Source organism: Anser anser, assembly GCF_964211835.1.
Source record: "Anser anser genome assembly, chromosome: 1".
NCBI lineage: Eukaryota > Metazoa > Chordata > Aves > Anseriformes > Anatidae > Anser > Anser anser.
This window is the reverse complement of record NC_139720.1, coordinates 134,458,454-134,602,632: the sequence shown is the minus strand read 5'-3', so window position 1 is coordinate 134,602,632 and position 144,179 is coordinate 134,458,454. Positions and strand designations below refer to the sequence as shown.

Here is a 144,179-nt window from a genome sequence, read left to right as displayed (position 1 = left end):
TCAGTGAATTAGTGATGTTTATTCATTTCCAAAGCCATCAAAAAAAAAAAAAAAGAGAACACCCAGCAATTTTTTTCTCTCTTTTTTAATGCTTCCCTTGTTCAGCACATTTATAATGGAACACAGGGAAAGTTCCTTCTAATATTTTAAATTCTGTCCCTCTCTTCTGCTGCTTATTTGCACCTATAGTTGTAGGGCATATATTAGTAATAATTCCACCTCTATTTCTTTTTTTTTTTTTTTTTTTTCCCGGTGTATCCTGTCCCCTTTCCCTAGCTTCCAAGTTTAGGGGTTCAGTCCCAGAAAGGAAGAGAAGTTAAAATGAAAATTCTGAGACCCTACTTTTCTGTCAAGTAGGTAGGTTCCTTTTAATATCAGTAGAGGGAGATCCACTCCTCTTAATTTAATCACATTTTAGTGGTTTTCCAGGGATTCCTGGAACATCTAGTTTGCTTTTATTATTATTATTAATATTAATAAATCTACCTTTTTCCTGGACAGATTTTTGAGCTCTGAGCTCCAAATGAGATTACAAAGTCCAGTAAATGCCCACCCTGGCTCTTGCCTACTGGGCTCTGAGCTTTATGCAGGCAACATAGGACTCTCTCACAACCCAGAAAACAACCATGATTTGCAGCCAGTAGCTATGCTAAGACCAAAATTTTGAAATATTCATGGTCACTGCTTCCAACCTTGGGCACTACTTTCAGTATCTCAGCACAAGTGCTGACTATTTGTATGCAAGAGAGGTAGTGAGGGAACTTCCAGATGAAACAGGAAGGTTCTTAACAAATGTAGGATCTTATAGGATTAGAGAGCCACTGTTCTAGAGATCCTAACTATTCTAGGATCTAGGATGGAGTGTATAGTCTGGCTGTCCCATCTTATCTCATTAAGCAGGGACAAAAAGAAACTTTCAATGTTAACTCCTATTGCTTTGTGATCCTTTCTTTCCTCATACACTTCCATCCACCAGAGAGTATTACCACCATAAGGCTCCCTGTAGGAATGCTGCTAAATATAATGAAAACCTTAAAATTTATGCCTATAGAAGAGTAACTAAAATACCTAAATAAATAACACCTGACAATAAACTTGTCAGTTATTGTGGATTACCAGGAAACAGCCATCCTGAAGTTCTCCCAGGTGTGAATGCTCTACCCTGGCTACATGCTTATGCTCCCCTCAGTAGCACACTTACCCTGCAGTGGGTGCCAAAAGCTTCTTGGTTGCAGTGTTTCTGCCCTTCCATAATACTTCTGCTGGAAACGCTGCCAGTAGTGACTGTAAGGTCCACATCTCTACCAATACAATGATTTAATCATTGTTGCTACCTATTTTGGCAAGTCAAAAATATTTCTTACTCTATGTGCACAGAGCTAATTGGGTTTTGTTCTTGTCAATATACTCACTGCTGCTTATATAAGAGGTCTTATTTAAGCTTTCCCTCAAGAAGAACTCAATAAAGAGGAATAAAAGGCTATGATTCAATCATAAATAGTAAAATATGCTTTAGATGGGATGAGAGCCCAGATATATCTCAGATATAGCTGGAATCCAAGGAAGTAAAACCAAATTTGGTAGGACTGTTCATCAAGCAGCACATATGTTCAACTAAGCAGCAGGGCTGAGAGATTGAATCATACCTATAGCTATAGGCACTGGCATACAGATATGTCACAAAGCAGACTCGAGGTTGATCAAGATTTCCATCTCTCTGACATCATTTCATGCACCTTTTCCCTCTCCCTCACCCCTTTCCTCTTTTCCATTATCTTCATTTAAAGTGCTTAGCTCGTTGTATTGGCTGCAGCTTTTGTCACATTTTCAGCACTTTGAAAGGCTTCTGCAATAGCAGTAAAAGTTTAGATGAGAAGAAGAGGAGCAGAGGAAAGATGATTTTATAAAGAACTGATTATAGTTAACGTTATACAGGCATCTAATGCTGGATAGAGAGATAGTCATGCTCCATGAAGGCAGTACAAAGAAAAGAAACAGGGCAATTTTAGCTAAGAATTAATAGCTCTCAGCCATGATAAAGATTCCTATTTCTTCTTCTCCTCTCATGGATACATTTTAGCCTCAAGATGAAAATAAAAAGCCCATTATTGCCCACTGGTGGTGGTGCTCAGATATGCCAGCTAGCAGTAGAGAATCAGTGTTTTCTATGTTGTTATTGAAATATCTCGATAAAATGCAGTAAGAAAGCAGCTACTAAGCAACATGGTCTCAGGCTAGTGTAAAACAGCTTATGGCTGTGATTTTCTAATAATGAATCAGTAGTCTTACTGTGTTTGCAAAGCCATGCATAGCAGTAATATTATCTCCAGAGACCACAGGGTTTGTTACACTGGTAAGAACAAGCAGAAAGAAAATGCAGACATTAAATCTAGATCTATCTTCAGGAGAAAAATACTCATTTTTCTTCCATATTTTGGCTCCTGAAACAGCAGTTATTAAATGTAATCTCAGGACAAAAACACCCCTAGATGCAGATTTCCTTTCTGTCAATGCCAGGGAGAGGTTATAGGTACCTTATTTCACAAACATCCATATTTTTCATATTTATATATATATCATAATTTGTTCATAGCAAATTTAGTTCTGGTAAATTCCTGAAAGCCATCTATTTTCAAAGCTTCTGGAACTTTATAATCTATATATCAGGGTTATAGATTATATTCAAAAACAGATTAAATCTTTGCAACACTGTATTTACTATGGTTATGTTCAGAAACTGACTTCTCTTCTGTAACCACAGTCTTACTATAAATAAATGACTATATACAGACTACAGATTCAGCAGTTACTAACACCAAACTGTGAAACTACCTGACAAATACAATCCTTATAGGACTAAGATATCATAACACAAAATTAATTTAATTGTTTTACCTGTCAGCATTATAGTGTGTTAGTATATTATTCTTATTAATTTTTTTTCCCTTTCAGTGATGTTCAACCTACTAGGTGATTTAGGAGCTTTTAAAAATATGGAATGATATTTACTGCTGAAACTCTTGGTGCGTATGTTAATTCTTAAAAAATTCAACTCTGGATTGTGTGCTTTTAGCTCAAATAATTGTTTGTTGAAGAGTTGTGAAATATGCAAACAAAAATGTAAATATATAACATTAAGATCCAGAAAATAACTAAATTTAAGTTAATTGTGGTATTAATCTTTTTCCAAGAAAAATCCTTTCTTATTAAGATAAAATTACTTTAGATCAAAAATAAAAATCAGTCATCCTCTTTAGTAATCAAGTTGAATAATTATCAGTTTTTAATTTCAGTTCTCTCTCTGAACGTTTAATATTGTCTGTTTCTGAAAGAAACACGTGAACTGTGATTTATCATCCCTTCACATTACAAGTTATAGTTCTGTGACACCATAGTAGGGGTACCATTTCTATTTTAACATATTTTTAAAATGTCAAGGACTGTAATCTTGAAATGTAACCTTCCCATTTAACATTATGGGCCTCTCAATTTTTTAATCAATACAAATAAATTCTCTGAAAAATTCTGCTAGGAATTATAGAGTGCAATTACTGTGGACTGAAATTATGGGGAACACAGATAGAGTTCTGCACATGAAGGGCTTTTAGAAATAGCCCTCAAGGAGACGAGTTTCAGCACTGAGTCATGCTACTCAGAACAGCCCCTTCTAACCAAGCAAAATTGCAATTCTTTTCTTGTAAGGCTTAACAATGGTATTGTGTTCCAAGAGCTGATCATTCAAGTACAGACAATTTAAACAGAGAGCTTTAAAGCAAAAAGGCTGTGGAAGAATAAGTCCTGTAAAGTGAAGGTGAAACAGCTAAGTAGAGAACTTTGTATTTTCAATACCAGCAACAGAATATCATATTTTCCTTCTGGCCCTGGTCCTCAACAGAATATTAGCGAACAAGCAGTGTTGCCATCACATAGCCCTTTGCTTTTACCTTCTTGGAATAAGCCAGAGGCGCATCCCTGGCAAACATAAGCTCATCCATGTCAGAAAATAAATAAATAAATAAATGTTTGGACTATTTTTGTCAATCTCAGCAGAATAGAGCAAAATAGAAAGAGAATGGCCCAGACAGCATTCAAATGAGAACTAAAGCTGGGCAGAACGATTGTGCATGAGCTCAATTTCTCACTCAATGAGCTGTGCAAGGAAATGACTCATGGCCACCCATGACAAACTATATTTTTTTGTTTGTGAGTAAAGAGATTTAAGGAAACAAAACTTTAAGGGGAGTCAGGGAAAATAAAGAGCAGTTCAGAGAAAACTAAATTAGCAAGTGTCTTTATTAACCTCCCCAGGATACCAGTCTGGAGTCCAGACTTCTCAGTGCTTTCACCAGCTAGTTCCTTACTTACCCTCTTATTTCACTGTGATTGCCACAATATCTCCGTTCCATCCTTGTCATGACAATGACCAAGCTTTGCTCGCTTTTTCCACTCACCCTTTACTGTTCTTCAGGGAAGAACCAATGGTAAACAGGATCTTTACTCTAAATCTTTGTACTAATAGGAAACCACTGCTGGAATTCTTTCCTCCCACTGCTGCCAGGGGCAGCCTAGCCAAAGGGACCAATAGAGCATATCAACAGAGCAAATGCAGTGTGAGTAGGAACACTATTTTACCTCTAAGAAGAGTATAACAGCATTTGAAGAAAAAAAAAAAAAAAGTTACCCGGATTGTACCAAAAACACCTGTAAACTGATCCCTACAAGAGTAACTAATTACCTCTTTCTTGTAAGATTACCTCTCAGCAGAGGTCTTTTGTCCAGGCAGCCTTCCACATAAGCTTTTCTCACCTGTAGTTTTCCAATAGCATTTATTTACTCAGCAAGAAGTGTGAGTAGTGAGCTCCCCAGATATAAAATGATTCAATAGTTCTCTATTTATCAGCTTTCTTCTAACCCTGTATGACTAGAGAGGATGTAACATTCTCACTAAAACAAATGGCAATGGGACATCCTGTAAGTGTATACACTCTTGCCCAGTGCAGTAAGAAATCTCTCTTAAAGAAAAAAAATATTTTGGAGCATTTCATTTTAATATTCACCGTATTCAATCTACCAAGATTCTTTACAGTCAGTACTCACCTTCTTAAATTCTGTACCACAGGTTGCTCTGTGTGTATGTGATATTTAATACAAGTATTATGCATAATTAAAACTGATAAATAAGAATTGGCAATTAGAGGAACCTTAAACAATTTTTCACCCTATCTGAACAAAATGACTAAACTACAAGTGACAAGCTTGTAAATTAAAAATCTCAAAATATAAAAACTTTATTACAAGTGTGTCATTTGTGAATCATTTAAGTGGCATGTAATTAGATATGCAGTCACTTTATTATGGTTTATTTGTTCCTGGCTCGTAAAGACTTTTTATCATGAAAAGCACTCTGACTGTGACATTTACTATAGAGTGGCCATGAAAAGGAAGTGTTGAAACTTTGCCACTAAAGACTTGTAAAACTACTTGAGAGAAATTATTTAAACACACTACCCTAGAAGATACTTGCAGGAGTGACATCTGGAAGTGGTACAAACAGTTTCTGAAAGCAAGTTTTCTATCATTGGAAAAGAACATTTGCTTTTACCCTTTTTGTTTTAGCTTGTTACACAAATCATTTAGCTTCTCCTTGGAAATGAAAGAGTATTTAGTTAAGGTAATGATGGCTAATGTAAAGTTTCTGTATATTAGACTCCAGCTTGAGACTTGGGGGTGAACTCGCTGACCTCCTCAGATATAAGAAGCAAAAGGCACTAGGAAAAATGAAAGCTTCATAAAGACAAGATATAAGCTAAGCCTTGCTAAATTAGTCTTCCCAAGCTCCCTGCTGGAACTGTTTGTGATGAACTACTGCATTCAGCTCTGGATCCCCCAGCATAAGAAGGACATGGATCTGTTGGTTGAGGATGTCATGAGGATGATCAGATGGCTGGAGCTTCTCTCCTATCGAGATAGGCTGAGAGAGTTGGGGCTATTCAGCCTGGAGAAGAGAAGGCTGTGGAACTTTTAATGGTCTTCCAAAGGTGGCCTACAAGAATGTTGCAGATGGACTCTTTATTAGGGACTGTAATGATAGGACAAAGAGTTTAAACTAAGGTTTTAAACTAAAAGAGGGTAGCTTTAGATTAGATATAAGGAAGAAATTCTGTACTCAGGGAGTGGTGAGGCACTGGAACAGATTGCCCAGATAAACTGTGGATGCTCCATCCCTGGAAGTGTTCAAGGTCAGGTTGGAGGGGGCTTTGAGCAGCTTGGTCTAGTGGGAGGTGTCTCTGCCCATGGCAGAGGGTTTGACCTTGAAGATCTTTAATGTCCCTCAAAACCCAAGCCATTCTGTGATTCTATAACTATATTGGGTTTACATGACAAGGTTTTGGTAGCAGGGGGGACTGTATGAGTTGCCTCTGTGAGAAGAGACCAGAAGCCACCCCACATCAGACACAGCCAGTTCCACCAAGCCACAGAGGACCACATACAGACAAATCTGAGACAATAATTAACATTGGTTGTGCTTCTGTGATAACATGCTTAAGAAAGGAAAAAAAAAATGTTGTGAGGCAGCTTTGAAAGGGAGGGGTGAGAAAATGTGAAAGAAACAACTCTGCAGACAGCAAGGTCAGTGAATAAGGAGGGGGAAGGAGGTGCTCCAGGCACCAGAGTAGAAATTCCCGATGGAAAAGACCATGGTGACACAGGTTTTCCCCCTGCAGCCCATAGTATAGCATACCAGAGCAGTCATCCACACTAGAGCTCAAGGAGGAGCCCATGCTGCGGCAAGTGGGTGTGCTCTGAAGGAAGCTGCAGCCTGTGGAGAGCCCAACTTAGGAGCAGAGTCCTGGCAAAAACTGGCTGGTGGTGTACTGCACTGGAGCAGTCTGTTCTTGAAGAACTGCAGCCTATGGTAAGCCTACGTTGGATCAGTTCAGGAAGGACTGCATCCCCTTGGAGGGTCTCCATGCTGGAGCAGGGGAGGAGAGTTATGATGAAGGAGTGGCAGAGTCAAAGCATTATGGACTGACCACAAGCTCCATCACCCATTCCCCTGTGCTGCTAGGGGAGAGGGGAGGAGGTAAAAGAATCAAGGTTGAAACTGAGTCTGGGAAATAAAGGGGTAGAAAGAAGGTGGGTTTAGTTAGATTTTAGTTCTCACCATCCTACTCTCTTAATTGGCAATAAATTAAATTAATCATCCCCAAGTCAACTCTATTTTAATTATAATGGTAATTGGTGACTGTTCTCCCTATTCTTATCTCTGTGCATGAGCTTTTTCATTGTATTTTCTCCCCCAACCTGCTGAGGAAGGGGAAATAAGAGAGAAGCTCTATGCATATCTGGTGGCCACCAAAGGCCAGCACCACCACAGTGAAATCCTGTACGTTTGCCATATGGTGCAGACATATTGCACAAGAACACCAAAATACCAAAAAGCTGTTATTGAAAACACTCTCATAAAACAGCATAACACCATAGATGCCTTCTCAGATTAGATCAGTTGTACATCTTGTACACATCTGCCAACAGTCTTTCCCAAAACTTTTCAAATGCATAAAAGGTGCCATTTAATTCTTAAGTATGAAATAACATTTTTTTTTTTGTTTCTAACAGTGCAACAGACGAGTGCGCTGTGTAACATGAAGAAATACATTTAATTTAAATTTAAAATCCTTCTCAAAGCATATTTGAATGTATTCCACTTTTCTACATAAATGAATTCTAGATCTTACAGTCTTATTTTAGAAGAAAATATTTCCAGACTTCTGGTTTTCTTATCCCCCCTTGCAGTCTTCTTGCAGCTCAGGGACCACACTATGGCCATGCTAAGCATTGCTTCCAGAGCTGGCCACTGAGACTATTGCAACCAGTTGTACATTACAACAGTCCTCAGTGTCCTGTAAGTGAAACCAGTTTCCAGAATTGGAAACAGTTTTTATATTGAGTAGGTGAACATATGAGGTCATCTGTTTACTCCAGCCTATTCCAATTCCTTTATGCATATGAATGTATATTAAACCTTAGTTAATATCATCATTCTCTTCCAGTAAATCTGGAATGTATTACTTGTTCAACATTTCACCTGGATATTTACATATTTCATAACAGTCCTGTTGTAACCTTAATAGCTATAATTTCACGTTTAGTAAACAACTGCAAAGCACTAAGCCATGACACAATGTGGGTTATCAATAACATCTACAATACTATCAATCTGAACAGTTAAATTGGGAATACTTTTCTCACACAGTCTTATTATACAGTCTCTGTGATTAGGTGACAAAAGCTCTTAAGGATATGAAATGAAAGCAAAACACACTGTAACAAGACGTGACAGAAAATAGTGAAGAATTATCTCAGCTGCTGATAAAATTAAATATACTCAGAAAAATTGTGCTTCTTTTCCTCTTTCCATAAATTTAGTGTGCTAATTGGCATGTGAATCATGCTATGAACTCAAGGAGAAATGCTGAGAAAATAAAAAGAAAAAAAAAGGTATATGTATCCTGATTCATGCCACTGAGGAAATAATTCCTGAACTTTAGGTTATCAAGATTCGTACGTTCCTCTCATTGCGACTGTAGTCTTGCATGCTCAAAATCATGAGGACTGTCCTTCCATAAATAGCACATATGTGAAAAATCACCTCCTGGTCCAATTACTTTCATTACATGCATGTTTCACCTAGTGTCCCTTTTTTTTTTTTTTGCACTGTTTCAATGACAGTGTCGACGTCAGTTTTCTGCCTCATAGTGATTTGTAATTTCATATATAATATGTTTTCAGCTTTTGCTAGTAGTTTTCCATGCACCAAACTGAATGGCTTTTTTACCCTGAATAAATACCAAGTACTTATTATAAAGTGTCTTGTTTTTGTCTCTTTTTTTCCCTGATAATTTTTTTTTTTTTAGTATTCTTCAACATTATCTTGTATGGTTCTATGATTTTTATTTTTTTGCCTCCCTACATAATTCTATGTTTTATTACCATTAACAATTTAAATTAAATTAGTAACAGTTTAACAGTTGATATATTAGAGTGTGTTATTTCTGTTTAGTTCCTTTTATTTGGCCAGGGTGAAAAGTAAAATTGAATTGAAATCTGAACTTAGATTTTTTTTTTATTAACTCCAATCTGATTAATTAATTTATGTATTTATTTATTTATTTTGCTTTTAACTCTCAAAGTGACTTATTAACATGATATAGTACGATTGCAATCTTAGAGTGCTGAAAAAAAAAATGGAGCCTTTCATTTAGGTGCATAACATTTAAAAATCATGAAGTGAGGAACCGAGAGTTCAAAACTGGGAACTGATGTGATTTACAGCCCAAATTCCTTTCTTAGGGACTTAAATTATTCCTTTTAGAAATGCAAAATATGTCACTTTTGCCTTTCTGTTTGGTACTATCCTGATGGTGCACTGTATGTTAATATATAAGAACTAAGAGAAATCTCTGTAGAAGTGTGAGATTTGGAATCAGTTCACTTCTCAACTTTGTAGGTTTTGAACTGACATTTTCCATCTCCTGGAAGAGGTCCTACTCAACAGGCTGTGGGTACATATGCCCCCTCTTTTTCTACAAGGAATGAGAGGAAGACTTAGTTTACGGTCAATGATTACAGTGAATCCTACATTCCGCTCCTGGTACACTTTGTGCATTTTATTCAGACTATTTCATGTAGAATGCAGAAAAAAAAGATCTGGTGATACAGAAGAGCAGAATAAATAAATAAATAAATAAATAGTAATCCAAACCTACAAAAAGCCTCTGAGTTATGATGACTATCCTAGTCTGACCCTGAAACTACCTACTTCAGAGAGTAAAAGCTCTGACTTTTCCTGAGTTCAGACAAAAAGTGTTGTAGCTACAGTGTTCTGTTAAACCTTCCTCTACGAGAAGAAGGTTTAAATATGCTTATTAAAAGGGGTGGAGAGAATGAGAGGTACCACAGTCCTTCTGTCTGGAAGTAGATCTGAGTTTCTGCCTGCATGATTTGTAGGCACCTAAGAACTAACAGAGTAGACTTAACATTTACAAACACCTGAGAATCTGAAGCCAAGTCATAGTAAACATTGTCTAAAAAAAAAAAAAAGAAAAAAAAAAGAAAAAAAATAGTAGTTCTGAGTTTTAGCCAGATTTGTTTGTTCATTTTTAATCAGCTGTTGTCAACACAGTAAATTTGTTTTTCCCACGATTAAAGATTGATTAAAGATTATCACAAAGCTGTTTTTTTGTTTGTTTGTTTGTTTGTTTTTTGCCTCCTGTTCTCAGAATACCTTCATTGATCAGATAAGTTTTATTCTCATGCCTGGTTAACTAAGTTTCCTCTAAGTTTCTTAAGTTTCTTTCTGTTGTGAAAGCTGCTGTTCAAATGCTTTCTCATAAGGTACAGCTGGTGTATCAGCAAAAAGAGATGTCTGATTTCCTACAATCCCTGAGGGTCTGCATGTCCACATTGCATCTTTATCAATAACGAAGCTCACACTGGTGTACATCATTGGTTCCTAGATAGCTAAATGCTGGGTGACCTGGCATTCCTGCTGTTCTCTAGGTGATGCCGTGGTGTGAAACTTCAGGCTAGACAAAAGTAAAATTCTCAAGAAGAACCTTTCTTCTACACTAGAATCCACTTACAGCCCACACAGACAGAAAAAGTCTTTAATCCGTATTTTATAATCTTCCTATATACATGTAATGGAAAACAGTCCAACAAAGGTGTAACTAGGAAATAAAGTATTCTGTGTTTTACTCCTTGTGACCTGTGACAAGGACCTGTCACAGCGGACAAAGAAACTCTACAAACACCATTAGTTTAAAGTAATGATTTTATTGTCAATTGTTCAAATGTAAAAACCTATATTTGAAAACCAGACCAGAAGTCTAGCATTTCTATAACTCAAAATGAATTATAAGCTTCTAACCCTTCTAAGCTCACATGAAATGTTTTGCACGCCAAATTAAATCCCTACTGGCTTGTTATTTTACCAAGTATCAATTAGTCTTCAAACAATTACTAATCAATTACTATCAGGCTTCCAGCTTCCTACACCCTACACACACACACACAAATCTAATATCTGATTTTGAAAGAAAAATTAAAATACAAACTTACTGGAAATAACTATACCTTGTTGAATGCGTTAGTTATAACTGCCTGAGCACGCTATTTTTATGACAATATTCTCTTGCATAGGTAAAAATTAAAGAGACACAAATCCACTATTTGATATGTGCTGCCATTCAGAGGGACCTCGACAGGCTGGAGGGTTGTGCTGAGAGGAACCTCATGAGGTTCTTCTACAAGGGCAAGTACAGAGTCCTGCACCTAGGGAGGAATAACCCCAAGCACCAGTACAGGCTGGGGGCTAACCTGCTGGAGAGCAGCTCTGCAAGAGAGACCTGGGAGTCCTGGTAGACAGCAGGCTGACCACAAGTCAGCAATGTGCCCTTGTGGCCAAGAAGGCCAACGGTATCCTGAGGTACATTCGGAAGAGTGTTGCCAGCAGGTAAAGGGAGGTGATCCTCCCCCTCTGCTCAGCCCTGGTGAGACCTCACCTGGAGTATCATGTCCAGCTCGGGGCTCCCCAATACAAGAGGGACATGGAGTTACTGGAGCGGGTCCAGAGGAGGGCTACTAAGATGATTAGTGGACTGGAGCACCTGTCATATGAGAACAGGCTGACAGAACTGGGCCTGTTTAGTCTGGAAATTAGAAGAGCGAGGGGAGGCCTCGTTAATTTATGTAAATATTTGAGGGGGGGTTGTCAAGAGAATGGAGCTGGTCTCTTTTCAGTTGTGCCCAGAGACAGGACAAGAGGCAACGGGCACAAACTGAAGTGCAGGAGGTTCAGGATAAATATGAGAGGGCACTTCATTACTGTGAGGGTGACAGAGCACTGGAACAGGTTGCCCAGAGAGGTTGTGGAGTCTTCTTCTCTGGAGATATTCGAAGCCCACCTGGATGCCATCCTGCACAGTGTGCTCTGGGTGATCCTGCTCGGCAGGGGGGTAGGACTAGATGATCTCCAGAGGTCCCTTCCAACCTCAGCCATTCTGTGATTCTGTGATTCTATGATTTTGTGGTAGGGATCAGATCCACCTCTAACCATTGTGTGAGATGTCTGTACCGAGCCTTTTCATTTATTATTTTAACCTGCATTTGGCAAACAAAAATACTAACTGTATGCATATTGAAAGATAAATGCCTGTCAACAAATGACAGAATCTCAGTGATGATACCCTAACTATTTGCATGTAAAGACATTTCAACTCTATAAAGACCTTTTATTTTTTATAATATAGTATATTTTACAATATAGTATACATTTCCATATATAGTTATACTGTGATGCATGCAAAGTTGCTTTCTCCTTTTATTACATTCTATCTTCATTTTCTTTAGCAATGATAGTAATCAGCTGACAGCATCAAACCTTTATTATTGTTATTAAAAACTAAGCAGTTTTTTTAACCCCTTTGTTTTCAGTTCTTCAGATGAGTAAATAATCTGTTTATCATTTGTAATCTACATTGCAAGTAGATTGACTATCTGTATTATGTTGTTTGTATCAAATGTTGGATAAACAATTATTTGTTTTTCTATTCTAGATAAATCATTGTAAATAGCTTTAAAATATATATGTTTTTAAATCAGTCTGGTATTTTCAGTTACCAGACAGTTTACTATGTTTAAATAAAAAGTTGTAAAAAGTCTTTCAGTACAAATCATTTTTTCACTTTTATTTTGAAAAGTAGTTGTGCTCTTATATAGAAAAATAGATTTGATATCTATTAACTCATTCCAAAAGTGTAGGCTGATTACTATATTTTACTGAGTCTCCAGAGAAAAATTCAATTAACTTGCTGTTAAGGGCAAAAATCAGCTGCATAAATGTAGATGACTAGTGATATTTTCAGTGTTGTGTGGTATAGAGTTGTCCATTCCAGAAAAGCACGTCCCCAGTAAGTCCCATATCATGTAGCAGCCACCAAAAATATTTCAGATTCCTTCAATAATCACAAGATAGCTGAGTTTGGAAAGGAACTCTGGAGGTCATTTGGTCCAACATCAGCCACCAGCCCCATCCCAAACTCAAGTTGGGCAACCTATAGCATTATGCAGGGGAATGTCCAGATATCTTTTATCTCCAAGAATGGAGACTCCACAACCTCTTAGGACAATCTGTGACAATGCTCAGTCACCCTCACAGTAAAGAGGTGGTAAAGTAAAGATGTTCAGAAGGAAGCTTCTGTTTTTCATTTTGTGCCCATTTCCTCTTGTCCTGGTACTGGGCACCAGTGAAAAGAGCTTGTCTCTGTCTTCTCTGCACTCTCCCTTCAGGTATTTATAGATACTGAGAAGATCGTCCCTGAATCTTTTCTTTTCCAGGCTGAGCAGTCTGAGCACTCAGCTTTTCCTCATAGGAGAGATGCTCCAGTCCCTTTGTCATCTTTCTGGCCCTGAGCACAACTCGCTCTGGTAGCTCCATGTCTCTCTTGTACTGGGGAGCCCAGAGTTAGAAACATTACTCCAGATGTGGCCTCACCAGTGCTGAGAAGAGCAGAAGGATCACCTCTCTTGACCTGCTGGCAGCACTCCTCCTAGCACAGCCCAGGATGCTGTTGGCCTTTGCCTCTGACTCACATCAAACTTGTTATCCCCCAGACCCTTTTTTGCAAGGCTGCTTTCCAGCCTGTACTAGTGCAGAGGTTTGCTCCTCCCCAAGTGTAGGACTCTGCACTTCCCCTTGGTGAATTTCATGAGGTTCCTGACAGCCCATTTCTGCTGCCTGTTGAGTTTCCTCTGGATAGCAGCATGACCCTCTGGTGTAAGAGCCACTCCTCCCAGTTTTGTGTCCTCTGCAAACTTGATGACAGTGCACTCTACCTCATTGTCCACATCATTAATAAAGATGTTAAACATTTTTATGTTTAACATAAAATGTTAATCTCAAGAAGAGAATGTTAATCTCGCAGGAAAGACATTTCATTTTAAAAGCTTATCAAATTACTCAGGTAGGGCTGAAGTAGCTCAGCTGGGAGAGCATTAGACTGAAGATCTAAAGGTCCCTGGTTCAATCCCGGGCTTCAGCAGTGTTTTGAGAATCATAAAATATCCTGAGTTGGAAGGACCCATAAGGATCAAGTCCAACTCCTGGCACCACAAAGGTCTGCCCAAAAGTTTAGACCATGTGACAAAGTGCACAGTCCAATCACTTCTTAAATTCAGACAGTCTTGGTGCAGTGACTACTTCACTGGGGAGCCTGTTCCAGTGTGAGACCACCCTCTCAGTGAAGAACCTCTTCCTGATGTCCAGCCTAAACTTCCCCTGCCTCATCTTAACACCATTCCCGTGGGTCCTGTCACTGGTGATAACAGAGAATAGGTCACCTGCCTCTCGACTCCCCCTCGTGAGGAAGTTGTAGACTGAATCATAACTGTGAATTGTCCCATACAAATTAGGAAGGACTCCTCTGAACAGGTGATGTGGCCCATAGCCCAGCTGAAGTGCATACACCAATCCATGCAGCATGAGAAACAAGCAGGAGGAGTTGGAAAACACAGTGCAATTAGACAACTATGATCTAACTGCTGTAACAGAAACGTGGTGGGACAAATCACACAGCTGCAACATTGGAATGGAGGGCTATAAGCTTTAACAGGAGAGACAGGCAGGGAAGGAAGGGTGGGGGTGTTGCCTGCTATGTTAAGAAATGAATAGATGGTGAAGAGTTGATTCTGAGAAACAGCCAAGAGCAGGTTGGGAGCCTTTGGGTAAAAATTAAGGACTGGACCAACAAAGGACCAGATATTAGAGAAACCAACCAGAGGAGAAGCATTGCCGGTGCATGACCTGGTGCTCAACAATGCGGAGGGGCTCATTAAAGAGGTTATAATGGGAGGAAGCCTGGATTGCAGTGAACCCTGGATGAGTTTGTGATCTCAAGGGAAATGGGCCTGGCTAAGAGCAAAGTCAGGATCCTGAACTTCAGAAGAGCCAGCTTCCAGCTGTTCACAGAATTAGTGGATGAGATCCCATGGGACACGGTCCTTAGGGACAGAGGATCTGATCGGAGCTGGCAACTCTTTAAGGATATTTTCCTCGGAGCACAAGGGCTCTCTATTCCCATATGTAATAAATCAAGCAGGGTAGGCAGGAAACCAAAATGGCTGAACAAGGACATGCTGGTCAAACTTAGGCAAAAGAAGGAAATGCACAGATGGTGGAAACGGGGCCATCTGGCCTGGGAAGAGTACAGAAACGCTGTCCAAATATGTAGAGACAGGATGAAGAAACCCAGGGCACTGACAGTACTAAACTTGGCGAGGGATGCGAAGAATAATGAGAAGGGGTTCTACAGGTACACTGGCCACAAAAGAAAGACTGAGGAGTGTATACTGCTTCTGACAAACAAAGACCAGAGCAACTGGTAGCAATAGATATGGAGAAGTCTGAGGCCCTTAACTTCTTTGCCTTGGTCTTCACTGGTGGTCAGGCTTCTCACATCTCTCAGGTTCCCAAACCTCTAGAAAGGGGCTGGGGGATCAGTGTCCCTCCCACTGTAAGCAAAGAGCAAGTTCAGGACCTCCTGATGCAACTGAACAGCTACAAATCCATGGGGCACAATGACATACATCCCAGAGTCCTGAGGGAATTGGCTGATATAGTCGCCAAGCCAGTCTCCATCACATTTGAAAAATCATGGCAGTCAGGCAAAGTGCCCGGTGACTGAAAAAAGGGAAACATCACTCCCATTTTTAGAAAGGGTAGAATAGAAGACCTGGGGAACTACAGACTAGTGAGCCCCACCTCTGTGCCTGGCAAGATCATGGAACGAATCCTCCTGGATGCAATATTAAGGCACATGCAGGACAAGGAGGTGATATGGGACAGCCAGCATAGCTTCAACAAGGGTAAAACAGGCCTGACCAATCTGGTGACCTCCTATGATGGGGTAACTGCATCAGTTGACAAGGGAAGACCAGCTGATGTCATTGACCCATATTTCTGTAAGGCCTTTGACACAGTCCAACATGACATCCTGATCTCTAGATTGGAGACATGGATTTGAAGGGTGGACCATTAGGTGGATAAGGAATTGTCTCAATGGCCACACCCAGAGAGTAGTGGTCAATGGTTCTATGTCTAGGTGGAGACCGGTGACAAGCAGTGTCCCTCAGGGGTCTGTCTTCGAACCGGTGCTTTTCAGTGTCTTCATCAATGACATAGATGATGGGACTGAGTGCACCCTCAGCAAATTTGTGGACAACACCAAGCCGAGTGGTGCAGATGATACCAAAGAAGGAAGAGATGCCATTCAAAAGGACCTGGACAGGCTGGAGATGTGGGCCCATGTGAACTGAATGAGGTTCAACAAACCCAAGCGCAAGGTGCTGCACCTGGGTCCAGGCAATCCTAGACAGGAGTACAATCTGGGAGAATACATGGAGAACAGCCCTGTGGAGAGAGACCTGGTGGTTCTGTTGGACAAAATGCTCGACAAGAGCCAGCGGTGTATGCTTGGCGCTGAGAAGACCAACTGCATCCTGGACTATGTTAAAAAAGGTGTGACCAGCAGGTTGAAGGAGGTGATTGTCCCCCTCTACTTTGCTCTCATGGGGCTCCACTTAAGAGTGCTGCAACTAGGTTTGGGGCACCCAGCACAAGAAGCATGTGGACCTGTTAGAGAGAGTCCAGAGGAGGGCCACAAAGATGATCAGAGGGCTGGAGCACCTCTCCTATGAAGAAAGGCTGAGAGAGATGGGGATGTTCAGCCTGGAGAAGAGACGGCTTTAGGGAGACCTCATTGCGGCCCTTGAAGTGTTCTTATAAAAAAGATGGAGAAGGACTCTTTACTCGGGTAGATAATGGTAGGACAAGGGGGATTGGTCTTAAAGTATAAGAGGGGAGATTTAGATTAGACATAAGGAGGAAATTCTTCACTGTAAAGGTAGTGAGGCACTGGAACAGGTTGCTAAGAGAGGTCGTGGATGCCCCATCCCTATAGGTGTTCAAGGCCAGGCTAGATGGGGCCTTGGCCAGCCTGATCTAGTGGGTGGCATCCCTGCTTAAGGCAGGGGGCTTGGAACTAGATGATCTTTAAGGTCCCTTCCAACACGAGCTATTCTATGACACTCAAGCATGGCTTTTTATTTTTGAATTCAAGCTGGCCTATCACTTTCATGTGCCTGCAAATGGTTTTCAGGATTAGTTGTTCCATTACCTCAACAGTAAGAAAACTAAAAAGGAACTGTTTAGGATAAGAGTACTAGCTAAAGAATAATTTAATTGTACCACTTATGCTAGCTTATATTTCTGAAAGAAAGAGTTCTCTTGACTTCATTGGACCTATAGTAATTTTTACCACTTAAAGAAGGTTTGGATTTGGAGATCACTAATTACTGAATCCATTAGTCCTTCTTCTTCCTCATTTGCTCACCTTTTAAAACAGCTTAATGTTTCATAATCTCAAAAAGATAAACATATTTTCAGGTGTTCTGGTAATGAAGTCCCTAATTATCATATATTTATAACAGTAGGGTGAACAGTACTATCTAATACCATTAAAACAACAACAATTAATTTTCCACTGGGCTGCTGATATTACTGATGTACAGTGAAATGCATACCAAAACATTTATGTTCCTAAATTATAAATAAAGTTTCACAAGCTATTCTGGAACTTTCTAATTAAGAGCACCACCTTCCTACCCTCTCCCCCTTCCTCCCACCTCCCCATCCAATGCAGTAGTTATATGCTTTTAAAATTACAGATTTTCACTTAAATTATCACTTAATTTGTCTTCCAAGTACATCTTAGTAACATTTAAGAAGATATTTTGGCTATTAAAAAAAAAAAAAAAAGGAATAAAAAAATCATATTGCAGGATTACATCACACTGCTATGTGAAACACAAAGGAGACTTGTTTTACAATGATTTGTCTATAATATATATATATTATATATCTTTTCACAGACTCTTATAAATTTACAAACTTTTTTTTACCTTGGAATGTTTCTCACCTCAAAGTGAAGTGACTCAAAAAATTAAGCTATTATTTTACCTGTTATTTATATAAATACTTAGTGATAACTTGGTATATATCAGACGCTTGCAAACACATTTGTCACCCAATAGCATTACTACACAACAAATGAATGAGATCACTCCTGCAATTCACTTAAGCACTAAGTTCTACTAAAAATAATTATAAATAATAATAATAATAATAAAGCAACGCCTGTGTACGGCAAGAGGTAGGTTTCTTTTAATGTTAATGATGTTAAAAGTTAAGAATTATTTACTTTCACACCCTTTGTTTATGAATTCAATTCTCATGATTTAAGGAACCTTAAGCATTTCTCCTAAAATCAACAACCATAGTCAAAAACTGTGAAAGAAATCCTTCCTGGTGCAATTTGCAAGTTTGGAAAATATTCAGATCTCACTGATTTTGCATTATTTTGATCTTGTTTCATCTCCTGTTAAATGATTTCCTCCCAAGTGACTGCATTTTTCTCTACAGTAGTTCTTCATTTAGATAGTAGTTTAATCTGCAAAATGTTATGTATAAAAATATATCCAAGGCCAGTAGGCATGTTTTGCTGGAAACCGGCACTTCAGCATTTAAGAAAGTTTCACAAGCTTCATGGGTCACTTAGGGATGTATTCCAGTTCACCCTGGTCTATCTCACTAGCTTTCTAAGTATTATAAAAATCATAGAATCATAGAATAGTTAAGGTTGGAAAAGACCTTCAAGATCTTCTGTTCCAACCACCACCCTACCAGCAATGCTGCCCACTAACCCATGACACTAAGCACCAGGTCCAACCTTTCCTTGAACACCCCCAAGGACGGTGACTCCCCCACTTCCCCGGGCAACCCGTTCCAATGCCTGACTACTCTTTCTGAGAAGAAATGTCTGCTAATTTCTAATCTAAACCTCCCCTGGCGCAACTTGAGGCCATTCCCTCTAGTCCTATCACTAGTCATCTGCAAGAAGAGGCCAACCCCCAGTTCCCCACTCTTCTTTTCAGGTAGTTGTAGAGAGCAATAAGGTCTCCCCTGAGCCTCCTCTTCTCTAGACTAAACAAACCCAGTTCCCTCAGCCGCTCCTCATAAGACTTGTGCTCTAGACCCTTCACCAGCTTCGTAGCCCTTCCTCTGGACACTCTCCAGGGCCTCAATGTCCTTGTACTGAGGAGCCCAAAGCTGAACACAGTACTTGAGGTGCGGCCTCACCAGAGCAGAGTACAGGAGGACAATCACCTCCCTGATCCTGCTGATACAGGCCAGGATGCTGTTGGACTTCTTGGCCACCAGGGCACACTGCTGGCTCATGTTCAGGCAAGCACTGACCAACACGCCCAAATCCTTTTCCTCTGCACAGCTTTCGAGGCACTCTCCCCCAAGCCTGTATCACTGCATGGGGTTATTGAGGCCAAAGTGCAGGACCTAGCACTTAACCATGATGAACCTCATCCCATTGGCTTCTGCCAATCGATCCAACCTGTCCAGGTCCCTCTGCAGGTATTTCCCACCCTCTGGCAGATCGACACTTCCCCCCAGCTTGGTGTCGTCTGCAAACTTACTGGAGGTGCACTCAATCCACTCATCCAAATCCTGAATAATGATATTAAAGAGGATAGGCCCCAGCTCCGACCCCTGGGGAACACTGCTGGTGAGTGGTTGCCAGCTGGATTTAACTCCATTCACCATTACTCTCTGAACCTGGCTGTTCATCTAGTTTTTAAGCCAGCAAAGAGTATACCTGTCCAAGCCATGGGCTGCCAGCTTCTCCAGGATAATACTATGGGAGACCGTGTCAAATGCCTTGCTGAAGTCTAGGTAGACTACGTCAACGGTCCTTTCCTCATCCGACAGATGGGTCACTCGGTCATAGAAGAAGATGTGTTTGGTCAGGCAGAACTTGCCTTTCATGAACCCATGCTGACTGGGCCTGATCCCCCAGTGGTCCCACATACATTCTGTGATTGCATTCAAGATGACCTGTTCCATCACCTTTCCTGGCACCGAGGTCAGGCTGACAGGCCTATAGTTACCCGGTTCTTCCTTATGACCCTTCTTATAGATGGGTGTCACATTAATAAGTCTCCAGTCATCCAGGATCTCTCTAGATGACCATAACCGCTGATAGATGATGGAAAGTGGCCCAGCAATCACATCCGTCAACTCCCTCAGCACCTTCGGGTGGATCCCGTCTGTCCCCATGGACTTGTGACAGTCCAGGTGGAGCAGCAGGCCTTTAACTGTTTTCACCTGAACTGTCCAAATCAATACTAAATCATGCCTAGCTGGTAGAGATTGCAGAGTTCAAGGACTTAAAACAAGCAGACAAGAATCATTCAGCAAATAGCTTCATTGGAGGTCTATAGAAAAAACATTGAATTAGGTGTTAGGGTCAGAGGGGTCCATAAACATTAACTAAAACATTAGCAAATAGAATTTTAGAACTAGTTTATATCAGGTCATTATCATTTAATTTCACATCCTTTCATCTACAGTATAACCCCTTGTTTGGGGAAAACAAGCTATTTCTTCTTTCTCCAGCAGTTTGAAATAAATTGTTCTTAAATACACATCCCATTTTAATAAATTCTCTATTTACCAACTAAATTTGGATCCTCAATTCTGCATATTTGCAACAGCCAATATCACGGGAGTAAATTTGTTTCATACCTTTAAATTCTCTGTGGAGGAAGAATATTGTAGATACATTTGTAATCATTTTGAAAAAAAAAAAAAAAGAAGAAGAAGAAAAAAAAGAAGAGACCTTTAATCTATTTCAGGGTTTTGTGCTGTATTTGCCAGTAAAGCTTATGCTGCAGTTTAACCTCTTGAAATATATGTTTTTAATGCTCAGTGATCTACAGCAGTGAAATTATCAGACCAGGAGAAATGAGATAACCTGTCTCATATAGTTCACCAATATATTTGCAAACATTAACAGGTTTCATCTCCTGACCACCTTCTTAGAAGATGGTGAAAACAGTAGGTGATTCTTACTGCATTCATAATCATTCACTGTGGTGAGCAAGAGATATTAACAACAGTCTCATTATTAAGGAGATAGAATCAACTTTAAGTTTCAGAAAAAAAAGAAACAAAACACAACAGTCTTTCACAGGGAAATGGTTGGTAAAGAAAAATCTGCAGCTGATATTGTGAGAATGATATTATGCTTAGCAGTAAGGCAATGCTTTAGTAAAAGTCTATTTGGACTAACAGAAATACGTATTCAAAAAAGAGATGATGTTACCCCAACTTTGATCAAGGACATAGAATGAAATTTTACCAATCTATTGGTAAAAGAAATAGAGACAATAATGTCTGGTATATATTGCAGTCTTTCTAGGGATTACTAAAATTACATTTTTGCAGCATATTCTGTAATAGTTTTGTCTGTTTCTTTCCAATCTCTTTGACTTGTTCTTTACAAAGTTTCCTTTATCTCTTTTTGTACTACTTGAGCCTATCTCCCACAATTCCTCATAGCCTTTTCAAAGAAAGCTTCTAAGGAAATGTAGATAAAAATGAAAGCAAGCAACTTCTTACATTCTCATTTCACAATTGCAGTATGCTTTCTCTATCTTTGTGGAGGCTATGGTGAGTTTTTTCCAACAGGAATTATGTCAGTGCAAGCTCCCCATGCTGAGCCAAAATGATATTGCTTGTTAGGATTGAGAGAAATTAAATTAATTGAAACAGAATAGAAGAATTTAAAGAAACAAATTATGTAGTTTATTCGCTTCATCCTGGGCATCTGTGGACCCTGACCTCAAGAATAATGTAAGGCTTTATGAAGATTCCTTGTTTTGCCTTGCTTGCACACATGGCTTTTCCTTTACTTAAACTGTCCTTATGTTAATCCATGAGTTAAAATAACCCATCTTAACACTTTTACCTTTCTGATTCTCTCCCCAGTCCCACCTTGAGAGAGTGAGCAAGCAGCTATGTGGCACATAGCTGCCTGCTGGGGCTAAACCACAACAGGCACAGAAAGCCATTCAAACTTCCCTAACTCTGACGTGAAACAAAATTTTAAAATAATCTATCACTATTAATGACTTAATTTTCTTACTAAAATTTTTAGCAAGGTATGTGATTAAAGATTAAAAAAAAAGTCTTCTAAATATATTAAAATATTGAATATTATTGAATATATTATTTAGGAAAAAACACACCAAAAATATAGTTTTCTCTTGTTTTTTGTAAATATATATTCCTGTTAAATAAGAAATTGAACGACTGCTTTTAATAGTTAACTGTGTACAAGTACATTTCCAAATCAATATCAATATCTTCAGTATTGTTCATTAAGCAAGTATTTCTCTGTCATCCTGACATTCATTTACCACAACACCTACATCTGTGTGATTTGTTTATTACAAAAGAAGTATGTTATTATTCTAGACTATTAAAGAACCATTTAATTTACTTGCTTTTCTAAGCAATTCACCTGGCAAGAGAAAATCTTTAGGCTCTGCCTGCTGAGGCTTCTTCTCAGCTGGAACTTTGGAGCTCACCTGAGCAACTCCTGCACCATTGCAATGCCCAGTGTTCATGGCGACAGAAGGAAAGGTGCCTTGTGTTGGAAAACAATGCACAAGGGTAACAAACCTTCAAAATAACATGGAGGAAAAGTACCAAAGAAAAAATTTAACAATTACAGAAATTGGCAGAGTATCGTAACACCTTCAATGATAAATATTTTTTAACATGAAGTTCAAATAGGAATTTGAATTAATAAAAAACCCTAGTCAGATATAGAAGGAAAGGCTGAGTATGTAGTTTTGATGACCATGTAATGACCACTACTGTACCCTAAAATGATCACTATGCAGAGCATTAAATAGAATATTCATTTTATGTTCCATAAGATTTTAGAAATCATTTAACAGTATCAAATGCAGAATATTTATAAATAATACATTATGCCAGCAGAAGAACCACTGATATTATAAAGGTTGTATCTAGAGATACAGATAGTACAGCTAAGGAAAATTTACACTAAACTACACTTTGATTTTAGGTGTTTATCACACACACAAAAAAAAAAGAAACAGTTTAGTAAACAGGTTCAGGTGATGAAGGAAATATTTTGCCACTAAGAAGCCTTGCTGTCTTTTATGTGTAAAACATGTCTCTTTAAATAATTTTTATTACAAAAGTCAGTCTAAAATTTGCAATGCAGACACAGATAAACTTATAAATTCATATATATCTCCCTTACATAAATTGGATTAAATATAGATACTTCAATATCCAAAACTTTTCACAATGGGGCACCAAAAATTGCAAATGCATGAGTTAATAGAAAGCTAAAGTAATAATCTGTTATGATTAATTATTAGATTTTTCAAGTTTTTCAAACTTAAAATCTAGCAATAAACTAATGAATCCAAAAATTAACTTTAAACATCAAATAATTTTACCGATTTAGACAACATCTTTATTCCACAGAAGTCAATGACATAAAACAATCTCCCTTTGTTTTTAAAATTAAGTGGTCCAATTCTAATTTTATTTATTTATTTATTTATTTATTTATTTTAATTAGATATAGCAATAGTAGTAGGGGGGTTGGACATGATGATCTCTGGAGGTCCCTTCCAACCCCTACAATTCTGTGATACTGTAAAACTATGCATACTAAGCTCAATTTTCCAGATGAACTTATATTCCCTCAGCACAATGTGAAATTTCATTCTTAGAACTGAAACACAGAGAAAAAGACTGCTGAGCAACCAAAAGTGATGTAAAAGCTAAATGAATGAAATTGAAATCAAAGGGTTTGCTCCACACTTCTGACAGACAACTTTTACAACTGGAAACTTTAAACAGCCAATTAGTTAACGTACTGCTCTTTGCTCTGAAATGACATGTTAATGCTTCAATTTTGACTGAAACACTCTTCTAGATGTAAAATCACTCAAATTTTTCACCCAATACCACTGGCATTCACCAGACAAGGAACAGAAAACCAAATTTTTGGTCCCATGTCTTTCAGTTTGACCGTTTACATGGAGACCAATGACCCTGAGATACAAGCCTGCATGCAAGAACCTTGTATCATTCAGAACTCAGAAGTGATCTGCTTGTCTCCCTGAAGTAGTTTTTAAAAAAGTGTGCTTAACCTTAAACGTTTATGCCCTCCAGCAAGCCTTGGGCAGAAACCAACCATGGAGGTTTTATAGGGAGCAAAACAAATAAACCTGAATGCCTGAGTACATAAATGTTTTTTGCTTTATTAACATACTCCACTGGGAGAACAACATTTTCATTTTGTCTATGCTAGAGAAACAAAAAAGAGATTAAAATATTGGCCTGTTCACTTTGTGTCTGTAATCTTCTTTGATTTCTTAGGCCATTATGTCTGGGTGATTTATATAAATGGCTACTTTCAGAGATACTGAATTAGCTTGCACATAGAATCATAAAACCATAGAACCCAATGCTTTGGTTTGGAAGGGACATTAAAAATCACCTAATTCCACCCCGACTGCCATGGGCAGGGACACCTCCCACTAGACCAAGCTGCTCAAAGCCCCATCCAACCTGGCCTTGAACACTTCCAGGGATGGAGCATCCACAGTTTCTCTGGGCAACCTGTTCCAGTGCCTCACTACTCTCTGAGTAAAGAATTTCTTCCTAATATCTAATGTAAAGCTACCCTCTTTCAGTTTAAACCCTTATTCCTTGTCCTGTAACTACACCATCTGACAAAGAGTCCATCTCCAACTTGTAGGCCTTCCTATAGGCCGGACTTCTAGGTACTGGAAGACTGCTTTAAGGTCTTCCCAGAGCCTTCATCCTCTTCTCCAGGCTGAACATGAAGTGCATTTTTTGTTGTTACTGTTCATCCATATAGTGGCTTATTCCTGTTCCTATTTAAGTCAACGAGAATAATTGTTTGGGTTTTTTTTTGTTTGGTTTGTTTTGTTTTTTTCCTCCTTACCTGCCACAAACCCCTTCACAGGCACCTGTTCTGTGAAGGGGATTTCTGCAGGGACTCTTTTTGTGGTGGTAGAGTGTGGAAGTGAAACTATATGTTGCAGCAGGAGTGCAGCTCTGAAATGATTCCCCCTTATTTTACTGAAGCAGAGGACATGGTCTACTGCAGAGATTAATTCTGTTCTCATTTATACTCATATAAATCCAAGGAAATAATAAATGAAAATGCAATTCAAATAGAATTATCTTTTATGGGATCCTTTCTACAATTATTATATGTATCACTCAAGACCATATGTGGATGTGCTCATTCTGAACACAGTCAGTTAAAAGAAAAGGAAAAAAAAAATCCAGTGGAAGCTAAAGAAATCTCCTTTTCTTCTCCTTGGGGAAGTTTTTATTTTAAATCTTGTTCAAAGACTTACAGGAATAAGTCCGTATATTAAAGGCTAACCATTAATTATACCTGAAAAATAATTATTGATCTTGGAGCTAAGTTGTCCCTTAAAAGAGCTGAACACCAAAGGAAACACTAAGGAAATCTGAATATATACAGAGACTCAGATACTGCATTCATGATATTTCAGTTGAATATTGATGTCTCAGTAGCAATGCTTATTCTAAGCTGCAGTGAGTCCCTGATTATAACCCCAAACACTGCAGATGCGTCATATGCAATACATGCCATTTTGCACTTAATTTTCTTCCAGTGACTTTAAACTGAAGTCTGATGTTAGTTCTCTTCCGTGGATTGGTGTGAAGAAGTTATAACTTTACTGAAGTCCAAAGTCACGCTTCACAAAGAATAGAAAATTAGACTTGTCCTTTGTTACACCTGCAAAGCAATAGCACAAGGATAAGAAACTAACACAAGGTTTTGTATTGCTCTTCGTTGTTGTAACCTATAGTTTTCTGTTTTCAAAGCAATTTCTGTATGATGGAATTCAACCTTAAGTTCAGCTTCAAGCTGTGTCTAGTGCAATTCCAATACTGCTGGTACTTTTGGAAGAAAGCCCAGGTGGTTTTAAGCATTGTATACTGTAAAAAAAAAAAAAAGTAATTTGCTCTGCACACTGTATGAGATTAGGTATTGCTTGTTTCCACAAAATGTTTAGTATTTATACAATAGACTTTATTTATCTTCCCAATTTTTATTATAGAGAGATACAGAAATAAACATTCTTTGCTAAGACAAAACTAACCATCTGATATATGGGTAAAAGAATATTGTATTTGTAGATATGTAAATTGATCCCTTCCCACTTAATGAATTGAAGTTCCTCTACATTTAAATGCAAATATTCTGTTATCTAGCATATCACTTTGAAATAGAGGTTTCCTTCAGAAGCACATTCTCCTGTGCACACTGGTTCAGAGTGTCATCTTATTCCCTGGTTTCTATTAAAAACAGTGCTTTCCAATACAGCAGCCATAAAGCCCAGACAGTTGTTTTTTTTTCCTTTGTTCTTTGGTGTGTGTTAGTAGCTGAACTGAACACGTATCTTTCAGTGTCAGAGTAATGCTCTGCAAACCCTTTCCAATCCTGTGAGTTGGAAGGAATATCACATTTGGTTTAGGTTATGAGAGTTGATAAGGTTCCTTAGGAAGAGGAATTCTGAGCAGGCTGAAAACTACAGGAAAGAAAACAATGCAGTGAAAGGATTTAGAGCTTTTTAGCACCAGGTTTTGAAACCACTGTACTAGTAGAGTAGTTCCTAATACTCAGAAACAATGCACTAGGAAAAAAAACCACAAAGCTGAGGTGGAGGCAGAAAGCTGGGAAGAGGGATGGTGCAGATTGGTGGATGTAGGTTTGAATTAACTGTTGGCATACCTGTGAATTAATGACTGTTAGAAGAAAACAATCTGGAGAAACAAGAACAGAACAGTAATTTTTAAATTTTTTTTAATTTTTTTAAGGAAGAGAAAACTATGGCTGACAGATGAATAAGCCAGAAATAGAATAGAATTATATTCTTTAAATATTGATAACTAGTGCTATCTTGATTCCCTTGGATGTCTAGGTCCTCTGTATAAGCCTAGCAGATATGATGTGTAACCTATAGAAATTTTCTGAAACTTTTTGGAGGCCAGATTGGAAAATCTATATTGTCTCTGAATCTCACCCAGAAAGTAAAATACTTTTCCATTCTTTACATTAATATTTCCAAGCAAGGATCTTAGCATTAAAAAAAAAAAAAAAATCTAAAAAAATCTAGTTTGTCCTGACAGTCTCCTTATTAGCTTTCCACACCTTCCCCTCTTAAGAAGCATGGGAAGATTGACAACTTGTATGAAAAAGTAAAAAGATTAGAGTAAAAATTTCTCTCTATTTATTTTGTGTTCTGGCAGCTCTTTCCGTACCTTAAATCTTTTGCTTATCCCTTTTGCTTTCTAAGTCAGAGATCCTGGCACTGCTTCTAGGGAGGTTTGTATTATTCTGTGACAAAAATAGCAGTTGGATAACAAAAAAATACATAAAACTGTGAATAACTGAAAAACTGGAAACTGTTTCAGAAAGGGTTATTATTTTTCATGTTTTTTCAAAAATTCTCTCATTTTAATTTTTGTATTTGCTATTGGAGCAGTTCAAAGAATGTGTAGGAAATCTTACAATGTGATTAAAACTAATAATTCTGTTACAGATATGGACGTATGAGATGACTCAATATACATAGTGTAACAGAAACGTGGCCATTTTTGTCTGACAGGAAATTGTCTAAAATTTAAGATAACATGATAATAGTCAAATTGAGGGATATGAGCAGAAAGACAGTAATATGGCACTCATACTTAAAAAGGAGTTAGTGGGTAATCAGATATTATTATCTCTTGATTAGCACAAACCTTCCAACACTTAAAAAGAGATAGGAAAGATGACTGTTCATCTAAAATCAAAACAATTATACTCCCATTCTGAATGAGCACACATCAGTCTGGTACATTTTCTTACTTTGCATTCACGTCCTGGAGCTTTATCAATATGTTCTGAAATAAATTTTAATAGACACAATATTAAAATGTACATATAAGAGTTTTGATGAAAAAAATAAAATTTGTGCATGATAATTTCTACCAATCTGAAATTACGCCCTTTATCTCCTGTGCAGTTACACTTTGTCCTTTGAAAAAAACTTTTCTAAATGACTCATTTTCCAAAATAAATTACAAATCATTTTATCCATCCTCAATTCTTTTAATTTTAATACTTTCTAGATGATATATGGCTTAATGCTCTGCTAAGCTCCATGTGTTTAGGATTGAAAGCATACATTTGTGACGAGGACAGAAAAGCCAGAGCGGTCAAGCTCATCTATGACTGCCATATGCACATTAGTCATCAGACAATTCAGTCCCAACAAATGAGCTGTTCTGCTCAAATTTAATTTGGTATATGCCATTGTTATTTAAAGAGGCTGTTCAGAAAGATCCATAACAAGGTTTTTCATTACTTTGGGGAAGGAGGCATATGTGTACTAAAAGTGGATTACAAGCAGTTAAAATTAGTTTTCCACCCTGCAGGTGGCCTTGTAAATTGTTACAGTGCACTCTCTACATGCTAGTTTACTTTAACTTCACCTCTAAGGAAAGTGAGTACAATTTGGGCAGTTTTGACTAAGTGACTAAAAAAACACCGTATATTCCAGATGGCTGGTAATGGGAGATTTGACTCTAGCACTTGAGTTACTGCTAATGAAACTATACACAGACCTACAAGAGATCAACAGTAGTCAAGCCTACTGGAGTGACAACTCTTGCAAGAGCGGCATCAGAGAGGTCACGTTGAGATGTTGGTCAGGTTAAGTATGTTTGTCAGAAAAGCTCATCTTACAATTTGCAGAATTATACTTGTCATTAGACGTAAGAATGTAGCATATTGCAACCTTGAACAATATGGACATAAGGAGTCATAAATTGGCCCATAAAGCATGGCTTCCATCAACACAGACCACAAAGTACCAGAGATATGTTTCACCTCTGCAACACACAGGACTGATGAGACAAATGGAAGAAAAGTATCATAAATGCTATACCTCACTACAGCCCTTTTATATTCAATGACTGCAGCAATCACTGGCTATATTGACAAGTATAATCAAAGCACAATGAAGTGAAGAATGAAATCATTTTATCAAAAACAGGTTGGATAGTAATCAAATCCATTAAGAGAATGTGACTGATCATTCATGAGTTCATGTAGCTCTCTATTCCCTGCAGACAAAAGTGCTTTACAATAAGAGTCACTGGAGTCTGGTCCAAAAGAGACTGCCTACCTTGACTCCCAGCTGTGTTAATATGTAAGTCAGATTTCAGAGTTATTCAGCCAGAAACCAACCTTTTCATATTGTGATAAGTGGCAAAAGTCCGCCAATGGTCACAGCATTTGTTTATCATTTTGATTTTTATTTTTTTCTCTTGCCCCCACATTGCAAACCAGCATGTTTCACATAATAATAATAATAATAATAATAATAATAATAATAATAATAATAATATAAAAAGCAGGGTCAATAGCAGATTTGACAGAAGATTGCTTTATGTGTGCAATAAAATATGAGTAGAGCACATCCCCATTAGAACCAGACTTTCTAATCACAAAAAGGGGAAACTTTTGCCTATAGTGGGAAACTTAATGGCAAAAGAAACGTGACAACCAATTAAAGGACAATTTATAGAATCTTAATAGACTGTGATAATCCTCTGTGCCTACAGACCTTTCTAACACACATCATGTTTACAGTTCATCTGCTTCTCACAAAACTGGTGTTGCAATGCATCAAGTAATAAAGAAAGGCAATGCCCTCTCAGAGATGGCTTCTTTTGCAGATTTATGGATGTCATAAATCCTCACTGCAGTTAAACTTGTAAGGACTGTTTTCAGCAGCTCAAAGGTCTTCAGACATGGAGAGGCTGGGACCTCCTTTCCCAAAGAGACATCATTTTCCGTGAATCTTGTGTGAAACCTTCAGTGTGGATAGCACAATATAACCATCATGACCCTCATTGTGCCACAGTTCCTGCAAAACCGGATCACAAACAGCTTTGATGGGGCCCTGAGCTCACACAGCATCAAAATAAATTGTTGGCTGACTCCAAGGGGGAGTCTGATATCCGTATTTTGAATAATCTATGATAAAATGGTAGAGATCCACTCCACATGGTTTGCAGTTTGGACTATGGTTTCTTGAATCATTTTGGTCTGCTGGTCAATGACTGTGACACATCCTGGTTCAAGCCACACACAAAACTCCAGATTGCAGTATCAGCTCAGCCTCATAAACAAAACTTATTCCTGCATGGTTAGAAATTTAGTTATTCTAAACATTAGCTATCCTAAACAGATTTCACTGCAAATGTTAAGTAGTTTTCCTAGCCACAAAGACATTACTTTCATTTGCTTCGATGTTTTCCCTCTGCCATCCCCAGTGGAAATGTTATTTTCTTAGAATTTACACAGGAGAAAAGTTTTGTTTGTTTTCTCAGGTCTCCTTTTCTGTAACACAGAGACAAGACATAACCAAGCTTCTCAAGCCCCAAGAGACAAATTCTGAAAGAGCTTTCTTCATGACTTTTACATGCCCATTCTCCCCTACAGACATGGACCCGTAATGGTTCTTATGCTTCTAGCTCCATTTCTTCCCAGGGACAACCCACATTTTCCCACATCTATAGCATGTGTGGAAAACAAGTATTGAATACACCCACATGTTACCACCAAGGAAATGGACCACATAACATCTGTTGGTTAAGATATAGCAAAGCAACAGATATAGACCAAGAAGTAAATAACACACGGGAAAATAAAAATGTAAACAAACAAACCATATAACTGCAAATAATACACATATGAAAAAAGAAAAAAAAAAAAGAAAAAAAAACGTGGCCATACAGGATTTCCCACCACCCCCTATAAAAAGAGATTTATTACTTGGTTAAAAATACAGAAAAACAAGAGTGATACATGGCAAAACAGTTCAGAAACAGAAACAAATGTGAGGGGTGAAGGCAAAAGAAATCTAAGAAAAGTACATGAGGTATATACATGAAGTATCATGTGACCATAATTATGCTGGCATCATATACCTTTGATATGACTAATAACTGAATTTGGCCTTTACTGGAGGGGTTCAGAGAAACACCTAATACTACAGCAAGATTCAGGCATGCAGACTTTGTTAATCCTCTTCCTACCTTTTCATACCACCTGTTTTTACTTACATGCTCTCTAGCACACTGATATAAATTCTTCAGGAAGCAAGGACATGTCTCTTACTGTTGTGGTGTGTTTAAGAGAAAGAGGCTGGGAATCTCTCACCTCAAACTCACTATCATCCCAAAGTGGTTAATTACCTTCATATTTAGTCTGAGTCAACAGCTAATGTTTAACAAAATTTATCCTATTCAGAAGGTTGTGTGACATGTATATATGTTCAGATGGATGCAATGTTTAAAAAGACTGAATCTGTGTGAACCTATAGAAGTGTTCAGATGGAAGGCTGGTCACCAGAGCCACCCAGCAGGCAGGCAAGGACAGCCTGAGAACTGGAAGATGAAGGGTTTGTTCAGAGACCGGCTCTTGAAGGTGTTTTTCAGTGGAGCGTCTTTGAAGGATCTTCATTTAGGAGTTCTTTGAGGGAGGAATCCAGCCAGCTTTCTAATAATTGCAGCCTGCCTGATGTGTAACACACAAAAGCCAAGACCTAGGCTGCCACCTGATCTGAAAGAATACACGTCTACAGAGCACGAATGACTTCTTTACTGCATTCCCAATTAACTTAGTTTGTGCATAGTTTTTTTCTCTCATTTCCTCATCTAAGTCTTTCAAAAACTTTTGCATTTGTTTATAGATGCTATGAGCAGGATCAGAGTTTTCTTCTGTGCAAATTTGTCTGGATGGAAATTCTGGAAAATAGCATTCAGGTCTAACTACCCACCTACTCAGAAGTGCCCTTTTCAAAATCAGTTCCATGCTACAGCAGGCAAAGCTCAGGATGCTTACATGGTCTTTTTCTATTCTTTATTTCATTGTCCTTCAAGAATCAAATAAAAGCTGTATAGAAGCAGAAAGTGGGAAAGGAGCTTAAACTACATGCCCAGAGAAGCTGTTGTCCAGAGAAACTGTGGATGTCCCACCCCTGGAAGTGTTCAAGGCCAGGCTGGATGGGGCTTTGGGCAACCTGGTCCAGTGGGAGGTGTCCCTGCCCATGGCAGAGGGGTTGTAGTTAGATGATCTTTATGTTCTCTTCCAACCCAAACCATTCTATGATTCTATATGACAAAGTAAATTCATGGGGACCCCATCCAGAACACTGATGTGGATAAATAAAATGCACACAGAAAAGTAAAAATAAGAGAGACTGTCCTGGTTTTGGCTAGGATGGAGTTAATTTTCCTCCTAGTTGCTGGTATGATGCTGTGTTTGGGATTTAGGATGAGAATAATATTGATAACATGCTGATGTTTTAATTGTTGCAGAGCAGTGCTTAAACTAAGCCAAGGACTTTTCAGCTTCTCACGCTGCCCTGCCAGCGAGCAGGCTGGGGTTTCACAAGGAGCTGGTAGGGGACAGACCCAAGACAGCTGACCCAAACTGGCCAAAGGGGTATTCCATACCATCTGACGTCATGCTAAACAATATATAGGGGTGGCTGGCCGGGGTGGGGGGCCGGCTGCTCGGGGATAGGCTGGGCATCGGTCAGCGGGTGGTGAGAATTGCATTGTGCATCTCTTGTTTGTACACATTATTAGTAGTAGTACTATTATCATTATTATTATTATTTTCCTACATTTTCTATCATAACAAACTGTCTCTATCTCAGCCCACAAGCTTTCATTTTATTTTATTTTTTCTGATTCTCTCCCCCATCCCATGGAGTGAGGGGTGGGGTTGGGGTGGTTGAGTGTGAGCAAACGGCTGTGTGGTGCTTGGCTGCCGGCCGGGTTAAGCCACTACAGAGACCTAGTCCTTTTTGCTACTCATCTCCAACCCTATACAAGAGCAGATGCAGCTGCCGAAAAGTCTTAAAACCGCCTTCAAAAATGTGCATTCTGAATGGGAGCGCCTGCTTTAATATCTCTAGGTTTTGGGGCGCTGGCCCTAAAAATACATCTTGCAGTAAGAGATTTACAAATGACATGACAATACTTTAAAAAAAAAAAATGGTAACACTGAAATGAGTGCCAAAATTGAATATGTACACCAAAAATCTCATTAAATTCGGTTGTGTTTTATCTGTACTTTCTTTTTCTTCACTGCTAATGATCAAGAAATATGTGTATCTTAACAACATTTTCTCCTTCCTAATCAGTCTGATCCTTCCAACTGATACCATGTATTAGCTTGTACTGGGCATTATATCAGCGCTATCATCTCTGTTTGAGTACTGACTACTAGCTGATAATTTAAAATTCATTTTAAAGTAGACCTTAGAGCCTTGTCACGGTTTAAGATTGAGATAGTTTGGTTTTATTCAAAGTAACATTTTCTGGTTATTTAATATAATACTTTTTTTTCTTCTTCTTTTTTTTTTCCCCTTCATCCTTATTGTTGCACATGATACACAATGGCAAATGAATAGTCAAAATTAATTGTGCATGTATGAAGACATTTAAGGCACGAACAAATAGTTCCCAGCGTTGTATCTGAATTAATTTCTCATGTCCTTCAGCTTAAATCATGCTTTCAGTGCAATTAGAATACATTTACAATACATTTTCAATTGTATTCAAGCACAGACAGTGGGATACTCAGTATCTCTAGGAAGACAGAGACAGATGAACATCCTAATGAAGTATATAAGTTTATACCAAAAATAAATAAATAAATAAATAAATCCTCTGTGTGAATTTGTTTTCAAGCTACTTAAACATAATGTATTTTTCCCTTTTTTTTTTTTTTTTTTTTACTAGGTTGTTAAGGAGCAGATTTTTCTAAAAATATATCTATGTATTAATTTTTATTTTTTATTTTTAAATTTATGACATAAAGAAAATGGTATCCTCTTCATTCCCATTTCAGGTCAAAAACTAATTTCTGCTGAAGATTTATTACAATTATTGGTAAAACAATTTTCAAATAATTAATGTCAAAAGGTAATTTCAATTAATTTTTTTGAATTATATATCACCAATAGATGATTCTGTGTGATTCTGTGTAATAATTTTTTGGTTGTATAAAAAGGGACCACCATGTCCAGTCATATGTTCATGCTTGAATTATGTTTCAGTAGGCCAGCATAGTATAACCTATAATCATTTGGGAGTAAATTTTTACAAACATAAATGTAATTTATGAAAAAAAAAAAAAAGAGAATAGTGAACACAAATAAAAAAGGAAACAAAACCCCAAACCTTGGTAAAGATGACAATGTGAGGGATTACTAATTAAGGTAATTTGCAAATTGTATGCAGAACTGTATTTTTTCACTAAGTTGTTACCCATAATTTTGCATGTAACTGAAATTTTGAAATGAGATGACTGTTGAACAATCTTTTGTGTAAAAATCTAAATATGAAGAGAGATTCTGCAGAACTACTAAGGAAGGGAATGATACGCAGTAGGCAACACTTAGAAAGATGACAGTAAAATGCATACAATATGGGAAATTCTCATGTGTTTTGGAAAACTTCAGTGTGTGCCATTCAAAATATATATGACCCAGGTAAACATCATGCAGGGATCAATTGTGAGTGTATATGCTAACACAAGAACTGAGGATTGTTGCTGTCTTTCCAGTGTGTTTTTTCGGTTCTTACTCCAGCACGTATAGAGTGACAATACTGTTGATTATGTGAACGTGCTGTGGTTAATATCTTTGTACATCAGACTTGCAAAGTACTCTGATAGCAGCTGAGTAATATATGGAAACTATTTTGCTAAGCAGAAATATTGTTTTTATTGTAATTTCTTGTAATTTTTGTTCAAGTTAAGGACATTTTTAATGTTTAAGGAATTCCCTGTATTTTTACTTCAATAATGAAGAAATAAAGGCATATTTTGGACAACAATTACATGGGCAGTGACAATAGAATATCTTCTATCATACTGAAATCTTGGTATTGGGAAAGAATAACATCTTTCAGTAGATCCTAACTGAATTTGTGAATTTTTTCAGTACATCCTAGCAAATTTGTGTCATCTTGCACTTCTGGGTGAAGCCAAGATAGATAAGAATATGGAAATACATAGAAAAATTTAGTGAGACATGTTCTACTCTCCTGGCTCAGCACAAGAAAAACTTTCCATTGTATATTTTATGTTCTGGAAATGATAAATAAGCCAAGACTTGCTGTTGAGCATTTCTAAATGACATGTTTTCTTGCTTGTATCTTCTGCTGAGAAGAGTATAGAGCCAGATTATTTTCAATTAAATAATAAATAAATAAATAAGAGAAATTGCAATAGCCTAGTAACTTTTATTAAATGCCAAATGTATGTTTCCAAAATTTAGGCATTGCAATGTTAGTTCTTAAGAAATAACAAAAAGAGTAAAGTATTGCTTCATTAATTTTCAGTGGCAACTGAGTTTATAACTGTTAATTATTAGATACAACTTTAAGAACTCAGATGAATTTCTAGTGTAAGATTATAGCATTAAAATTTATGATTCTCATAATTCTGTGAGCATGTTTCCTCTCCTGAACAGAAAGAAACCTTAAATTTGAAAATAATTGCAAGTAATTTTGCAAGTTCACTAAGACAGTAACAGAAATCATGATACTAACCATGGTACTAACAACAAAATTGCCTCAGGACCACTAGCTAAATTGAACCACAAAGTTCTCATCTTTGGTCTCGAGCACTAATTAACTAATTTCATATTAGCTGTTATCAGTTATTTATCTTTTACTTTAAAAGAAATATCCTCAGTTACTTTCACAGAAGATACATAATGAGTATTTCTATTATTTTTTCAAACAAGCTGTACATACAAAGTCAAATATTCCCGTGAGTAGCTGTTTGCTCTGTTTGTCCCTTTCCTTTGGAAGCAAGGAAGAATACTTTTCTTTTCAACTCTCTTTTGTCTTGAATTCATGTTACACAGTAATGCAGTTTAGCTTTTATAGCTCCGACCAAAAGGAAGATGAAATTGAAAGAGATTGATCCAGTGGAAGAGGACCACTTCTGTTTATCAGATTTATGTCTCACTTGCATTACTACCAATTTACTCTTTTTCACTCTACCAATTCACTGAAAATAAACAAACAAAAACACACAAAAAAAAACTTCAATTTCCCCTGCCAATACCTCAACACCTCCTTTCTCTTTTGCTTTCAATGCTTCCTCTCTGCCTCAAGCATAAATATTTGTAAACTCATCCCTGGCATAGCTGCACAAATCAAATGGAAGAATAAAGATCCTGAGACAGTCATTCAGTGCACTAGGACCTACGTGCTACCCCTCCAGCATAATTTTTAACCACCACATCTCTCCTAGAGAATAATTTTTCAAAAACTGGAAGTAGAAGTAACAGTTGTGACATACTTAATCTATTATCCAAGTAGAATAGACTACTTCATGGTCTTTTCTGCCTGGAGCACCATTATCCAACAGTAAACAGTTTCAAAAGCAGCATAATTAGTGCATCAGAATCTGGCACAGCCTTACTGCCGTGACCTAGAGGCATAAAGCAATTCAGTAAAATACAGAGAAGCATTTGAATTCCTTTTCAACTTCTATAAAAGAAGTGGAAATGCCTGCTGAGGTGCTGCATGCCTTCTGAGATGATGCTTCCCAACACCCTTTCTTGGAGATGCCTGTGTGGCATAAAAACAACCTGAAAATATCCTTAGACATCACCCTGTACAATGATTCTTTGAAGGCCAAAGGGATTTTAGAGGACAAAGTGATAGCAGCTTTGCTCAGACAAATTTCCATCTTCCAAATATCTTTAAGATTTTGTCAGGGCACCTCTGGGCTACCCATGGGTGCTCAGGAGCCCTCAGAGCATGCCTCAGGCACTTCCCTGGGGACAGGGACAGGCTGAGGTTGGGTCTGCGAGTGGGCCCATCTGGGCAGGGGCCATGGCCAGACAGGGCCAGGCTGTGGGGAGCTGGATCCTGGCCACGCTGCAGGGGCAGGGGCTGGTGGCACCAGGGCTGGCAGTGAGTGCCTGGGCCTGGGCAGGTCAGGGAGACCTGGGGGCTGATGTGGGACAGTCAGGGCTGAGGGCGCCTTTGGGGACATGGTGGGTTTAGTATTTCAGGAACAGTACGATAATCAGACTCTGAATAAAAAAGGAAAGAAAAACAATTTCCTCCTTCTTATGCATGTCATTTTGTATATGGCATTTTTTATGTCAGTCTGCCAATTTAAGAGAGAAAAAATAGTAATTGCTTTTTACTTTTGTACATGCTACAAAGTGACTAAGAAGTAAATTAGATAAATTAGATGATGCTACCCTGTTTCAGTTTTGTCGATAGCACAATTCTGTAAATACAAATCTTCAAATCCTGGATTTATTATTATTTTTTTATTTTTTTTTATTTTTTTTTACCTTTGACTGAAAGAAAATTCTTTCATCCATGGTCATTGAAAATTGAAGCAATACACAAAGGAAAGAAATTATGCACAGTTCTTTCACTTCACGTACAAGCACTTAGTACTTATTAGTGCTTAGTACTTCTGTAGTCCTAAATGAATGAGGTACAGAAAGGTGTTTTCTATTTCCTTTTATCCCTTTATTCTCTTTGGATGCCAGAGTCACTGACCCCTGGAATATGTCAGTACAACAAAAGATAGCATAAGGTCTTGTGCCAGGATCAATGTCCATGAACTGAAATGTGCATGGCTTCTTGAATTTAATTATTTTTTAAAGTAACTCATAGAATGATACAAATATAGACATATTTATAGAAATATTTTATTTAAAAAAAAAAAAAAAAAGTTCCCCAGGTCTTCTATTCTACCCTTTCTAAAAATGGGGGTGATGTTTCCCTTTTTTCAGTCACCGGGCACTTTGCCTGACTGCCATGATTTTTCAAATGTGATGGAGACTGGCTTGGCGACTATATCAGCCAATTCCCTCAGGACTCTGGGATGTATGTCATTGTGCCCCATGGATTTGTAGCTGTTCAGTTGCATCAGGAGGTCCTGAACTTGCTCTTTGCTTACAGTGGGAGGGACACTGATCCCCCAGCCCCTTTCTAGAGGTTTGGGAACCTGAGAGATGTGAGAAGCCTGACCACCAGTGAAGACCAAGGCAAAGAAGTTAAGGGCCTCAGACTTCTCCATATCTATTGCTACCAGTTGCTCTGGTCTTTGTTTGTCAGAAGCAGTATACACTCCTCAGTCTTTCTTTTGTGGCCAGTGTACCTGTAGAACCCCTTCTCATTATTCTTCGCATCCCTCGCCAAGTTTAGTACTGTCAGTGCCCTGGGTTTCTTCATCCTGTCTCTACATATTTGGACAGCGTTTCTGTACTCTTCCCAGGCCAGATGGCCCCGTTTCCACCATCTGTGCATTTCCTTCTTTTGCCTAAGTTTGACCAGCATGTCCTTGTTCAGCCATTTTGGTTTCCTGCCTACCCTGCTTGATTTATTACATATGGGAATAGAGAGCCCTTGTGCTCCGAGGAAAATATCCTTAAAGAGTTGCCAGCTCCGATCAGATCCTCTGTCCCTAAGGACCGTGTCCCATGGGATCTCATCCACTAATTCTGTGAACAGCTGGAAGCTGGCTCTTCTGAAGTTCAGGATCCTGACTTTGCTCTTAGCCAGGCCCATTTCCCTTGAGATCACAAACTCATCCAGGGTTCACTGCAATCCAGGCTTCCTCCCATTATAACCTCTTTAATGAGCCCCTCCGCATTGTTGAGCACCAGGTCATGCACCGGCAATGCTTCTCCTCTGGTTGGTTTCTCTAATATCTGGTCCTTTGTTGGTCCAGTCCTTAATTTTTACCCAAAGGCTCCCAACCTGCTCTTGGCTGTTTCTCAGAATCAACTCTTCACCATCTATTCATTTCTTAACATAGCAGGCAACACCCCCACCCTTCCTTCCCTGCCTGTCTCTCCTGTTAAAGCTTATAGCCCTCCATTCCAATGTTGCAGCTGTGTGATTTGTCCCACCACGTTTCTGTTACAGCAGTTAGATCATAGTTGTCTAATTGCACTGTGTTTTCCAACTCCTCCTGCTTGTTTCTCATGCTGCATGGATTGGTGTATGCACTTCAGCTGGGCTATGGGCCACATCACCTGTTCAGAGGAGTCCTTCCTAATTTGTATGGGACAATTCACAGTTACGATTCTCAAAACATTGCTGAAGCCTGGGATTGAACCAGGGACCTTTAGATCTTCAGTCTAATGCTCTCCCAGCTGAGCTACTTCAGCTCTGCCTGAGTAATCTGATAAGCTTTTAAAATGAAATGTCGTTCTTGATAGATGAGAGGGGATCGGTGGATACTGCCTATCTAGATTGCTTGTTTCCCATGCTGCATGCATTGATGTAGAGGCATTTCAGCTGGGCTATGGGATGCATCACCTTTTTAGAGGAGTCCTTGCTAATTCATATGGGATAATTCACAGGTGTTTCCCTGCTGTTTTCTATAGTATTGGCATTCAGGGGTTCTTTTGTGTCATTTACAGGTACATCCCCTTCCCCCACTGAATCTAGTTTAAAGCCCTGCTAATGAGTCTAGCCAGCCCGCTGCCCAAAACGCTTCTGCCCCACTTGGTCACATGCACCCCATCCCATGTCAGCATGCCCTGTCTCTCAAAAGCATGCCCAAGATCATAGAATCTGAAACCCTGAACACGGTACCAGCTACGCACACAGTCATTCACCTTACCCATATGCTGCCTCCTCTGTGGGTCCCAGTCTCTGGCTGGGAGGACTGAGAAGAACACCACTTGTGCTTCTGATCCCTTCAGCATCTTTCCACGAGATATAAAGCTCCTTTTGATGTTTCTGAGTATCCTTATCACAGCCTGAGTTGTCCCTACGTGAAAGATCAGGAATGGGTGATAGGCCTCCGGCTTAACTAAGCGTGGTAGTCTCTTTGTGATGTCACAAATGAGGGCCACAGGCAGGCAGCAAACCCTTCTCTAGGGCTTGTCTGGGCTACAGAAGGGCACATCAGTGCCTTTCAGAGAGGAATCTCCAATTACCAACACTTTTTTTTTTTTTTTTTTTTTTTAGAGGAAATGGTTCTTAAACAAGCGGTATGCTGTTCTACATTTTTGCAGTTGCCATTTCCTGGGTCTTGACCATTACCATAGTTGTTGTTGATGCTCTCTCATTTTTTGAGCCCCAGAGCATCATATCTTTTGCATAGGGGCGTTTCAGGACAAGGGGAAGATTCCTCACTCTGCTCCGAGCATAGGACTTCTGATCTGAGGAAGTCCTCCCCTACACCTGTGACTTTTAATGGCAGAAATTAAGCAATTGCTTCTGTATGGCACACAGATGGCTGTCATATAAACAACTCCAACAAATCATTTTACATTTTATCACTTACATTTTCATGGTTTTACTACAAATTCATAATGTATCAATTCCATTAAAAAATAAATATAAATACCATAAATCTCAGCCAAGCACGCAGAGTGAGCTGTAATCAGTGTGAGATGATACAACAGCTACTTTCTGATATGTTTTTAATCCGGAACTGCAAATATTTTTCAGTCAGATATAGCATGTAATTTTTAGTAGATGAATTACTTCAAGTTTGATGAACTGGCCACATTCAAAACTATTTTGCAGGTGTTTGAAGAGGAGGACTTAAAGGCCAATTCATTCTTCCATTGTATAGGTGCTCTAACCACTAAAACAAAGAAAAATGTTACAGATAAAATGGACATCTCTTAGGCTTGGAGAACATATTCTGTGCTCAGTTCTACTCGATTTTCCAGAAACACTTCTAGGTACTTCTAAGGAAATAGCCCTGACTGTGTATGGGAGACCAGCTCTGAGAAGGGTAATACTGGACTGGGAAAAACTATGATTTCTTATACAGGCCGGATCATAAAGTTCCGTACTGGTCAGATGGTTCCAGGCATGTTGCCTGCTGGGACACTTAGCTCCACTCTTATACTGCAGACAGAAATTAGGTATTTCATGCAGTGTCCTCCACTGGTGAAATACCAAACCAATATTTAAATATAGTATGATGCTAGCAGCAGCACAGAGTAAATATTGTATGCTACTTTTTGCTTCAAGTTACCATTCTTCTTAGACGACTTTTATTTAAACAGGCTGCATCTTCCATCTGACATAAAAAAGAAGTCTTGACTGTGCATGACATGCATTTAAATTTAATGAGTACAGATAAGAATTTTGTTCTGAAGTCTAGCAAGAAAGAAATGTTAAACCTGATTTGATATCCCTGATAAACATGTTAGCAATTGTGACAAAAGAAATCCTGATAAAAAGTATCACTGCAGAAAATACTGAAATGAATAAAAGAGGATAAGAATCAGTTCTTACATATAGTAAATGGATAGTAAGGTGCCAAATTTATGATCCCATTACCAGAAGCAATGTTTATCAGACATCAAAACCAGACACAGACTTTATATATACATACATACACATATATACAACATAAAGTCCTAGAAAAGTTATTTATGGTTACCTAAAGAAAATATAGTTATTCTAGACCCATTTGTAATACTGCGTTTAGGAGGCTGTTAAATAACTCACCACCATATTATTTGTCAAATAACTTGTTCAACATACTTTTCAAATAGAGTATTCTTGGAACATTTTGCTTTCATTAATTCTTAACACTGCTTATGAAATTTCTGATATTAAAAAAAAAAAGAGTTTATCACACTGTGTTTATCACACAGGGTTCTTATTTGTTTTTTACTGGCATGGAGGTTCAAGAACATTTTATGGGAAAAAGGTGGAAGGCATTCAGACTGTTTTGCAGTCAACTCATGCAGTCAAGACTGGAGTCGAGTATGTCTTCACCCCACTGTCAGCAGTGCAGGCACTTCCAGGGAGCATATATGCATAGCGCACCTGAACCTCAGATGCCTGCTGCACAGAGAGCTGGTAAATCTTTGAGATAATGTTGAGAACATGGAGGTAGATTCCTGAATCTGTAGCTGCAGCTATGATTGAAATTTACTACATTGTGTTTTGTTTGTTTGTTTGTTTTTAATTGTTATTATTATTTGACAGAATTTCCCAACAAACTGCACAACTGCTGGGAAACACTGAGACATAGTATGATCCCTGCTCCTCGCCTGTTTTCTTTAACTCCATTCCCAAAACACAACATAAGTCAGGACCCCTTATCAAAATGTACTCTCAAAGATAATGTTCTACCCTGGGAAAAGTTCTACCCTGGGAGGAAAACAAATCCAAAAGAATTATAATGAATTAACTATCCTTCCTTGTGAAATAAAAAGGTATACTGTCTCCATTCCCTAGGATTCTGTTTTTCTTCCATCTCATTTGTTTTGTATATAAGTGACAGAATATAGTTAAAAAATGAAAGATTATTCATATCTTATGTGTATACCTGAGATATTCAGTCTTGATCATATAAACTAGTCTTTCAGTTATACTACAACCAAATTACATATAATGGTGAAATCAAGTGTAAGAATAGGTTTGAAAATGACAAAATGAAGAAAGACTGAAACTGTATTCAAGACAGGAGAAAGGTTGCAAAACACTTCTGACAAGACAAATGACTAGTAGAGTATTAAGTATTTTCTTGGTGATAGAGAAAAATATTTAATAATTCTAGTCTGTTTTGTGTTTTCCTACAAAACCACCCCCAAGAAGGGAATAACTGTCTCTGGAAGACAAGGCAAGGTTGAGCCTAGAGAATTCCTGCTACTCAAAAACATAAAACAGGAAACTGCAGATGGAGCAGAGTCTACAGTATTAGGAAATTTGTAGCAAGGAAAACATTTGGTCTTTTCACAGGAGAGGTACCTTGGGATGTTTTTTATCACCTGCCCTGTAACAAAGAGTGTCTGGAAAATCTAGTGCGTTTCATAACCTGTCTCTCTCTTCATGAAGAAAGACGGTACAAAAGAACAGAATACTATTAAGTTCCTTATTCTTTTCCAATTTCAGGCCCAAAGTGTCAAACATATTTCAAGTATTTTTCATTTTCAACACTAAGATAAACTCTTATCTATCAAAGATAAATTTTAATTTTAAGAAAAGGAGACTAATTTATTACAGTTGTTCACGTTTTTCCATATTTTACCAGAATAAATAATAATGTTTACTTTTCATATTCTTGTACTATTGAAGACCCAGACAGGTCCACAGCATCACTTTGTTCAAATATTCATGAATTCCTTATAGGAGATCATGTCTGATTGTGCTCTAATCTAATCTAGATCATATTTCTGCATTTTCTTAAAATTTATGACATTATCTCACTGTAAAATCTGAATGACAAAAACACAACAGACTGCTAGCAAAACCTATTCATAAATAAAAGTAGCCCCAACATATTTTACATAATATAATTTAAATCTTCTATGCCAAATATGAAAGATTTCACACCTGTCCGAGAAAAACAGGATTTCTAAACATTCAACAACATCTTGAATCTATTAGAATCTCTTTTTTTCTGGTCCATATCTTATCCTTCTTTCACACATAAAAGTAAAATACTGGTATCCTCCTCTCTATGGCAGGCAAACATAAGTGATAATTGACTGTGTCAAAAGAAGCAAAAAGCTTGAAATTTACAAGTCATGTGGCTTGTCAAATCCTAATATTTTATAATAATAATAATAATAATAATAATAATAATAATAATAATAATACACACCCACAAACAAACAAAAAACCCAACTGGGAACTGTATGTCCAGTTTCAGTTACTTTTTTTTTTCTTTTTCTTTTTAACCTTATAACTACTATCTTTTTCTTGAGAAAACAAAACAAAACAAAACCTTTAAATGGCATTATTCACTTTAAAGTATCTGTTTAATTTCTCATGGCTGTGTAATCAGGCAGCCTCTATCCTTTAAACAAGAAGATATCAGAATCAGGGTATATTAGAACTTCTTGCTGGTAAATCAGCAGAATTTATGCCATAAACTGATATTCTGACTATGAAAGTAGAAAATAATTGTTACACGCATAGATGCAAGTGTGAGAACATGCATTAGCAGGAAGAGCTTTGGGTGTAACAGGAAAAGATATAATAGTTGAAGTTGATGAGAAGCTTATCTTATGAAGCACCAATTTCTGGATTGATTTTCTTGTAGAATACCTCCTGCAACACACATACACTTTATCTTATTTGGCTGCAAGGTGTTTTGTTGTTGCTGTTGTTTTGTTTTGTTTTTATAACTGGTGAAGACAATTGTTGAAGACATTTGGTTTAAAAGTTGTTAATCCCTAATGCTATTTTTAGTTAAGTAAAATTCAGTTCTATGTGTAATTCAGATCACTTTCCAGAGCTTTCTTTGGGAGACAGATCTCCTTTATGGAAAGCCTGTTTTTCTCCTGTTTTTTAGCATTATGATCCCATCATTGCAATCACATACACACACGCACACAAGATATTTTCAATGACCGTAAAGGAAAACTACAGCAAATATTATTAATTTAGTATTTTTGATTTCCGAAAGAACTTTGACTACAAATCATAATACAGGTAAATTCTTGAAGGTTTTGACTGCAATGTCTGCTATTTTATGCACAGTGGAGAGAATTGACAGAGAATTACATTTGCAAGTTTTCTTTTCATAGGCAAAGTTTAAGGACACATTAATGACTTTGAAGAAAGACAAAAAGCAGTTTCCTGTTAGATCTCTGAATTGTATCTGAGTTAGGAGTAAATGTTATGTTTACTGAAATATTTCTGAGGCTTCAAGATATTTTATTTTCTTTATTTTTGCCTATGTGAGGAAGCACCTCCAATGTGATAAAGTTACTTCAGTTCATAAATTAAGGAAGTCTACAGGTTATAGCTGTTCTGCTGTTACTAATCTTGTACCAGCTTATTCTCAACAAGCACTGATCCAGCACATCTCACAAGAAACAGAGCTAATCCTTAAACTGCAGGGGAGGGAGAGAGAGAGAGAGAGAGAGAAAAGGAGAGAGAATACAAAGATTCAGCATATTTAACACAACTTTCAAAGGATTTGGGATTAAGCATTTTGTTACGTTGATTTATAAAAGACCTTTACAGTTTCCTAAGTGTTATTTCTATAGCAATGAATGGAAATATGAGATCCTACTTTTGCTGAAAGAAAAAAAGAAAAAAAAAACATTCCTACAGACAGGAAGTCACTCTACAGTTTTCTCAACAGTCTCTGACCAATATATATATTGGTCAGAGACTGTTATATATATTATTATGTTATGTTATGTTACATATTACATATATATAACATATACATATATTACGTATACATATATATATTACATATATATATATATGGTCAGAAACTGTAATATATATATATAGTTTCCTTTTATACGGTGTAAGCTTTGTAGATGAGCAGTGGAAATTTACATCCAGTATCAATCTAACAACACAAACAAACAAACAAACATCCTGTGCCTCACAGTAGGTAGGTGTTTCAGTTCAGATTTTGTAGGAAATAAGAAGAGTAACTGTACTTTTCACTGTTCCACACAAACACACACACACACACACACAAAAAAAAAAAAAAACAACTGTTGAAGCATGCTGATAAAGACTTGGTTGGACTTTGAAGCTGCGGTAATGCAGCAGCTGAAACTGCAAGAGCTCTGCATTTGAATTTAAGACACTGTGTGACTGAAAATAACTGAAACATAAAAATAAACTGATGGATTTTCAATATGCCCTTAGCTACAGAAACCAAACATTAAAATCCCAGTGGTGTCTTTTGTGAGGCAAAGTGATAAAAACCTTTCAGTGACTGAGATGGAATTTGAGGGCATTTAATTTAATAATAATGTGAAATTGGATCTAGTTTTTAAATAACAATTTGGAAGATATTTCATTTTTCTTGTTATGCAATGTTGTAAGATTTTTATAATGAAAGATTTAGCTCTGCTGATTGTGGCTAAGGAGCACTTCAAACTAAAAACTCTGAAAAGCAGAAAGATTTTGCAAAAACAATTTATGAAATTCCTATTCGTATACTTAGACGCAAGGACTGATGTATTCAGGTGACTTTGCTCCTCTTCCATTCAGCAAAACTAAGGAAAGCTCTATCTCAGTAAAATGGCTTGAAAAAGCCATTTGAGTCAAAACTCGAAAGTCATGGGTTTTGGATATAGCAGGCCTAACACAAAATCTGTCTGGTGGAAAATCTTTTCTGGTTGAAGCCACTCATTAAGTCCACTGCCTCCTCTCTACTGTTACGTTCTGTGAATGTCTTTTTCTCACAGCTTGGAGACCTATACAGGGCTTTCAGTGTCACCAGAAAATCCCAGTCTTTGCTTCCAGCTCCAGAGATATAGGCAGAAAGATGAGTCAGTTGTAATCAGACCTGGAGACTGTGAAATCATATTCCATGTACAATCCATCTAATTCTCACTGGAAAAGTGCTCATTTCTCTTTCCCCCTCTCTATTTCTCTGCATCTTCTGATCTTCCATATTCATACACTTTAGCAAATGCACAATAACACAGCAATATGGTTGATATGACAGAGTTAGGCAGCTGACAATTTCCTACATTCAAGATCACAGTATTATGGTTTCTAAAATATGCAAAGCAGATAAATAGTGGTTATATATTGCTGATAATGGGGAATAGTCTACTGTTTTTTGTTATATCAAAGAATGACTTTTCACAATAAAGATATTCAAATCTACTTTAAGTTGATTTGACAAATGATTGCGTTTATTTCCTCTTTGCATTTTCTGAATGTTACCAAACTTCTCTAATGCTACAGCTCTGTTCCACACCTATGGAATATTTGATGGTGTAATATCAAGATTTTATGGAATAGGAATTTGGGATAATTACTTTAATCCCTAGTAAGAACAACGCAACAAGACATCTCCCAAAGAAAGCAAATGAAAATTTCATGCCATACTATGCAATTTCATTCCTATCCCATTCTGCAGCAATACATATGCTACAAAAATAAAAGCTATTTTAGGTGCAGATTTGTTGCATATGTGACAGGGTATTGTCTTCTGGATTGTATATACTTATCCACAATTTAAAAGTAATAGTTTGAAAATAACGTATTTGTAATATTTCTGATTTTTTGAAAGATGTGTAGGAAATGATATTTGGATTAACATTGCTGAAGTACTTTTGTCTTTTGTTCTGCCCCCTCCCCCCACCTCCCAGCAATATTCATCATTTCCAAAACATAAGGTTATTTAGGATATTTGATGACTAACAAGATATTCAAGATGAATACCCATTTGAAACAACAGCTTTAAGATGCACTGCTTCACCATATATCTCTAGAATATGACAGTATTTCATCTGCAAGATATATGCAATATCTATATGTATATACTTAAAAATATAGGATGCTTTTATTTGTAAGAATTATTTCTACAGCATTTATTTAATCTATTCTGTGCATGGATTTTTTACAGTGTAAAAATGTTTTCAGTTTAAATAAGGAACATTTGATCCTGAGGGCAAAACAACAAAGACTTGATGCAACAATAAGAAATCAAATATTTTAATTTAAATTTGATCAAAAAACATATTGTAGCTAGTCCTCTTTTCTAGTCTGTCTCACACATGGAATAGAGACTTGAAGTTTTAAGTAATCCAAATCCTTAAGTAATCCAAATTACAAGACTTTAAAGTTGTGACTGACCTAATTTCTGAAGACATTTTTCATCAGCATTTCAGGAAGTATAGATAACACACATGGTTCTTACGAACTTTGATCTTTTTAGGGCTTCTCTCTTTACTTATTGTGACCATTTCTTCTAGTCCAAGCTATAACATTTTCCTGTACAACCAGGAAGAATTTAAGATAAATTTTCCACATTCATGAACACAGTTCTATGTGCGCTTCATTTAATAAATAAAAAGTGAACAGTCCTTGGATAGTGGCATATCTTAAATTGTGATTTAAACACTATCAAGGAAAAAAAAAAAACAAACCAACAACACATCATTCTTTTCATCCAAGTTTCAAAAAAAAAGTAGGGTTAATTCCTCCAGGTAGTTGGCAACAAATTCAGTTAAATGAATATTATTCCTAGTTATTAAAGTTGAATTTCTATGTAAAGAGCCCTTTTATAGGATATAAATCCTCTGTATCTACTTTTGGATCAGCTTCAGAAGAAGCAAATGACATAAAAAGAAAACTTTGTGCAAGCAAAATAAATATTTATGAGGGTCTCAGAAATTTATGTTAAGAAAAATTAAATAAATTTTATAGAAAAGACATGAACCAAAATAGTCAGAAATGAAGTTTGGATTTCTACTCCCTCTGCTCAGTAAACTTTGTCATGCTATGTATGCACCATTGAACTTTGTTGTTGGAAGCAGTTGCATATAGTGTCATTGCTTTCACTCACCAAACAGAACAGGGAATATTAGCACAGACTTGTGAGAAGGGAATACAAAAATATATGTGAGATATGAAATAGTCATTGCTGCAGTCACATGAAAAACATCCTCAGTGCTGTTATGAAAAACATAGTCATTATAGGAGAGTGACCAAAGTGAGGTTTTTGAAAATTGACTTTCAGATTTATATATGGTGAGCAATAAGTGCTCTAGGAATATTGAATATGAGTATAATATCACTCTTATTTAATATTAAGATAAAATGGTGTTTGTAGCTGCTTGAAAATAATCACTGTTCAATTATACTGTTGTAGCCATGTCATGACTCATTATGAAATTCAGAAAAAAAGGTTTTATTTAATATTGTATTTATTTTATTTTATTATTTATTCAATTCTATTCTAGGTAAAAAGAAAACAAACAAACAAAAAAACTAACACTATAATCTTGTAATTAAGTGATAACAGAATTCTCAAAGGTACACAATTCTTCTAGATAAAGGATTTCTGCCAAGAATGTCTTGTAAGTCTTACATAGCTTGATAAGTGTTGTTTGCCAAGCTGATGTGATTTTTCTCTCACTGAAACTGTTTCATTAATTTGATGTGTGAGAAATAAATATTTGCTGTGCAATTAATTGGAGATTATTATGGTCTAATGGAAATTTCCCACACAAACCGATATTTGGCCTTTTAGATGCATAAAATGCATATCAGTACTTGGTAAACAGAATGAAGCTGTGGGAAAAAAAATGTGAAAGGCATGTAACTGGTGAACAAAATCGATGTTCCTGTAATAGTTTTGTTCACTACTTTAGTTAAGTATTAACTGAAAATACAGTTTCAGTAAGTCAAAACCAACCAACCAACCAACCAACCAAACAAACAAACAAAAAAACATAAAACAAAAAACTTCCACCAATAAAACAATTACCATGTGTGCAGATATTTGCCAAAGCTATGGAAATGGTAATGACAGTACAGACAGTAAACGATTATTTTATTTTTTATTTAACAAAAATATATAGACATCCTTGCTTTCAGAGTCTCATGCATTCATCTTATATACACAATATTTTATATAAATAAATATATCACTTTATGTTGAGTAAAACAGAAAGTGAAAACAGACACAGAAAACTTTGGGCCAAAAACTGTATTACTTAATAGCAAAGATATTTTTGTCTATGCTATAGTAAGATATATAGATCCATTCCCCGTATTATCTAGACTGAAAATTGCAGGAAAGATAAGATAGACCTCTTGCTCTCGTATCAACACTTAGCCACATCCCTACTGAGGGATTTGATCTAATAGTACTTTTGGTAGTAGCACAATACATAGCTCATAGTTCAAAAGCTATGATTTATTCAATTAACATAAGTAAGCTAGTAAGTAAGTAAGTAAGAAAGCAAGTAAGTAAATACGAGGAAGTCCTGAATGGTAGCTGTTCCTAAGGCTGCATTTCAGAAGCAGCACATATATAACAAGACTAGTAAGTGTACTCAAAGTGAAAATGTATGCAGAAAACTAAGAAACTAGATAAACTGAGAAAATATCACGGAGAAATTATAATTGATTGTATCTCTAATATACATATGGAAAAGTTCAGCAAGGTTATTCTAGATATCCAGTTAGAAGTCATTGTCCACCTCTTTTAAATCCTACATCTACTTTTTTGTGCTTTACATTCATGATAGCCAGCACAATTGCTACAAGACTCCCTACAGTACTAGTCCTTCCCTCTGTAGGATAATTGAACTTTGTCTGAGAAACTAAGGAAGTGCTACATCCAATAGAAGCTAAATAAAACTAGAATAAAGGTAGGCTTGAATCTTGATAAATATTTCTCTTGCAATTGCATGGAACACTTGAAACATAAATATGAATATAAATATGTAAATCGAAATCCAAGTCTATATCTGAATAAATATGATGAATAAAATGGGTCAAAAGGAAAATCTGGGTTCTACATCTGAAAGAGGTGCAATAGGTTTTCAAATACCTTATTTCTGAAACTTCTCTAAATGTCTGGGTGTTTTGTGTGTGTGTGTTTGTGCTTTCATTGTTGTTTGATTGTTTTATTTTTTAATGCCAGCCGCCGTAACAGGAAGTTCCTTAAAAGTTTCTAGATTCAAGAACAGATCTTCCTTACAATAGAAAAATAAATTTCAACATCTTAGGAAAACGTAGTCAGAAAAAAGATACAAATGTATGTGCCTCATGATTCTTGAGAATAATGTTAATTAATTTTGTTTGGAAACTCACTTGTTAGTGCTGTGAGCTGTTATTCTGGCTAAAATGCCAAGGTATATTACAATATCAAACTGTGTTATGAATAGGCTTTAAACTTTGGTCTTAAGGTTCCTGTTGGTACATAATCTTTAATGTCAGTTATATTACTGACATATATATAATATTATATTATATTCTTCAATATAACTATGAAATTAAATGGAAAGTAAATGCATTAAAGGAATATTCTGGCTCCAAAGGTCAGCATTCTAAGAATAAAAACCAAGCAAATGAACAAATAAAAAAAAAAATTAGATATCACTGTCTATCTGTAAACTAGAGAAAGGAATAATATTTATTTTTATTCTCACTGCTCAATAAGCAAACTTCTTTCCCATTAATTCTGTAGCGACTATCTTGTGTGCTGAAGGCCTAATTAGATCAAGAAATGTACATTATTTTAGTGAGATCTATAGGCTTCAGAAAGCTTAGCCAAAGTGTTCTGTTATGTGAACAAAAGCTAACTCAAAACAAGGCACAGATTTCTATGCCTGAGAGAATCTAGAAAGGCAGAAAATATCTGTTCTTTATAAAGTGTAGGTCTATTAAATGATAGATTAGGTTTGTTCTGTAATGTATTTAATGCATAAATGGCAAATGTAAACATAGAATAAAGCAGAAACACAGATGAAGAAAAACAGGGTCAGGTGAATGGAGCAGTAGCAGGAAAAGGGTCTTGCTGAATTATTTAGTATCATTAGAGAGTATCATTACTCAATTTAGATAGTATTAGATAGTATTAGATAGTATTTAGATAGTATTAGATAGTATCATTACTCAACACGATAGCGTAGTTGCAACATGCCTTTACTACAAAACACCACATTGGCAGCTATGGGAGGTTCTTCCATAAATCTTTCTTTAAGCTATAGTAGAGAATACATTTAAATGACAAGCTTTTATCCAAAGGTATCTACGGACATAGCAAGGTATTCCCCAAATACATTCAATATCTAATCTCGGAGCACAGGGAAGGAAACTGAAACAGAATATTAGGCCTGGATCTCAATATCAGAGGTGATACCACTTTTAAGGCAATTCACAGACAATTGCTTTCCCCTTTCTATTTAAAAATTTTGGTAGTATTGGAGCAAGCAAGCTTTACTTACCAACCCCAAGTGCTCGTAACCCTTACTCCTTGGTGCTTTTTCAGTGCATTTCTGGCTGCTTGCATGTTCTGTCAATTTAAGTGACATGCATGCAGAGTGCAAGTGTCCCAAGCTTCCTAGTGAGCAGCTCCCAAGGAGTATTTCCTTTCCTGACATTAACTGCTCTGATCTCTGCCCTGAGGTGAGGTCAGGTCCAGGACCATGGCTGGCTGTAGGGGTCAGCTACACGGAAAGTGCTAAAGGGAAAACATCCTGGTAGTTACTCTGTGAGAGATGACAGAAGAGCAACATCCTCCATCAAAAACAAATATTGCAGTAAGGGATTTGCCAAAGCCAGCAGCAGGCAACAATAACTCTTCCAGAGTTTTTTGGTCTCTTGTGAGAGTGGTACATTAGCTTTTGCTAATGCTTCTCAAACAAATAAGAAACAGCAGCATGAGTCCTGAAAACAGGGAAAGGAACAGCAGCGAGTGAGAAAGCTGTTGATTCCAGGGTGACATCTCTATGAAGTCACACAAAAGCACACACGTGGCTTCAGCTCTACATTAAACCAAAGTAGTAATGTCTCACCATTGCTTCTTCACAGTCAGAATCCCAGCCACAAGCAATTTGCTGAGCAAACGTCATTCTCACACCAACCATTGCTGATGATGCAGTATAGGTGCAAAGATGTGGAGAGTTTAGAGGGCACATGTTCCTGAGGCAGTTCTTGCTGCAAAGGACAAACAGGCCTATTAATTTTCAACTTTTTTTTTTTTTGCCACAAAATTTTACAGATTATAAACAAAATGTCTTCGCCGTTAAAGGGCCCTGTTAAAAAGCCCTTTATAAGGCAGTGATATTAAAAAATATAACACCATTTCCTTTGTAATAGTACTCTGCCATAGAAGACAATGCAAGCTTTTGTGGTATTGTCATTATGATGAAGTAGCCACAAAACCAATATTTCATCTTAGGGAAAGATAAACCCTCTGCAACATTTTAAAAGAACCTGCCTGCCAACTGTAAAAACAGATAGTCTAGCTAAAACTCGAAAGGAAAACCTTCTCATTTAGGGCCCCCTGAAGGCCATGTGGTTTCCTTGGTTAGCAGTGTGTTTCTTTTGAGGGTTTCAGAGACACAAATGTTTTCTTTCTGTTTACATTTGTTGTCACTGGGAACTACATTCCTCTCATTTCTCAACTACTAGTAGTAATAAAATAACATAGCTGGGGGCAGGCTGCCAATTGAATAAGATTGTAACAGTCCATATTAGAAAATGTTAGGGCTGTTACAATGATGATCAAAAATGAAAGAAATATTGCAATAAAAAGTAGTAAAAATACCCAAAACATAATTGTTCATAATCAATGGCAATAACATTACACCAAGAAAGGTTATGGGCAAAGGGTAAAGAGCTGAACTGAAATTATGGCTAGTGGAGATTTCTTCAAACAGCAGAATTTTTGAAATTTTTTACCACCTGCTGATTCTGTCTATCAAATCATCCTCAGAAAAGTACATCCTTTGGGCAGTCTGTCAGCAACCTCTTACACTGAGGAGAAGCTTGCCTTAAGACATATCAAATCTTTAACATTTAACCTTGCCTTTCTAGCTCTGAAAATGAAATTTCACATATCTCTAATGAAAAATATGACTGCATACTTAATAATATTTGAAAAGTTTAACACTTTTTCATTTTCATCACAGCAGAGGGAAATGGAAAACTTGAAAAGATACTTTAAAACATTAAGCTTCCCCTTAACACACTGCACCAACATATGACACAGAGGTGAAATTGAACTTGCTACTTCTTCCTTCATGGCCCTGGTAATTTCAAAATGATATGTCAGTTCCCCATCATGCATAATACATTTTTTACTTGCCTCACCTCTCCCTCTTCTCCTTCCCCTTTAGAATGCATAATCCACCCTGTAAGATAGTAGGGACACTTACATGCAATTTATTATCTATATTTTTATTAAAAGACCCTTCCATGCTGAACTAACAACTAAAAAACAAACAAGCAAACAAAAACACAACTTAAATGAGCTTTGTTGAATGTCAGCATGTGTACAATAATGGAGAAAGATGCTGTTATGACATGTATTTGTTTGGATCTGACAGCTGGTTTAGATTCCACCTGCTACCCTTTAGGGATGTCATCTGACAGTGATGTTACTGATACATCATGATGGTCAATTGCTGCCATTTATCCAATACTTATGGTTCAGCAAATAGAAGTAGAACTTCAACAACAACAACAAAAAAGCATTTTGCTACTACAGGTGCTGCATAAAACTGGGCTCCTAACGTGTCTGTTTCTATGAAGTAAGAAATTCCTAAATTCTCGAGGGCAGGAAGACTCGATGATCTTGAGGTCTCTTCCAACCTAGAAATCTGTGATACTGTGATACTGTGAAAATATTTCTACCAGAACAAACATAATAGTTCAGTGTTCTGACCCTGGACACACCCAAAAGTGATAGCTGCACAATTTCCTAATCATGTATGCTACTCTGAGATTTCTTCTATAGCTTTAGACCAATCCTTCACACATGCTCAGAGTATTCTTAATACATGTGGTCAGCTCTCAGCCCATCTCAACAATGCTGTAATGAACACATTTTTTTCTGACGTTATATGGCACTTGCATAAGAAATGGAAAGCTGCAGTTCTTCCTCAGCTTATCGATGTGAAATTCTACATTTCAGAAAACTCCACAGAGTGCAGTGTGAATAATGCTATTATAGAGTCAAAACACTCTTCTTTGCCTTTCTCTACATCTTTACCTCTCTTTCTCTCCATCCTCATTCCCTTTGCTCTCTTCTGTGTTGAAAATGGAGAACCACACTGAAGTTGCCCCTCTGGCCTGGAAATACTATTTTCTGTGTTAAATTGAGGAAATTTTTACTACTGTGTATTTCACTGTCTGCTGCTGTACCATAGACGGCAGAAAGAAAACTATTTTGGTCTTTATAGATCAATATCAAACCTTTAAAATCCACACTGAAATTTAAATGCAGCTAGTGCAAAGAACAAAATATCATGTTTTCTATTCTCACTGAGAAATCAATTCAATAACAAAGCCACATATTTTTATGCATGTTCTGGTTTATAAACTGGCTTGAGGTGAAACTACATTTCGGCTGTTCTGCAGTCTCAAACTGCAAACACAGGAGTTCCAGTAAACCAATGAGAATATTTCTTAGCAAAGCAACAACAAAGCAACCCCCTTGTAAATCTTGTTTTTGAAAATCCTGTCTGCACAATGATGATATGGCTGCAATATAAAGTGACATTACAGTGGGCTGGAAATCTCATTGTTTGACCAAAAATGTGGCAACTGTACACCCCAGAGAAATCCTAACCTTGCCTTATGTTTTGCTGCTTCTACCCCACCAATTACAGGAATTTATCTGGACTGAACTTCACCAGCCTGGCTATTACCTTTTCATTGGTTAAGAAGGTGACAACATTTGTAAGAGTTTCTCAGTCTCCTGAGTGCTATCACTATAGTGAAAGCATCAGAGTCAATTCTCCTACACCTCACAGTCCTGCTGGCCATAGACTAAGCTAAGTATAAGACAATCTGTACGTAAAATAATTAGTTATCAAGATTACCCTTTCAAACATCCAACAGAAAAGATGAAACCATTTCAAGAGTAGCTCTGTTTACTGCTAAATCAACACATCTTTATGCTTTCCCATATCAAAACTAAGCAACACACTTATCAAGTTTAATGTAAGTATTCTTCACCTGTTGGCAGGAAGAGTTTAAAAAAAGATGTAGTCTTTCTACACTATACATCTGTTTCAACTTCTTGAGACATATCCACTTTAACTGGAGCAATTTGTTTGACTGAATGTATTAATTTTCCCTTTAAAGAAATTATTAACTTTAATGTTAACATTACCTAGCAGCAAATAGAAATCCTTCTTTTTATTTATTCATATATGTATTTATTTATTGTGCTGCTAATTTCATAAACAACCTGAGGTGGAGGATATAAGCCTGAAATATGATTTTTCCCTGAAGTATAGCTAGTTGCTCTGGCACTTATGTCAGTGTTGGTGTAATTGGGTTGAGCAAAACAGTTGCTTGAACTTTGAAAGCATGGCATTAGCTCCTTTCAAATCCTACTTACTTACATTATTGCAACATAGAGATTCTACGTTGGTATCAAGCCATGAACTTTTATCTCTACAGAAACTATATTTCATGCATGGAAATAGAAATCTCAAAGTGTAGAGGTAGAAGAAGAAAATGCTAAAGGGCGGATGAAAAAGAGGAAGAGGATATCCTAAAGATAAATGTAAAAACACTATCATATTTATGTATCTTTAGATTAGTGTGGTGTAACTACAGCTCCCAGACAGGATGCTTCCTATAAAGCTCTTTGATGTTTTTGACAGCTGCACAAATGAAATTATGTGATGAGGATTGTTTACCATATAAGAAAAAGCTCCAACTCCTTACAATAATTTTGCAGTCAATAATGAAAAATTATGAAGCTAATAACATTTTCCTCTTGTGATTTTTCTGTAAACCAGTAATCTGTATTGTCAAAAATTACATTGTTTCATTTACATGTAAACATGGAATTCTAACAATCAGTCCCCTTCCCTTCCCTTCCCTTCCCTTCCCTTCCCTTCCCTTCCCTTCCCTTCCCTTCCCTTCCCTTCCCTTCCCTTCCCTTCCCTTCCCTTCCCTTCCCTTCCCTTCCCTTCCCTTCCCTTCCCTTCCCTTCCCTTCCCTTCCCTTCCCTTCCCTTCCCTTCCCTTCCCTTCCCTTCCCTTCCCTTCCCTTCCCTTCCCTTCCCTTCCCTTCCCTCCTTTTCACATCATCTTTCCAAACTAAATCTTTTCCTATGTAAGTGAGTCCCATGAAGGGTCCCGTGCAATTTCAGAGCAGAATCAGCCAAGGTGACTGAGTTCAGCAGCAGCACCCATGGCAACTTTCATTCACTAACACAGCCAGAGAAAGGGAAGCTGCTGCAACTCATTTGTCATAACAGCCAGTTTCTAGAGTGTCTTCAGATGAAAAGGACTGGGATTCCAGCTTTCAGTCTGAAACGGCTTTACTGTAACTCAAGATCTGGCCATAGACAACTCCCTGTCCTGGTTAGGTTAAAATAAATCTGGAACCGTATGAACCAAGAAATACATATATATATATATTAAAGTCAAAACAAAATATTTAAAGCAAACCAAACAATCATTTTCTGTCTCCAAAAATCTCACAGCATTGTTAACCATTCTGAACAGTATTTGTTGTTTGAAGTAAGAACATCTTTAAAATGTCTGCAGGTGTCTACTCCTGTGCTTTCAACAATGAAACTAAACAAAATGGAAACCATCCCACTTTTCTCCATTGTCCAGTGCTTCTGAGCACCAGAAATTTGAAGGCCCAATTCTCTATTATGTGATCTTGGTAAACAGGCAAACTGTTTCAGAGTCTAACTTTATACAACTTTTGAGTGTTTAAGGCCAACCACACTGAAGTCTTACAGGGAGGATCCTAAAAGGAAAATGTGATGCTTTGATTGTATTTCTCTCTTTTGCAGGATCTCTCTGTTCTGTCCATGATGAGCACACATACATTTTCCATTAGTATAAAATTGTTGATAGCATCAGCATCTCTCCTTGTGCTTCAGAAGCTAAGGCACAGATTCTTCTGATGTTTGCAAATCCTGCTTTTGAAAAAGAAACTTGGGAATTTTTCAAATTCTCTTTAACAACATTGAGTAATGGAAGGTGGTTGACCAATTCAATGCCAAGTAAGGTAATCATGTGGGGGATGACTGAGGAGATGGGGAAAAATAAAAGTAGACAACTTCTTCACTTATGCTTCTCTCCTTCTCTTTTTCCCGTTTTGAATTCATTTTGTACTTTGTATAGGATGGTAATTTCCTGTTTGAATGGCTGAATGTCAAAAGAATTATTAAATTGTACATAGTTATCTTACTCTGTTCTCTTACATCATGAGTTTTCTCATTATACTGAAATCTGAAAATCCTAATATTAAAGTTGTGCAATTACAATTTACATTTTTTAGGCATAGCACATTATGTTTTTATTAAAACTCATCCAACGTGATCACCTATAAAATATTTAGAGTATGATAAGAAGTATTGCTTAATCTGCTTTAATTTATGTCTTACGTACAACTAGATCTACAATTATATATACATATTAAAACATCTAATTTTATTCTACTTGCTTTAATCATGTTTATTATTGTAAAAAATAGTGGATAATTATCTGTGGAAGACATGCAGGGAAATTTCATCATAAGCAAGTAACTAAGGATCAGAATAGGTATATAACCTTTATTAGCCCTCTTAAAATTTATTTGTTTATTTATTTATTACCTTTTACCTTTGTAAAGTTGGAGGAGTAATCGTTTTGCTTTCTATTTCCATTATATAGATTTCTAACATAATCACTACCTCTTGTTAGTTACTTATGTAAAGTAAGAAGGAAAATCTTTCTAAGGTCGTGATGGCATCTAAAGATCATGGGTAACCTCTACTGGAACAAAGCTGTGTATGTAGGTAGGGGAAACCAAGCTAAGTCTGACTTTTCCTAAAAGGCTGTGCTCTAACAGACCTGTCACTGTCATCAAGTCAACTGTCTGTTTAAATTGGCAGTTTCTCAGGTTTTGTTGTTGTTTGTTTTGTTTTGTTTTGTAGGATGGGAGGAGACCATTAAGTTAGCAAGAATAAGACTGTGGAGTTTAAAATTGTTAGCATTACAGTTAAATTATAGTTGTTACATTCCCAAAAAACACTTCTGAATGCTGCAGGGACTGTATTTGAGAAATGTCCAACTACTTAGCATAGTAAAGATTCACAAAATAGGTATTGATGCTGCAATATAAAGCACTAATCCATGTTCTTAGGAAGTTATTTCTAACAGGAATGACAGAGGAGATTCTTAAAAGACTATAGTTAATAGTCCTGAGCCCAAAGTAATTTAATTTATCACTGCAGTGCCAGAACAGAATATCATTTTTGTCTTCGAAACTTGAATCAAATACTATTTTCACATTAGAAATACTTTACAGTATCACAGTATCACAGTATCACAGATTTCTAGGTTGGAAGAGACCTCAAGATCATCGAGTCCAACCTTCGACCTAACACTAAGTACTCCACTAAACCATATCGCTAAGCTCTACATCTAAACGTCTTTTAAAGACCTCCAGGGATGGTGACTCCACCACCTCCCTGGGCAGCCCGTTCCAATGCTTAATAACCCTTTCGGTAAAGAAGTTCTTCCTAACATCCAACCTAAACCTCCCCTGTCGCAACTTTCGCCCATTCCCCCTCGTCCTGTCACCAGGCACGTGGGAGAACAGACCAACCCCCACCTCTCTACAGCCTCCTTTAAGGTAACTGTAGAGAGCGATGAGGTCGCCCCTGAGCCTCCTCTTCTCCAGGCTGAACAATCCCAGCTCCCTCAGCCGCTCCTCATAAGACTTGTTCTCCAGACCCCTCACCAGCTTGGTCGCCCTTCTCTGGACTCGCTCAAGCACCTCCATGTCCTTCCTGTAGCGAGGGGCCCGAAACTGAACACAGTACTCGAGGTGCGGCCTCACCAGAGCTGAGTACAGGGGCACAATCACTTCCCTACACCTGCTGGCCACACTGCTTCTTATACAGGCCAGGATGCTGTTGGCCTTCTTGGCCACCTGGGCACACTGCTGGCTCATATTCAGCCGACCATCAACCAGTACTCCCAGGTCCTTCTCCGCCAGGCAGCTTTCCAGCCACTCATCTCCCAGCCTGTAGCTCTGCTTGGGGTTGTTGCGCCCCAGGTGCAGGACCCGGCACTTAGCCTTGTTGAACTTCATACAGTTGACCTCAGCCCATCGCTCTAGCCTATCCATTTTGATGCAGGTAATGATGCAGTCTGCTAGAATTTAGTGTCACTATCCTGCTTGGGTTGTTTGTTAAGCATTTAACTACTATTTGTATTTCTCTGAACTAGGTCCAAGAAAAGAACTCCCAGGAAGGGTAAGTCATTTTAATATACTGTAGAATCCCTGCTGCTGGTCAACAGAAAGATCCCATAGAATCCACTGGATAACCAGACTGCATTTCCCTTGATGGTGGTGTCAGCTGTCAGCAAAAAGAGACTCAAGATCATTCCACTCCTACTGAGAGAATATGGAAAAGTCTTCCAGAATGCACAAGCACACTTCACTGCACAATTAAAAGCAGCTCTGCATGTGGACATACCCAGGAGATCAAGAAAATGTTAGCAGGTTCCATATTTCTCTGCGTGGAAAATCTCAAATTCCTGATCAAGCTAGAAGAAAAGATGCCACCCATTACTGTTTATTAAAGTGTTTTCTTAATCACACATTTTTAAGTCCAATAAAGCTATTTTCCCCCAATCATTGTATTTAAACTGCAATTAATTTTTTTAAACTGCAATTAATTTTTTTATTTATTAGTAACACACAATACTGGGGCCTGAAATCAGCTGACTTCATAAACAACTTGCTCTAAATTCAACTTGCAAGCTGCAGATCCGCTACTGATATACACTGTTGGCAGTTACATCCTTATCAATTTATGGAAAGGAACAGTGAAAAAATTTGGTCTCCAGATTTCAAATGATTAACAGCACTTTTAATTCATATTGGTTACTAAAGAGATTTATACACATGGTAAATATTCTGCTAGTGCTGAAATTTCCTCTCTTGGCTGTAAGAATTAGGAATAGTTAAATAATTAAACTAAGGTAGTAGTTTTGGTCAAGAGATCATGTACTCTTTCCACATTTCACCTGTCATATCCATCTAGTTTCTTTAATTGTGAATGAGGGTACAATTGAAGTATTTGCTTTTCATTGTGAATTTCATTTTTGCTCCTGTTTCGTTCTGCCTACCAGTAGAAAAGATTCTGCAATGCCTTTAACTTCCTACTAGGCTAAGCAATGCCTTACTACGGAGACACCCAGCAGGAGTTTACAGAGTCTGCATTACCTGGGCAACCTGAAGATTTTCTCTTAAGTTTTCAGCAACAGTCACTGGATATAAAGCAGCTTTTGATGTTCTCTCAGTCTGTGCTAGTGACAGCCCTCCTCCATCTTGTACATCTGATTAGAAAACACAGAGAAACCTCAAGACCATAGGCAACAGTCCCGGATAGGATCCACTGCTCCCATGTCGTTCTTGACACTCATCTTTCTCAAAGGTCTCCAGCCTCCCCAGAGAATCTATTCCAGAGCTCTGCTACTCTTACCATTAGGAAGCTTTCTACAATGTTTACCTGCTTTCTTGGACTCTAGGTTTATGCTGAATAAACCTAAACAATAAACTGGATGCAAGTCATCTTACTTGTTTAATATATGCTAAGGAGATGTCTGCTTCAAGCAGTTTTACATTGTAAAGTAGCTATTTTTGGGTAGTCATGAACTACAAGGCACTCTTTTATTTCACGCTGCCATATTCACCTGCATTTTTATAGACACTCATAAAATGCTTGATTGCTTTTCAGGGCTAAATACCTCCAAATAAGGACCGGTGAAGAGATATCACTCTCAGATTGTTTGTATCTTCCCTCATGTCTTATTATCTATTTTCATGGCTTCAGTAGAAATTTGCACAGAATTTATTTTCTCATCTCTTGGTGATACCATTATAAATTTTCAAAACAGATTGTGTATTTGGACTTAATTTAGAAATTGCTTAACTGTGCCATTCCTCCAGGCTGCAACCACAGAGCAGTGAGACATCTGCACAGTTACACTCTCAATTTTTCCGCTTAGCATAGTGAAAACAACTCTGCTAACAGAGAAGCTACAGCCTGCTAGGTAAATCTATCCATCTTTTTCTTCCAGTCCTGTAGACAGACAATAATCAGCTGGGATCTAGGCCTTATAAATATGTATTGTCTCTATTATAGTCCTAAAACTAATCCTCATTTCAGTGGATAATTAAAAATATAATTTTAGATAAACTCAAGTTTCCAAATTCCTTGAAATTATAGCTGAAGCTGGTAATAAGAAACCACAGAGGAGTGAAAGAAGTCTAAAAGTAAGTATGCTTATATGTTGGTATTGTTCTGATATTTTAATAGAGATGATTCTTATTTTCATCACTGTGGGATAGTCCTGAAGAAGACCTACATCTCAGTCACCATATCCTTAGGTTGTGTGCTTCTTTTTAGAGAAGAATGTTAGAAGGTCATTATACAGTTATTAACTTAAGTTTCAAACTTTACCTATGTCATGTATAGGAAGAATATAAAACATTTAAAATTAATCTCTCTCCAATGCTAGAGAGTAAAAACACTTTTATGCAGCAACATTTCAATATCTCCTATTGTATGTCATGACGTAACATTTCTAGATTTGGTCTTTTTTAAGATCTTAATTATTTCAAAACCTTTGACATGTTTTCTTGGTCACAAGTTTCACTCACAGCAACTAAGCAGTAAGCACAAAAATCATCTGATTTTTCATGAATGTGTTTATGTCACATACACATCATTCCTATGAGACACAGTTTCTTTTCAAAAAAAATATTACTGAATAGCAATAGATTCAAGCTTATTGTTATATATGAGCATAAATCTTTTGGTTAGCTGAAACTCAGAGCTCTCGCAGGACTTCATTTCACTAGGAATTTTGTCTATCATTTGAAAGAGCTGTATACTTTTTTGCATTGTATAGCATTAATACCTAAACTTAAGGCAATTAAAACAATAATTTCTTAATGGATTAGTTAGTTACAACTGTAGGCAAGCCTTTTTGTTTGCCTTTTGTTGCTTAGCCAATAAACTAATGCTTATTTACATCCCGAAGTTCTACTTTGTAGTATAGTTCAACATTATCGTAATTACATATGATTGTGGAGTCTCCTTCTCTGTAGATATTCAAAACCCACCTGGACACCATCCTGCGCAATGTGCTCTAGGTGATCCTGCTCAGCTGGACTAGAGGATCTTCAGGAGTCCCTTCCAACCTCATCCATTCTGTGATTCTGTGATTAAAACCAGGTTAAACTTTAGCTGAATCCAAGTCATTAGAACAAGATACTGAGATAAACACTGTGTTAAAATATAGAGTAACTCTATCAAATTAAATACATTAATTTTCTGGAAAACAAAACGAAACAAAACAACAACCTTCTGATACTGGATAACTGCTCAAATGTGTGTGTGAATCCTGGACCAGCTGCATTAAATTCCTTATGCTTGCCTTTGATCAGTTTTTTCTGAATCATTTATTGCTTATTCAAACCAGTATCTTAAGGGCTTTTATCACTGTTGTTCAAAATGTTATAGCTAAAAATAGTGTTATATGGGGAGTTACTTCCTAGAAGCAGGAAATTCAAAGAATTTTACATTTCTTTTATTTCTCTCTTTAACCCGATTAATATCAGATATGATTTATAAGAATAATATCCAATTTAGCTGTTCTTTTTACACCTACTATTTAATTACCAATTTTACTTAATATTGGTAATTAAATACATATGTTAATCTGCTGATAAAAAATGAGGTAAAGGTTGGCATAGGTTTAATAATACATTCTCTTTAAAAATTCTTTAAAATTATTTTTCTATGCTTTTTTTTTTAGGGAATAAGAGTTATTTTTTATCTTCTTGTTGATATTATTTCCTTTGTATGATTAGTTAGCTATTTGGTGTCTCTAGAACACAATTTTTGCTCTATTTTAATTTTAGTTAATCCATTGATAACAACAGTAAATAATGTGTCCACAAATGTAAGTTTAAATAGTCTACAATTTTTATTTATTTATTTATTTATTTTCCTGAGACATACATTTGAATGAATGTGGATTAGGGGGATGGAGTTCTTTAAGAAATAGGTGAAAATAATAAAATGATTAGAGTATACAATTAGTGTTTTAAGATCAGCTTAGCAAACATTTCTAAAAGTTGTTGTTGAGGAGACAAAATATATTATGCCTACTGGAAAGTTAGAGGTTTTGGTTCTAGTCTTAGTGCTATTTATTGAAAATGGAATATAATTGTACTGTCTTAGAAGGCAGTGATTCTGCAAAGGCATTCAACATTTCAAGTAGACAAACAACTGATAGTGACCTCCCAGCAGGACCCTGCGGAGGAGTATCCTCGTATCTGTAAACAAGACAGAGGAGCAGAAGAGTAGAAATTTGATTTTAGCTCTATAGAAAAATGGTTTTAAGGTGTCTATATAGAATCATATATATCTTATTCAAGGACTGGAGAAAATGTCTTATATCAGGAGCCTTGAACGCTTTTTTTTTGATTTGAAAACAAATATCAGGATGTTATCCCATATAACATCTTTAAAAGGGTGGGAGGGGGGAGCGGGTGGCAAAAAATGGAGATAATAAAGTACTCATTAAATGTAAGGTGAAGACACGGCCTTTCACAGTGAGAATCATTAGTCATTTCAGCAACAAGCAATTGAGTTTGTAGATGCATCTCAATGTCTTCAAATCAAAACTAGATATTTCCATAGAAGTTATCTCTAGTCAAACGCAGACATTCAAATCCGTGGGCAGTTCAGTGTGATAAAATCAAGCTTTAGTAAAACCCAGGGGTAACTGTGCAGGATGAAATTTAATAGTTTATACAAGGAGCTACAAGGAGGTTAGCTGATCTAATGGGCTTCTGTGAATTCCATAGGTATGTGTTAGGGTGGTAACTACATTGCTTTCTTTGCCACATAATGGTTCTTGGCAGCTAATGTTCATGTATGGTGGATTGCATGATGATAACTAGACATTCAGTATCACTTCCGAAAAAAAAAGAAATTATGTTTGTTTTTATTTTTTATTTATTTCTGAAACACTCTTGTGGTATGTTTTATTTGTCTAATTGGACCAAAGCTAGATAGAGCAAAGTCGCCTTCGTCCTTCTGGTACTAAAGGCTTAAACAGGTCTTTCAGCAAGAACATCAGAGAGAGGTGTCTGTTGACATGTTTGTTGTATTATATTGTCACTGTTGCTACCAATGATTTATTTCTGTTTTTGTCAGCTTTGAGTAAATTCACCACAGAAAACCAATCCTCCTCCTAGTTGTCTGAAGAAAATACTCAGAATGTAAAAACAGTCACGGCAGAGTTCAACTTGAAACTACAATATTAGAAGTCAATCTGCTGCAATGTCCGGGATGTGTGAAGGCAGATAGGCAAATTGTTACAGTGAGTAAAACCACAGGAACCTCCCCTTAGAAACAAGGTTAAAAACATGTTTTTAGGAGAACTTTAATTTATTTTTCAGCTAGTTGCTGATAGCTGTGGTTTTAGCAGTCTCAGTTGACCTTTTAAAACTTTTCATTGGCAATTCCAAGAAAATGATGCTGATTGGTGTATTAATTACAATGTCTTACTTCGTTCACTTTGCAGGTAAGTAGTTTTTTTGTTTTGTTTTTTAACCTCAAAATTCTTAAAAATCTAACTTTTGAGAAAATCAGTGCTAATTTTTAATCAAGGATGAAAGTGTCAAAAAATAAATAAATCTGACTGACACATAATAACAAAAAGAAACAAGAGCAGGTTCACTTTTGCATATTAGAAATCTGTACTGATATTTTAATATTTAGGTCAATAACTTTATTTCAGGATTTTAGTATAAGTGGGTCTTGGAGTACTTTTAAAACTATTCACTTACACTAACAAATTTAAAAGGTAAGAAATATAAATTGCATTTGGAACTGTTTTTTTTTTAATTGTATAGTATGATGAAAATGCAAAAGATATTTCAGATATGACACATCTTTTTCTTTACACTAAGTTGTTTTCCTTCATTGAGTATACTGAAACTGGTTTTACATGGGTTTTGAAATATTGCTATCAATGTGCTGTATTGATTTATTTTTTTTAAGATGATAGTTATTTTTCAAGTAAATGAAGGATACAGTCTAGAAACTTCCTTCACTCCTCTGGATTATATCCATTTAAAAATCTGTTCCATGTTATATTTCAGCAAATCAAACCTCTTTCAAGTACAGAACAGTCATTTCTGAGCATACATTTCTTAGTACGTGTGCTCAGATGACAAGAAGTCTAAAAAGAATTACATAAAAAATTAGAGGTAACCAACTATTTTGAAGCATCATATTAATTTGTTCTAATATTTTTAAAAGCATGTGTTGTTTGTGCTTAGTAATGACTTTCCAATTTTTTATACTTAGTATAAAAATGCATATGTAACACTTATGTAAGACAAATGTTTCATTTCAAAGCAATTCAATAAATACAGGATTGTTAATGGTTAAAGTCTAGTTGCAGTTCCTCAGACGGCAAAGATTCACAGAATTCTGAATGTCTCTTTCATGAATTTATTACTCTACATGAGAAATAGATGTTCTTATAGTAAAGTAAGTAAATAAATAAATCATTCAATCTGTTTAAACCTTTATTGTGGCATTAAATCAATCTTGCCTTTAAATTATTATTTCAGTTTATTGACTAAAAAGGGAGAGTAAGGTTAAGTGTTGGAGTTTCAGTGTGGTTATATAAAGTTTAAATTACTGACTTGAAAACAGATTAATCTCGTGTGATTTATTAGTTACAATCTCAAAACACTTGGGATGAGACGCAAATGCAGATAAAATTTAGTCATATAAGGTGCTAGAAATAGTGAGATGTCACTGCCAGCTGATCTGAGATGGGTGTCAAGTAGGGATTTTTCTGTTATTCAGAAAAAAAAATTCTCAGAGTTCATCATTATGGGTCCAGAGGAGGGCCATGAGCGTTATCAGAGAGCTGGAACACCTCTCCTATGAAGAAAGGCTGAGAACATTGGGGTTGTTCAGCCTGAAGAAGGGAAGGCTCTGGGAAGAATTTACTGCAGAGTTTCAAGATATAAAGGGGGTTTATAAGAAAGGTGGAGAAAGGCTTTTAACCAGGGCCTGGTAAAGGTAGATTTAAAGAGGGTGGATTTAAAGAAGTTACATTTAAAGTGAGCGTAAGGAAGAAATTTTTCACAAAAAGGGTGGCAGAACACCAGAACAGATTTCTGAGAGAAGCTTTGGATGCCCCATCCCTGGAGTTCTTTAAGGCCAGTTGGATGGGACTCTGGGCAACCTAGTCTAGTGGGTGGCATCCCTGCCCATGGCAGAGGGGCTGGAACAAGATGGGTTTTAGAGGTACCCTAATTATTGTATGATTCTACAACTACGCGTCTTGGAAAAGCCTCTTCACTTATTTCCAAACTAGTAAAGACTTACTTGCCAGTTTGGTATTGACTAAGTATTAACATTCTGGGATTCTTTACCTTTAATGAAAGATTGGTCTCTTGTGGTGTATTCTCTTGTTCATTGCAATCTTATTTTAATTAACAGTTTTATTATTATTATTATTTTAGTTCAAGGCACAGCAACAGATTTATTTCAGACATATTCCCAGTCCTTTATCTCATTCTTGCCTGCATATATGCAAAAAAATTATCCCATATTATCCATCTATGGTCTCACCATCCTTCTGCATTAACTCTATAGATAATTTACATGCACACAGTATCTGTATAAATCTTTACTGCATATAGACTTGAAGAATTAAAAATAAAATAAAAAAATAAAAAATATATTTTTAAAAAAGGGCCCTGGAATGTGATGTTAGGAATTATCAAAAATATTATTTTTAATACAAAATATGATAAAATATAGAAATTGAAGACTCGTATTGACATAGAAAAAAGATTTTGACATTGGAAAGAAAATATCAGAAAGTGAGTAAACTTAAATAATCCTTATATTTAAAACAAGAATAGAATTTCATTTTTGCTAAAGTTTTTGTTACTTTTTTTTTTTTTTTTTACTCCATTTAGATATATTGTGTTTCCTTGTTTTCCAGGATTCCTGCACAAAACAAATTGCATGTCAATATTTAAATAATGATGTATTGGACTAATAGGATAATATTAACAGAGCATTAACATTGCTTTTAATAAAGGTGATTATTAATTAATTGATAATTACAGCTAGCAGTAGGCCAGAGCTCTCAGTTGTGCAATACCCTGAAGATGCCAGTGTGCTCATTAACTCCACAACCTGGATGCTGTGTGTCTTTGAATACCCCAATGACGAGAATGAGGAGCCAGTTGTGTACTGGAGGAAGGGCCCCAGCTGCAACAACCAGCAGAGTCTTCGGTCAAGCTCAGGCACCGACAGACCACATACACACATTACAAAGGATGTGTTCAGGGGATACTCCATCTTAAAACTGAGCAATGTTGACCAAAATGCCAGCAACTTTTATTTCTGTGATGTGACGCTAACCCAGAAAACCCAGGGCAAATGTGGAAATGGCACCAAGCTGACAGTACAAGGTAAGAACTGTCTAATACACAGAAACCGACTTGATATATCCAAGGAGAATTAAGTCTTCCTTAAGTTTTACTGTCTTCTCTCCCACCACTCACTGCTACCAGACGAAGGTTGGGGAAAAACAGTCTACAATCATGAGTAGGGGAGAGAAGGTATGAACAGTTTATACAGCCAGACTTCTCAGGGACAGGGACTTTTCTTTGCATCTGCAACAGAACACTGAATCAACATTTAATATATTCTATAAATTTTTGATATTTTGCATATTATTTTATTATTTTAATTAATATTCCACATTAATATATACATTACACATTTAAAATATTTTTTCTTATTATTCTGCACACACATTTGATGGATCTTTACTTAGCTTCATACAAAAAACAGAAATCCATGAAAATATTTTGTACCATTTTTCACCATTTCCCTCAGTTCTTGCATGCCAATTGTCTTTTTCGAAATATGCAGTTCGTGCTTCCCCTTCCAGTCACTGAAAAATGAATAGTAAATTAAGTACCGTGGGTATTTTTAGAAAGAAGGTTTGTGAAAGTAGGGATACGTAGGAGTGGGAGTTTCTTTCTGTGTAATTATAAAAGCATTTGCATCACCTTATAACTCTTCCCCAGTCCTCAAATTATCTAAATAATTTCTGTAATCCTGATGGGGACTGTGAACTCAGTGACTAAGGTACACTATTGTAGCGGAGCCAAGTTTTGTGCATGTAGACTTTCCAGGCAAATCTAACTAGCCGTATGCTAGGTACTGCAAAGAATTTCACTGTTTCTAGATTTCACTTTATGTATAACAATTGTCCAATGCAGTGCTTTTAAGTTCCTAAAGAAAAACAGTTGTCGATGAAATTCTTTTGACTTACACACCATAATCATGTTTGGTTTAGTTTAAAAAGCTAACAAGCAAGCAAAAAAAAAAAAAAAACACCAACAAAAACCACCGCAGGCTTTTTTATCATTGCATAAGTGTGTGCTGTATAACAAAGATGTTTTTGTATATCCCACTTTGAGCCCACTGAGAATTTTGTTTACTTTTCATTTTATAAATTGCTAAGAACAGTTTCAAAAATTTCGTCTGAATAACAAAGAAGACAACAGTTCTCAAATGAGAGGCTTAACCTTTTAGCCTGAAAAAAAAAGAGTGAAAGAAAATGTGATAAAAATGAAGACAGCTGTGCTGACTAATCCTCACTAATCCTTCAATTGAAATTATATCAGAAAAGCAACTTTTTTTTTTCCAGGTACTTATTTTTTGTTCTCTTCATTTCAGATTTCAAATGTAAAGACTGTACAAGATCAGAAACGACCGGGTGGTGGTGGTTCCTTCTTGGATACACCATCTTTGTCACCACAGTTATCATGGCTTTTGGTGTAAGTAATAACTTCAAAAATAAATACTACAGACCTAAAGAAGGGTGGCATCTTTTGATGGAAAGAAATGATAAATAGATTGTGCAGCTGCAGCAAAGTGAAAACTCAGTCTATTTTCTGTTAACTAAAGAGCTAGAGGTAGAACTCCCTGCCTTTGGATGTTTTGAGAGCATGACCATAAAAGAAACAGAAAGCTGTGGCAGTGGAGATGCACAGAGAAATTAAATCTGTTTTCTAAGCTTGCTGACAACTGGGAAGCTATTGTCTATGCTGGTGGTTCATCTAGAGTTATTACTTTTACCTGGAAAGGAAACAGAATTAGAAAACAAAACAAAATAAATAATAATAATAAAAAACCACACAATCAGCATTTTAAAACACATCCTGCTTCCTCCACATTTCTGGGCTCCAGCTCCTAATGAGCTCCACTGGGCATACATGGATGTCTGCTCATCTTTCGTTTTACTCATGTTTCAGTCAGTCAACCAGTCATACCAGGGTTTTATGTCCACCCTGACCCCCCAGCTGATATGGGTCCCTGCCTGACATTTTCCTGGCCAGCAGTGAAGCACACTGACAACTTGAAAACTTGAAAATATTTTCAAGAGAAGGAGAAAATACTTTTTTTTTTGATACAAAACTGTGTAAGATGAGAGTGATTTCTTATGCTTCCTATATATTCTACAAATCCTTCTGTCTTCCCTAATCGTGGCTCTGTTCCCCTACTTATAATCATTTTAATCAATCACTTTTTACGGAACAAAAAACTAAAAGGCAGCTTTCAACTAATAGTTTTACTTTGATCATATTTGGAAATATCTTTTATGTGAAGGAAACTTTGCATAAGGAAATAAATCTGAGCTGAAGAAATCTGAGCTATGTCATAACTTGATGCAAATGAGCATTACACAATCTTTGAAGGCAGGGACAGTGCTACAATGTGCTCTAGTTATATTTACAAGCTCCTTACTTGCAAATGTAGTTCAAAGATTATCATTTATGAGACATAAAAAGTTCCTTGTGCTTCACCAACAATCTCCCCTCTCAAAAAACTATATTGTACAGTCCCTTAGAAGTTAACAAATGCAGTTTAAATTGGACTAGGAAGGAACAGACAACAAACTTAGCAGGCTTTCTCAGCTTGTGAAATCTAAAAGGCCTATTTAAGCATTAGTGAACCTAGCATTATGGCAACAGCTCTCTCTACTGATGCTACTCCACAGTGGAGAATTTCATTATGAAAAGACTTGACACCAGTGACATAAGTTACAAGACCTACAAAGATATTTACGGTATCTGGTTGCCCTTCTGGGTCAAATAAGGTTTGGGTTTTATTTTCTTTAGAAACTCAGTTGTTAAGTTCTGTTACCTCAAAGCCACATCAAAACCAGAAATGTTCACACAATTCAGGCAGTTGGAGACAAAGGATGTGTGGTTAGACAGAGTCAACTCAAGCCAGAGAGAGAAGTGGTAAACAACAACAACAACAACAAAAAAGAAACAAACAAACAAAAAAACTCGCTGAGATACAATAGCACTTTGCACTACCAAGGTAACCATTGCTCAGAGAATGGCTTGGCATTGGTCTGCTGAAGGGAGCTGGTGAGTGATTTCCTGATTTCCTTTGCTTCGCTTTTTTTTTTTTTTTTTTTTTTCCTCTTTCCTTCACCTATTAAACTGTCTTTATCTTGATCCTGGAGATTTTTCACTTTTGTTCTTCCTGTCCTCTCCCCTCTTCTGCTGGGGACTGGGTTGTGAGCAAGCAGCTCTGTGGTTGCTTGGCTGCTGGCCAGGGTCAACCCACTGCACCAGCTAAAGAGAAAGACACTGAGATTTACAAAGTCAGAGAGTTTAGAACTTCTTATGGGTCTTTTTTTTTTTTTTTTTCACTAAATGACAAACGTTTAACATCATGAAAATATGTATCATGTCAAAATCAGAGCGTGCAATAATGAAAGAGGGACTGAATCACTCAAAGGCCCTTCAGCCCTTCTAGGCCACTGGTTAAATCTGGTATGTCATGGTTGGCTGAACCCTTCAGGTAGCTTCTGGAAGGAGCTGCTATCTCAGGAAGAGGTATGACTCACCTTTTCTTAGCCTAAAATTCTCTTAGCTGTTCCCTTACCTCTGTCAAATTTTTTCTGTGCTTCAAAGTCTACAATAGGGCATCGCAATGCACTTTTGCAGTGAAACTTGCATGACAATTGTGTATACTTTATGGAGAAACCATTACAGCTGTTGGTTGTTTATTTTCCCCAAAAGATACCCATCTCATCCACTCTCCAAAAAAAAAAAAAAAAAAAAAAAAAAAAAAAAACAAAAAAACACTGATTTAAATTACATAAGAATAAAGAATAAATAAATTATTAAACAATAATAATCTCTCTCCCCCTAACCTATGCTCTATTTTTATAAAGTAGCAGCATGTATGCACCTTAAGAGATAGTATTGGGAATTGGAGAAGTATTAAATGAAATCACTGGTATACAGTTGGACACACTTTCTACCTACTTTTATGAATTACCCTTATTCTGCTAACTGTAAAGTCTTAGAATTCAGCATATAAAAAGCTAATCAATCAATTTAATAATGTTTAATATTAGTTCTTGCTCTTATTTTAAACTAAAACATACCATAATTGTTTTACTGTATCATAATTGTCTACAGTTGACCATATAACACTTAGTTAAAACTATACAGGCTATGAAATACCAACATGTTAGTTACTTAGGTATTAGGGTCTTAGCTAACATACCACTGAAATTTATTACGAATAATACTGAATAGTATGTCAGTTCATGAAGTTGCATTTAACATTAGTATTTCCATGTTTACTTGTGCTGTGAAAAGTATTATAACTTTACAAACAACTCACAATAAATACTGGGTTGCTATCCCAGTAAAGCGAGGAATATGATCTCTAAAAAGATGAGTATCTGATGGAAACACTTTTTTATTGCCTAACAATATGTTTTGTGGAATATTGAAACAGATTTACCAGTGCTGTAAAAAGTGCAAGAATGAGTCAAGAAATAGAGATAGCAGCGCTACCCTGAAAAGTGAATGGACTTATGACAAGCCATCCAGAGCAGTTAATAATGGGTTTAACCAAGAATATGAAGATATGTCACTAGTAAGAACTTTAGTCACATTGAAAGGAAAATGATATGAAAAATAAACCATACAGTTGTAACTGTAAAGATGTAAGTATCTGTGATATATACTACTTCGAAATATGGAAGAAATATACACACAAGACACTTCATTAGCTTGGAATCTTCCTTGTTCAAGACTCTTTTCATTTGTTCATGTATTTATTTCAAACTAATGAAATAACGGTCTATACAGCTACAGATACAATGAGCTTTATTGTACACAGCTAGCATCAAAATACTGTAAAAGTTAAAGATATTCAAACTTCTTTTTAATGCCAACAAGTCTGACCACACATACTGAATTTTTTTTTCCATTTCAAACAAAAAGACACAGTTGGAATTTTGCTTTTCCTTGGCTTAAGACAGTTTCTTTGCTTTACAATAGCAATGCCAAATTCTGTAATATAGTATCTGTCCACGGTAGTGATAGATTGTGATGAATTTAAAGAGTTTATCATAGAGAAATTTCTCACATGCTCTTTTTGATCTTATTTCTAACTCCCTATACAACCCCCATGTTTATAAATCCCTGCAAAGTCTTCCACACTTAGTTTTGTAGCCACCTATGCTACTCAGATAACGTGCTTTGGGTACATGCATCTCCCAACAGAATGAAAATAATGTGTTTTTGAAAGTTTTAATTTCTGAAGAAAAATATAATCGCTTCTGTTGTAGGGCTTGTCTTTGCTGCCCATGTGCAATACCTAAAATTATAAGATAAGCTATTTGCATAAATAAGTGTCTTTTAAACTTGTTTGAATTAGAATACTTTGGAATTCATGTAAATAACAATAGAATTAAGTTGCATAGAAAAAGCTTATCGTAATTTGTGTAGTAATTAGGCACTTGAGCAAGTAGTGCCATGGAATACTTATGTATGCTTTGACTTTAAGTTAATATTTTGACAAACTACATAAATTGTTGAAAATAGATTTTTTTTCCCTCAAATATTGCAAGCACAAATATTGTGTTTCCAATTTGCTTACCACTGAAACTACACTATGTGAAAAGAAAAAATTCATAGAATAAAATGTCAGAGATTACAGCCTTACACATTAATTATGCAGTAATTATAAAAAGTGAGTAAACTCTTTTTTACTTGGGGGGGGGGGGGGGAGGAGGAGGGAGACCAATAAGTCACAGTTGATACTCAAAACTGTATTTTAAGAAGTGGATATACATTGCTAATAAAGTTCAGCTTAAACTTCATCACCGGTGTCTTTTTCTAAAATATCAATCACCAAAGATACCAATTAAAATCATTTTCATTTAAGAAATTCATCTCACTATTTGACTCCTTTTGGTGAAGCTGTTTGATACACTTAGAGAAAGTTAAACATGACTTACAGAGGGACAGGCAGACTATGCTTGAGCATAGTCCAACCTTTAAACTAGTACTGAAGTCTGCCACTAAACCATGCTAGACAGCAGGAACTAAATAACAGTCTTCCCCACTCCTCTACCCAAACAGGCATAGATATATAAGTTTCCAGAATCAGGAACCCAAACTCTAATTGTGGATGTAAATATGTGTGTCTATTTTCCAGAGAAATTAGCTCTTCAGAAGCACCTCAAATTTCATATTTTAAGCATCTTTAAAAATAAAAGCCTTGTTGTATATAATACATGTCTAACACTTCATTTTAAAGTTAAAATTTTAAATTGGGTTAAATACAGGGCATGTTTATACATTTCAACATGTAGCTTTAGAGAGAGAGAATGTCAATTCATCCTTTACAGTGCAAGGTGTTAAGTCCATCGGAAAGGAAGATTCAGTTCTGTGAAGAGAACTGAAGGCAGGAGTCAGTGAACCAAAGTCACCTTCAAGTACAAGAAGCACAAAGAGGTCAATGCATTCAGTGAAATCTTCCAACTCTGGCATTTTGGCAAAAATAACAAGAATTCATACCTACTCTAGCAGACATAACTAGAGCGCAGATTTAAAAGGCATCTCATTCAGATAACTCACATACTTGAATGAGGCTGTTTTCTTTCCACTTCATAACACTGACTCCACTCTGGATCAATGGCCCTTCAAATGAAGGTCAACACAATTTTGGCACTTTTTCACACGCTTCTCAGAAACAGCCAAGGTATTTTCTACGTAATGTTTCCGAAGAAGTTTATGTCTAACTTTCAGTGAGAAAGGTTAAGTACTTTGAAAGTTCAGAGGAAATAAAAACAAATAATAGGTAATATGTGCCACTATCTAACACCAATAGCAATAGTAAAAAAAAAAAAAAAAAATTATGTTGAAGTCAGCAAGGTCGTGGAAATTTTATGGCAGCTTAGAACAGAATGACACATCAGGACTGAATTCAAAATGAGTTTATAGTGCAAGCACTTAATATTAGACATATGAAATATTACTTTTTCCAATTTATGCTTTAAAAAGTCAATGTTGTAGTGTAAGGAATGTTAATATTTATATGTGTATTCGGTTTATGTGGCCAGGTTTTGGTGGGGGGCCTGCAGGTGTGGCCACTGTGAGCAGAGCCCAGCAGCTGCCCCAGGTCAGACCAGAGCCAGCTCCTGCCGGCTCCAGAAGGGACCTGCTGCTGGCCAGAGCCGAGCCAGGGAGTGACGTTGTGTGGGCCTCTGGGAGAGCAGATAGAAGAAAGGAAAAAAACCTGCTGTGCAACAGCAGCTGGGAGAGTGAGGAGTGAGAACCAGTCCGGCAGCCCCCAAGGTCATTGCAGAAGGAGGGCAGGAGGTGCTCCAGGCAGGCAGCAGCAGTTCCCCTGCGGCCTGTGGAGAGGCCCCTGGTGGAGCAGGCTGTCCCCCTGCAGCCCATGGGTCCCACACGGAGCAGATCTCCACGCTGCAGCCCGTGGAGGAGCCCCTGGTGGAGCAGGTGGATGTGGCCTGGAGGAGGCTGCGGCCCATGGAGAGCCCCCGCAGGAGCAGGCCCCGGGCCGGAGCTGCAGCCCATGGACAGGAGCCCATGCAGGAGCAGGGGGCCTGGGGGGAGCTGCTGCCTGTGGGGGACCTGTGCTGGAGCAGTTTGCTCCTGGAGGATGGACCCCGTGGTACGGAGCCATGTGGGTGCAGTTCTTGGAAGAGCTGCTGCCTGTGGGCAGCCCCCGCAGGCTCAGTTCGGGAAGGACGGCATCCCGTGGGAGGGACCCCATGTGGAGCAGGGGCAGAGTGACCGTGAAGGAGCAGCAGAGATAAAGAGTTAGGCACTGACTGCAGCCGCCGTTCCCTATGGGAAGGGGAACCTTTTTAGCTTGCTTTTAGTTTTTTGCTGCTCTAGTCTACTAGTGATAGGCAATAAATTATATTAATCTCCCCACTACTGAATCTGTTTTGCCAGTGATGATAACTGGTGAGTGATCACCCTTATTTCAACCCCAGACCTTTCCATCATATTTCCTCCCCCTTTCCCTTTGAGGAGAGGGCGAGCAGGGTAAAATCATCACAGTATCAAACAAATTCTACAGTAAATCACAGAATCACAGAACCATTGGTTAGAGGGTACTTCTGGAGCTCATGTAAGCCCAATCATCCTGCTTAACCAGGGCCACCCATCACCTAAAGCAGGGTACCCAGGCCCATTGTCCAGGCAGTTTTTGAAGATCTCTAAGGAGAAGACTCCACGACCCTTGTGGGCAACCAGTCCCAGTGCTCTGCTACCCACACAGTGAAAAACTTTTTCCTTATGTTCAAAGGGAAGCTTCCATGTTTTAGTTTGTGCCCATTGCCTCTTGTGTTGTCACTGGCCACCACTGACCAAAGCCTGGCTCCATCTCTTACATTCCTTCCCATCAGCTATTTATACACACGGATAAGACCCCCCCCTTAGCCTTCTCCTCACAAGGCTAAACAGATCCAGGTCCCTCAGTCTCTCCTCATATGTCAGATGCCCCAGACCCCACTCTTTGTGACCCTGCAGTGCATTCTCTCCAGTAAGTCCCTATCTTTCTCATCCCGGGGAATCCAGCACTGGAGCCACTACTTCAGATGTGGTCTTACCAGTGCTGAGTAGAGAGGAAGGACAGTTGGCAGCTTTTCTAGAGTTTATTTTTGGTTTAATGAGAAAAAATGGAAAGTTACCACATTGTTTGTTTTCACACTGAAATTCCGGTTTTCTCAGTAGGTGTCATGTTTTATATCCCTAGCAAAATTAAAATGGAAGCCACGAAGTCCTGCACAGCTGTCCAATTCACAAATATGGAAACCAATTTTCTTGGGGCTTGTCTTTCATTAGTACATCACAACTACACAAGTTCTCTTCCGTGTAATTACCTGAGTGATTAAAAAACTCGCATTTCAAATTTTCCATTGCTTTGTGGCATGCACAAAAAATGCCACAACGACCTGCCTGAAGGAGGAACAATACCTCCATATAGCTTACATTCTCAAACACAAGCCTATTCATTTAGGAAATACAAAAAGGATTTGAGAAAAAAAAAAAAAACAACACTGACAAAACAATACCTAAATCATATGAAAAAAAAATATCACATAAAGCATATCTCCAGAATACAACAGTATCTCAGACTAGTTTCCTAAAACCAGTAAAAATATTTCTGTATAAAATGACCCATACTGCCTAAAACACACTTTACTATCTATATGCCAAGAGAGAAAGAAACAGATGCAGTACAGAAACAAATTTTCTTAATAACCTCTTAGGATTTGTATTTCTTGCCTGCTTAAACATACCTCTGCATTTAAATAACAAAAGAACAAACAAACATGAACAAAAGCACCTTAGCATATCCTTAGCATAACCTGAATAACCTCAGAACAGATATACTAGCATTGTGCTTTATCACAAAAATATGTTAATCTTCAGAATATTATCTTTGTCTGATTTTCTAGATTTGACCGTATTGATACTAATGATTTTCAAAAGAATTTGTGAAATGTGAGTTTAAAAAGAAAAAAGTTTCCTAGACAATGTGACCGGCCGAGACAGTAACAAGGTTTCAGCAGAAATGGCATGTATATATATATATATATATATATAATTAGTATTGCTTGCTATTATCTTCATCACAACCACTTATCAGCAGCATCAAGGTAGAAAATAGATATGAGATTTAGCAAGTCTAATTTCCTTCAACCTTTTAAGATATTAATAACATTTTCTAAGAAAGGTTATGCAGCCTATTTATGTAGCAAGTCCATCAGAAGATGAAATTCTAGCAAGTGCAGATTATGCTTTCAGCCCTCCAAGGACTTCACCTAAAACAACCCTTACAGGAAATGAATCTATTTAAGAAGTATTCTTCAAATTACAAATTAATATATTTGATTTTGGTTTGTTTTGATAAAGGAGATTGGTAACTGCTTTTCAAATCCATTTATCCGCTACTTTTTGAAAGAGGACTCCCTACTGCCTTAGGCTTTTGAGAAATGTTAAGAAGGTAGTCAGAACCTTTCTCAGTATAACAGTTATGATGCTCTAACAGAAAATTCCAGCTATTAGTCAGCAAAATTAGCCAGAAAAGATCCATACAAAACTGAAGAACCTGCAGTGTTGTAAAACAAACAACTACACTAAATTTCCTTAATGCAGTAAAGCTAATATTCACTTGAGGAATATCACTGCTGATAATACAAGAAAGCTTAAGACAAGTCTGACTTCATTAGATTTGTGTTTAAAGAGAAAATATTTAAAAGTGTATGCATGTAATTGCCCAGTAAGACCATATACAGAAGAGATTTAAAACAGAACTAAGGTTTCGGTTAGGAACATACACAGCCGTATGTATCTCCAACTAGGAGACCTGGGACAGGGTATGGACAGAATTAGTACGACTACAGATGAAGACAAGCAGGAAATTAGCTGAAAGGGATCACGTCTTTTGCCATGAAGCAGACTGACCTAAAGGTACTCTTACTAGTCTTCCTATCCTAAAGGCAGCTTTTACAAACATTTATAGGTTACCCCTCATTTGTGTAGCGACAAATGGCATGTACGTTCCACAAAAACAGAAACTGTATTCCCCGCATCCATATGGGCTCCCCTACGTTGGATTATTTTCAGAAACAAAAACATTACTATTGCATTATAGATACTTTTAAATTAAAGTTTTGAAGTTTATGAAGATAAATAGAAGGTAACTGTGACCAATTCACACAATTTTGGAGACCAAACCAGTATGAAAACAAATTCATCTTTAGTAAGGTATGTCTCTATTGCAAAAGCACTACTTAGCTTAGAAAAAATAAATTTACTTAAAACTCTACATATTAAATTTTTAAGATTATACAGCTGCATGTGTTTGAAGGAGGAAATAAAATGGGTAGTACTAACAAAATCTGAACGTACAGAAGCAGACATTGCTTCTTCCCTAAAACAAAGAGATTGCAACTGTCCTCATGATTTAAAACTGCCTTCTGCAAATCCTACCCTGCAAGCCTATTTGATCAAGAAACTTTTTTTTTTAAGAAGATTTAATTTTTTCCACACAAAATGGGTTCAAACGTTGGCTGAGGATAATGCATTTCTGAATGTGCTTTACTATGCTCTTTAGGACCAGATGAACAGCTTAAATACAATAAGACAATAGGCTTGCGTTCTTCTGCTTTTGGTAGGTCATACACAATCAGAAAATATTTATAAAATGGAGGTAATAAAAATCTCTGAGTCTTGCTGTTCAGTACCATTCTGAACATTGGTGTTATGTCTGAACAGACTTCTGTTCTCATTGAAGTTTTATGCTCCAAGATATTAAAAAAAAAAAACACAACAATCCCCCCCCCCCCCCAACAACAAAACTTCATCTTATCTTTATAAACACTTCTGCAGCTTTTCTCTGCTTAAACGTAATTTTATTCTTCCTGAAAAGTGTTCTGTCAAATTATCATAAGCCTCTGAAGGTCAATTTCTAAAGCACTGAACATTACCTGTAGCTCTCAGAGTTCAGTGAACAGGATATGGCATATGTTCCTGTCTGTGACATTAATACATGCAGAAAGAAGTCAGATTTTCCTAGACTAAAGAGCATAGCAAACTGTGACACTCCATGCTCAAAACCAACATACGTTAAATGCAAAGTTCATTTACTGATAATAATCTTCTTTAAAAGCAACTCTTACAGAACTGCATCCAGATAAACAAGCTTTTTACAGGTTTTCTAAATACGCATGGCTCCATTACTGCTTAGGAAGGTAACCGAGTGGAGCACGTATGCTGTTTCCAAAAGCTTGTGAGTAGCTCCAAACCCTCAGAATTCTAAGTGAATAAGTTTCTGCCATACTGACAAAACATCATTGAATTAGAAACTCAGGCTACACCAGATCAGCGTTAAAGAAGAAATTTTTAATAGCATTATTCACATTTCTACTTATGCTAAAAGTTATCCTTTGTATAAACAAGTAAGCAAGTAAGCCAGCCACAGGTGTTTTGACAGCACAAAAGTAATGTACCTCATTTCTACCTGTAGAAATGCTGTCGTACAGATCTGGAAGTCATACAGCTATCCTATTTTCATTGCATACAGAACCTAATGCATCTAAAAATGCTGGTGCAAAACTTTCTGTTTTAATTACTTCTTTTTCTAACAAAAACAGTTAATAGAATAATTCAATCCCTACCGCATGAATCCTAGATACAATCTATGTACGAACAGAAATACATGGTTATGTGCTGAAGAGGCTTTTAATTATTATTTGTTACCTCCCTAGATTTTCCATCATTTTGAGTTCTATAAAGTTTTGTAAGTATTAAGAGCTCAACTTAAAAAGCACATTTAAAAACCTAACACTTCGATTTTAAACAGCTGTGGATTTTAGGTATTAAGACTGAAAATTTTGAACTTGCACTTAAGGAAATCAATACAAGGTGAATAGTAACAGAACAAGATATTAGTGGGTTCATTACCTGCTGACTTACTTCAACTTATTTCCAACTGACTATTTTCTGTAGACAATCAGATTGTTATAGCATTCTGAGAAATTCATAAATGAGCTCGACAAAAGTTTCAAGAAAATATATTTATTCAATTTTAGCAAAGGAAGAAAACATAAAAAATAACTATTCCTATGCACAAGATATTTTAATATCACAAACATCACACTTCTGTTAAAAAAAATAAATAGTATTTTAAATTTAGAAAGACTGCATTCACTGAAAAGGGCAAGAGCTTTTATTGTTTAAAAAAATACTCAGAGTAAAAGTGCAAATATTTTATTTCTTGTGGCTAGCGCTGAGTTCAAATCCTCTAGAGCATTGTAGAATGTACATTAGACTAGCAACATTGTAAACACCTGATGAGCATGCACAACAATTATACTAACTGAAGAATACAGACTGTAATTTTTCATGATACAACCATGATGAGTCTCTCAAATAATATCAGATAAGACTTCCAAATTTCTGTAATTATGGTAACACAAGCTCACCAAGTTAAAGTCCAGTGCTGCAGCAAAATGGATCTAAATTTGAGTTACCTCAAAACAAAACAATTACCAGGCAAGTACAGTTCCCATTCTGACGTGTTTATACAGCTCTTCGGGATGGAATTGATACTTTCTTGGCAGAAGCTGAAGCAATTCCAGCTGAGATTTTTATTTCGATAAACAGAAATTGTGACAGCAATCTAGGATAGGTAAGGATACCTATAGCTGTGCTTCAACAGCCACCAGGTTTTATTTTCTATGTGCTGTCTATTCAAACCAGTTTTCTTTTAGTAAAAAATGAACAGCATCATCAAATCCATTTTGGTACAGTGATTCCATTTTCTCTTGGTTTGGTGGGAACATAGCTTGATTAAGTCTTACTAGGTTGGCCAGAGACAGCTGCAACAGAGAGAAGTGATAGAAATTAATATATTAAAGCAACTTATGTTAGACTTGACTGTGTTTCTGTTCAGTTATCTGTTCCATGTAGCATATGTAAAAACAAAACACCAGCATGGCTAAGTCTATACTAGTAAATCACACATGTTCAGGTACGTTGCTGAGAACCAACACAAACTGGCACAAATTCATAGCCTCTAAGACAAGCTATCTGACTGTAAAACTGCCCAGAGTTTCTGAAACATTTTAAGTACGGACGCATTCCAGGAACTGTCTCGGGGAGTGGTAGCTGACACAAGCTAAACTTGTGTAAGGATTTTGACCGCTTCCTAATGTGAACAATCACATTCTCCAGAATATGGCATAATAGAGGGTGGTGAGGCCCTGGAACAGGCTGCCCAGAGAGGACGTGGATGCCCCATCCCTGGAGGCATTCAAGGCCAGGCTGGATGCGGCTCTGGCAGCCTGCTCTAGTGGTTGGCAACCCTGCCCAGAGCAGGGGAGTTGAAACTAGATGATCTTTAAGGTCCTTTTCAACCCACAGAATTACAGAATCATCTAGGTTGGAAGAGACCTCCAAGATCACCAAGTCCAACCTCTGACCTAACACTAACAAGTCCTCCACTAAACCATATCACTAAGCTCAACATCTAAATGTCTTTTAAAGACCTCCAGGGATGGTGACTCAACCACTCCCCTGGGCAGCCTATTCCAATGCCTAACAACCCTTTCAGTAAAGAAGTTCTTCCTAACATCCAACCTAAAACTCCCCTGTCGCAACTTTCGCCCATTCTCCCTCGTCCTGTCACCAGGCACGTGGGAGAATAGACCAACCCCCACCTCTCTACAGCCTCCTTTAAGGTACCTGTAGAGAGCAATAAGGTCGCCCCTGAGCCTCCTCTTCTCCAGGCTGAACAATCCCAGCTCCCTCAGCCGCTCCTCGTAAGCCTTGTTCTCCAGACCTCTCACCAGCTTCGTCGCCCTTCTCTGGACTCGCTCAAGCACCTCCATGTCCTTCTTGTAGCGAGGGGCCCAAAACTGAACACAGTACTCGAGGTGCAGCCTCACCAGAGCTGAGTACAGGGGGACAATCACTTCCCTAGCCCTGCCGGCCACACTGTTTCTTATACAGGCCAGGATGCTGTTGGCCTTCTTGGCCACCTGCGCACACTGCTGGCTCATATTCAGCCGACTATCAACCAATACTCCCAGGTCCTTCTCTGCCAGGCAGCTTTCCAACCACTCCTCTCCCAGCCTGTAGTGCTGCTTGGGGTTGTTGTGTCCCAGGATGCAGGACCCAGCACTTGGCCTTGTTGAACTTCATGCAGTTGACCTCAGCCCATCGCTCCAGCCTATCCAGATCCTCCTGCAGAGCCTTCCTACCCTCAAGCAGATCGACACACGCACCTAACTTGGTGTCATCTGCAACTTACTGAGGGTGCACTCGATCCCCTCATCCAGATCATCGATAAAGATGTTAAAGAGGACTGGCCCCAGTACTGAGCCCTGGGGGACTCCACTAGTGACCGGCCTCCAACTGGATTTAACTCCATTCACCACAACTCTTTGGGCCCAGCTATCCAGCCAGTTTTTAACCCAATGAAGCATACGCCAGTCCAAGCCATGAGCAGCCAGTTTCTTCACAAGAATGCTGTGGAAAAGTGTCAAAAGCCTTACTGAAGTCAAGGTAGACCACATGCACAGCCTTTCCCTCAACTACTAAATGCGTCACTTTGTCACAGAAGGAGATCAGGTTCGTGAAGCAGGACCTGTTGCCCATGCTGACTGGGCCTGATCGCCTGGTTGCCCTGCAAGTGCCACGTGATGACACTCAAGATAATCTGCTCCATGAGTTTCCCTGGTGGTGAAGTCAAACTAACAGGCCTATAGTTTTCCGGGTCTACCCTCCAGCCCTTCACGTAGATGGGCATCACGTTTGCTAGCCGCCAGTCTACTGGGACCTTCCCTGATAGCCAGGACTGCTGAAAAAATGATGGAAAGTGGCTTAGCCAGCTCCTCCGCCAGTTCTCAGTACCCTCGGGTGGATCCCATCCAGCCCCATCAACTTGCGTACATTTAAGTGTTGTAGCAGGTTGCCAACCCTTTCCTTGTGGATTGTGAGGGCCACATTCTGCTCCCCATCCCCTTCCACCAGCTCAGGGTACTGGGTATCCAGAGAACTTGTCACTGTGATAATAGAATCACAGAATGGCTTGGGTTGGAAAGGTCCTTAAAGACCATCCAGTTCCAACCCCACTGCCATGGGAATGGACACCTCCCACTAGACCACATTACTCAAAGCCCCATCCAGCCCAGCAAAACATTCCCAGTCGATGTTTTACGTATGAGTACAAATGCAGCTTCTTACTTCCGACAAAGTAAAAATTACTTAACATCTTAAAGGGTCACTTTGTTGACCTTCCTGGTAAACTAGGAAGATTTTAGAACTTTGTTTTTAAATAAAGACATTATTAAGTTGTTTACAGGAAAACTACAAACAGATTTAATAAAGATTTAAATACTTCATTTATATGAATAATTTAATATCTACTTTAGCCATATACTTTATCTATAGAAATATTGCAACACAGTGCCAAAATCATCATCATTTGAAAAAAAATTTACATTTTGACACTAATAGAGGGATGATGTTCAAAGAGAGAACACTCTTCACATTCCAATCCAGATACAAAGACAGATAGACAACTCTTCATTTTATACAGATTATGATATTGCTGAAAGAAAATTTTTCTTAGTTCACATTTTTACAGCTCTAAAACACAAGGGTGCTTTAAAAAGAATATTTTAAACGTTGTACAAAATTTTACACAAGTCTGCATTTGGAGGATCCAAGCAGCAATGCAACTACGCAATTAATTCTCAAAATTAATCCACTCATCAACTCATTTTCTTCCTCTAGATGCATCAGATACTAGACACAAGCCGCAACCAAGAAACAAACTATGCATGTTATCAGTAAAATAAGTATTCTCATGCTTTATGATCATTTACCAAGTACTATGATGCTTAAAATCTCTGTGGAACACTACAAAGATTCAGAAATTGTCACAGTCTAGGACACCAGAGAACATTATTTTTTACTCAAATTCAGAAAACACATTAAGAACTGTCAAAGTGAAACTTAAGATGTGTAGCATATATTGCTAAACATTTTTTCTTTCTAATGAAATTTTGTTGATAGTAATGATAAGTCTACTGCCTTCAGTATTTTCTTTCATCATGACAAAGGATGCAATACTGTGGTAAAAGTTTGTGAGAAAAAGCTTGCAGAGACAGAAATGTCAACAATGAAAAGGAGGTCATAAAAATCAGTCTAAGCCTTAATCATTACACACAAACATTTTTGTAACATCAAACAAAAATTCGGGAAAAGTGTAGTGGTTACAAGGTTCAAAATCTTAACATAAGCTCTCCCGAGCAATGAAGTGTCAAGTGTATATCATTTCAAATGTACAACTTAAAACTCATATTTTAAATTCAGTTAGAGCAGCTCATTTCAGTATGTTTGAATGGATGAGCTAGTTTCCCTCTCCTGAGGTGTTTTAGGGAAGTCTTAAGTTTTTTTTTCTCTGTAAACACTGCCTAGCCAAAGACAAATGATATGTAAAGCAAGTCTAGATTATTTAAATTGAATAACCTGTGACATACTTGCTCTATTTTGTACTAGATAAATACTTTTCAACCCTTCTGACAAAATTTATTCTACATTTTTCCTCTCCCTTCTGTTTAAGGGAATATTTACACTCCATGTCAAAACAGAAAATGCCAAAAATGTTATATAAAAGTAATGTATATACAGAAAACAAACAATCAAAAATAAGCATAAACTTAACTACTCAACTACCTTTTCTTCTTCTGAAGTTATTAAATAAACCAGCAACTCACCATTAAATCTTGTTTTGCAAGTTTAACATAAAGATCCACGCGTCCTTTATCTTGTGGACAGATATCTAATCGACCGCTGAAAGGAGAAATTGTCACGGTTCGTCCAGCAGGCAAGATAGGAAGGCCATTGGTAAGGCCACCATCAACCCACTTCTACTGAAAAATAAAAGTATTTTCAAAGTAGCTTTAGTACAATATGGTAATAATCAAATACTTCATCCTTTCTGTTCCAGTCTCCTCGACAACCACTTTCAAGAAAATTAGGAATTTTTCTTCTCAGAATACCATGAGTAAGCAACTTGGAGGATAAGAGGCATAAAAATCAAGGAACTGACAATGTACATACACAGTGTTCAACAATGTGTAAATATATTTATAAATTCTCCAGACACCTAAATGTTTTAATCAAGCTAAGGCGGCTTGTTTAGTTGATTAACAAAATGCCCCACAGAGTTTAAAAATACAAATTTTATGTCAACAGGTAAGGAAAAGGTAAGATCATTACTACGACACATGAACCATTCCAGGTAAGGTATACTCCTGTCTTGCAAAGTAGAAGCTGGACAATGTACATATATGCTGGTAAAGTGACTGCATGAGCTGAAACACACATTACTTCTCTTACTGTCTCCTAGAGTCTCATGTTTCCTTACATCCAAAAACACTATCATGCATCACACCACAAAGACAGCAGTAGATGGAAAACAGAGAATAAAAAAGTGGGAAGGAGCTAGACATCCATGGCAAACCGCAGGGAGTAGACACCAAGTCTGCTACAAGAGTTGAGTATAGGAGAGAACAAGCAAGAAAAAACAAAGCAACCAATGAATTTCTTGCAGATTGTCACATACTTCTTGATTCTCAAGACAGTCCAGAAGTACAAGACTGATTTTTATAGAGGCCACAGCCAAATTCCATCCCAGCATAACCAAGGACAGCTGCAAACTTTACCCCTAAGTCTTCATTTGCATGAACACCGTGTTGATTTTGTTGGTTGTGTAACTTTTAGCTAATAGGTTTGTAGTTAGGCACATGAAATACTATTCTGTTAGTGTTCAGTTTTTACACTGACCCTACTTGAATCATAAACAAAGTGAAAAAGACCTGAATTCTGGAAAATCACCAACTAAAAGTCAATTATCTCATGATACTATAGACAGCGATCTCAAGCAAGAACTACTGGAGTTCTTGCTCCAGAAGCAGTAGGCTGCATGCTCAGTCTCCCCCTGAGCTGGGACACCTGAGATAAAGTGCATCTGAGGGCTGACTCCTCGAGGATGAAGCTCATCTATGGACAAACACTGATGAGGAAGAATGGTGAGATTCTCTCCTTAGGAGAGAATCATAGAAGTATGAGGCTGAGTTTAGAAACTCCTAAGACCCTGCGGTAGTCTCTCGTGTGAACCTTGCCATTTTCAAATCTTTAACTAAGTTGCTGCTTCTATTATAGCAAATTCTGCTAAAATCATTGTTTTAAATTGTCTGATACTTAAATGCTAAGTGCTGTTAAAAATCATACAGTATAATCTTGTTCTTTACCATAAAATTATATAATAAATCCTTAATTACTGCTACATTAAAGTTGTGTAAAATCAATTCTGTGACACTAGTGTAATCTACTTACTTACCAGTAGATTGCTTTTACAAAACCATTCTGTAAAAACTAACTACAGTGATACAACACTATAGCTTCATCATGAGAAACAGTCAACTCAGTCATCTGAAGATCTTTATTTAGCTCAAAGATTAACCTTGCCAGAGGTTCAGAAGACACCAACCCAACTCAAATAAAGGTTATGGCACTTGGAGCACGTTTGGTCCATGTAGAAGTGTACAAGAAATGAGTCCCACTGCTTCCAGGAAACGCTTGTTTCAACAAAAGACAGCATGCACAAGTATGCATAGCAGAGGGCCTCTCTGCTGTTATTGGAAGTGTAGTCCATGGGCATCATAAATACCCAATCCAGGTAAAAACCTAGCCCACTGTGGTTAAGATCATTAACAGACTTAAGTTCTCAGATGCTCTCTTTGTATTACACACCCTTTTCCTTCAGGTTATTTTTAGGCCTATCAAACCAAAACAAAACACACTATGAACAGATCGTTGCAATGGCTACACTACCGTGCAATTTACCCATTTCACCCCAGACATCTAGTCTCCTGGCATGCTTTGTGCAGATATGCCAGCTTATTCTAGCATAAGCCAAACGCTTCCTGACAAAAAGAAAACTAAAGTGCAATGCTGGGAACAATTCCCACCAGGGTTCACTCTCTACAGGCAGTATGTACAAGATAATAGGTTTGACTCCTTTTTGATAGTATTCCAGCAAAAGTGCATCAACATACTCCCTTACATATCACACAATGAATACCTCAGAAAACATACTATGTTTTAAAAAATTACTCTCAGACAACTTGTTGATATCTATTCAGGTGACACAGGTAGCCCTGCAATGATCCCAACCAACTGTTCTAAAGCACACATACAGCTAGTAGACACAAGCAGCTGTCAGGGCACAAGCCTGATTCCATGCTGCCATGGGCCATATGGTCTAGGGAATTTCCTCCCTGAAACTAGTGTAAATGCAGACAGTCAGAATTTTGATCTGTTACAGCAGAACTTCCAGAAAACTTGGAATACGATGCTAACATGACAGGTGGGCTTGCAAAGCCTAGTCAATATCCAATCCATCGTACAGGCGTCAGTGCTTACCGCATCGGGATCACAAGGTGCCGTTCCACATACCTGGCTCTACACTGCACACTCTAGGACGCCTACCCACACAACCTCATCATCCACTATTCCGAGCCACAGAAATACAGTTGCAATAAAGATTCTAAGGTTTTTTGCTCTCGCACTGCTCAAAGTGTTTTGGACCAGAAGTCACTTCTATTTACAGGCAACAGTTTTCTCAGATAAATAAAAGAATCCCAAACCACAAATGCACTGTATAAGAAGTCAGTGCAGATACACAGAACTAATCCATTACAACAAATAAAAATAAATGAAACCAACCTATTTCCCAGAAACTACCTTTGATGAATCTGACTTAATGAGAGTAGTAAGAAGCTTTGAGAATGACAAGCAGCTTTTAAATAACAGAAAACTAACTGCCCTAAAATATTCATTGATTTAACTTCTGAATACAAAAAATAAAGCTAGGCAGGAATGAGAACTGTCCACTAAGAAAAGGCTGAAGGTGTTTCAGTAAATACCACAAAACCCAGGCAAATCATAATAGCAATGTTCATCCAGTAAAACAGGTTTTAAATCAATTTGGACAAAACTCTGATCCAACTTTTCAATTTGTTAATTGACAACAATGTAAGAGGTTTAACAAAGACACTCCCTTCTCTTTAAGTAGTGGCAGAATGAACCTCAAACATCCATGTATGTCTCAGAAACATACAAATACTCCAATCAACAAAATCTTGAGACTCTGGCAAGCTGCAAACCAGTCTCCATTTAACTCAAGCAGTCGGGCATACTGATTTGAACCCTAGAGGCATTTTAGCTGATATCTATTGCTGTATAAGTAATTCTAAAGCTGAAAAGCTTTCTGACATTCAAAATGAACTCAGTCCCTAGATAGAAATAATTTCTAGGGACAAATGGGTACAATTTAGCAGTGATGGTTTGTTGTTGGTTTTTTTTTTGCATGGTGGTCATGGGGATGAATGATACTCTGAAGACATCACTTTGATGCATATGAGTGTGCTGGGTCTGGCTGGGATGGAGTTAACTTTCCCTGCAGCAGCCCATACCGTGTTGTGCTCTGCACTTGTAGCTGTAACAGCACTGGTATCACTCCAGTGTTGTGTCTATTGCTGCACAATACTGGCACCACATCAGGACTCCCTCCAAGCCCCCAGGAGCCAGCAGTCTGGGGGTGGGCAAGTGATGGGGAGGGGACATCGCCAGGGCAGCTGACCTAAACCAACCATAGGGATATTCCATACAATATGATGTCACACTCAGCAATAAAAAGTGGAAAAGGGGAAGCAGTGAGGGGGCTCTCGTGGTGGAAGCTTCTGTCCTCCTGAACAACCGTTAACATGTATTGCTTCCCAGGACGTGGCCGAACATCACTCATTGATGGGAAGTAGAGAGTAACTTTTTTTTCCCTCTCTCTGTGCTTCCGCATGGCCTTCCCCCCCCCCCCCCCCGCCCCTTTCCCTTTAATTAAATCATCCTTATCTCAAACCTTGAGCTCTTTGTGTCGTATTTTCTCTCCCTCCCTCTTTGAGGAAGAGAGCGGCCGTGGTGGAACTCAGCTGCCCGCCTGAGTAAAACCACCACAATGAGGAAAAGAAAGGAAAAAGTATAGTGTATCTTAAAAAGAACACAAAATTTTTCTGCGTCTAGTGATTACAGACTAAATCAAATTTTTTTTACAATGTAAATATATTTTGTAAAAAAAAAAAGTTTTTGGAGCTAAGTAAGCTATAGGATAAAGGTAAAAAGGTTTTCCTATAGTAGTGTATGCCTTTCAAAACTTCATAGCCTTGCATGATAGGGAGAATATAAAGATTATTCTTTAATGTTTGTTCAGAGCTAAGAGTTTTGGAAGTGCTTGGTGAGGCATGTTTTCAAGTTCTCAACAGAATTATAACACATACATAGACACAGGTGCTTCAGGAGTGTACAGGCTGCCAAGACCTCTCTTATCATTCCTTCCATTACACAGAAAAGCAGAGTGATGATTCTTTTAGTTGCAGTGTTTTAGAGTTGGCAACACAGCTTGTCATAAGAAGCATCTTTACTAAGGGAGACTTCTTCTCATTGTAAATGTTAAACATATCGAGGGAACAGCTCCACACTGAAGACATCACTTCAGTCTCAGCACTCCTAATTTTTGAAATAACATAGGAACAAACTCTTACCATCTTCCACGGTGTTAACCTCCAGTGTCCATAGAAACAATAACTTCTACAAAATACAGTACTGCAATCCCCACCTAACTTCCCTTAAGATTAAACAATTATACCATAAATGAAGGATGCTCTTGAAAAAAAAAAAAAAAACAAAAAGAGAAAAAGAATAAAAACAGAACTCAAACATAATGAAACATTACCTCTCCTTTATATTCCACTGGCTTCATTCCTGCATACACTGGTATAAAACTACTTGCTAGCAGGACCTAGAGAAAAGAAAAGGAGGAAGCATAGAGGAGGAGAGTGAAGATAAGGCAACAAAATAATTCTGAACCAGTAACTATTTTCATACCTATTTATCTCTATTAAAGAATATAGCAGTAGCAAATAAATACATTAGTTTTACATATAATCATTACCATCTTAAAAAGTCTTGCTGCTGGGGGTTCTCAAAACGTGATTAAAATAATTCAGTAGGTTTAATGATGACAAGGACAATTTTCAAAGCAAAGTTATCAGAAATTGATTGACTTATTGATTAATATGATACAGGAGTATGAATTTAATCTCACACAACGTCAAGTAAATCTTTGATTTTGCAGAAATGCATATATTCTAAAAAAATGCAGTACAGAGTATTGGCAAAAAAAAGAAGCCAATCCAATCATTCTTCTGGCATGTAAATGCAGTGTTTAATAATCTAATAAATCAGATTTTGAAAGTAATTCAAAATTTCCAAAATATTACAGACAGCCTGAAAATTCACATATGTACATCCTTCATGAGTTTAATACTTTATATTTAGTATGTTCCAGTATTAACAAATTCCTACTTGTTCTTCTGCAAGCCTACACTGTTGTCTACTGCAGTTCTCAATTTTTTTTATTTATTTATTTATTTTTATTTTTTTTTTTTAAGACCGGGACACCTCTTCTGTTAAGTGTAGATGTGCGCACACATAACTTTCTACCCACCATCATAGATCCACACAGGATCTATGAATGTGTGTGTGGCATGCACCTACTTATATGTACATGTACCCAAACATCCATCTATAATCTACAAAACTAGTATACTACACCTCAAAGACGCTGAGGTGTATGTCAGAAATTTTAATATAGCTAAATATGGTCCATATGCATGCCATGTGCTCGTGTGTGGGTATGAGAAGCAGATCTGAGGAACAGAAGCAGGTTACAAACAGCGGTATATACGATGTGAAAGGCAATCAGGTGCAAACAACAACAACAAAAACAACAACCCATGAAGATTACATAAAAAATGCCCAACCTTTCAGCCACATCTCTCCTCCACAAACAAATATGGATTAAGGCTCTATATGAAGGCTTTAACTCTCACTTTGACAGCTCTTTTCCTTGCTTATTTCTCTTCCCAGTGATCTAAAGCACCAGAGATTTGTCTGAACTTGCACAGAAAGGCTGTGTCTTCTATTTTTCAAAAGTGAAACATTAGCTATTTCTCTACCAGAAAAGCCTTCCCATGACAAAACCCTAAGAAAAGGTGTACCTCAAACCCACTTCTCTAAGCATCTAGAAGGACAGGGAAAGAAGGAATTCCTCTTCAAAGCTTCCTGCTTATTTTATTTTCTCCTTTATTCTGCAATATCTTAGTGTGTTCTATTAAAATGCAACCAATTATTAGAACATTTTCTTTACACGCACCTGAATTCCTCCTACTGTTTTATATCAGCTTATGTTTACAATCATGATACAGATTTTTAAAGACAATATGACTACTCTCCAAAAACTGCCTTTTTTTTTTTTTTTTAAAGACAGGAATTCTTTTTGTTCGCTTTCTTTTGTGATTGAGCATAGTAAGTGATATGAGTGAAATAAGAGATGCAAAAATGACGAACAGAATTGTTAGAAAACTTGAAGATTCTCTATTTTATTCTAACCTACTAAGTAATTAATCATTAGTTACTCTGTTGGTGTTGGTTTTTTTTTAGTAGGCTTTAAAGTAGTACAAGTGGTACTAGCACAAGGTAGTACTTCTAAAACAAAGAAAGGAAACACATTATAAATACATTTTAGCAAAATCTCTGAAACTTCGGAATCAAATTCTGCTTGTTGTCATACCATTATAGTGTAAGTGAGCACTTGACTAAAAAATCAGTTATTTATTGTATACCTAATAACATACTCCTATGCATTGAAGAATCTCATGCATTTTTATTTAAAGCAACTACATGCAACTTCATTACCTTAATGAGGTCCTCTCTGGAGGCAAAACTTGAAAACAAGTAATTTTTCCCATTTCTCACGTTGGTGACTGACACATAGAGACGATTTTCAGCTATCTCATGTGCATTAGAAGGAAGAATAGACTCTATGCCTTCCCTAGAACGAAGAAAGTAGTAAACATTATTCATCACTATTATTTAAAGATCTTGCAAATATGTTACAGGATAAAGAAAGAAAGCTGAGCTCCCCACAGCATGGAAAAAATATGCTTACCCTCCATTTTTATTTAGAAAGCTTCACAAAAATATATTTAATAGATACATTAAGTCTAAGTACCTAAGTCTTTTCATAAAATCATAACCAGGCGTTACTGCACCGAAGTCCAATTTTCTAATTTCCTCTGCAAATCCATAGGTAAACTGTTCACATTTCTGAAAATTAAAATATTCACCATTAAGGACGTTTTCATTACAGAAAGTAAATTTAACTGTGGTATCTAGAATATACTAACAGCTAAGACTTTAGTCAATATAACACCATATTAAGATATTTTCCTGTATGTGCTTGTAACAAGATATGTATAACAAATTGTTGATCTTGTCATAAGAACTAATTTGTAAGAAAGCATATATAACAATTCTTAATGAAGCAATAACAATAAATAAAAGGAAAACAAACAACAAACACGACACCAAACAAAAACAAAAACAAAAAACACACCTCCCTATGAGTGAAATACTACATTTACTACAGCTGATGGAAGACAAAGGATCAAAAGACCAGCTGAAGAAAAACAGGTTATAGATTCCACAGCACAGAGAACATTTTTTTCATGAGCTGAAATGCCTAGTGTTAATGACTGTGGAAAGATAGCTTGGAATGTGAGCTATACAAACTCCAAAAGAAGTAAAAGAATATGAAATGTTTATTTTTTAGCAAAAAAGACTCTTAAGCCCTGAATTTAGGAAAACCCTGAAATACAATCTTATCCAACTTTTTGAAACTGGTACTCAATAAACACACTGTGCGTCTATGCTTACAAGACTGTAGAAACTGTCTATAAATAGTTTGGGGTTCTTGGCTTATTAGCTTCTTGCATGAAGAACAAATATATTGATAGCAACAAAATAAATGATTGACATGAGTGGTGAAATTCAAAAAGATGATAGGTGAATGTGTTGTGTTGAGGAGGGAGTATATGGAAGAAGCAACAGGGAAAGAGTTGGGGTGAGGGCCAGCACAAGACGAGGAGCGAGCTGGCTGGGGCAGTTTAACTCCCTCACATCACTTGAACTCTCCTAAGTACGATAGAGCACTTTCCTAAGTGAAAGGTAGAGATGTGGTTCTTGCATCCACTTTTCCTGTATGGCCTTCTAACAAATGTATCAAAAATGCTAGTCAGGATTAAGACTTCTATACCTCTTAAAGCAATGATCCCTGTAAAGACTCATGCTAATTCATTAAACATAGGTTAAATTTGAACTTTTACTCTAGGTGGAACTTCACTTACCAAGGACAGAAGAAACCCACAAACTTCTACAGATTATAGAAGCATCTCAGGAATACTATCTTTAGATCTAAAATGTCTTAATAAAGTGACTAAAGTGACAGGGAAGTAGGAGTAATAGGGAGCTGGACAACTCCAAATGAATGACAGAACTTCTTTTCATACTACAAATGCTAAGAAGTGATCATACCTAGACTCTCAATTCTTGCTGTCAAAAGGGACGACTTCTTGCAGCTATAAATTATTTATAATTTTTAGTGCCAGAAACTTTAAACAGTGCATCTAAATTTTAAATAGGGACTGAGGACATGTTTAGAAATGGTAAGTACTTGTATTGATTTAAGCAAACTTGACATCTAACATGATCAAGTACTTCTGAAAGGAATAGGTAATTATCTGTAACTGTAAGCCTTCATACATTTGAAAATCTGTCCCTAGAATTCTCAAGTCCCTTGCCTTTTCAATAGTGACAAAAATCTAAGACACATCAGAAATGCATTTACAAGCTGTCATATTAGAACAGCAATAGTCAAAACAAGAAATCCTCAGTGTTACATTGTCTCCTAGTTCATAAAACTTTGTATTAGAGCTTTGAGACCATGAAATGGAGAAAACTCCTAATTACAGCTTGTGTAACACAGCCATCACTCCGAAAATAAATAAAACCTAATAGATGTCAGAATTACAATAGTGGATATCAGATATTTCAACAGTTAGAAATACATAATAAATGTAATAATATATTTATGCTGATATGAAAAGTTAGTAGAAATTTCAATAAAAATAAATAAATGATATTAAAATGCAGTATTTTCTATTCAGCACACAACACTGCCCTTACTTAAATGCCATGAGAATTAGGAAATATTTCTGACCCACCTTTAAATATTTCTCAATTTTCCATTCAAACAATATAATAGAATAACTAAAATGTCAGTAAGAAAATTAAAGGGCTAAAAAGTTTAGACACACTTTTCAGTTTATGCTAAAATGGTATTTTCAAGGTAAAGCCCGTCAGACTCAATGTAACGGACAATTTCCACAAAAATAAAAACCAAAAATTCTTCGCATATATTTGCTTAGAAATATCTTTGTAACCTGTATCAGGCTGGGAACAAATTCTCCTGCCCAGAACCTAGAATAAAGTAGAAACATTTCCTTGGGGTAATAAAAGGCTAGCTGCTTACCATATGGGAAATTAGTACTTATCATATAGGAAAACTGGGTTAGAGGTAAGTATTATACTAGGTGAAGTTGAAACTGAACTACTACTAAACAAAGGTTACAGAAAAGGAAAAAAAAAACTGTATAGAACATATATAATGTTATCTTCACAACAGATTGGAACTTGGCTAATATCAAACCATACAAAGAATGCACTTGATGGGGCAGGGGTGGAAAGAAGCCAAGGGAAGAACTTACTGTTGAAAGCAACAGAAGTATAGCTAACTCTGCAAGCTAAATTTGTGTCATAGCAGAAACAAAATAAAGAATTCAGTGGCAAAACACAGTCTTAGCTGACACCATTGTTTGAATCAAAAGCCATTAAAGTCTTTACAGAGTCTTTACAGAGAGGCATAGAAAAAGTTATCTGATGTTCACTAGATTGAAACCTAAGGGTACTTAGAACAAATAAATTATCTAGCAGTCCAACCCCTTCCAATAATGCTGTTTCTGATCACTGAAGAATATTAAAGAAATATTAACATTTCAGCAAGGCAGAGTCCTCTACATATATTAAAGCAAACTTTCTACAGGCACATCAGGAGGGTGAAGCAGCCTTAAGCTATGGGGAAAAACAATCAAACGTAACAAAACTGGATAAAAGGTAATGTTTTCACAGAAAGCCTGTTATAGAGCAGTCATTGAATATCACTTTGCTGTCTTTACATTACACCACATCCATGGTGAGAAAAGAGTGACTTAAAACCATTGCTCCTTGTCCTGTCACTACAGTCCTTGGTAAAGTTTTCTCCACCTTCCTTATAAGCCCCCTTTATGTATTGAAAGGTTGCTATAAGGTCTCCCTGGAACTTTCTTTTCTCCAACCTGAAAAACAAAAACAGCTCTCTGAGCCTTTCTTCATAGGAGGGATGTTTGAGCCCTCTGACTATTTTTGTGGCCCTCCTCTGAACCTACTGTAACAGGTCTCTCTCTCTCATATACTGGGGACCCCAGAACTGGGTGCAGTACTCCAGATGAAGTCTCATGAGTGCAGAGCGGAAAAATCATCTCCCTTGACTTGCTGGCCACACCTTTTTTTTTTTTTTTTTTATATGGGCCCAGAATACAATTGGCTTTCTGGGCTGCACGTGCGCACAGCCATCTCATGACGACTTTTTCATCCACTAGTATCCCCAGGTCCTTCTCTGCGGGGCTGCCCTCTATCAATTCATCCCCCGGTCTGTACACCTCTGCCCCACACAGGTTGCACCTGGCCTTGCTGAACTTCATGAGATTTGCATAGGCCTCATTAAGCCTGTCAAGGACTCTCTGGACGCCATCCGTTACCTTTCATGTATCAGCTGCACCACTCAGTTTGATGGCAACCGCAAACTTGCTGAGTGTGTAATTAATCTCACTACCTGTGTCACTGATGAAGATATTAAATAGTATTGGTCCTTGCACAGACCCTTTAGGGACACCACTTGTATCTGTTTTCCACATGGACACTGAGCTGTGGACTGTAGCTCTTTGGCTTAACAGCCACATCCAATTCTTTATCTAACAGTCCACCCATCTAACATACCCCTCCAATTTAGTAGCAAGGATGTGTGGGACCATAACAAATGCCTAACAGAAGGCCTAACATGTATGTGACATGCTAGAACAATAGCTTGTAAGGGTTAATCCTCCTTTGGTATACAGTGCTGCTATTGCTACTTAGCCCTGAGTCTAAAACTGGTGCTGTCTAAAGCTCTCTAATGGAGCACAAACTGCAAGGAGCCCATGAAAATGCGAGCCCGTGCGTGGTGTTTTGACTTTAAGAATAGTCATCACTCATTTTAAACTCCTCTCACAAAGGATGGTGCCATACATTTGCTTAACAAAGCCTGCATCTAGCCAAGAATGCACAATGATTAAATAAAATACAGACACATTTTGTCATACTAGAACTGAAATATATCTGGTTGCATACAACTCAGCATTCAGACACACACTATATTTACATAGCTTAAAATATACAGTCCACACAATTTTCTACTATAAACTGAGCACCAACTTTTGTCATAAATTCTTACTTCATAAACATTTTTGTCCATGCTTCACAGATTTTGTTAATGAAAACACATAAATGAGTCCTGTTTCTTTACAAGAAGCAAGAAAAAATATTTACATTTAAGCAACTTAATGGTAGATGAGTATATTTTTAAAATATTCTTTGAAAATGATCATGTCCTATACTTATGAGTTTATTAATTTACCTCTATATTTTCTGGTACTGCTAATAGGACAGTGGCAGCCAGGGATCCCGCAGAAGCTCCAGCATAATCTTTAACAACTTTCAGTAACTTCTTACCATGTCTGTAAAGAGCAGCTGCTGCCCCCAAGTGGTAAATACCCAGAAACCCACAAGCTGCAAATGACAGATTGATATGTTTCATTTTTGCTGTGGAAATAAAGTTTTGCAGTCAGGAAAAGGACCAGTTACTTTTATCTTATAACACAAACCTATTTTTTGGCAAAGAATACATAATATTTAATACCTATATAAAAAGCGGTTTATTTTTAAATCGTAAGCACTTTTGATTACCAAATATCTCAAATAAGTAGCCATTCAAGTTTATCATCCCCAAAAATTGAGAACCACCATTCTAAAATCCTTAGCACAAATCCCTTTTTCAATCAGGACATTAAAAACCCATCTATATATAACATAACTGCACATTTTCGTATAATTTGTCAAAGAAATATAGAAGTAGCAACTTAAAAGTATTAAAAGTTATGCTGGAGAGAGAACACAGCCCCCCCCCCAGAGTCAGAATCAAATTAATTACAAAACTGCTGGCCACTCAAGTATCATCATTATCCCCTTATATGTACAGTCTTGAACCCAATATAATTCTCCAGAGAAGCGATTTTTGTCCTTCCATCTTCGGAGTTCATTTACTTACTAGTACTAGTATTCAGTAATTGACAAATTCTTATGAAGCCATTTCTTATTTAGAAAGGAAAAACACAGAACATATCACTGGTACTATTAAAAAGAAGACAGAAAAAACACTGAGGTAAAATATAAATACGAAGCAAAAGTTTTCTCATGAATGTGTGAACACACTCAAAGCATCAAGCACAGAAAAAGAGAAAGCATAAGTTCAGATTGTTAGGGGTGGTTTATTAAAAAAGAAAAAATGTAAGGCTATATATTTTATTAGCTCTTTTTTTTCTGCAAATAATTACAATTGTAAGAGCAAGATATTCTACATTTGCACAGATTCACAAGACATTGTACAGGTTATCTTCGTACTGAATTTAAAAATAAAATCTTGTACATTTGGGTACACATCTATATGAATGGGACTAAATACATCAGTACACTCAGGAATATACCTGATTGTTTCGGTTATAATAATGAGATAGCTGATGACATTTTTATTTTGGAAACCACCTACAGACACTCTGGTGTCAGTTCTGATGAAGAGAGGGAGACATACAGCAACAGATTTTTGGCTAGGTTGCTCTTCAGCTCAATGATGGGAGGAGTAGAAAAGATGAGGGTAAGCAGAACTTTCTAAAACCAGCAGATACGGAGACATGCTAAACTTAACTGCTTTACCTACAGTATGTTTAAATTCAGACTGCAAATGGGCCTTTCTCTCTGTTTAAGCATAAGGATTACTATTTCCCTTTAGAAAAAAAAAAAAGGAGAGTATCAGGGCATTCCACTTGCTGTTTTAGGACAGTCATTCTGCTAAAACACCACACTCTCATAAGGTAATTTATCAACTGCATTTTATCCCCCTTTACACAGGAAACACTTGCATATGCATTAGCGAGTATGAACACCTGTAGCTTGCATCTAACACATTCAGTACTGATAGCATGGAGTTCAGGGTGATTTTTGCTTTGGGAATATGAGAAAAAGGCATTTGCAATGAAGCAAATGATAGACCATGTAAATTCTTCTAAAAAACGCTCTTTAAATTACAAGAAAAAAATCACAGCATAGAAGTTAAAAAAAAAAAGTTTGGTCAAGATTTTACTGGAAAAAAAGAAGCAATACTAAAAGCAATCTTCAGAGTGAAAACTAAAATAGAAATATGATTCCATGATGTGCTTACTTTTAGGCTAGTTAAACTCTTGGAAGTTTAATTAACTCCTGCAGCTGTTTCCATGCCCTCTACAAATATGGGGCAAAATGCTTACATCAAGGGCCATTCTGACAAAATGTGACATGAGTTAAAGCAATTTTATTATTAGGTAGGAAGAAACCCAAGTATGGAAAAGTTAACTCCCATTTTTGTTCAAAAAAGATTTCAGGCTCAGTAAAACACTAATGTGAAATATTACATTAAATAAGGACCACACTTATGTAGTTGAATAGTCATAACATTAACAAGGAAAGCAATAGTTCACAAATCCCAGGGATTACTTCTCAGGGAAGTTACATGAATCCAACAGGTGACTTAAGTCAAGACTTCAGCAAAAACTGCTGAAAAAATACTGACTGAAGTGAAATGTCCTTGCCTTCTCTTATAAGGCTTCTTAACAAAGCTTCATCTTCCTATATGAGCTTCAGTTCTATTGAATTATCAGTTATTGTGAGTAACCACTGTTCTTGAATGACACAGCATTACTCTACGACAAGTTATTTTTTTAACAGTTAGATCCCATACACTCCTCTTTCTTCATTCCCCTCCCAATGGGCAGAAAGGGAAATTACTGGATGAGTATTTACATCAGTTTCTTGACTGACAAAAGAATTCAGCATGATATGAACAAGCAAGAAGAAAAAAATAGATTTCACATAAAGAACTACTGTTGAAGACAACTGCGGAGCCTGATACTCTGTTAAGAATAAGTTGATTGCCAGTCCAAACGGATAAAATGAAGGCATTATTCTAATGCAACCCCAAAAGCAGTCAAAAACAATTCAAAAAGAAAAACAAAGAACAAAACAGAAGTACCTGATACACTGGGTTTGTATGTCTAACATTACAACAATGCTTTACAAATTCCCCAAGAAGATTTCAAATCAACACTAGCAACAGCATTGCTGCGTTATCACAGCACTGCATTTTTATTAATTTGGGTCAGTTCCCAGGTCTACATTATATATTGTTTCATATACATGAAATTTAAAAGTACTTCAGAACAAACATTAGTTGGCAGATTACACTCGGGTTCAAGAGGCAGATCCAGTTGTTAAAGCTAGCTGCATGACTGAGAAAACCCTTCAACGAGGAAAAAAATCATTACAAATAATCTTAATTACAGAGAAGAAATAGCAGAAGAGAAAAATCTTATTCAGCAGTAGGCATCTACTTGCAGGGAGGTTTGCACACTGAATTGAGGGCCTCTTAAAAAAAATCCTACTGAAAAAAAAACAAACAACACATACGTACGAACAAACAAACCACACTGCAAGAAGAAACCTATAACAAAGCAGTTAACCTGCAAATATGATACAGATGAATAGAAACCATGGTTCTACCACAGGCTATCTGCCTGACAGATGCAGTTAAGCAATGTTGTTTGACCTTGCAAAGTATTCCCTGAATAAGAGGAAAAGATGAGACAGCATTAGGTGAGTGCCCTGTAAAATCAGAAAAAGGAAACCAATATACTCACTTTTATAAGAATATAAACTGTCTCATTTCTTTTGATTCTTGCAAATTTGTCATAGTGCACTTGATTTGCAAGTTAGAATAGTGTATTTCAGACAGTATGATTCAAAAGATTCTTCTGCTTTGATGTTCGGGTAGATCAGTGTTCTTTTGATCGGAAAGAATAGTAGCGTTATAACAATTTTAAAGAGGACATACAGAGAAATGTAATCAAGTGTACAGTATAATTATTCCCTGCCAGTTTCTAACAGAACACTGGAAAGAGGAGCATTGTCACTTCTGGGCCTAGGCCTTTTTTTTTTTTTTTCAGCCGACTGAGCAAATAGCAGAAGCCTTGCTATCTTAGAAATGGTACAAAACACCTGTTCCACAAGACTTCAGAATAAATATTATTTGAGGGTTTAACAGAAGTTCTTAAAGATATTATTATCTTCTTAAAGATATTATTTATTAATTCAAAAATTATCATATTGGCATGCCTTCAGAAAAAAAAAGATTAAATGCACCTTACAAGATGAACAAACACATTTCAGCAGAGCTCTGTACAGTATATACACTGTAGAGATCTGACTTATAAACAGGACATACCAAATGCATTTGCCTGCCACTGCTTTTGAAAAACACTGTCATCTTACATGACTGGCAATTTCAAAATATTTCAGCCAGACACAGGGGCATGTATGGTTCTGTTGCCTATGAGAAAAATAAAAATTTAACAGAAGTACAAGAAACTAGAAGGAAGGACACTGGAGCTGTTCAATCTCCCTACTTCATAGATAGTGCAAAAGCATTCAGGAATAAACATACCCCTAGGACTTCTCTTTAAAAGATTCTCATATCTGCAAAACAAATTCATTGGCAATTAAAAATGTATTTGGAGGGGAATACTTTATACTCAGTCATATCTCAACCATTTCTAATGCAAATTGACAAGAAAGTGTATATATAAAGGGACAAGCTTCTACTGCAGAATTAGATTGTATTACAATATAGCTTTTTCAGGGTACTCTTTTCTTAGTTGTCATGAGCAAGAAATGGCACAACAATTTCTCATATTGATGTTCCCTGAGCAATGTAATTATATAAACAGTATATGATCCCAATGCCTTAACCAGTTGTAACTACCTCCCTGACATCCCGTTTCTAAACAAGACCTGGAAATGCCTACAGCAACTGACTGGAACCCTTTACAAATAAAAATTAAATATACACAGAATGAGAATGAATGACCAAGCACCCTGAAGCACAGGAGCTAAAAACTACCGTGAAGTAGTTTGAGATATAATGGATGACACATAGCAGGACATTTGAAAATCTGTTATTAGCTAGGAACGAGAAAACAAACAAAGGTATGGAAGAACTAGTTAGGTGAGCAGAGAGGCTAAAATAAAGGCCATGTTTGTTACTATAAAGGCACAAGAATATCTTAAATTTACCCAAATCAGAAATCAGCACTCACAAAGGAATGTTTAACTGTTTTTCATGTTTAGAGCAGGAAAAAAGTTCACTAGCACCACACACTATTCACAGCCTTCAGTAAATATTCAAGGAATTGATTTTTCCCATCAAAAACAGGCTCACACAAAATGATAACCCATCCAACAGACTGTACTCTAATTAAGGATCACCACAGTTGCTAGAATGATAAAACTAAGTTTTGCATATATCCCGTCACAATGACTAAGCATTGTACAAGTTTGATGAAGTTGAAGGAAAAAAATACAATAATTTAAAAAATCAGTATATGATCCAATCAGGCATTAATACTCTTAGGAAAATTACATGAGTCTTTGCAAGACATAAAAAAACATATATGTTCTCCTTAAAACTAGAAAAATAAATAAAACACGTGATGTCAAACTTTCAAATTAATAATTTAGACTATCTTGATCATTAATACAAGTTATCTAGAAAGGATGGGAAAAGCTTGCTTTTAAGATGGTGGGAAAAGTTTTAATACCTTCTAACTCACGTTGTCTTCCATCACATTCTTCACTGGGACTCTTTCCAGCATCTGCTTTAGTTCCTTCTGCACTAACAGCAACTGTTGTATCTATTACCGATGGTTTAACATTTACCTCAGAAACCTACAATGTTATAATAAAATAGGAATATTTAAAACTGACAGAACAAGTATATATAAGAAAAAAAAAGAATTATACTCAAATAGATTTTAAAAGTCTATTAAAATAGTCATAAAACCATCCAGAAGAATTTCTCAGAATTGCTTAGCCCTCATTTAACTAGTTGAAACCACAATCTATTATTTATAAACTATGTGCAGCAATTTCTATTTTAAAGATAAACTTAATTAGACATCTAGATAAAGAGAAGCATTACAACTTAGAACAGTCAAGTCTCTGAGATTAGCCTTAATTTTGTGTCCTTTCCCACAAAGTTTGTTAATATCCACAGATTTACTAATCAAATTCTTATTTTTATTTTATCAATCCAGTAAACACAGACTTGTTTTTTTCCCCTGTGCAATACTGTATTAGTAAAGATAGTTTTCTGGAGAACTTTGGTCCTATTCTTCACTAAAGGGTTTTTCAAGGACTAGTAAGGCTGTCAGCCATGGTTCAGGATTGTCTGGAGCATAACTTGAAACAAATTAATGTTTCTCCCCAGCTCAGAATTACAAGATACAAAAAAAGTTCATTCTACAACACTGGTTCTCCTGCAACTTCTTGCTGCCTGGCCCTTAATCTTTATTTATAAAAGGCATCTTCAATTCATAAAGATGTTTTTTATAGGCATCAAAAGATACCTATGATGAAAATTTAGGCCTGTAGGTTCTAAAAGAACTGATGCACCATCATTGTATCGTTGCATATCACTTATACCTAGAACACCACAAAAGTAAATACTTACCTGGCATTTAAGTCTGTCATGTGGTGCTGTTATGGTGCAATAATTTAGAAATCCAATCCAGAACTTCTGGGTTTGTGGAAATACACAACTACACAGTCTGCCTTCTTTAAACTGACATAACTGTATTTGAGCAGTACAGAGACTTCTAACAGTCCACATTTTCTTAAAAGTAACCTCTAGATCAAGATGATGACACTCTCAGAAGCTGTTTTACCATGGAGCTACACAGGGAATATCAACAGACGACCTCTTGGACACGACAATTGCACAGTAGAAACTTCCTCTCTTCTAAACATAACCTGTTTAAAAACATGAAGAAACAAAACAAAAACAGAACATGAAGTAGCTGAAAGGTAGCTGCACACCAAGGCCCTGACCCTATAAACATAGCTCCCTTCACAGCCCCCTCACATTTAGCTTTCAAGGGATCACAACCCAAAACATAGATGTGTTAACAGTTGATTTGTAAGAAAATGTAACAGTTTCAGGCAGAACTTTTCAGTTGCTACTCCTCTCTCCCTCCAGCACCCATCTAGCACTGTGCTATTCACCACCAACCATAAACTGAGTTATTCGTTTCAAAAACAGGAAGAACTACCGTTGATAATACTGCAGAGACCAAACAAACAAAGCCTCCCTTATAATTAACAACATGAACAGGTGGTTCTTTCTGCCCCTGCCGAAAAATTTGACAGGCCTGTTCCAGCCACTTAAGCCAACTGCCTTCAAAACCAAAGTGGCGATGCCGGAGCCTGGTGAGACTCAGGCTTGCTGGTCAGTACCAGAAAAACCTCGTGCTTTTCTGTGCTGCAAGGGTCTCACGGGAGTTACACACAGATCAAGCTGTAAATCTGGTTTACACCCAGCAAGACTCGGACTCTAAAGGATAATACACAGAAATACAATTGCTTAAACAGGCTATTGCCCTGACTACCAGTGCAAAACAAACAGCACTGTTCTGAGTGGACAGGGTCTCAGCTCCACATTTAATCCCACTCAGGTGAGCTTCAATTTATCTATTTCATCTCGTGGGCCGTAAATTGAGGCTTACAAAGCAATTTGACTGTTCCTCCCTCCCCCCACGCCCAGTAAACAACCGCCATCAACAAGCGACACAGAGCTCAAACTGCGAGACCCACTTTTCACGTGTGACATCTACAGAAAGCCAGCCGACAATATCAGCGATCGCGACGTTAAGAAAAGCCACGAAATCTTTTACACTCGAGCCAGAAAGCCAATTTTTCAGCGGGCCGACTGCTTTCCAACTTTAACCTTAAACACACACACACACACGCCCTCTTTTCTCCCCGCCCCTCCCTGCGGCGGAGCCAAGATGGCGGCGGGTGCCGCGGGCAGCCCGACCCGCACCCCGCCCGCGGCGCCCAGCGCCGGCCGCGCCGCCTCGCCCCGCACCTAACCTCGCCCCGCACCTAACCTCGCGAGACCGCGGCGAGGCTTCGGGGTGGGAGGGGGGAAGGGGGAGCCCGCGGCTGGGGGAGCCGCCATGATGTGCGGGTGGTAGTTCTGCCTCTGTTCCACTAATTGCTCTGAGCTCAGCACCCCACCCACAGGCATAGGGTTGTGGTGGTGTAAGTGGCTTTTCTGGAGTAGGAAATAAAAGTCTGCAGGATGGTGTATGTACGTGCAATCATCACGCAAAGTGCATATACAGAGGCGAGACCCTGCTGTAACATAACCTGGCATTGTACATGCTAGCCTATAATGAAGATAAATTAGCAGAGTTTTGGCAGGAACGTAATATTTAAAACGTAAATCACAGGGAAAAAAATAGCTTTTATTACGTATATAGGTGATCAGGCCACAACAAATGCGAACAAACGCACGTCGCTGAGTTGGGAGGTGCCGATCTGCGCGCTGCTCTTCAGCATAAGGAATAAAGGCGTTCAGTGCGGCAGGTGCTGGCGGCGTGACAGCGTTCAGAAAATGTGTCTGGAAGTGCTGTTGGCATCTTTTTGGTTAACACGGCTTTGAAATTGCTTACTGGGAGTCTGATCGGTTGCCTTGGATTTTTATTTATTTGTTTACCTATTTATTTATTTATTCTCCTGTGATAGCTCACGTTCTCAATTTATAAATTAAAATACAGCTTTTAAAGAAGGGGGGAGAGAAATTAATCAAGGGCACAATCCTATTTATCCTCCTAATTACAGTAATACAGAAATGTCTGTGTGCCATTTTCACAGGGACAAAAGGTGAATATCTTGCATTTTTGCACGAATGGTGATCTGTAAAAAGAATACATATATAAAAATATGAACAAACTCCATGGGACTGATAGAAGATACTGAAGTCTTCATGCATAAAACATTGTTTTATTTTAATTTTTCTGTGTGTTGAGGAATAGTCCTTTAATAATACTTTACAAAAGGTGTTGCGCATGGTTTTGGTGGTTTGGGAAATTACTTAAACTAAATTCGATGCACATATTTTGTATGGACAGGAAGAGGAAGCGGCAGCAACAGCAACTGACTTGCAGCCCAAATCCACATGAAAAATAGTTGCAAAAGAGGGCCCTGGGTTTGTCTTGCACACAACCAAACCATCTTATGGTGAAATTACTGCCTTCTCTTTTTGTCATCTTGTACTTTTTCCCCGTATTGACAGGACGAGGTTGAGAAGGCTGCATAAGTCCTACTAGTGGAAAAAGAATCTTTCCTTAACTATAGAGTTCTAATTTGTAGCAGACATTAGTATGGAGAAAATGTTTACACCTGAATTGATACTTTGGGTGACAGTTTAGGCAAGTACAAAAGTCACTAAAATAGCAGGAGGACCCTTGTCATTCTCATCTGTCCAGAAGTGTGTAGATTAATGTTAAGTACATTTGTTAGCCTCTTGTTCCTTCTGTTCTGAGTCTGATCTATTTATTTACTGGAAGATTAGTGACGTAGATTAAAATTATTAGATTTCTGAGTTGGTGAGAATTAAACCTTTAATCAGGGGTAGTTCCAAGTACAGGAAAAGCAAGTAATTGTCAAGGACATCAGTTAGGGAGATGTGTCTGACTGAAATGTAGCAGCTGTCACTTGTGTCTCTTTTGCCCTTTTAGAAGAAAGTAGGACTTCTTCAGCTCTGTATTTAAACTCCATCCTTTCTCTTTCCATTTCCTGTACCTAGGGTAGATCGGATCCTTACCATTAGAGTGTGAAAGTCTTGTTTATCTGCTGTGTGTTGATGTTTAGGTATAGTTATCCATATTCAGCATTTTGTAGCATGACATGTACATTTCTGTCTTTGTTCCTTTAGTGCTTGCTGTTCTTTATAATACTCTGGCCTTTTCTTAAGACTAAAATGTACAAAAAAAAAAAAAAGGCATTTGAGGCATGAATTCTATAAAGGCATGAGTTATATAAAAAATTCAGTGGTTTTGAAATGTGGTGTTTTCCAGAACAGGTATTTTAGAGCACCAGTACAGCTAAGTTGCAACTTACTTAGAAGTATGTCTAAAATCAGTTCCCAGGCTGAGCTAAAGCAGCAAAAGGAGCTTTAGGTAATATGATTTTATATTTGTTACATTTTTGGTCAGCATGAGTAAGCTGGTTAGTGGTGTGATTACTATAATGTGTCTCTGCTAGCAAGACTGAATACTTGCTTTACACATTGAGTCCTATGTGGAAAAGAGGAGATATAGAGAGAAAATCAATTGAGAGTAAAGCTTAACTTGGAAGTCTTATTATTGACAAAGGTATTGCATGTATTATTCAGAAATATATGTAGTTAAAAACTATGTCTTCTATTGAATGTCTATTTTCTATGAGCTCTGCATGGTAAATTTTCCTGGAGAATGTGGAAGATTCTTGTTTTGGATGGATGCCATTGACAGAATTAATACAGTGCTTTGCAACATTAATTCAAATTGTCCTAGATCCAAATGATGATATATGGATTGAAAACTTCAAGAAAATGCAATGATTTATTACAGCATATTAATATCTGAAGAACTCATAAGGAAAAGAGTAAGTGTTTTTTACAGGCTAAGCATGAGCACATAGGACATTACATTTGGGCAACCTATGGGTTTTAATGGTAGCTGGCCATAGCTAATCCATTTCCTTATATCCACTGAAATAGTCATCAGTAGATGCTGAAAAGGAATGTAACTCCCTCTCTTGAAATCTGTTCAGTTGTCTGTGCTCTAAGGCCTGTTGCTGATACGGCATACACGTCTCAGACGGAAACTGCTAAGTGGCGAAAAAAAAGCCGTTAGAAAGTGTAGATTCTTGTGAGATAAAAGAGCTAAATTTTGATACATTTAAGACGAGGAAAAGTGCTGATATGAGCAAGTATAAAATCATAAAGAAAAGACAGGGTGTCAGAAGATAGCAGTTATGCAAAACAGAAGCTGTGCTCTGGGGAGCACATGTCCCTTCTCAGGACTGGTTGTTTGGCTAGCAGTGACTCTTTGTGCCTCTTAAAAGAGGTGGTGAGCATATTAATACTTCATCTAGTAGCTATTATTTGTGTATTATAACCAATAAATTTCTTTACACTTCTAACCTGGGTGCTTGCAGAATCACTTTCTGTGTTTAAGCTGTCCAAAGAGGTATGATTGCAGGAGGTAGAAGTTTGCAGATAGAGCAAATGCAGGAAGTGTACCCCAAAAAATGAGTTCAAAAAGTACAGAGTTATTTCCAGATTAGAAACAATCTGTTTTGAAAGGAGGCTATTGACTTCATGGCAGAGGGAGGAAGAGTTAGGGTGGAAATGTATAGCTGCAAGGGAACTGTGAGAGAAGTGTGTTAAAGAAGCTGAAGATACGTGTTGAGGCTCATGACAGAGAAGAACAACAGCAGAAGGCTTTCAGAACGCAAAGTTCAGCATCTGGCTTGCAAAACAGCTATGATATTAACAGCTGGTTTTATGAAATTTTAATTAGCAACCTATAGCAAAAATATTAACAATGATACAGACATTTTTTAAAAAAATATTTAATAAAAAATAAAAAATTAAAATTAAGTTGACTTTGTTAAAAGGCATGGTGAAAATAGATCCAGTACTTCACTGAATGCTGACTGAAATCCTTCTCAGGTGTACTTCCAAAAAAAAAAAAAAATACATTTTCAGTAACTACTTGCAAGAATTAAACGATAAGAACAAAAACAGTGACTATAAATAAATTTGCTGGAGAAGGGGAGTTTGGGGCATTATATGGGAAGATCATTTCTCAGAGCAGAGAGTGCAGTTATTTTTCTTAATTATTTTTTTTTCCTGTTCCTGTCCTGTCTTTTCAAGTCTGTGGGAAACAAAACCAGGACTACATCTTTGCTAGTGAACTTTAGTAATGTTACCATTTTCTAACAAAGTCAACAGTTAAGGAATAGTCCATGTTTAAGAGTGGGCTTGGATTTTATAGAACAGGTACAACTTGCATTAATTGTTGGGCTTGTCATAGCAAACAGAGAGTTTAATTCTAAAGAAAGTAAATAAAGATATTTAAAGTTCTTAAAAACTGTACCACATATCATCCAAAAGTGTGAGGAGGAAAAGGTGGAATATAAATATTGGAACACCAAAAAGTGACAAGGAGGAAGAAAGTGGATTTAAAGAAGCTGATATCTTAGAATAGGGATTACTCTGTTATTGTATTATTAATTACTACTATTACTATCTACTAGTTTCTAGCTATTGTTTTGACTATAAGCTGAATAAATTGCAGTGTCTCCCAGTATTTGAGCCCAAGTTTCTCAGCAGTATCTAAGCAGATGAAAAACATTACTCTCAGATGGGCAGACATTGCATCATTAGTTTGCATAAATTCTAGAAAGCTAAAATATCTGTTATCCTTTAAATATAAAGCCTTGACTGGTGAATAAGGCTTTATCATAGAATTCTGAGTAAATGGGGGAAAAACCTTACCCTGCCTCCTTTAAATTGTCCTTAAACATGTTTTAATTTTTTTTTATAGTCTATGAAATCAAAACCTATCTTAACTTGCAATTTGAACATAATACATTGCAGTAAATAGGACAGACTTACTAGATACAGCCCTTTAATTTGACCCCCTCAGGCACAATCAGAACACACATACAATGGGAGACTGTTGTCATACTGAGTTCATTTTAGCAAAGAAAATCATTCAATGCTGAAGGCTCTGCCTTTCTGAAAAAAAAGGTAGTACGTAATATAGTATGTAGGTAGCATGTCATAGTTGGTTACCTATGCTGAACCTTACCAGAAGTTCAGTTCAAGCCTGAATGATTTTGATTGAGTTTAGTCATACCCAACATAACCTTTTACTACTATATAATATGATTTGTGCACTGACCAGTCTGTAGTTGATGTGAGCTGCAAGTGAGGCTGTGATCGATGTAGCTAATTAAATAAAACAAATATTGTGAAGAGTAACCGACATTGCATGATTTGAGGGTCCTTAAACAAGATGGTAAGATCTTATTTAAGAGGAGTACATACCACTAGTTTATCATGGTTGTATCTGTTAAAGCTTGTCATTATCTTTATTTCTGCCTGTTCAAAGTTCTGCCCCCAGTTTATCACTTGGTTGCAACTTAAATTGACTTTATTGAAGGTGAATCGCAAGGTACACTTCATTTTTATTCCCATCTTTATCTAGAACATTCTTTCAATTAAAGCTGAGTAACACCAGCTAACAGAAAGACTGGGGGTAAAATTTCCCCTGGGTTGACTCACAGCTGCTATCTAGTCCTAAGATGACATGTTCGAGTTACTTTTCAATATCAAAGAGAAAATAGTTCTTCTTCAGTTTCCAAACACCTCATCTGTCTAGATTAGCGTTATGTAAATCATGCGTTAAATCTGATTCTGCTTCCTAGACAATCTACTAGGTCAGCCTTTTAGCAACTTTACATCTCCCAACAGTCTCTGAGAGTTTAGTTTGGGTCTTTACGTGTTTACGTTATCATCTAGTTGCAAGATTAAAAAGTCATTTTCAGTATTGATTATTATCATGTCACTGATGGAGGAAGTAAGATAAGAGTTTGCTTGTCCTTTGTGGTATGCAGCTGACCATTTTAGATGAGAAAATTTTCCTTCAGTGGCAGTTAGCCTGTATAATTAATCTTTGATTTTTGTTGTCACACATAGCAAACGTGTCAAGAAGGCTGTTCAAAAAGAGTGGTAGTGAATAGAGGCACTTCCTGTTTTCTGTCTAAGTCGTATTCATTCTGACCCCCCTAAAATTTATTTATGTCTTTAACATTGACTTGCCTTCACAGTAAGCTAAATCAGCTCATACCATATCTTAAGATGAAGTGTCTCACCCTCTGAATGGATGTTCTTTCAGACATGTGAGCTGGTTGATTTAGAAGACCAGCTGTCAGATGGCTTAAACAATTGCATGTATCCTACATTTAGTTGGTTGTATATTGTTGGAATACAGTCATAATTTTACAAGAGGAGAATCTAATGCTTACAGCTTTTTAGGGCAGTGACTTCAGGACTCACTCTAATGCTTGATTCACTGGTGGTGATCTCAACAAAAAATTTGTAATACACTCATGGATACATGTGTCTCCACATGTAACACACCTGAGGATTAAGAAAATCAGCATGCAGAGCAAGAACACTGTAGGTTACTCATTATCTGGGTAATAGAAGAGGAGTTTAGCTAGTTATAAACTGGAAAAATACTCCCACCCCATCAGGTCATAGGAGTTTCTGTAATGTCTGAACAGTAGATGGCACTGCTGGTTTTGTCTTGTCTTTATAGATCAATATTGTCAACATAAATGTAATTTGCCTTTTCAAGTTCCCATTTTCACAGTACCTTTGATCTGGCCAAGGAGTCAAGCAGAAGTCTGAAATGCAAACCTTTCCTAAATAAAAATAATAAAAAAATGTGTTCAGAGGGCTTGAGCACCTCTGCTATGAAGACAAGCTGAAAGCGCTGGGGTTATTTGTCCTTGAGGAGGAAGATCTGTGGAGGCCTTCTGGTACTTAAATGGTGCCTAAAGGAAAGACTATCAGGGAATATAGTGATAGGACAAGAGGCAATGGTTATAAACTAAGAAAGAGTAAATTTAAGTTAGACATAAGGAAGGAATCCTTTACACTCAGAGTGGTGAGGCACTGCAACAGGTTGCCCAGAGAAGCTGTGGATGCCCCATCCCTGGAGGTGTTTAAGGCCATGGGGCTTTGAGCAACCTGGTCTGGTGGGAAGTGTTCCTGACCATGGCAGGGGGGTTGGAATTAGATGACTTTTAAGGTCTCTTCCTATCCAAACCATTCCATGATTCTGTAATATTGCCAGGTGATTAATTTGAGGGAACAGAAAACAAAAACAAAACCAACAAGAAATCGTTATAAATCTACAAGCATAAAACAGATCTTCGTCATATGTTGCAAATTGTCTTTAAAAATTTCCTGGCAGTCTTATGCCCTGTAGAACAAACTGTACTAATATTTTCTGAAACGAGTAGTCAGAACAGGGGTAGTGGTTTTTCTTTTTTTTTTTCTAATTATTTTTGCTAGCTTTTGTTATAGTTGAAAAACCTAGTTGAAATGACCTAGGTGACAATAAAGATATTTGTTCAGCAATCCAGAACTGCTCTTGGTCTTTATTCTCCCAGAAATAATGATTTTTTATTTATTTTTTTATTTCCCACATAAAAGTAGCCCAAATATATGCATATTGTTTGATACTGAGTTATCTTTCATAAATGTTCATACCTTTCCTGAAAGGCACAGCAAATTTGGGTGTGTTTGTTTTCATATAACCAGGCATTTTTATATTTTGCCTCTCAGTTTTTGACATCTTGGGTGGGATTCATCAAAGGAAAGCAGGCGTAGGCTAGTCTAGACGTGGATATTTGAGCTAGTCATTCTGAGCTGCCTCGCTGGTCAGAGAGGAGAAACAGGCATTTTTGGAAAGAGATTTATTTCATCCCAAATTAGAATTTTAAAGTATGCTAGATGAATCACCCTCTAAAACCGCTTATTTTTTCTTTATTGATATTGATGAAGGTCTAAGAAACTTCTTCAGAAGTAAATGGCTTCAGTTTGGCAAAATGAACCTCTGTCCTGGCAACAGTGTACACTCACTCGGCTGCCAAATGCTGAGTCTGCCATCATTTGTAATTCTGAGGTGAGATGAATTACTGTCTGAAAGCCAGACAGCAAAACCTGAATTCATCCATTAAATAGAAAAAAGGAGTCAGAAAAATGGACACCATAGAAAGGGAATGGCACATTTCTGTTAAATCACTCCATCTGTGTACAATTTGTCTCATTTCATTTCCTTAGACATTATTTAGTGTCTACTTTTGCACTCCATCTTTTTTCTCTTGTCACAGCCTGCACGGGTGACTATGTTCAGCTTCGCAGATGACATGCCCATGTTCCTCTCCATACTGCTCTCTGTGCAAACCTTTCTGTCAGTGTTGTTTTGTTGTTTTCTCTATTAAATATGAGGATCATTAGAGGAGTGAGAAGAGAGGTGTTTTCAGACAGTAACAGCTCATAATCATCACTATTGATGTATAGGCTTCTGCAATTCCTCTCCAAGGTCCAGTTCAATACCCAGGTAGCTAGGTAGATAGGTGGCATCTTTCACGGGTCCTAATATTTAAAGTCTAACAGATTGATAAGTTATGAAATTTTTGCCTGATTCTTTCTGAATTTATCTTATTTCTTTCCCAGTTCCATAATACCCTTGGAAAAATAATATGTGTATTTATGTAATTAGAAAATATTTTAAAATCTTTGTACTTTTGATACTTTCCCTGTATTGCATAATGTATTGCATGTGCAGTTACCAAAAATCATCCATTTCATCTGCTTTTTCTTTTTTTTTTTTTGCCGGCTGTCTATTTTTGACCCTTTAACTTACCTTCCTATCATTTTATCTTGTCATCTTTATATTTCACTTTAAACCAATTGAAGGCATGTAAAGTGGAGGACTTTGAGTATGCTTACATCATACCTCTTTATAAATATTTCCCATGAATCCACTACATTTTGCATGTGACATTTCTAGAAATAGCATTACTTCTAAAAGCATTTGCCTTTCTGTGACTAATTAAGCAAATTACCACTATATGTTTTGTGATATGCTTTCTATCAGTATATTAGTCTTATTAAACTTTTGTCCATGTAGAAAAAGTAAAGAAAACTTACCTAAATAAACTAACGGTGTGAATATGACGTGGATTAGTTAAGCCACATTAATTCTTTGTAGCTAGTGGTTCAGTATTAAAATGGTAATAAGTGAGTTTGTATAAGTAAACAATGTTTGGATGTTAAAATAAAGTTCTCAAAACATATTAATACATTTTTTATCTTTTTTGTTTGTTTTTGTTGTTGCTTGTTTCTATGAATAGAAAGGTAAAAAGTACAGATAAGATTGATTCCTGTATTTAAGCAGGAGTATGATCATTGTAGAAATCCAGAAAGGAATTGAGCAAAAAGATGGACTCCCTGAGTAAAGACATAAGTGACCACTTCAGCTCTTGGGGGCCACTTTTGATCTTCATGTGAGCAATTGTCTCCCTTTCCTGTAAAAATATACCATCCTCTTTCCATGCAGGCAGTATGCGATGGATTAGCACAGCCCCTAAGTGCTCACAAATGACATTTAATGACTGAAGTGACTTGTCCTTTCTTTCACCAGGTAACGTACCACAACAGCATATGGTACTGTCTACTGATACTCTATAACTGCACCAGCACTAACATTTAACTTAAATGTTTTATTTTCTGGAAACGAAGGTACTAGTTTGTGAAGAGAATGTAATTTGTTGATTTGCTATGATGAAATATTCTTCTTTATCTAAAAGTAACCTCTTTGTAAGGAATTGTGGCAAGTTCAGTGCAAAGTAAGGGAAAATTTGTTGAGCAGGTCAATAGTAAAGGGCTTGGTGAGACTCTTCAAGGAGGAGAGATTCCTTACACAGGAAATGACAAGGCAAATTTAAGATGAGATCTTAATTTGTATTCATAGGATCTATTTTGGCACATTTGGTATTAGATCATTTTTTAAAATATCATGTCTCTCTCTTCTGAGTTCTGTTTTAGCTTCACAGCTCCTTCAGCTCTAATTTTCACTTTATATTTTATGTCAATATGTTTTACTGGCTAAAATCATCTCCAACAATGTAAAATGAGCAAAAGACATTATTGGAATGATACTTTGCAGTAGTACATTAAAGCTGTTGAACAACATTTGCATAACACTTGCTAAGAAGCTCTTTCTACATTACTGTAGTATATCAAGGTCACATTTAACTTCTACTCTACATTGGAGATAGAGCAAAACTGTAAATCTGACTAGTTTGCAGGAGCTTTCCTTTCTGAGAATTCTACCACCATTCTGATACAACTGCATGTTTATAGTAAGTATGCTCTTGAATGACTTGGAGGTCTTGTAATAGCCATTTGTTTATAAGGATGATGTAAAAGCATCAGTGCATTCATTGGCTGTATGATGTTGTTCCAAGTGAAATGTGGGAAGTGGTGGAGTCCTAGTTCCTCGGGGTATATAAGATATATGTGGACAGGGCACTAAGGGACATGGGACTTGGTAGGTCAGGCTAATGGTTGGACTTGTTGAACCTCAGTGTCTTATACAACCTAAATGATTCTATGATTACTGCAGCAAATAGTTAAAAAGGAGGCAAAAATTGATGTAACATTTCAGTCCTTCAGAGCAACCTGCATGAAATTCATGTCCCGAATGTTTTTGTATGCCCTCCATTTTCCCACCATGACTACAAATACTGCTAACTGTTACCAGCTGTTCAATGTGAGGAACTGAAGCCAGAAGGGGGGGGGTTGTGAAATATCAACGGTTTACTAATGTTCACTTTAAACTATCCGATGTCTTAAAAAAATGGAAAATTGAATCAAAACTTTCTGGAGTATCTTTGCTATACCTGGCTGCTGTAATAACCTTTTTCTGTCAGATCCACTGAATCTTTCTGGAGAAGTAAATGTGAACAAATCAGGGTTATTCTGATAACATCATCTACCAGGAGATCAAGTTTTTGTCCTACCAAAGCATAGTTTTTGATTTCGGTAATACTGTTTTCTGCATAACGTAAGATATCCTGAAACAAGTAGAAAGCTTACTGCTGTGGCGTACAGTGAACATGAGGATCTAACAGCCTAACTAGTCTAGCTCTAGAACAGCCTAAATATGACTTCTGTGAAAAAAAAGTTAAAGAAACCTCTCTCCTTACAACAGTTAACGTATGTTTTCAGTGCTACTGTTTTTATTTCCAAGGTATGAATTCTAGACATAAAAATTCCCATTTGGTCATCTTATTTCGCATATCTGACTTTTTTTTTTTTTCTTGATACATGGATTACATTCTGTAGGCATTTAAATGGCTTAGCTCCAGTAGAAAGTGTGGGAATATACCTATCCTGAAGTAGCTAACTGGTGAAAAGCTCATCTGAGGTGAACTCTGTTCCAGATGTGGCAGAACTGTGCTTAGAAGGAAAACCATGAAGACCCTCTGAGGAGAGGCCTTGCTCTTCTGCCAGAAATGCCATCCCAGACCTGAGAATTTTTAAATAAATTTTCACTTGAATGTTTTTACTGCTATAGGCAAAAACAATTTGTTGAAAAATCACTGTGTTTTTGTATGGCAATCATGCCTGATTATATTCTCTTGCTGTGTAGCCTCAGGAAGAACCTTTGCACAAACTTCTTGCATAAGCAACCTTACAGAGTGTTCCACTGCAGAGAAGGGGAAGTGTCGTGTCTCTCAATCCCTGTTATGTGTGGCAGCAAGCAGCAGAACCAGATGTCAAATAGTGATTTCCTGACCCTGGTTCCCAGGAGTCCTAAACATGAGCAAGGAGGTCTGCCCCCAAGCAAGGAGACTGCATGTCTCAGCCCAAACCATTCTCCCACCCTGGCAGGGAGCTATCACTGCTGTGAAGCCTGTGGGAGACCAGAGCACTTTTGGAACAAAAATAAATAAATAATTTCAGAGTGCCTTCATTCATAGGTGTACCTTACCTTACAGGTGACATTTGAACAAAAAAAATATGTCTTTCCTTAAAAATACGCTTAAAAAATATCACAGTGCCTTCAATATAATTTGCTGTTTCATGAGAAGTCTTAAATGCTGTAAAATGGTCCATGATGACTTTTCAATGTGTAGTGCATCAATGTTGGCAGAACATGGTGTCTGAATGTGTCTCAATATTGTGATTTGTCTCTGAATTACTGGCACTCATTTATTTCTTCTATGTTTTTGTATCTTATAATATTAATATAAAATATTAATATTTTGTATTAGCTTTCCGGAATTAAATTTTCAGGAATTTCAGGAATCGTATCTCATGGTGTTTCCTATTAGTTTTGATCATAACAAAAAATCCCTAAATATTCAGTAAAGTTAGTAAAAAAAAAATCCATTTAAAATTCAGTCTTTTGTAATTTACAAGACAGTGAATAGATATCTCTGAGAACTTGTTGAACTGCAGCAATAATACCAAGTCAAATGTGCAAATATGTTTTTGGAATAATCATTAGAGATGGATGACAAGTGTTTTATGAATAATTTGAGCATAAACTATTGAAAGCATCTCATAAAAGTTCAGATAGTTAAAGAAACATGAGACTAACTCTTACGTAGTAGAAATATTTCATTTCAAACTTTTTCTTTGTCCTTACTGGACAACATTTCTCCTTGCAGGAAGTGTAAGTGACAAAACATACACAAAATCTCTTCTGTCAGTATTGTATAGTGAAAAAAATAATTCCTGTTGATTTTAAAATACATGAAAGTTGTGTATTTTTTATTTACATGAAATCATGATTCTTGTGAGAAATACAATTCGTAGGCAAAGATGCTTACAGAACATACAGGAAAAGTAATGACAGCTCAGAGTTAGAATCCCTAATGAACATCTTATACATGGTGGCTAGAGGATGTGACCAAAAGAATGTATTTTTACATGTTTTTAAAAGAGACTTTGGCTTACATGCCTCTTTCATTTGGAGAATAGATGAATACATAGCTCCTAAACTTGGAAGACAGGCTATTTGTGCTTTTGTCTGACTGCATGGGAATTCATAGAATCTAAGAAAGAATGGAGTTGTATTTTTATTTTCTCTTGATCAATCAACACAGCTGTCAGGGAACAGTATATTTTATGATATTTTAATAGGTACACAGCCTTTAAATGCATATTGAAGAATTTTTGAAGCATTCTTTTCCTTGAGCAGTTTAAAGTTCTATTAAAGTTCCAAAGTTCTTTATAAATAATAAAGCTATAACTTTGGAATTATATACATTGGTCAGTCTTTGAACCTGCATGAATGTGTAAGCTTCAAAAAATTCTCAGTTACATTTAATTGGGTTCAATGTTTTCAGGAGTGCTAGTTGACTTTAAAGAATGGGAGGGCAAAAGTAATTCTTTGCCCTTGCATCCTCACTGAAGCACAAGGTTAGAATCATAGAGTATCCCCAGTTAGAAGGGATCCCCAAGGATCATGTAGTCTAACTCCTGGCTCCTCGCAGGACCACCCAAAAATCAGACTCTATGTCTGAGAAGCATTGTCCAAACGCTTCTTGAGCTCTGCCAGGCTCAGTGCTGCGACCACTTCCCTGGGGATCCTGTTGCAGTGCCTGACCGCCCTCTCACTGAAGAACCTTTTCCTAACACCCAGCCTGACTCTCTCCTGGCACAGCTCCGTGTTGTTCCCTCGGGTCCTGTCACTGTCACCAGAGAGAAGAGGTCAGTGCCTGCCCTTCCACTCCCCTCATGAGGGAGCTGCAGGCCGCCATGAGGCCTCCCCTCAGTCTGCTCTGCTCTGGGCTGAACAAACCAAGGGGCCTCAGCCACTCCTTGTATGTCTTCCTTGCCCTCTAGACCTTCACCGTCTTTGTTGTCCTCCTTTGGATGCTCTCTAATAGTTTCATATCCTACTTATATCGTGGCACCCAAAACTGCACACACTACTCAAAGTGAGACCACACCAGAGCAGAGCAGGACAATCCCTTCCCTTGACCAGATAGCAATGCCATGTCTGATGCACCCCAGGGTATGGTTGGCCCTTTTGGCTGCCAGGGCACGCTGCTGGCTCATGTTCAATTTGCTCAACCAGAACCCCCAGATCCCTTTCTCTGGGACTGCTCTCCAGCCTCTTGTCCCCCAGTCTGGGTATCTAGGGTTGCCCCTTCCCAGGTGCAAAATCTAGCACTTGCTTTTGTTAAAATTCATGTGGTTGGTGATTGTCCAGCCCTCTTAATTTGTCATGATCTCTCTGCAAGGCTTCCCTCTACATTTGAGGGAGTCAACAGCTCCCCCTAATACAGTATCATCTGGAAACTTACTTAGTATGAATTCAAGTCTAGCATCCAAGTAATTTATGAAAACATTGAAGAGAACTGGCCCTAAAGTGGAGCCCTGTGGAACCCCACTAGCAGCTGATCACCAGAGTGATGTAACCCCATTCCTTCTGATGCTGCAGAAGAAATGAAGGCAACACTTGCACCATTTCAACCTGGGTGGAAACTTCATGGATAAAGACTGTGATAGCACTCTGTTCAAATCAGTGAATACACTGACTGGTGTTTTGTTAGGAGTTAGATGAAACTCTAATTAAATTTTCAGTTGCTGTTTGGTTACAATTCCATAGTTGTCTTGGTTAGTATTCCTGTTTCAATTAGCTTTTTAAATGAGGGAATCTTTAATTATGACAGCCCATGTTCAGATAATACACGTGTGAATGGGAGTTTTTGGAGGGTAACCTGTCAGACAGTAAAATGCTGTAAATCCACCATGTGGCCATATAGACCTTGTGCTACAAAAGCTTCAAGTTAATTCAGCAAAAATCTAACATTCTTGTAATGATGTAGAGCAGAAATAATCTTCTTGTATATTACTTTTTTTTTTTTTAATAAAAGTAATTTTAGTACTTTTTGCTTCAGGCCTTTTTACTACAAAATAATATTGCATATCATTCTTTAGAGTCTGATTTATTGAATTTTAAATTAAGATTAATGGATAATATTTTGTCAGTTTCTAGATTTTTATGCTTTCAAATAAGATGAATCCAAGGGGAAATAATTATTACCTTGTAATTATGAGTTGTGCAAGATGAAGAAATTTACATATGCATGGCTCAGATTGTGAAGTGCAAATATCCTCAAATGAGGAAAATTTCTATAACTTTAGCCTTTTGCTGAAATAGTTCAGTCTGAGTCATAATATTCTCAGGATAAATGCATTTGACTTCAGATTGGCATACCTCCCATTATATTTCCCTTTTCTGTGCAACTGATCTCTGCCTGCCTAATTTCTATGATTTAAAACTGAAAAACTGTCATGATACTGTACATTTTGCAAAACAAAAATAAATTAAATAAATAAATAAGATCATATATATATATGTGAAGCAAAACGGAATTTGGATTCAGTTCCGAACATTTAATAAGAAAAAATTACCCCCTTAGTAAGAATGCCAACCAACACCAGAAATAACAGCAGTTATTTCAGTTTTTGATGTCAGATAGTGATCTGTGTATGGCGCACTTCTAAGACTGTACTAGCTTAGATCTTAGACTGTAGTAGCTGTTTTATTTAAAAAATAGGACCTTAGCACTATCTTTCTGGGTGTTCTGAAAGGCTGTACCTCTATATAACCTTTACTGAAGTTCCAGTTTCCTCTCCTTTAGTGTTTTGAATAAAAAATAGATCAAAATTTAAATTAAACCAAGCAAAGGATATTATGGAACTAGATTACTAGCTCTTAAAAAAGTAACTCAGTCCAAAATTCCAGTATTCTAGAGCAAGAGTCCTGCTTACTCCAATTACTATCTTTGAGCTGCCAAATCTCAATTTTCAGTATTAATAAAGCTAGAATGAAACACCTTTTTAAATGTTTGATTAATTTTCAGCACTTTCAGTCAGAAAGGACAGATAGATGCCTTCAGGATGAATTCAGACAAATATTGGTGTTGTCTCCAGGGAGATTTGTGAGAAGGAAAACACCAAGTGCTACTTTTTTTTTTCCTTAGGTTTATTGTGATTCAGAACTGTAGGTAAGTGTCTTTTTTTCTCTCAACTGATGGAACAACACAACCTTTGAGCTGTTTGTGTGCAAGAAAACAGTACGTACACCTTATTCAAATGAAACTTTTTATAATGATTTTCAGAAAAAGCATTAGAACTTTACAGAACTTGTCTTGGATAATGTATTAGATACCTTTGCTGTTTCACAGTAACCTTACCCTCCCATCTCTGAGCATTAAATGTCATCGTTGATGTCATATGTGTTTACCAGATGAGAAGCAGAGGTTAACCTAAGATATGAATATAGTCCCAGCTTTTGTCTGTCTCTGAAAAGGAAAATATAGATTGTATTTTATATGCACCAGCAGAGAAGCAAATCTCCATGAGTCAAGCATATGAAAGTAAAAGTAACTACTTTTGTTTGCTTCAGTTCTTTAAGAAACACAGTCACAATCTTCTGAAAACTAAATACAACCAAATTATACTGGAGTTTAATTTATAGCATTATGAACTTTAAGAAAGTTTTTATGATCTGAAAGTGATTATTATTTCAGGCAACAATTAAGCTGGATATTGTCAGTGAGGCACAGGGAAGGTGATTCACTTTCACCCACACGTACCTTAAAGGATTTAATTTCAAAGACTTCCAGTGTTATGACAAAATATTAGTGCTGTGGTTAATAATGCATAGTTGCTGAACTCAAACATAGCCTGTGGTCCATTTTTATTAACTGATTATGGAAGGATATTTGCTTGCTAATCTCATGTCTCTCTTCATCACTGAACAGAAAGGATAATAGACCAGCCTTTACCTTTCATTCTATTAATTTATTTGTTTACTTTTATATATATATATATATATTTTTTTAATGTGGTTTTGTGTTCTTGTGTAAGAGTCCTTAAGTAAGCTAGAAGCTGGTGGACGAAAAGCTCGACATGAGCCAGCAGTGCGCACTTGCAGCCCAGAAGACCAACGGCATCCTGGGCTGCATGAAAGGAAGAGTGGCCAGCAGAGTGAGGCCCTGTGCTCTGCCCTTGTGAGGGCCCACCTGAAGTGCTGTGTCCAGGTCTGGGGCCCCCAGCACAAGAAGGATGTTGATCTGTTAGAGCGGTTCCAGAGGAGGGCCATGAAGATGATCAAGGGGCTGGAGCACCTCTCCCAGGAAGAAAGGCTGAGAGAGTTGGGGATGTTCAGCCTAAAGAGAAGGCTCCGGGGTGACCTCATTGTGGCTTTTCAGTACTTAAAGGGGACTTATAAAAAAGATGGAGAGTGATTCTTTTCTCAATCAGGTGATGATATGATGAGTGGGAATGGTTTTAAACTAAAAGAGTTTAACTATACTCTTCTATTTCCACAGTATACATCCCTAGTGAATCTGTCATTGTTAGCAGGATTAAGAAGAATCAAATTCCACCTGGACATTTTAATTTTCAAGATAGAGATAAAGCCTAGTGCAGTTATTATATAGTTCAGAACTGAAGGACAGGTCCATATATATGTGCATATATGTATACATTTATGTGTATCTGTATCTCAGAAGATATATTTACCACCATTACTCCACTGTAAACCCTCACTTCGTAAGCTTAGGTCTCTAAATCTGAGGTTGGGCTAAATCTGCTTAGGGACATTTCCTTAATCAAATTTATGTGGCCTAATTTTATGAATATATTATCAATTCCAAAACCTGGAATATATGTCTATTGGGAAAAAAAATAAAAAAATAAAAATGGCCATCTTGATCAGCCACTACTAATTAGTAAACTGGAACAGCTATTTATATAATTGAAGGAAAAAGTTTTCAATGAAAGTCTTAGAGCTAGAATACACTCTTCAGCTCTTTCAAAGTCCACTGAAGACCTAGTCAATTTAAAGTTAGCACAGAGTATTTGTAAATACAAAAGTATTTTGGAACATTGCTTATTTTTTGTTGTAATCTATAACATACAGACAGCTTCAGCTGCAGCTGAATTACCATTCTCTTAACAGTGCCTATTTTATTTAGTGACTATATAGAAGCATCTTCATGTGAAGCCAACAGCATAAAGGCATTGATTTAGTAGTTTTTAGCCATCGTATTTCAAGCTTGTGGTAGTGGTGTGGACAAAGAACCATGCCTGCAGACTGAGATGGAAGTCTCTTTATGAATTTGTACTGTGGATTCTCTTGTATCTCTACATTGAGACTACATTCCACAAAAACAGTGAAATCACTGTATCCACCCCTTCCTGCCTGAGCTGTGCCCTTTCTGGCATGATTATGTTATAATTATTTTATGAAGCATCTGCCTAGCACCCTTCCAGAACTTAACAAAGTAGGAAACGTGACATAACTAACAATCAAATGTTACTTATCAAAACCCATGAATTCTCCTTGCTTTGTCTCCTTTTTTTGACATGCTGCCATAATGAAGCTACTAGTTTGTGAACAATTTCCACAAATTTGCCTACTTTCCTACAGTTTACCTACTTTGAACAGTGCAATTTAGGATAGACCAGTAATCACTCTAATCATGGCAGCACAGCTGCTGTTGAATGACTTCAAGACCTCATTTGGGTTTCCATGGTCCACATCACCTCCTCAGCCTTTTCAGTCATCTGCTTTATAGCTCCCTATCTCAATACTATCAAAGAGTTTACATACATTACTTGTCAAAATATGTAATGAAATATAATGGTAATCACATAAAGTCAGTGATCAAGGTTCCTATATTATAGAATCATAGAATATCTGAGATGGAAGGGACCCACAGGATCATCAAGTCCAGCTCCTGCATCCTCAAAGGACCACATTAAATAAATGAATAAATAAGTCAGATCAGGTCTCTGAGAGCATTGTCCAAACACTTGGACAAAACTCCAAACTCCATTGGTGATATTCTACTGAGTGGGGATAGCTAGTTCACAACACATATTATCCTGAGACACTTCATGTACTTTTTCTCTTCTGTTCATTTAAGAAAAACAATATCAACATGCAGATCATATTCCCCTCCAGTTTAAAACCCTTAAGACCTCCAGAATTTAGGCTAGGACAAAAGTTTTCACTACAGCATAGGTTAACTTTTATTTCCTCCTCTTTCTTCTGTTTTCTAGCTCTTCTGTGATTCAAACGAAGCTTTTCAATTAGCAGGGTTTTCAGAAGTCCTGTCACTCTCTGACTGATGAAGTGTTCCACTCCAAGAGCTAAAGAAAATGGTATGGAGAAACAGAGGCTCTTTTACACCTGCGGGGGGCACTGCAATACAAAGAAAAGGAGCAATGAACAGCGGCGAGAGACTTTTTTTTTTTTTTTTGTAACCAACTTGTCCAATAATATTTTATGACATTTGACTGTCAAGCATGGACTCTTTCTTCCTTTTTCACAAAGTGGCAATGTATTTGCTTTGAAAACATTACTGGTTTTTTTTTCTCAATTGTTTTTGAAGCCACATTAGAAGGAAGATTTAAATTATATTCTCAAGGACACCTTTCAGTATGGCACTTACTGTTATTGATAAAGAGGATTGGGATGATGGTGTTAACATGGAAAGTAAATACAAAATCATAGTTTCTGTAGTATAGAAAAAGAGTTAGCAAATGATCCACTAACAGTATTTCAAACATCTTCACAAATCTGGTGATTCTAATTAGTCTGTTAACATTATGAATATCTCACTATAATTTTTATAGCCATTATTGTATGTTTTACTATTTTCTAGAGAGTGAGAGGAAATGAGAAATGGCACTTCAGCTGGCCAGCCATTGAATATAACATGTAAGGTTATACACATATATGATAGTGCTGTTGGGTAACTTGTCACTCTTGATATAATTAATTAAATATATATTTCATTAAACATTGTTGTAGGATTTTACAGATTTATAATCTATGAGTGCAAAGCAGCTGATATAACTTTTACATTACAGATAAAAGATGGACTCCATTAAGGAAAAACATTGGTAATTATGGAACTGAGCTCCTGAGATACCAAAATATGTACATATGATTATGTATACAAGCAGAATATGATGATCAAATGGCCTGTTACACATTTGATTGGTTTGTCAATACTATATGAACCATTCTCTTTGCTTCTCACTTACGGAAAATCTTTTTCCTTAGAAGCTGACAAAAAAAAGCTACAGCTGTCAGCAAAAAGGGAAGATGACCAGACTTGAAAGCTGTCACTTGGAGGAAAAAAATTATTAGATGGATTCACTAACCGCTAAAAAGCAAGAGGCTATCCAACCTCTAAAAGTACTATAGTACTATAGCTATAGTTGTAACTGTCAGTAGTGCCATGCAATTTCAGTTTATTTTGCTATTTTAATCACTTTCACTCCTAAATTTTTTTTTTGTTGTTTTGGTCTTTATTCCCTTCTCCCAATAGCAATCAAATTATAATGACTTCTACTGTTTAGATGCAATGTGATTTATGATAACAGACTGTTATTCATTCAAAATCAAGTCAGTCTTCTTTGCAAATTTGCTTGCACCTAGTTATGCCCAGGAAAAATGGAAGACTTACTTTGAAGATACCATAATCATAGATTATGAGACTTAGCTGAAAAGAGATCATTTTATTTCCAGGATTTATCAGTAAACTGCTTATAAACGATATTGATTTACTGGCTGTTTCTTTGTAGTCTTAAAGCAAATATTTGACATCATGTTCTTGATATTCTGCATCTTATGATAAATTTTCTACATTGCACTAATCATTGTGTTCATGTGTGTTCTCTAGCTTTTTCAAAACTGAATGAAAGGCTATTAGAATTTATTATATTTTTCCTGCATTAGTGTTTCAGCACTTTTAGTAGCCCTTTGTGTAGCATTGTAGAGAGAGAAAACAAACAAACAAAAACAGTTTTTACTTCTCTTTGACTCTGTTCTAGGAAATAAAAAAAAAAAAGAAAGAAAGAAAAGAAAACGAGCATTGATGTTGCATTGCTGTTAGACGTGGCAGACTCTAGCTTCATGTAACCCCCACAAGAAGGAAAATAGATTATCCATACTAATATAGTGACATTATCTATTTCAGATGTGCACATAAGTCATACAAATTTCTTAATTCACTTAGTTTCCACATGTTTTTAAGCCAATTGTGAAGCTTTCTTACAGGTTTCCTCAACAGTTTGTTCAGGCAAGGCTGCACTTCTGTGTGTAAGTGCCTCTTCACTTAGTCATCCATATTCCTTTAATAGCCCTCTAGACTGAAAGCAGATGTATTTTTTATACTTAAAAGAACAACTGGTAAGTCTCATGTTTGTAAATTTTATGATGATCAAAGTAGCTTTCTATGACTATTTCTGAGGTACCATTTCCAAAATGAGAAAATTGAGGAAGGAGAAAGATCTTGATAGCATTCACCAAATGAAAGCTAACCAAATAAGGAGCAATATGAAACAGCTTAATTCTTAATTAGTTAAAGATTTGCTTGCTTCATCTGGACATCACTTGTTGTTGTTGTAATAATGCTTATGCTTGGAAGGACACAGATGCTGCTAAGTTTCTTAAGATGACAGAGAGAAGAGTCATCACCTCTTGACAGATATTTGTTATAGTTTCCCTTTTGGTCTAGGAAGTGTTAAAGGTCAGGCCTCTGGCATTCAGGTTGAATCTCAAGAACTCATACTTGAAGTTTTGGCTTAAAGTAAATTTCCACATTTACCACAATTTGAAGCCATTTACAAGTATTATGGGACTAAGATAATTATTTCTTTGTTCATGGAAAAGTTACAAGAACCATAACATAGAATTTTCTGGATGATGGTGATGAAATAGAACAGTATAGACTGAAGTAATGTTTTCCTGAAGCATTGCCATTTTTTATCATTTTGAAGGCCTCTTCTCCTTCTGTAACAGAAAGCTGACAAAGGCATATCAAAAATAGTACAATAAAATGAAGATAGAAAATATGCATTCTGTTAACAACAGAGTGTTTGCTTACAAATGTAAGTTACATAATAGTTTCCTCAAATTCTAGTAGCTAGGATGACATCTATTTTAAAATACATACAGATCAGGAAAAATGATTGGCTCAAGACAGTTACGAATTATTTCCTATATTACTGAATGCAAGAGGAATCTGAAAGCTCACATTAGAAAATCATAATGTCCTTAGTTACCTACAAAATGTCTGATTATTTGATATAGAGCCAAATATCATAGAATCATAATCACAGAATCATAGAATTGCTTGGGTTGGAAGGGACCCTTAAAGATCATCTAGCTCAAACCCCACTGTCATGGGCAGGGACACCTTCCACTAGATCAGGTTGTTAAAAGATCCATTCACCTGGCCTTCAACACCTCCAGAGATGGGGCATCCACAGCTTCTCTGGGCAACCTCTTCCAATGCCTCACCATGTTCTGAGTGAAGAATTTCCTCCTAACACCTAATCTAAATCTCCCCTCTACTAGTTTAAAACCATTCCCCCTCATCATATCAATATCTGCCAATGTAAAAAGTCGTTCTCCATGTTTCTTAAAAATGCCCTTTAATACCCCTTTAATACAACAAAGAGGTATCTTCAGAGCCTTTTCTTCTACAGGCTGATCATCCTCAGCTCTCTCAGTCTCTCTTCGTACGAAAGGTGCTCCAGTCCTCTGATCATCTTCACGGATGACCTCTGAACCCACCGTAACAGGTCCACATCTTTCTTGTTCTGGGCCCGCAGACCTGGATTAAGAGGGAACTCACAAGGCCAGAGTAGAGGGGGACAATCACCTCCCTCAACCTTCTGATCACACCTGTTTTGATGCAGCCCAGGGTGCAGTTGGCCTTCTGGGCTGCAAGCACACACTGCTGGCTCATGTCGAGCCTTTTGTCCAACAGAATCGCCAAGTCCTTCTCCGCAGGGCTGCTCTCAAGGAGTTCTTTTCCCAGTTTGTCCTCATGTCTGGGATTGCCTCGACCCAGGTGAAGCACCTTGCACTTGGACTTCTTGAACCTCATGTGGTTCACATGAGCCCACTTCTCCAGCCTGTCCAGGTCCCTCTGAATGGCATCTCTTCCTTCTTTGGTATCATCCGCACCACTCAGCTTGGTGCTGTCCACAAACTTGCTGAGGGTGCACCCAGTCCCGTCATCTATGTCATTGTTAAAGATATTAAACAGCACCGGTCCCAAGATGGACCCTGAGGGACACCACTCATCACCGACTTCCACCTGGACCTAGAGCCATTGACCACAGCTCTCTGGGTGTGGCCCTCCAGCCAATTCCTTATCCTCTTAATACTCCACTCTTCAAATTTCTCTCTCTCCTATTTAGAGATCAGGATATCATGTTGGACTATGTCAAAGGCCTTACGGACATCCAGGTCAATGACATTGTTTGGTCTTCCCTTGTCAACTGATGCCATCCTTCTATTGTAGAAGGCCACGAGATTGGTCAGGCATGATTTGCCCTTGGTGAAGCCATGCTGGCTGTCTCTGATCTCGTCTTTGTCTTACATGTGCCTTGACGTTGCTTCCAGGAGTATCTGTTCCATGATCTTGCCAGGCACAGAGGTGAGGCTCACTAATCTTTAGTTCCCCAGATCTTCTTTTCTACCCTTTTTTAAAATGGGAGTGATGGGAGTCACTCTTTTTCCAGTCACCAGGGGCTTCAACTGTCTGCCAGAGCTTTTCAAATATTATGGAGGGAGGCGTGGCAACTGCATCAGCCAACTCCCTTAGGACCCTAGGATGCATGTCATTAGGCTCCATATGCTTGTAGCTGTTCAGTTTCATCAGATGGTCTTGAACCTGCTCTTTGCTTACAGTGGGAGTGACTCTGCTCCCCCAGACACTGCCTACAGGACTTGAGAGAAGTGGGGAGCCTGACTGGCAGTGAAGACTGAGGCAAAGAAATTGCAGAGTACCTCAGCCTTCTCCATGTCTGCTGTTAGCAGTTCTCCCTTCCCTACTATCAGAGGGGGGATACACTCTCCTTGGCCTTTCTTTTCTGGCAAATGTACCTATAGATTCCCTTCTTGTTATTCTTTGCATCTCTTGCCAAGCTCAGTTCACCTGTGCCTTGGCTTTCCTGATCCTATCCCTGCACATCCGAACAGCGTCCCTGTACTCTACCCAGGCCACATGTCCCTGCTTCCACTGCCTGTGCATTTCCTTCTTACACCTCAGTTTGAGCAGCGGGTCCGTGCTCAGCCATGTTGATTTCCTGCTTGAACTCTTATACATGGGGATGCAAAGCTCTTGTACTCTAAGGAAAGTGTCCTTAAAGCGTTGCCAGCTCTGATCTGTTCCTCTGTCCCTAAGGACAGTTTCCCATGGGATCTTAACGACTAATTTTTTTAAGAGCTGGAAGTTCACTCTTCTAAACTTCATGTTGCTGAATTTGATCTTTGCCAGGTCCATATTCCTTAGGATCATGAACTCATCCAGGATGTGGTCACTGTAGCGTAGTCTGCCTGCAGTCTTAATCTTTTAAATGAGTTTATCTGCATTGGTGAGCACCAGGTCTTGTAATGTTTCTCCTCTGTTTGATTTGTCTAATACTTGGATGTGGAATTTATCCTTGACATACTCCAGGAGTTTCCTGGATTGCTTACAGCTTGCTGTGTTGCTTTTCCAGCAGACATACAGGTGGTTGGAATCCCTAACCAGGATGAGAATCTTGTAGCTGAAACAAGAAGACCTCATCAACAGACTCCCCTTGATAAAGCTGCCTGTAGTGGACTCCAACCACGTATCCTTTATTGGTCTAGTGCATTCCTCACCCTAGTCTCAGATGATAAATGCACAAAGGCAGTTGTGGATGCAATTTTTTGGTAAGAAATAGCTTATTACTCCTAGATATCAATTTATTATAATCAGTACCTAGAACAGTGATATCGAAAAGCAACTTTGGGAAAACTTCGTTAATTTTTAAACCTTATGTTTACTAATCAATAACCAAAAAAATCCTTAATACTGCCATGTTTTGGGACATGAGTCTTTAGTACCAGCCTGCAGAAAGACCTCTTGCATTCAGAAATTGCCTTTTGTTCTGTCTTAGTTAAGCTTGAGTTGTAAATCTTACTGTCATAATTTCAAACACCTTATTTTGTAATTTCTTGCTACTGTTATTTCCAAGGATGCCCAGATCAGCTACAGTGCAAAACACCAAATTTCTGTAGTGTTTGTTACTACGGCACTTTGAAGCAATTACTCTACCTTGGTGGTAATCCCACAATCTTGTTAGATCCTTAGATCTGCCATTCTTCTACATGCAGCCTTCCTTCCTGAGTTAGGGATTTAACAAATTCTGTTTCTTTCTTTCTTTATTTTTTCTGAGAATTCAAGGCAGACTTGATGCTGGCAAAATGACCCCATTTGCCTTCAGCCAGTCAGCACACTGAGACTTTTACTTCCTTGTTGGACTGGATTGCATGAGATGGTGATGCAAGCCAAAATACTGTGCTTTGTCTCAATTTCATATTACAAAATAGCCTAGTAACTTTGCTGAAGGGAAAGAACATGAAAGAAGAAAAGAAAGAAAGTAAGAAAAAAGAAAGAAAGAAAGAAAGAAAGAAAGAAAGAAAGAAAGAAAGAAAAGAAAGAAAAGAAAGAAAAGAAAGAAAAGAAAGAAAGAAAGAAAGAAAGAAAGAAAGAAAGAAAGAAAGAAAGAAAGAAAGAAAGAGAGAAAGAAAGAAAGAAAGAAAGAAAGAGAAAAAGAAAGAAAGAAAGAAAGAAAGAAAGAAAGAAAGAAAGAAAGAAAGAAAGAAAGAAAGAAAGAAAGAAAGATGAAGTTTACAGCATGCAATCAAGTCAGAGGATCTGGCATGAAGAAAGGTGAGAACTAACAAAGAATTGACAAGGACAAGGCATGTCAGCTCATGGGAAACACAAAAATTCAGATTTTCTCCTGTCATTAAAGTAGATGTGGAATCAAAGAAGTGAATCATGCAAGCCTCTCGGTTGTTATATGTACCTTGCAGAAAGATACTTTTTTATAGTTAGGTGCTGATGTGAAGTAAATATAGATATTCATGGCAAGCCAACACCTGATGTGATATGTTAGACAACAACAAAAGTTAACCCCAGTTTGCACAGCTTTGATTACTCATGTCTCTAGGCAATCAAGCCATGCAGTCCATCAAACTCTCTTTCAAGGAGAGAGCCATGCAGTCCATCAAACTCTCTCTTTCAAGGAGAGAATAAACAATTTCTTATACCCTCCCCCCCCCCCCCCCCCAGTCCCTTTGTTCCTTTCTCTGCAATTCTTTTTATTTTTTGCTTTCCTTGGTGTCTGTAATGCAATATCCCTTCTTCCAAGGTGAAGTATTCACTGCTGAAAGAGCCTACTAACATGGCACAGAGCAGTAGAAATGCTTTGGAAGAAAGTCTAGGTGTAGGTCCAAACACCTACAAATCACTTCCAGGAAATCGTGTGAAGTTTGCTTGGGAAAACATTTTTCAGGGTAGTAGTGATTCTTCCATTCAGCCTCATGCACAACAAAAGAAATTTAACTTGTCAAATTAGCTGGTATATTGCAAGGAGATTTCATATTTCAATATGACATATAGTCCTCCCTCTTAAAAATATTCCTAGATACCTCATAGGAAAAAATTACATTTTGCACTTTCCTGGAATATGTAGTCCCTTATTGGCCTTAAGAGCCTACTCCAGAGGCAAAACTAAGTTATGATCACATTTCCAAAACACATCCTTTAAAAAAAAAAAAAGACACATTTATCTTGTAAGCAAAGATTTTCTGTAATATCAATTGGTGACAATTTTCACAAGATAAGAGCTGTCTTATGATAGGCATATTTTGAGTATGTTTGCCTATCTATGAATTGACATTATATAGTAAAACTGCAAATATTTCCTCAGATGGTGGGGGACAGCCATAGAAGAATGCAGTCAGTTTGTGGTTATGGATTAAGCATAGGATATTCAGAAAAACAGGATGTACAACAGTCACATGTTTGTATGAATGGTGCCATACTTCAAATCTAATTTTAAGTAACACTTTCTCTTCAGAGTGGAGATAAGCTTAGCAATGACTAAAGGCAGACATTTTGGCAGTCCCAAATCATAGATAGCATTTCTTGAGCACAAAATTATGAAAATACTTGTCTTACTTGAGGTTGAAATGAAAAAGAATCCTTATTTTTGAACCCTACTGCTATTTTTCTTATAACAATCTTTCACAAAAAGAAATGAGTTTACAGAAGTGCTTTCCTATTCACAGCATTCATTTTTCAACTTTTTAATTACTTCTCAGTCTAATGACCTAATTAATACTTTTAATTAATATCAAAAACATATTATACAGATATGAAAGCAGAGAAAGAAACTTCTCATTAGGATATGTCTGATTAACTTTATTCCAGAGATCTTATTTCCTTACGGACAGTTAGGCCTTTACAGGTCTTGTTATTCATAGAATCATAGAATCATTAAGGTTGGAAAAGACCTCCAAGATCATCTGGTCCAACCATACACCTACCATCAATATCACTCACTAAACGTGGTCCCTAAGCACCACATCTAGCCTTTCCTTAAACACCCCCAAGGACGGTTACTCCACCAAATCCCTGGGCAACACGTTCTAATGCCTAACTACACTGTCTGAGAAGAAATGTCTCCTAATTCCTGAATTGAACCTCCCCGGTACAACTTGAGGCCATTCCCTCTTATCCTATCACTATTTATCCGCAAGAAGAGGCCAGTCCCCAGTTCCCTACAACTTCCTTTCGGGTAGTTGTAGAGAGCAATAAGGTCTCCCCTGAGCCTTTGCTTCTCCAGACTAAACCACCCCAGTTCCCTCAGTTGCTCCTTATAGGACTTGTGTTCCAGGCCCTTCACCAGGCCTTTTGTAGCCCTTCTCTGGACTTGCCCCAGGGCCTCAATGTCTGTCTTGTAGTGAGGGCCCCAAAACTGAACACAGCACTTGAGGTGCGGCCTCACCAAAGCAGAGTACAGGAAGACAATCACCTCCCTGCTCCTGCTGGCTACACTATTCCCAATACAAGCCAGGATGCGTCTTGTCTATCTGGGCATACTGCTGGCTCATGTTCAGGTGAGCATCAAACAACAACCCTAGATCCTTTTCCTCTGTACAGCTTTCCAGCCACTCTGCCACAAGCCTGTAGCATTGCATGGGGTTGTTGTGGCCAAAGACCCAGCACTTAGTTGAACCTCATCCCATTGTCCTCTGCCATCTATCTATCCTGTCCAGGTCCCTCTGCAGGGCCTTCCTACCCTCCAGCAGATCGACACTTTCCCCCAACTTGGTTTCATCTTCAGATTTACTGAGCGTGCACTCAATTCACTCATCCAAATCATCAATAAAGATATTAAAGAGGATGGGCCCCAACTCCAACCCCTTGGAAACATCACTCATGATCGGTCACCAGCTGGATTTAACTCCAGTCACCACTACTCTCTGGGCCCAGCTGTCTAGCCCATTTTTAAACCAGCAAGGAGTGTACCTGTCCAAGCCATGGGCTGCCAGCTTCTCCAGGAGAATACTGTGGGAGACTGTGTCAAAGGCTTTGATGAAGTTTAGGCAGACTATGCCAGCAACCTTTCCCTCATCCACCAGGCGGGTCACCCGGTCATAGGTGGAGATGAGTTTGATCAGGCAGGACTTGCCTTTCATGAACCCATGCTGACTGGGCCTGATCCCCAGGTTGTCCTGCACATGTGAAACTGTAAAGGACCCGAAATATATTAGGGACTTAAAAAGTCTGTATTCAAGTGACACTGTCTCTGGAGGAAACTTTCACAATATTTTTGGTCATCTTAAACTCAAATTGACATATCCTTAACATAATTTCTGTTCAATATGGAGTAAACTATATTGGTAAATGAAAGCTGCATCTGGCCAAGAGATCATCTGTGGTTTAACATGACCAATATTAAGAACATCTGTGTTCAACTGGAATTCTTTTTCCAAAGCCCTGCCTTAAATTCTTAAGGCAATATTATGTGTAATAAGTTTGGTCCTTGAGACAAAGTAAGGAAGTCATCTAGCCATCACCTGAATAATCCCACTGAGGTGGACTGTTCTCTTTCATCCACTTCTAGGGCATTTGAAACATCCAAAGTAATTACTTACTACTGTGAGAAGGCATACTCCTCTAGTTCCTTTTGCCAATAGGTCCTACAGTCAGGGTGCAGCCAAGGGAGGGAGCTAGGAATGAAGAGTGGTGACAAAACTAGCAGGTGTGGACCCTACCTGAGATTTCCATCCCACAGCACCCTGCAAAGGGTTCAGAACTGGGAGGGGAATGGTGACTGGGACCAGCCTGGAGCCCTGTGATCAGCTGGCAATGTCACAATGACAGGGAGGGCCAAGGTCCAGGGAGGGAGTCAGATTGCTGATTAAGGTCATAATCAGGTCTGGAAATAGGAACCAGTGAGCCCAAGGTGCTAAGCCAGGTCTAAGACCAAGCCAGGAAGTCAAGTCTGTGAGTTAGGGTCAGAATCAATGGATTACATGGCCAGGCATAGGAATGGTTGCAATGAAGCTGCAACATAGCTCAGACAGACAGCCAACAAGCTGGAGAGACTTACTTAAGAACACTTCTTACGGGAAAGTGATGGAGCCTTCACTGATGCTTCTTCCATCTTTTCTCTAAGAGCTCCCAGGCTAGCATAGGCATCTCAAATGTCTCTCTCTTTTCAGGGAAGTATCCTCCTATAGTGGAGAACAGCACTCTTAGGCCCTAATATTTAGCTTTGCTTTTTTTCCATTTCATAAACATCTATGTGTGTTTGAGCACCTTCATCACAGGGATGCTCTAACAACTAGTCAAGCCAAAACTGAACCCCTTTCCTAGAGAATTTGCTTATGCTGTAATTAAAATTATACAGTTAAAATAGAGAACTTTCAAAACAAACAAACAAACAAACAAAAAAAGTACCATTGAGGACTTTTGTTATTATCAAGGCATCCTTGTAATATAATGTAATTGGCAGTGGTTTATTATGAATCATCTTGGCAAAGATTGTTTTGCTAACCATACAGGTTTAATATCTGAGAAAAAGTAAGAAAAAATAACTAATTTGAACGTTCAATATTAACAACAAATTACAAATTACTGGGCAATAAAGATTTTCAACACTGGAAGCAAATGCTAATATACAATTTTAGTCTAGTTATCATTGTGTTTTATTTGCAAAAATGTAATTTTGAGGATGTTTTCTGCTGTAGTTTCTGAAAACAAAGGGAACTTTTGTTCCTCATAGGAATATGAATTCATTTTCTAGTTTTAAGGTCTATTGATAATGTGCTCCAAAATAAAAAAGTATGAGTCTTGAAGGACATTATAATTGATTCTGCTGCAGTTGTTGAGGAGATTATCACCACCAACAGCAAATTCAACTGTAAAGAGCATTTACAAAGCTAAACTATGAGATCTGGGATTCTATGTAAGGAAAAAAGTCTGTAAGAAAACAAAGCAAACAGACAGCTTGATGCAGTCTAAGTGGCAGAAATTTACTGTATATCATTTGTTGGTTAGCTTTGTCATGATGGCTGGCTATAGTCCAACATGTAAGCCACAAAACAGTGAATCCAAGCTTAAGAACTGTAACTATATTGATATTACAAGAAGCTAAGTCTGTATCACAGTATCTAAGAGTAATGTCAGTTTCTCAGCTCCAACTGTCTCCATCCCTAGATGAGGTCCAGCTATGTTCTGACTGTGTCTGAGCAAGACCTACAGATGCACTAGGCTCTCATTACCATATGTTCTGGTTTTCTTAGAAAGGAGAACAAGGCATCCATGCTACATGCTGTTACATGCGTAAGATATGAAAACCAGATCTCGTGATCCAAGAAAATTAGTGGCATGCCCTGGCACTTATGTGTTATTGCAGACAGAGAAGCCAGTGTTCTGCATATGACTCTTGGGAAGATACTGGTTTTGATGGATTTCTTAATAAGGAGTGGAAATGAAGATTTGGATCTCCACCTTTTAATAAATGAAAAATCAAAATTTTAAATTAATTTTTCAATCTACTTTGTTTCTTACTGACATAGTTTCTTCTTGACATCCTTTCAACTGCCAAGCCCAGCTTGATCCTGCAGATTTCCCCACTTAGTTGCTGTATCAAACAAGATATTTCTTTCTAGTGTTCAATAACTATAGTAGGAACAGTTCACTTCTAATTTAGAATAGAGTTCTGAAACCAGAAGTGCACATTATTTTTTATGTGGTATAACAGATGTTCAGAAACTGTGAGAGGCAAGAAAAATAAATGTATATTTTAACTGATCCAGAAAGAAAATATTTTGATTTTATTTTAGGGAGAAGCATATTGTCTGAGCTTGGGAATGTTTGCCCATTATATGCATGAAGGAAGTATTTTTTTTTCTTTTCATCTTAGATCTGTATATATATATATATAGATATATTTCCAAAATCATTTCATATAAAGAATTTTAGTAGCTTTATTAGTAAAAATGCTTACTATAATAAAATAAAAATATTTCAGATCCAAAGTCAAATAATGAAAGAACTCTCACACTTATGTATTTCTTCTGTACTGCTTTCAGTTTTCATCCTTTCAGATACATATGTCATTTCATATCATTAAAAAGCGTGAGAAGATGTCATGCCCCTTTTCAAAATATGACAGTGAAAGAAAATCATGGAATAGTCTCAAGGAAATGTAAGCAAAAATGTTCACAGAATGGTTTAGGTTAGAAGGAACCTTAAAGACCATCTAGTTCCAACCCTCTGCCATGGGCAAGGACAACTTCCATTAGATCACGTTGCCCAAAGCTGCTTCCAGCCTGGCCTTGAACACTTCCAGGTATAGGGCATACACAACTTCTCTGGCCAACCTGTTACAATTTCTCACCATCTTTTGAGTAAAGAATTTCTTCTGAATATCTAATCTAAATCTGTCCTCTTCTAACTTGAAGCCCCTTTGTCCTATCTCGCTATACTCCCTGATAAAGAGACCCCCTCATCTTTCTTCTGGGTTTCCTTTAAATACTGGAAGGCTGCTATAAGGTCTCCGTGGAGTGTTCCCTTCTCTAGGCTAAACAATCCCCACATTCTCAGCCTTTCCTCATAGGAGAGGTTCTCTCTGATCATTTTTGTGGCCCTCATCTGGACCTTTTCTAACAAGTCTATGTCTTTTTTATACTGCAAGCCACTGTGCCAAAGACATTACTCCTGAAACTAAGACTAAATACATGAATGTACAGATCCCCTTTGCAATATCTGTGGCAACTTCAACTCTCTAACCTAAATTCTTTTCTGGATTTTTCAAATTAGAGTTTAACTTTTGGTAATATTTACAGTTATCTCAGATATGCTTAATATATGAACAAATGATGAAGCAAATGATTTTAGGGAGAAAAAAATGCATCTGTTACATAATATTTTTGTTGCTTGGTGTTTTCTTTTTCTTTCAAAGACAGGACATGTTTTGGTTATGTTGTGATGCTTTCAGGGCTTAGTCATCCTGAAACTTATTGCACGTATTTGTTCTGAAAAATATTTTATATACGTTATGAAAGTTATATTGTCCATTTTAGAGAAGTATAGTCTTGTGATAGACATATATTAGATCTCTTATTTTTCAAGATGTTGCATTTCTAGGCAAGATTGGTATGTGGTCTTTGTTGACATCCTAATGTTGCTGAAGAGCTAATCTAGTTATAATATGTGGCTAGGTGAGCCCTAGTTCGAGTGAGTTGGTGTACTCTAGGGATGGACTTCAGTGTGCAGGAAGCCCCCAAATTCTCATGCCCTCATGACCCCCATCCACTCATGCACCATGGTTGTTCTTGGGAACCTGCTCACAGATGCAGAAGCCTTAGTCTTCAGTTTGGTAACTCTGATTTCTCATGACCCTTTGACCTTTGGGCCTTCATGCGTTATGAGTATCCATGGGAACCTGATAGGCTGTTACCCTCATGCAGCATTTGGCCTAGAAGATTTCTGAGTACTACTGAGCAATACACGTATTCAATCTGAGTATTGCCTTGCCTTTCAAAAGAGAATTATACGACAAAGATAGGATTAATTTTACCGTTTCTGATATTGACTGTATAAGGTAAATTTTAAGGGAAGCCATATTTCTAAAAGTTCGGTGTTTTCTTAAGGAACATTGAATATCCCTGCTTACCTCCCAAGAAAGTGAAGAAATTTGGTCACTGACAAAAAGTTAATAATTAAGTTGTTAGAAGAATGAAATTAAACCAAAACAAAATGTATAAAATAAAATTAGAAAAATAAAAAAGTGAATCAGATCAGTCATAGGTACTGTCTTGGAAAGCATTGACAAGACAATTCAGATAGCTAGCAATTTGAAAGAAATAAGACTCAGCAGCATACTAGCATGAGTAAAACATTAAGGAATAAAATAATTTGCTTTCTTTCCAATTAATCATTCATCTTACTAATACTGAATATTATGACACGGGGATTAAGTCTTGCTACACTTTCAATAAACTTTTTTTTTTTTTTTAATAAAGATATTACTGCCTTGGGAATGTTTATATCTAACAGTTTCAAAGAAATAACAAGATTTCTTTTACACAAATTCTGTAGAGGTATACAATTTCCATGCCTTTAGTGACATCATTTCAAGATCTGTGCTTTTCACCAAGTATTTATACACTCTGCAAGTTGTTATAGGTTCAGTTAGTCATATACATTTCATTGCTTATTTTCACTCCTGAAGCATTAATTATAGACCATGATACCCTTGCAATGAAACTACAGTAAGGCAAAACCAATTTGTTTTGGGTCATTGACCCTGATATGTAGAATTGAGATTTACTCTTTCCCTAATCCCACTTGTAGAAAAGGCTTTGGATGTTAACAATTACTATGTTTCTTTAATATAGTTATTATGGATTTTACAATTTTAAATTGCTCTTTATGGACCATGTGCTGTCTCACCCAATCTAACGCTATTACTGACAGGTATATTTCACACATTGTCTTGTTTTGGCATGTGAAATTTGATTTATTTATACATTACAAAAAGACAATTCTGCTTGTTGGGTTAAACAAGAGAATTAAAGATTCTGTTTTTGCCACGTCATGCAGTATTGCAATATCAGTTAAAATTTTCTTATCAGTGTAGGAAAACAAAGGCGTGTGTTTGTGAGATACATTTTTTTTTTTTCAGAGAGAAACTCCAGAAATGAAAGACATCTTCTATTTGAGAATACTGATTGTTTTATTATTTGTCACAAACAAAAAGAATACTGAAACTATGAATCTGCAAAAAGCACTGTGTGAAATACTCATGGTAGAAGAAGCATCTTCTACATTATTTTTTTCTTTCTTTCAAGTGTTGCTTGGTTTCCAACCACAGTACTGCTTCATATAGAATCTTTCGCCTAGTTTCTGGTCTTGAATGGTCATTGTATTAATGACATGCAATAGATACACATGCAATAGATACCCTTTAAAGTTATCAGTGTCCACAGAAGAATAGGGCTCTGTCTTTTCAGAAATATGAAAAGGTGAAGAACATAGATGTATGGAAGTATTATTGCAAAGTACAAAGGAGATGCTTTTTTTCTTCTGTTCCTTAGAGGAGCAAAAAATATTCAGGTGCTGATGTCTGAGGAGTTCAGTATATTATGTGCAGTGCAGGAACAGGAATATGTAAGAGAGAGTGTTGGGAGAGGCGGGATATGAGGATGGAGAGAAATGGAGTAATGAGAGCTGAACAGTAAGGATTCAGAGCCTAATGCCAGTGGGCATAATTCCACCAGCTCCAGTGCAATTATGATGAATGACACCAACAGAAATTTTGCCTTTAGGTTCTTAGATTGTATTGGTGGAGATGGAAGTGGTTTAAAAATTTCAGCTACTGTATCTTTTTGCTGTTGTCTTTTAATTTCCATTTTCTTCTCAGATTTTCTTTAATATTAAACTTATTTTCCTCTTTTTAAGCATTTTTTTTCAGTTTTGAGGAGAATGAAATTGTCTAAGAAGTTTTAAAAGACCTTTTACATATGTTTTTTTTGTTTCCTGGTATTGAACCTGGTATTGAACCTGGTATTTGTACTCAGCACTGACGTCGACTCTATACTTTGGAAACCATATCTCGGAAACTATTAGCAATTACACCTATTGCCTGTTTTCGTCAGGGAGCCAATCTGTGAAGGGGACAGGGGAAGACATGTTTCCCTACCTGTTCACTCTCCCTTTCTCCTTCACCACCACCCTCTTATCCCCCGAGCTAGTTACGGTGGTTCTCCGAGATGTTGAATATCCTTGGGATACTCAGACCAGCCTGCTCTTGTTGTTATGTCTCCTGAATGCGCTTCAGGTTTTGTTGAGGGTTCCGCTGGGCTTTTGGCATAGCTGCTTTGGAGACAGAGGACGTTAAACAGTTGTCTACCTTGCCTGGTCTCTCAGAGGACCCTTCTGTTGTGGGGTTGCTGAGGGTTGAAGAACAGCAAGTGCCGATCGCTACCACAACTGTGCACCGGCGGCAATATCGCACCAACCGAGACTCCCTGAGTCCCATCCATAAGCTAATTCGTCAACTGGAGAGCCAAGGAGTGATCAGCAAGACTCATTCGCCTTTTAATAGTCCTATATGGCCAGTGCGAAAGTCTAATGGTGAGTGGAGACTAACAGTGGACTATCGTGGCCTGAACGAAGTCACGCCACCACTGAGTGCTGCAGTGCCGGACATGCTAGAACTCCAGTATGAACTGGAATCAAAGGCAGCCAAGTGGTATGCCACAATTGATATCGCTAATGCATTTTTCTCCATCCCTCTAGCAGCACAGTGCAGGCCACAGTTTGCTTTCACTTGGAGGGGAGTCCAATATACTTGGAATCGGCTGCCCCAGGGGTGGAAACACAGCCCTACCATTTGCCATGGACTGATCCAGTCTGCGCTGGAGCAGGGGGAAGCTCCTGAACACCTGCAGTACATCGATGACATCATTGTGTGGGGTGACACTGCAAAGGAAGTTTTCGAGAAAGGGAAGAAAATAGTCCAAATCCTTCTGAAGGCCGGTTTTGCCATAAAACAGAATAAAGTTAAAGGACCTGCACGAGAGATCCAGTTTTTAGGAATAAAATGGCAAGATGGACGCCGTCAAATCCCAATGGATGTGATCAACAAGATAACAGCTATGTCTCCACCAACTAGCAAAAAAGAAACACAAACTTTCCTAGGTGTCGTGGGGTTTTGGAGAATGCATATTCCAAATTACAGTCTGATTGTAAACCCGCTCTACCAAGTAACCCGTAAGAAGAATGCTTTTGAATGGGGCCCTGAGCAACGACAAGCCTTTGAACAAATTAAGCAGGAAATAGTTCATGCAGTAGCCCTCGGGCCAGTCCGAACAGGACCAGATGTAAAGAATGTGCTCTACACCGCAGCCGGGGAGAATGGTCCCACCTGGAGCCTCTGGCAGAAAGAACCTGGGGAAACTCGAGGTCGACCCCTGGGGTTTTGGAGTCGGGGATACAGAGGATCTGAAGCCCGCTATACTCCAACTGAAAAGGAGATATTGGCAGCATATGAAGGAGTTCGATCTGCTTCGGAAGTGGTCGGTACTGAAGCGCAGCTCCTCCTGGCACCCGGACTGCCGGTACTAGGCTGGGTGTTCAAAGGAAGGGTCCCCTCTACACATCATGCAACTGATGCTACATGGAGCAAGTGGGTTGCACTGATTACTCAGCGGGCTCGAATAGGAAACCCCAGTCGCCCAGGAATCTTGGAGGTGATTATGGACTGGCCAGAAGGCAAATACTTTGGGATATCATCAGAGGAGGAGGTGGTTCGTGCTGAAGAAGCCCCCCTGTACAACAAGCTACCGGAAAATGAGAAGAAACATGCTGGGTAAAACAGTCTGGGCTACTCCTGCCTCAGGAAAAGGCAAACTCATTCGTGGAATTGCTTTTGCTCAGGGACCTGGATGCACTTGGTGGGTAATGCAAAAGAATGGGGAGGTCCGGTGTGTACCTCAAGGGGATTTGATACTGGGTGAGAATAGCCCATGAGTTGAATTGTAGTATGTTAATTATTATATAATACTGTATGTCATCACTACCATGATTGCTATATATCATAGATGAAAATGGTGATTAATTAGAATGTATCGGAAAGAGTGTAACCTGAGCATGACATAAATGGTATGGAATAAGGGGTGGATATCTGTCCTGGTTCCAGTTAGGACAGAGTTAATTTTCCCTCATAGTAGCTGGTAGGGTGCTATATTTTGGATTAGGACGAGAAGAACGCTGATAACATGCTGATGTTTTAATTGTTGCAGAGCAGTGTTTACACCAGGCCAAGGACTTTTCGGCTTCTCGCTCTGTCCTGCCAGCGAGCAGGCTGGGGGTGCAGCAGGAGCTGGGAGGGGACAGACCCAGGACAGCTGACCCAAACTGGCCAAAGGGCTATTCCATACCATCTGACGTCATGCTAAATAATATATAGGGGTGGCTGGCCGGGGTGGGGGGCCGGCTGCTCGGGGATAGGCTGGGCATCGGTCAGCGGGTGGTGAGCAATTACATTGTGCATCACTTGTTTTCTTACACATTATTATTATTAATACTATTATCATTATCACTATTATTATTATTATTGTTATTATTATATTCCTGTCTTAATAAACTGTCTTTATCTCAACTCACCAGCTTCACTTTCCCGTTTCTCTCCCCCATCCCAGAGAGGGAGGGGGGAGGGTGAGCGAACGGCTGTGTGGTGTTTAGCTGCCAGCCGGGTTAAACCACAACACCATCCTAGTAGATGGCCTAATGGTGGCCATTACATGGCTGATACATTCCATTTTAAATACTTGTTTGTTACTCTCTGCTGGAACCAAAGTCAACTTTTTGTAATTTCAATACTTCTTTAGGTCTGTCATTTAAATACTTAAAAAAACAGGGGATGTTGCTTTAAGTTGTTATTACAGGAAAAACTCATTGGACGAAGAAAAAAATCAGTAAAAAATTTAGTTGGCCTCCTTTAATCTTGTAATTATACTCTCACTCCTAATATGTTGAAAATAGTTTAACCCAATAAAATACAAGTTTCTTAAGTAACTAGTTCAATGATGTATTAACAATCTGTTGCTGCCAAATGGGAAAACAGTGTAAGTGATCAGACTTTGTGTCTCAGGCCTAATAAACCTTCAAAGGCCAACCACATTATTGAAGTGATGAGGTGTTTAGATTTTAAAGCTTTACTCACAGCCTTCACCATCAAACAGTCTCTGTATTACATTTCTAAAGGAGCTTTCTGTAAAAAATGAGTGTGAAAAATCTAGGTCTATAAAAAGATGGGTAAGAGAGTTGTAGGTAAGCAAGACATGAAAATAGAAGTGGTTTAATCAGACACATATGGACTACAGATTAATCTTGATATGAACTATAGAGATAATATGATCAATGCTAAAGAAATGGGGCAAGAAGATTATAGGGATATTTAGAAGTAGAGCATTGTTTTGTAAGTTCTAACGAAGTAGCACATAAATTACTGCATTTAATGGTTGTTTCTCTGGCAGCTCTTAATATAAAACAAGCTCATCAGAAGCTTTGCCAGATAACCTCTGGCTCTTATATAGATTTTTGAACATGTATAAATTGCACTTCATGAACAGCTCTGTCAGTTGAACCCCAACTGTACAACTCTATAGCTAACACTTGCTAAGCTTGTATGTTTTTTCATGACCAATTTGGTAAATTATGAAATCGCAGTAAAGGTGAGTTCCATGTCAAAGTTGTTAAATTAAAAGCTCCCTTTAACTTCTTCTCACAAAAGATTCTGGGTGAAGAGGAGTGTTGGATAACATTTGAAATAAATCCAGAGGTTGTTTCAAAGTTAGACAACTTAGAAATATTATGTTTCTAGTTCTCAAAATTCATTCTCAGTTGTTGTGCATGTCATTCCAAAAATAGTTGGGTTTAAGAGTAATTTACTGAGTAATCACTACTGTGCCAAAAGGGTAGGGATCACATACCTGAAATAGTTTTAGACTATAGCTCCCTTATTATTAACTGTAACTATAGAAACAAGGAACTCAGAACTGGCTAAAAAAAAAAAAAAAAATCATCACTTTTAATTCATCTTCAGTCAGTCTTTCAACCATTTTGATTGTTGGAAAAGCAGAGCGAAGTAGCCAACAGTGGTTTACAAGTAACTGCAGCTAGTAATCAAGCAAACTTTTCTACAACACTTCTGTTTCTGGGGATATGTTCAAAAAGTACTAAAGGGTTCTTTAAACAATACAAGTTAACATACAAAATTGTCACAGAAAACTTAAGACTAATCTGAATGAAGAATGAAGGGAAATGTCTGAATAGGGAAGCACCAGAAGGGACAGAGGGAGAAGGGCTCTATGCAGAATTAGTCTTGATAGCACCTAGAACTGTAGGTCACCAATATGTCAGCAAACGCTTGTGCTGCTTTGCAAGTCACCCAGGTCTGAAAAAAAAGAACAGCCAAAGAAATGGAAAAAAACTAGAACAGAAATATCATACGCCAATATTAAAACAAAGACCCAAGTGATTAAAAGGTGATGGAAGGAAGACAGAGTACACGGTAGGAGCCAAAAGCCATTCAGTTCAGTAAACACAATCACAATCATCACGTAAAGGGTACAAAAGCAGACCCCAAATCAGCATATGTTTGTAAACCTAAGCAAAACCCAGAACATGTCAGGATTTAATAGATGTCGTTCCTTATTTCACCTTGAGTTACAAGGAATCCTGGGTAGACTACCTGGCTCAAAGGTCTTTGTGCCTT

At 37.4% G+C, this 144,179-nt stretch overlaps 2 protein-coding genes and 1 long non-coding RNA gene across 17 annotated transcripts; 1 reads left to right on the top strand and 2 right to left on the bottom strand.

Moving 5' to 3' along the window:
* Nucleotides 1–48,953: 48,953 nt before the first annotated feature.
* Nucleotides 48,954–63,067, bottom strand: LOC310892224. Of its 2 annotated transcripts, XR_014577951.1 has the most exons (7): nt 62,934–63,067; nt 62,693–62,788; nt 60,788–60,900; nt 60,036–60,105; nt 53,681–53,721; nt 52,381–52,522; nt 48,954–52,252 (listed from the first exon to the last, which is right to left on the bottom strand). It is a non-coding gene; the product is annotated as an uncharacterized lncRNA (long non-coding RNA). The 2 variants fall into 2 exon arrangements; XR_014577952.1 differs by lacking the exon at nt 62,934–63,067 and having other exon boundaries at nt 62,693–62,811.
* On the top strand, nt 61,572–73,855 carry LOC310892223 (uncharacterized protein). Of its 5 annotated transcripts, XM_083819679.1 has the most exons (8): nt 61,572–61,617; nt 61,794–61,840; nt 62,678–62,804; nt 64,797–64,962; nt 65,042–65,166; nt 67,745–68,092; nt 69,372–69,472; nt 72,465–73,855. In XM_083819679.1, the coding sequence occupies exons 5-8, from the start codon at nt 65,115–65,117 to the stop codon at nt 72,636–72,638; spliced, it is 675 nt and encodes a 224-aa protein (XP_083675805.1). In that variant the 5' UTR covers nt 61,572–61,617; nt 61,794–61,840; nt 62,678–62,804; nt 64,797–64,962; nt 65,042–65,114; the 3' UTR covers nt 72,639–73,855. The 5 variants fall into 5 exon arrangements, with proteins under 5 accessions (XP_083675805.1, XP_083675806.1, XP_083675807.1 ...); XM_083819680.1 differs by lacking the exons at nt 61,572–61,617; nt 61,794–61,840; nt 62,678–62,804 and adding an exon at nt 63,192–63,309; XM_083819681.1 differs by lacking the exons at nt 61,572–61,617; nt 61,794–61,840; nt 62,678–62,804 and adding an exon at nt 63,393–63,534 and having other exon boundaries at nt 65,046–65,166.
* Nucleotides 73,856–79,882: 6,027 nt separating this feature from the next.
* Nucleotides 79,883–104,990, bottom strand: PNPLA4 (patatin like domain 4, phospholipase and triacylglycerol lipase). Of its 10 annotated transcripts, none has more exons than XM_083819672.1 (9): nt 104,968–104,990; nt 103,533–103,831; nt 102,622–102,748; nt 97,299–97,483; nt 92,703–92,797; nt 92,387–92,522; nt 90,363–90,428; nt 85,288–85,440; nt 79,883–81,381 (listed from the first exon to the last, which is right to left on the bottom strand). In XM_083819672.1, the coding sequence occupies exons 2-9, from the start codon at nt 103,689–103,691 to the stop codon at nt 81,250–81,252; spliced, it is 1,053 nt and encodes a 350-aa protein (XP_083675798.1). In that variant the 5' UTR covers nt 103,692–103,831; nt 104,968–104,990; the 3' UTR covers nt 79,883–81,249. The 10 variants fall into 10 exon arrangements, with proteins under 10 accessions (XP_083675798.1, XP_083675792.1, XP_083675799.1 ...); XM_083819666.1 differs by lacking the exon at nt 104,968–104,990 and adding an exon at nt 104,672–104,934; XM_083819673.1 differs by lacking the exon at nt 104,968–104,990 and adding an exon at nt 104,672–104,934 and having other exon boundaries at nt 97,299–97,450.
* Between the last annotated feature and the right edge of the window lie 39,189 nt (nt 104,991–144,179).

Bases quoted from the DNA above. Each gene is read 5' to 3' on its own strand.
- LOC310892223 (XM_083819679.1), top strand. From the start codon at position 65,115: ATGATGCTGATTGGTGTATTAATTACAATGTCTTACTTCGTTCACTTT. The intron at 68,093-69,371 runs GTAAGAACTGTC...TCTTCATTTCAG, and splicing joins CACCAAGCTGACAGTACAAG to ATTTCAAATGTAAAGACTGT. The intron at 69,473-72,464 runs GTAAGTAATAAC...ATATTGAAACAG, and splicing joins CAGTTATCATGGCTTTTGGT to ATTTACCAGTGCTGTAAAAA.
- PNPLA4 (XM_083819672.1), bottom strand. From the start codon at position 103,691: ATGTGGACTGTTAGAAGTCTCTGTACTGCTCAAATACAGTTATGTCAG. The intron at 102,749-103,532 runs GTAAGTATTTAC...ATAACATTGTAG, and splicing joins ATGACAGACTTAAATGCCAG to GTTTCTGAGGTAAATGTTAA. The intron at 92,523-92,702 runs GTACTTAGACTT...TCTTCGTTCTAG, and splicing joins GATTTTATGAAAAGACTTAG to GGAAGGCATAGAGTCTATTC.